The 119675-nt window shown below is 40.6% G+C and overlaps 1 protein-coding gene across 1 annotated transcript; it reads right to left on the bottom strand.

Moving 5' to 3' along the window:
- Positions 1 to 458: 458 nt before the first annotated feature.
- rbpms (RNA binding protein, mRNA processing factor) lies at positions 459 to 110338 on the bottom strand. The gene is made up of 9 exons (XM_008116633.3): positions 110101 to 110338; positions 69182 to 69259; positions 66919 to 66957; positions 66105 to 66167; positions 47285 to 47438; positions 40474 to 40604; positions 16624 to 16693; positions 5731 to 5837; positions 459 to 3919 (listed from the first exon to the last, which is right to left on the bottom strand). Exons 1-7 carry the CDS (start codon positions 110161 to 110163, stop codon positions 16631 to 16633), a joined length of 591 nt encoding a protein of 196 aa, XP_008114840.1. The 5' UTR covers positions 110164 to 110338; the 3' UTR covers positions 459 to 3919; positions 5731 to 5837; positions 16624 to 16630.
- Positions 110339 to 119675: the final 9337 nt, after the last annotated feature.

The following is a 119675-nucleotide window of genomic DNA, read 5'->3' as shown; positions in this document are numbered from 1 at the left end:
AATTGATCCTTTCATTTGCAATAGGTATGTCCTTGAGTCAAACCCACAGTGGGCTAGGCATACTAGCAAGAGGAGGCCATAAGTGCATCTCACATAAAGAACCCTAACAGAGACACAATTCCCAAAAAGCAGTTCATTAGCACAAGTCACATGTCCCTCCTTGAATGGGTGCAAACAGATAAAAGACATTACAAGACACAGTGGTTTGAACGCTGAGACCTAAGACTCTGAAAACCGTGTCTCAAATCCCTGCTTAACCATGGGAAACCTGTTTGGTGGCCTTGAACAAGTCACTCTTGCTCAGCCTCAGAGAAAGGCAAAGGCAACCCCCCCCCACACACACACACACAAAAGTCTTGCCAAGAAAACCTTCTGACAGTTTCACTTTAGGGTCACTATAAATCAGAAGTGACTTGAAAAGCACACAATAACCATGTCAAACAACTCCACTATGGATGTAAGTTATGATCATTGCTTTTATTTTTAGAAAATTACAATAGAAAAGTACCTTTTAACAACATTTTTTAAAAAAACATCATAGACAAATTGGAAGCATTATCTGTTTTAATCATTGCCAATAGAAAACATCAAATTAAGGTTTTTTTGCTTAGTAAGTTCCACACAATTCTTTTTAGAATAATTCAAATATCTGTGACATTTTAATTTCGTTCAAGTCATCCATTTATTTTTGCTTAGTATGGGTACTTTTTAACCTGTATATGCTGATCTTTTGTTATCATGGAGCCTTTGGCATGAACCTTATTGTTATTCCCCGTTAAAGTAGTCCACTAAATCAAGTCACACAAGATTGATTTATCAAGGTACTATTTATGTACTGGGTGGTCCTCTTCCACACTGTCCCTATATCCTGGAATCTGATCCCAAAATATCTGCTTATCCCAGGTTTTCTGGCAGTGCAGATTCATTATAATCCATTTCAAACCAGATAACCCGGGACCAGATCCTGGAATGTAAAGACTGTGTGGAAAGGGTCTGGGTCTGCTCTGTTTGGGACTAACAATAGGCTTTTGCAATATGATTTCTTGAGACATCACACTTGTGTTACCCTACAACATATTATATTCTCTTCATACTGGCTACTTATTCTCAAATCAAATGAAATCCGACAATTACAATGTTCAGAACATTTAACCATGTTAAAACAGTTTAACAACTTGTTAAACAAACCCATACAGTCAAACCCAATGTTGTGATAGGAACAATGGGGCAGATGTAAGGCAAGGATGGGAAATATATGGCTCCCCTGATACTTTTGAACAACAGCAGCCATCACCTCTTCCCACTGGCTATGTTGGCAGGGGTTGATGGAAGCTGCAATCCAACAAAATTTGAAAGGCCACACATTCTTCAGCCTTGCCATGGGGTGTCCAGATGCAAACATGATTCGGTTTATAGCAAGAGCAACCACCGGCATGTGGAGCTGCTGAATTAGGAGGGTTGGAAATCTACATTTCATGCAGAAGGGAATCGTTCCACCCTTCCACCATATGGCCAGCTAACGATTTAAACAAAACTGTAGCCAAAACAATGCCTACTTTTGTCACATTAAAACTGACTTGTTCTTATGGCCTGCTTTTAGCTGGACAAAGCCAGATCATTTTCCCCTCTAAGCAAATGTACCCAACAAATAACCTCAAGGCAATATTGCAATGATTTACTTAATAATATGACTCCAGGTCAAGTGACTCATATTTGGATGAGTCCTGCTTGAACACTTGATTATTTTATTCCCTTTGCTCTCATCTTAGGAAAGTGGTTCAGAAGAACTAGAGCTCCCCAAGGGGCTCTGTTGATAGTATTCAGGACTGCACCTAAGATCTGCACAGGGTCCATGTCTGAGGCTCACTCCTCTGATAATCTTTAGGCAGAAAAAGGCAGAATTTGGATTTTTACTCCTGGATTTCATGAAACAGTTGTCTGGTTCCATTACCTGGATGCACAAGCTGATTTATTGTTATTACTACAGAATAATGAATGATGGTACCAAAACCCTATCACTGAATTCAGGACAAAGTTAGAGGAGACTATTCAATCAGTGCTTACTTGTCCTATGTCAGGCCTGGAAAAAACTGACATGAATCACACAAAAGAGTGAATCATCCACCCATCCATTCCAGCCCAAGTAATTACTCTGCCACCAAGAAATGATTTCCCACTAAGACAGAAGGTTCCCAGAGAAAGTGCCCTTGTACACTGGGTAACATCGTGCCAATCACAGAACTCTAGGACTGCATGTCCAATCTTTTTTTCGCCACTGCAAGAGATACTGAGACACATCACACATATTGTATGTGGCCTTTGAAGGAGGCAAAACATCTCCATTTGCAACCCATTGAACGACACCCCCCCCCCCTCAACTCACAATATTGCTTTTTGTACGATTTCCTAAGGTAAGTGTAGAAAGAGTCCACATATCAAATGAGGACGGGAAATATGCTGAGAAAATAATAACGTTGGTTGGTTTGTTATGGGATATTTCAGATTAACAAAGTGGCACAAAACAGGCGTGCTAGGAATCATACAGAAATGCGACCTCGGTCCTGGGCAATTTGTGTCATAGATTAACTTGACATTTTATGCAGGAAAACAATGCCATAACAACCAACAGGATCCTATCACTACAGAGCAGTACTCAGCAAAAGCCTTTGGCTTCTCAACAGACAAGGGCCAGGATATGCACACTTAAGTTTGGCTTATGTGTGCATACATCTTTTCCTGAAAGTAACACAAGGTAGTATCCTCCCCGTCGTTTGCAAAATGTTGAAAACCTGAAGAGCATTGGCCCACTGAATGATACCAAAACCAAATTTAAGTTGTGCCTATCAGTTATTTCACTTTTGCTTTCTGGATAGACATCAGGCAATGCTTCTGCCAACAGGTTGAAGGAAGTGGGCTTCCTACACAGAGCAAGGATGTCATTAACTACACGTCAAAGATACAGTTTTTGTAAAGGAAGTCAACTGTATAGTTGTTAGCAACTTCATTAATAAAGATATTTTATGTGTATTCAAGATTGGTTCTAACTTAAGAACTGCCTTTGCTACCTTGTTTGCTACATAATCCTTCAGGTCCAGAACGGCACCACATTGAAATGTGTCTGAATGGAAGAGGTATGCCAACACAACTGCAGCCACTTGCCTCCAATGTTTCTTGGTGCAAGGGGATAGAAAATGGGTTTAATATTGCCATGGCTTTCTACTGTCCACTAGTATGCATTTTCAATGCAGTTATGTATCCAAGTATGTGATCATATATAGAAAATACTGTGCGAAACTGCTGTCAAACTCTGCTAAGATGCAATACAGCAATCAAACTTTGCTAATATGCAATACAGCAACCTGTAAAATAGTTTAGCATTACAAAGAAAGGGTTGTATTTCTGATTGTCTTTGCTCAATATAATTTGGCACAATTAGAAGAAACATGTACATATACCACAGGAACACTTCACATGTTCAACACACATCTCGGGTTCCCAGCCAAGATAACCAAAATGTCCATATATTTTAACAATTCACTTTTTAAAAAATCTGAACAAATTTTAAAAACATGCTTTAAACATGCAGTTTAAAAAGACAGGGAAAAGAGAAGTCTTCATTATAGGCATTCAAAAGTCAAGCACATAATCAGTAATCCAAACCAGCATAAGACCCTTCTACCTAACAAGGCATGGTATAAAAATACGTGTTCTCTTTGATGCTCTGCTTGAAAATACCTTTTCAAACCAGATGTTCCCTTATGCTTTTTAGAACTTGCGCTCTTCCTTAAAATTTTATACAGTGTAGAAGAACACATTATTACTACTCGATATTTGTATTTTATTTCTAAGAAGCAGATGTGTGATAGAGGCTGTGGCAAAGTCTTGAAGGAATTCAAGCTTGTGTGAGGTTTGTTCGAGCCTGTAAGAAAGAGGGAAGAGGCACCAATTAGGAAAAATCACCAAAACCACCATCACTTCCTTCCAGGAATACTGGGGAATGTCTGGCCTTAATGCAACTGTTCGTCCCAACTAGAGCAGATACATCAAAGCAATGAGATTTTAGCAAGTCAACACTTGTAAACGTTACAGATGCAGTGGATCTACTCTTGAAGGAATTAATAGTTGCATTTAGGCATCTGGATACCCATGTAGCTTGAATTCCTAAACACAGATACAGACAGAAAACTGGCCTAGGTTTCAAGCATAAAGGATAAACTCAATAAAAACACAAAAACAGTATTGCTGAATTAAATCTTCATCAGAAATTGCTGGCACTCGGTGAAGAAAGTGGGCCAATGGTGTATGTTACCCTCTCCCACACAGCCAATAGTTTGTGTTGGGTTGGCCGCAGTATGAAACTCTTCCAATACACTTACCATTATCCACCAGGAAAAAAAATTCATGTATGCAAGGCAGCCACATCTTAGCAAGGTCAACTGTCTATTGCAGTTTGAGAAGACCCCAAAAGGAAACTGGAAGTTGGGGGCACAGAGCCTCCATCCCATGTACTCTGAACTTCCCTGGGGCTACCAGCCTATTCTAGGCCACTTCCAAGAGCAAAGCAAAACTTTGATGAATCAAAGAATAACAAAGGAGCAAAGGGCATTATTAAGGGGAGATAATTAACATTATTAAGTTACACATTTTGTTTGCCTGATAAGCTTTACATTCCTAGGATTCTAAAGTGATGCTACATGAGGCTCAGCACCAATTGGCAGCCTATACTCAGAGTGACTGATGGATCTGATGAGAAAGAGATAGGGAATTCACTCTGGATATTACTACTCCTCCTTGTAGTGGCTTCAATTTGGTTAGGAGATCTGTCAGTGTTGAGGGCACACTAACAGCAGGGATCCCATTCAAGTCTAGGAAACAGAAGGAGACGACATGGCTAAATCCGGAGTAGAAATTGGAAAATCATGTACTCACTAAAGTTCTGTTTAGTCAATGAATCTACTCTACTTAGGATTTTGTTTCCACTACTTTAAAACAATCTTAGTGCTGTCTTACTATAGTATCAAGAGGCATACTTGGTTCACTGTCAGGGCAGCCCACATGGATACTTTCTGAACCTCCACTGAACATGTGTCTTGGCAGTGAGAGTAAAGGTAAAGCTTTTTCCCAACATTAAGTTTAGTCATGTCTGACTCTGGGGATTGGTGCTCATCTCCATTTATAAGCTGAAGAGCCAGCGTTGTCTGTAGACACCTCAAAGGTCATGTGGCTGGCATGACTGAATGGAGCGCCATTACCTTCCCACTGGAGCGGAACCTATTGATCTACTCACATTTTGGATATTTTCGAACTGCTCGGTTGTCAGAAACTGGGGCTAACAGCAGGAGCTCACCCTGCCTCCCGGATTCAAACCGCTGACCTTTTGGTCAGCAAGTTCAACAGCCCAGCGATTTAACCACTGCACCACCAGGGGCTCTGGCAGTGAGAGACATGCATCCAATTCTACAAAGTTAAGTAACATTAATTTTCAGCACCTTGCAAATGCTACTGGATTCAACTCAGTGGTGCAGAGTTGCCTTTGATACAATTTCTGGCAAGGCGTTTCTGTCTAGCACAGTCAGTTTGTACTAAAGGAAGACACAGAGGAGCAACATTACACAGCAGCCACTCATGACTACAAATCATCATCAAGACAGAAATGGAAGGACACTGCTTTACTATGAAGACTGACCAGCTCACATAAGCCATTATATTTACTACGGAGCCTCAACTCACCCACCACACTGTAATTCTGAAGATGAAGGTAAGATGCCAGTAGCGACTCAGGAAGAACGCATTAATACCCACAAGACAGATTGTAGCCGCCATCACACACCTGGTACCTGCAAAAAAGACAAGTACTATCAGAGAAACTGAATGCTTCTTTAGAATGATAAGGGCAATGTAACAAGGACCATGGCCAAGAGTATATGTATGACAACAGACTCAGTGCGCTTCCCAGGTGCTGTTGCTTGGAACACTCCTCATTTGGGAAGCTGAGGAAGGAATCTACACATACCCTAAACTCATTTCTACAATGCAGCTTTCTTTAACCACACCCTTGTCATCACACATTTGCTGGATTGTAAAGCAGAATGTCAACTGCATGCCCATAACATTATACCACTAACATGGCGTGGTAAGAATTTTTGTTTTCAAATACCATAAAACTAAACCAAATGGACAGAAAAGGGTAAACTTGTCAAAACGACAGATACCTAATCCATTCAATTTAGCATGTTTGTGTTTTTAAATTATAACTGTTATTATCAATTCGCTTCTGACACGATAAATAAGTAAAGCATGATGTCATGGACTACAGGGGCAAATTCCTCGATACCCATGAAACTCACAACCTGGCTTTGGAGCAGTCAATTTCCTTCAGCCCAACTTTTCTCTCAGGAGTGGCTATGAGGATCAAAGAGGCAGTGGGAGAGTGGCCACCACCAAACCTTGGACCACACTTCCCATCACTCTCAATCTGTAGACCCAGCAGTGAAGAATGATAGGTATTAGGATACAATGTCTGTTGGTCACACATTCCCATCTCTGATTTATACCTCAGTCAACGTCCTGGAAGAACTGCCCAGAATGCAAGTACTATAAAGCAAATTACAAACAACCAAAACAACCCTAGTCACCGGAAAACAAAAGGCAAAAAAACCCCCAAAAAAACCCAGCCAGTCCAACCCAACCCATCAGTCGTCAAACTGAAAAGTCTATCTAAGGAAAAACATTTCCAGTCAGTGGAGAAATGCCAGCAAGGCAGCAACCAGAAGGCTCTTGGAACGAAGGATGGGTGCAGCTGGAGGGACAGACTTCCCTGGGGCTCCTGCTAATGGCACTTTTGGCATGGGAGGGTCCCCAGATCTGCCAAAAGAGTTCTGTGGATGCCGTAGATTGCTCAAAAGATAAACACATGTGTCTTTCAACAAATCAGCCTTGAACTCTCCCAAGAAGCCAAGATGACTAAACTTAGACCCTCATACTTTAGCCATATTATGAGAAGACATGACTCACTAGAAAAGATAATAATACTGGATGTCACAAAAAATGGCAATACAAAATGCTTTATCCAGTAGTAAAGCTATAATAGGTTTTTTCTACACAAAAGGTGGTCAATATATCCCCGCTGCAGTAAAGGTTTTCCAAGCAAAGGTAACAGCCCAGCTACTTTATGCAATTCCCGTTTGGATCACAGGCTTCTCATCTAAAGCTGAACAAGTTCAATCAGGGTTCCTTAGAAAACTGTTCGCTGTCCCCAATTGTGTTCCATCTGCTGTTTTAAGACTTGAATCAGGAACAGCTTCATTGGAATCAACAGCTTGGAGAAGGGCCCTGGGATATTGGATCGAGAGGATATACAAAGGACCTGAAGCGGGATATACATATTTGATTCAAAAAGACCTCTTCAAATTCCACCAAATCAAAGCATTAAATGAGAAGTTTAGGCAGTTGGGGCTATCAGAGAACATACTGAGGGGTTTTGAGTATAAAAAGTCTGTGAAGATCTTAGCAGAACGAATTAGTGACATAGACAAACAGACCTCAGCTCCACATGCTCCCCATTGACTCTAGGCCTAACATTTAATTCTATGGGAGGTGCTAAATATCTAGAAAACTTAAATATCCCAAAATTTTGCCTTGCTTTTAGCTGGGCCAGATTTAATGCACTCAAATCAGCCATACTAGAGGGTAGATACAAAGGTACTGTATACGAACACAGAGCATACCCTTGCGGGGAGGGTAATATCGAAACTGTAATACATGTACTTTTTATTTGTACAATTTACAAAGATGATAGATTAAAGTTAATATCCCCTCTACTCACTAAATGGCCAGGAAGAACCCTAAATTGGTACCGCAGTTATTTACTGTCTGATCTTGACAAAAGGGTAACTGAGCAGGTGGCTAAATTTCTCTTTTCAGCGGCAAAAAGCCGTAAGTGCTTCATGAAAAATCTGTAAGTGTTGAGAGTATAACAAAGAGTATCTAGGGGACGGTTTACTAATCTGTAATCAGTTTTTGTTTTAGATTATAAAGATATCCAAATAACCAATAGAGATTGGCCATACTTGTTATTAACCATAAGCCAAATGCAATATTATAAATTACTCAAATGTTGCATTCCATCATTGTACTTGAGCTTAGCCAATGGTTTGTTGACCGAAATAAAAGCTACTGACTGACTGACTGAGATCATAATACTTAGTAGGAGATAGTAGGGAAATAAGAAGGCCACATTCCAGATGGATAGACCCCAAGATAGCCACAGCCTTGAATCTGCAAGACCTGATACAGGGCTAATGATGATGGGGCGACTTTGCAATTTCTCATTCATATGGGCTGTTGTAAATAACAACACACTGCCAAATAATAGCTAGCAGGAAGTGGTTAGTTAGTAACTAGATTTTATTCCATTTGATCTAAAAACCTGATTTGTCCACACCTTTCTACCCTGCGATAGAGAAAGGAGAGTGCCTCTCCCAAAGTGCTGATCTACTGGTTCTCATTTTGCTGGAAAAATGTTTGGATGACTTGGGTGAGAAATAAATATAATCTGAGGGTATCCATCCTCCTGGAAGGCTTCCCGGGAAGTGCCCCTGTCACAGCTGTGATTCCTTCTCCGTCTTACTGCAAAGGCTGAGTTTGCAAATGGTTTGGAGACCTGGTAACACCCCTCAAAATGCCTGAACTTTTCTCAAGAGGACACCAGTTGTTGACCCCTGCCCTCTTCTGTTTTTTTCAGGAAATGGAGGAGGCCTACACAGAAAGGAAGACCTATTTCATCATTATAATGGCATGTGTCCTTATTTCCCCTCAATAACTGCAACCCAGGGTTATCCACTTTCTGTTTTTATTGACTTTTTCTTGCAACTTGCAGGCTTAGAGAACATATTCTGCAGGATTCTTGGGGGAGGGGGAGCTTGCCGAGATCAGAGATGTAAACACGATAACCAGACCCTCAGAAGATGTCCATACTTGCTTTGTAGATCCTTTCTTTGCCATATCAGGATTCACATCCGAATTTCTGTTCCTCCCTCTTGATTTGCAGGAGGCTGTTTTGGGGGCAGAGCTGTCATTTACGAGCACCCAACTTCACTATTACGTATTATATACAATTGTCCTGAACAACAGCGTGCTTTCCAGTAGTCACCTTCCCATGTGATGCTCAGACGTAGAGAGAGAAAGTTGGCTACATGCTAGAGGACATTCAGGTTGTATATGTTGTAATCCTAGCAGTGAGAGGATTGGTGCATTTTTGGATGCTGGAAAAGGATTAGTGCAATTTTGGATGCTGGAAAAGGATTGGTGCAATTTTGAATGTTGGTGCATTTTTGGATGTTGGGACATGTGATGCCCAAACATAGAGTGTTGGCTGCATATTACGAGTGCATTCAGCTTGTATATGCTGTAATCCTAGCAGTGAGAAGATTTTGGATGTTGGAAAAGGAGATATTCTTCAAGCCATTCGTTGACTTCTGGAAACTCCGTAAGTCTTACTTAGTTTTTTAAAATAAGGAATACTCGAAATGTGATTTTGCCAGTTCCTTCCTCTGAAATATAGACTACAACATCAGTTTTGTTGATGGTCTCCCATCCAAGTACTAACCAGGGCTGATTTTGCTTAGCTTCCAGGAGCATGTAAAGCCTGTCTTACTACAAGCACCATAATCCTCTGCAGTGCACAGCATGGTTTTCAGGAGTTACTGGAAAAGGTTCTCACAAGGTTTTGAAAATGCAGAAAAATCAGAAGGGTCATGCCTGGAAACTCTTTAGGAAGTTCATCAGCAGCGTTAAGCCCAGCCTGCATTTCTCTCCCTCTTTCAGCCACACAAATCCTGACCTTCAGTAACCCCATGTGTGCATGTGCTTGATTTACAGCCCTCCAGCCTTGATGTGCAGCCAATGAAGTTTTCATTAATTTTTAAAGACAACAGATTTGTTTTCTTTGGCTAAAAATGACCAGAAGTAAATGGGGAAGCAAGACGATCAGTCTATTGCTTCCCTTTGTTTCAGAGAAGAAGATGAAAGAAAGTTCAAGAGACAAAGAGACTGCATCTTGTTTGCTTTTTTGTAAATCTTCAGATGGTCCATGAAACTGTTTGGAGTTTGGATATGTACTGTTTCCACATACTAAACGATGAGCCAGAGCCAGAAGAAAAAAAGACCCTCGAGTAGTTCTACAAACCCCAGTGGAAAAGAAGTAAATACATAGAACTCAACAGTGGAACTCCCTGCCTTGGTGTGTGGTAGCTCTTTCCTTGGAAGCTTTTAAACAGAGACTGGCTGGCCACCTGTCAGGGGTGCTTTGATGGTGCTTTTCCTGCATGGCAGGAGGTTGGATGAGATCATCCATGTGGTCTCTTCCAACTCTATTATTATATGATTCTATGAGAGGATATGATGTTGAAAGGGAGGACATTTGTGGTTGACCATGGTGATACTATGATACCCATATTTGAATATGAAGAGTTTTTTCACTTGTGCACTTTCCCTAAAGACCATTTGTTCTACATAGATTTCTTTGGTCAGTTAATAAGGAATGTCTATACTCAAGACATTGAAACCTATGTTATTTTTATCGTATCAGAAGCAACTTGAGAACATACTGCAAGTCACTTCTGGTGTGAGAAAATTGGCCAGCTATAGAGATGTTGCCCAGGGGATGCCCGGATGTGTTACCATCCTGCTGGGAGGCTTCTCTCATGTCCCTGCAAGCTAGAGCTGACAGATGGAAGCTCACCCCATCTCGCAGATTTGAACTGGCAACCTTCAGGTCAGCAACCCATCCTTTAGGTCAGAAGTCCAGCTGGCACAAGGATTTAACCTACTGCGCCACTGCAGCACCTACGTCATGATGTTGGGCAAGTCACACTCTCTCAGGCTGGATGTACACTGCCATATAATCCAGTTTCTGTATCCAGATTCTCTGCTTTGAACTGGATGAAATGGCAGTGTAGACTCATATAATCCAGTTCAAAGCAGATAATCTAGATTCAGAAACTGGATTATATGGCAGTGTAGATTCAGCCTCAGAAGAAGGCAAAGAGAAGTCTTCTCTGTACAAATCTTACCAAGAAAAACTGACTAATGGCCTGAATGTCGCCATAAATTGGAAACAACTTGAAGATGCACAACAATGTGGTCTACTAAAACCTATTTATTTAGATTTTAAACAATGTCCAGCAGTCATGTTTCTACACTGTTGTTTGGCTGCCATTCTATTTAATCATCATTTCATTATTTTAGTATAATATTTTATCCCCATTCATCAAGACTGTGAATTCCTCAAGAGCCAATCGACTAAATAAGGTACCATTCTTTTCTCAAGTTATTTTCTCCCATGAGAAAGAATGTGTGCACCCAAGAAAAAGATTTGGAAAAGAGCTCTCGATCCAGTTTGAACAGGCCTTATGTCCATATGGCTAGGCATTAAAGCTTAGCAGTTCTTTACCTTTTAAAGAAAACCATGTCAGAGTTCTCAATAAAAAAAGGATGTGTGTGCAAACATTATGTAAAAAGGGTAAAGAACCATTATGGCTACCTGAGCCTGAATTTTGTGTGTGTGGAGGATGTGGGGGTATGTTAATGGTAAAAATAACTGTGTGAAAAGTGATGTTGAAAAGTTTACACTGTAGGCAAGCATTAACTACTCATTCCACCTCTCAGGATCAGGATACTCCCCAAAGGAAACTCGGGGCACTTAATTTATTTATTTATTTGTGTCAAAAGCATTGCATAAATAAATAAGTTTAAAACTGATAAAATAAAAGGATCACAAGCAGCTAGTTTTAGACCAAAAATGGGCAACAGCAACTGCATTGTCTGTAGCTTCTTCCTCTGTGCATTGTGGGCAAGTATACAGAAGTGGAGTTGTTCGTTCACACAAGGTGGAGGATTCTTCTAGGTAGTGCCATTTTGCCAGGTTGTCTTTTGATCTGCCAACTCCACTTCTGAGTCTGTTCAGGGACTTGCAAGTCGCCCATTCTTGGTTTGGCCCTGGAGGCAGATCCTTGTGGGGGGCCATCCAGCTAGAATTGCCCAATTTTGCTACCCACAAGGATATTCTTGCTGTTGCTGGAGGAACATTTAGAGCAGTGGTGGTTCTCATGAAACTTTTCCTTGATTTAAGTCTTTTGGAAGGAAGCTAATAGCCATACAGTGGATGTCTTTCACAGTGTTCAACCTTATTTTTCTCGCAATTGGCAACAACATCCTGTCACACATCAGGGGGGACAATGCCAGCTAGCTTATGGAGTATATCAATAGGTGTAGGTTTAAGACATCCTGTGACTATCCTACATCTCAATCCATGCTATATTCACCTGCTTCGTGTGGGCAGATTTATACCAGATGGGGCAAACATACCCAGCAGTTGAGTAAGACAAGGTCAAGGCTGATGTTCTTATTAATTTTGGGTCTGCACCCCATGCACTATGAGTAAGTTTCTGCAGGATGTTATTGCATGTAGCTACTTTGTGTTTGGTATGTTGTCGAAGACTTTCATGGCCGGGATCACAGAGTTGTTGTATGTTTTCCGGGCTGTATGGCCATGTTCTAGAAGTATTCTCTCCTGACGTTTCACCCACATCTATGGCAGGCATCCTCAGAGGTTGTGAGGCATGAAGAAACTAAGCAAGGAAGGTTTATATATATCTGTGGAAAGTCCAGGGTGAAAGAAGGCCAAGAGCAAGTCAGGAGAGTAAAGACAAAGATCCACCCAGAGGAAAGGTGTTCTTACCATACATCAAGGGAACCACTGACCGCACAGGCAAACTGATGAAGAAGCACAATCTACAAACCATCTACAGACCCACAAAGAAAATCCAACAAATGCTACAGTCAGCGAAGGACAAGAGAGATCCTCTCTCCTCTGCAGGAGTCTACCAGATACCATGCAGCTGTGGACAAGTCTACATAGGGACCACCAAACGTAGCGCCCAAACACGAGTCAAAGAACATGAAAGGCACTGCAGACTAACTCAACCAGAGAAATCAGCCATAGCAGAGCACTTGATGAACCAACCTGGACACAGTATATTATTTGAGAACACAGAAATGCTTGACCACTCCAACTACACAGACTACACAGAGAAGCCATTGAAATTCACAAGCATGTGGACAACTTCAACAGAAAGGAAGAAACCATGAAAATGAACAAAATCTGGCTACCAGTATTAAAAAACTCAAAAATCAAAACAGTAAACAAAGACATGGGAACCAAGGGCAGCTAACGACTTTAAACAAAGGATGCCCCCAGGCAGGAAGCCAGGAGATGAAGCTATTCAATGCTAATTGAGGTGATTAACTACAACATTAACATTAACATTAATTATCCAACAGATAAAAGCTCTTTTTTCCCACCCTGGATCTTCCACAGATTTATAAACCACCCTTGCCTAGTTTCCAACACAGCCCACAACCTCTGAGGATGCCTGCCATAGATGTGGGCGAAACGTCAGGAGAGAATACTTCTAAAACATGGCCATACAGCCCGGAAAACATACAACAACCCTTTGTGCTTGGTGCTTGCATTGTTTCCTAAATTTTCGCGTTCGATCTAAGGTGATGCCGAGATCTTTAGTGTGGGAACAGTGTCCAAGCTCTTGGCTTTCCCAGGTAACCTTGAGTTTCCTATTGGCTTCACGATTACGTAGATGGAAAGCACACACTTGTGTCTTGGCAGGGTTAGGCTTCAGGTGGTTATCCTTGTAGTAGCTGGACAGATCTTTCAGGGCATTAATAAGTTGGTTTTCAACTGTTTCAAAGTCAGGGGTTGTTGTATGTCTTTCAAGCTGTGTGGCCATGTTCCAGAAGTATTCTCTCCAAACGTTTCGCCCACATCTATGGCAGGCATCCTCAGAGGTTGTGAGGTATGGATAAACTAAGTAAGGAAAGGAAAGAATATATATCTGTGTAGAGTCCAAGGTGTGGCAAGAGTCCTTTGTCACTGGAGCCAGCATTAATGTTTCAGTTAATCACCCTAATTAGCATTGGAGATGTTTTGTCCCTTGCCTGGGGGCATCCTTTGTTCAGTCAAGCCTTCATTGTGTTGGTTCCCATCTACTGTTTTGATTTTGGAGTTTTGACACATGTTTTGACACATGTTTCAAAGTCTTTTATTTATTCTGTTAGGTCATCAGAGTATCTAAAGCTCTTTGTGAGTGGTAGTTGTGGCTGATGGATAATAAAAATGTTAAACAAGATTGATGCAAGAATGCTGCCTTGAGGTAGACCATTCTTTCGCCTCCTCCATCTACTTTTCCTGCCCTGGAACTCCACATAGAAGCTGTGGTTTTCTAGGAGGGTTTTTATAGTTTTTGTAAAATCATAGTCCTGGGTGATATGATAGACTTTATGCAGCAATTTCCTATGTTGAATCATGACATAGGCTACCGTAGGGTCCTGTAACGCAATCTTTCTCATAGCCTTTATGATTAAGGGCACTTAAAGGCTGTATGGGTTGATCTAAAACAAGAGGGCAAATCCCTCTTGTTTTGGGGTCTTTGGGGCAGTTTGTTTGCCCCCTGAAAGGTCCCAGGAAAAGTCCCATACACCTGGTCCCCAGAGCTGCCAAAGTTTCCCATCTCAATGTAAACTTTATCAGAGTTAAACATAGTGGCAACAACACAAAACAACACCCAATAAAGGAATAGAATGAGGACTTTGAACACTTCCAGGATGGAGCACACAAAGAGAACTCACTTGCACTTTCCATTATAGATCTTCAAATGTATTCTACCAACTAAATAGAACAAAGAATTTCACATTGGAAAATCCAGATCTATTATAGCAGTCCTCGAGTTACAGGCATCCGATATATAGTTAAGAATGGGGGTGAGACAACAGGAAGTGAAAAGAAATCTATTCCTCAGAAGGGGAATTCACTCCTGGAAAAGTTATCATGGGGAAAAGGTGTCTCCACTGGAGCTTTAGCACCAATCTTTGTTTCCACAACAAGCTACATTTTCAAAATCCAAGTATCATAGTGACAGAAAGTGAGGTGAATTCTTCTGAACAAATACCAAAACAAATGTCACAAGAGTTAACCCGTCCCTAAGCTATCTAAAACTATATATATATACACAGTAGTCTTACTTATCCAACATAAACAGGCTGGCAGAACGTTCGATAAGTGAAAATGTTGGATAATAAGGAGGGATTAAGGAAAAGCTTATTTAAAAAGTCAAATTACGTTATGATTTTACAAATTAAGCACCAAAAACATCATGTTTTACAACAAATCGACAGAAAAAGTATTTAAATACACGGTAACGTTATGTAGTAATTACTGTATTTATGAATTTAGCACCAAAACATCGCAATATATTGAAAACATTGACTAAAAACCTTTGGCTACTAACAAATTGACTACAAATAAAAATAGGATTGCATAAAATGACCTTATAGTAGCAACATTGTTGGAAATCAAATCCATAAAAAGTTCAACCCTTGCTGCCTTGAGAAACAGTTGTGGATCAAGGTGGGAGGCAAACTGCGTTAGATAATCCAGAACATTGGATAAATAAATGTTGGATAAGTGAGACTCTACTGTGTGTGTGTGTGTGTTTATGGCTAGTACTGTGCTTAAAATTTTTACCTGTTTCAACTTAAATTTAAATAATAATAATACACTTTATATTCTGCTCTATCTCTCCAAGGGGAATCAGAGAGGATTACAGGTACATATCTGGCAAACATTAAATGCCGTTGACAGAGACAGACCTTACACAAACAGAAGCAAGGCTTCTCTCTTTTCATCCCTGGCATCCGGCTGTGCTCAACTCGGCCATGAGGAGGTGCTGTTGTTTCATTTTCCACGCCGAGGAGCCTATTTGCCATGAACTCTTTTCCTGGTCAGATTTCTCTCAGAACGTTTTTCACGGCACCTTTTACCTCCCCGCCAAAGCGATATCTATTTATCTACTTACATTGTTGTTTTCGAACTGATAGGTGAGCAGAAGCTAGGGCTGATGGTGGAAGCTCACCCGGGCTTGAATGGCCAACCTTCTGGTCGGCAGGATCTTCTATAGCTGGCGGTTTATCTCGCTGTGCTAGTCCGGTCTACAAATTCAACTTAAGAACAAACCTACAGAGCCTAACTTGTTTGTAATTAGGGGACTGTCCATATTTGTAAATGCATGGGGGAAGGGGGGGGGTAAAGAAATTAACTCCTTCCTTTACACTTGCTTTCTTTGGAGGCAAAAAGGCATTAATTCCTGCCACACCAACACCTACTTTAACCATTTTTTTTGCAACAGAGGTTTATAATATATGCAAAACTCCTAACTTCACCAACATGAACTGGAGCTGCCTATCTTTGTAAAGGGTTGGAAGTAAATGTCTTTCGGAATGGAGATGCCTTTAGGAATGCACTTTGTGGAAGAAAGGCTTAGTAACCCATTGAGAATAACATGTATCAGGCACCGGACTAAAAACCAAAACCAAATTCGAAGCAGGAGATGAGTGTAATTGTGACAAAGCCTTCCATCCATGAAGAGAGGGAAAAGTAGGAGAGTGGGAGAAGGAGAAGGAAAGGAAGAGGGAAATCGAGAGAGAGATTTGTTCTTCCCCCTAGTGCTAACCCAGAGCATTTTGTAAGCCGTGTTCAAGTCATCCACTTACACAGTATTCAGCAGAACTGACGGGACTTCCAGCCCTGAGAAGTAGCCTCTGAGGGAGGGAGCCAGCGCATCTGGGGAGAAAATAAAAAGGGGGGAAGACAACAACAACAAGTGAGAAACATGAAGGAGAAAAGACCAGAGCATTTCATAGCAGTTCCTCACTTTTTCAGACCTAGGACTTACTTCTGATCCCAGACATCAGTTTAGAACCCGCCTTTACCTGTTAAGTTACACATATCTATATTTAGAAATGTATATTCTACTTTCTTGTAGCTGGTCCAAAGCGGATTACAAAAACAATACATCACCAATAAAAAGAATACATACGCATACATAACAAGACAGAAGACAGGAATCATCTTTATTAATCAATAGTACAACTAAGCTAAAGAACCAGCTTGGTGTAGTAGTTTCAGCACTGGGAGACCACAATTTTAATCCCTGCTTAGTCATGGAAACCTTCTGTTTGATGACAGACAAGTCTCACTTTATCTGTCTCAGGTTCTTCTACATGGCTGAATAAAGCACCACATCATCTGCTTTGAACTGGAATATATGGCAGTGTGGACTCCGTTCAAAGCAGATATTGTGGAATTTTCTGCCTTGATATTCTGGGTTATATGGCTGTGAGGAAGGGCCCGCAGAGAAAGGAAATAGGCAACTCTCTTCTAACAAATTCAACCAAGAAAATCCTTCATAGGATGGATCTTCACTGCCATACAGTTCCTGAATCCAGATTATCTGCTTTGAACTGGATTATATGGCAGTGTAGATTCATGTAATCCAGTTTAAAGAAGATAATCTGGATTCAGAAACTTGATTACATGGCAGTGCAGATCCAGTCATAGGGTTTAGGGTGGTCATAAGGCATATAGCAACAACAACAACGAGCCAACACATTATAAAGAGCAATCTCCAACATCATTCAAAGTTTTCCCAATTCTCCCACAATCCAGACTCCCAACAGGGCTATTTAAATACTTTACATTTTTAGAAACCTAGATTCTCACTGTTTAGAAGCAATTCTAAAACATCCTGATATACAACAATTGCTTTTTGAGGGAATTATGAACAAATCTGCTGGGAGCAGAACTAAAAGCGAAGGCAATCTGTCCCAGTTCAACTGATCCTATATCATAACTGCATTCACAAATACCAAAACTTTCACAATAGTGAGTGCAGTCTGGCACACAGAATTCGCATAGACAAGTTTGTGATTATCAGGTTCCTAAGGAGCACATTTGAGGGCAGAAACTCAAACCTAGCTAACTGTCACAGGAAACCTCCTTACTGTTGGAATACAAACCCACACTGCCCAAGTCTGCAGTCCTCAGTGAGAAGGAATTAGTTATCTTAGAATAGGCTGAGGGAAATCCCTTCCCCCATCTCCTGAATGACAGTTGGAATACATCTATTTCTTCTCTTCTCTCTGTTTCTGCTCTCATGCTAATTGGTTGTATAGAATGGATACTTTGCAGGTGTATGCCTTTTGTCTTTGACTTTCTACTTTTACATCTTGGTGTGCTGTGTGTATTGAAATCTCCCTTTGCTTGTGTGTCAGGAGAGGTGTGTGCTTGGAGATTTTTCCCTCTCTTTTGAACCCTAGAAGACATGGGGTATAGTGTAGCCCAGACCGAGACCTTTACTATTAAGAAATGTTGTTGTTGTTGTTGTTATTATTATTATTGTAAATAAATCTTTTGTAATCTTTAAGATTGGACTCTGTATTTTGCCTCCTAGGCTCTAAATTCTTTGCAGCCACACGGCACTTCACGCTCTGCTTGCTGTGAGCTGAATGCTCGACTACAAGTATCTTGTTTTTGCATATTTTGGATGGTCTGCTGTTTTTGAGTAGTTTTCCCTAACACACACAGAGAAATCGTAACACTTACATGCTTTAAATCAAAATATGGTACAAAAGATTCCCATCCACATTTTTTAAAATGTTCTGATTGTAGGAAAGAGATATTCTACACTTCCTATGTTGACCTATTTTTCTATGATTGAAAAACAAACAAAGCAGCACTATGTACAAGTTTGTTCTGAATCCGAGGACACAGTTAATCACTGCAAAACTTAATTTATTAAAGTGATGAAGAGAACATAATAAATGAGCTTGCAAAACATTTCAGCTTTTGCTTTCTTCAGATGATCAAAATAAATGGACCTCTAAACTGTCAGCTTAGATATAGCTCATTTTTCACAATCCTCCTCTGAATTTGTGGTTTTGATTATTTATGGATTTGTTTCCTTTAGCTCTTGGTCCTCCAGTGCCATTCCATGGTCAGCATCCAGAGGATGCCATGGTGGAAGATTAAGGCCCTTTCTACACTGCCATATAAAATCCGGATTATCGTCTTTGAACTGGATAAAATGGCAATGTAGACTCATAAAATCTTGTTCAAAGCGGATATGTGGAATATTTTCTTTGATAATCTGGATTATATGGCAGTGTAGATCCAGCCTAAGTATAATTGTTAGTCTCAAGTAGAGAAAATCTTCAGGATCAATTGCTGAATTGTTCAGTCATGTGTAAAACCCACTGATTAAATGGGTCTTCTCAAATAATATGATGCCCCACATTAAATCCAAAGGAAATTTGAAACATCAACATTATAGTTATAACCGGGAGAGACAACAACAAATTAATAATGCGGCTATACCACTGGCACAGGAAGCAGGTTTTGCAATAAAACACATTCTCTGAGTCAACATAAGCACAATACAGATATGGATTTCTTCTGATCTAGGCCAACCTCTATTCTTCAGATGCTACAAGCAGCACATCCTGACCCCAGCCCTACTTATTATTTAGACCTTTCCCTATAAATGAAACCAATGAGCTCACCTGAATGGATGCAAGCATTGCATCATGTGAGAAAGCAACGAAGATGAAACAACACTTCCTGGATATTTCTGACACAGTGGCGGCAGCAATACCGCTATGCTAAATATAGCAAGCCACATTTTGCTACTCCAAAAGCATACACTTCTCTTGCACGCACACACAAACATCTCCCCTTCCAGAAGAGAACTTTTTGACAAATATGCATTTACAAACTGAGCATGCACACTTCCAAAATCACGAATTGTGTGTGAATATGTATACTTACAAAAACATTAAACCTAAACGGATGTTTGTTTTTATCTGCATTACCCTAGTTAATTATTAATAGTTTCATCCGGCCAATCAAAAAAATCTTCCTTCCATGATTATCTATTTTTTAGAACTGTAGTTTTTAAAAAATAATTCTTAAAATAGTTATCCAATTGCATCAGTATTAAGCCTTAACTTTTCCCCAACCTGCTAACTCCTGGATAAACTGGAGCGCCACTCCCATCATCCCCAGCCAGAAAACATCTGAACAACATCAGACTGGGGAAGGCGAGACCAACCTTTTCAACGCTGTGCAAAGTTTGCACAGTTATGGGCAAGAACCCCAAACGTGACAGTTAGAAATTGCTGGGATTCGGGAAACCATCTGCTGCTGTGAAACAGGAAAGTCTTGGTTACTGAGTGCAAGATGAAAATACAACCCTGCTGAAAACACAACCACAAGACCCCAAGCAGAGAGACAGCTGGAGGAAAGAGCTCCTCAGTTCCTGCCCTCCAGGGTCAATGCCTGGGCAGACTTCGCATCGCGTTTCCCTGCCGGTTCTTTTCCAGGCAGCAGTCCTCAGACTTGGAGAGAGCAGCTGTCCCCCTCTGAAGTCACTGGGCAGATGAGGAGAACCGACGCCAGGCAAGGGAGGGGGAATTAATGCTGCTAAGATGACCTTCCATGATCCCCTCTGCCTCAACCCAGAAATTTTAAGCACGGGAAATGCGTAGTCACCATGATCACCACACAGTCAACACCTAGGAGGCACAATGGGATACACATCCCATGGGCTTCGGCCTCCATTTACATGTGCTTAGGAATGGGAGCCCCATGGAGGCTATCAGACAAAGTAAGGACACTTCCGGTGGGACTACGTGGGGCTCAATATCTGCAGCGCAAAGGAGCCCGAAGTGCCCTCTTCAGGAGTCAGGTGTTTATTTGTTTACAATATTTATAGTCCACCCATCTCACCCTGAAGGGGACTCGGCAGATCACACATATATGGCAAACATTCAATGCCGATTAGAACAATGACAAGACAATCAACAGATAGAGGTATATATAAGCTTTCCCATCTTTTGGCATCTTTTTTAAGAGTCTGTGTTTGGTTCCGGCCACCAGAGAGTGCAGCCATCCATCTCCCTACCGAAGAGTTTTCTGTGTTTGTAAACTTCCTCCTTTTCCTGATCAAAACACTGAGCCTAAAGACCTCCCCGCTTTAATGCCATTCCTACCCTGTTTCCCCTAAAATAAGACATCTCCAGAAAGTAAGACCTAGTAGAGGTTTAGCTGAATTGCTAAATATAAGGCCTCCCCTGAAAGTAAGACCTAGCAAAGTTTTTGTTTGGAAGCATGCCCGCCAAACAGAACACCAGAGCATTCAGGATAGGTAAATGTACGTACCATAAAGTGTTGTACATGGAAATATTGATAGTAACAAGAAATTCCGGATAGGATTCACAGTTTGTCTGGTTATGCTGGTTTGTGATGACAACTACTGTACAGTATATAATAAATTTTCATTTTTTTTGTTCAACAATAAATAAGACATCCCCTAAAAATAAGACCTAGTGCATCTTTGGGAGCAAAAAATAATATAAGACACTGTCTTATTTTCAGGGAAACACGGTATTTATCTACTCACATTTGTTTTTGAACTGCTAGATAGGCAGAAGCTGGGCTAAAGGTCAGGAGCTCACCCTGACCCGGTTGGCAAGATTTATTGCATCTTGGTGATTAATCTGCTATGCTAAAATCAGTGTTACCCAACTCAAAGCAGCAGGATGCAGGGGAAAGCGGGGAGAAGATGGGGGAAAGGCACACATGGGATGGCTGGCCATCCGTAATGACAGACTCCCTCTGCTTTCATTGCTATCCCCCTGTTCATCTGATAAGGTCAAAAGTCAGAAGAGGCAGAGCTCAAAATATTTTGAAGAAAGCTGCTACCATCTCAGTCATAGTTTAGTGAAACACAAGAGGATACTTTCTTCTTTTGCCAGATACAAAACTAATCATCTTCTCCTCTGGTGAGTCAAAACCATATTACGGTTTCATCTTGAATTTCAAACATACTATGGCTGAAATTCTACAGCAGTGCGTAGCTCCAACATCTGTCAGGTACCACATCTGGCAGATGCTGCTTACTGGGGACAGAGTATGTGATTCAGCAGGTCCCAGATGTGGTCCAGGCTGAACTGAGCTGGGGGAGGGGCAAAATCGAGGGTGCATCCTCTCTTTCCTTTCCCCAGAAACCTAGAGAAGCAGCTTCTTCATGGCTTGAAATGCCTCCCACTTTCTTCTCTCCTCTTCCCACCAGTAAGCAGCAGCAACAGGAGTCCCTTTAGGATTGACACTTATCAGGTGAGGGGGAGTTGGGGACAAAGTACAAGGGCAAGAGGACAGCCTACCTTGTCTGTCCCTGATGGGATATGGATCTGTCCAACTTTTAAAGGCTTCAAGAGAAAGATTTCTCACTGTCCTGCCATTATCGCAGTGTGTTTGGTGAAGACAAAGGAAAGAGCTTTCTCAGAGGTTGCCACCAACTTGTGGAGTTCCATCCAATGGAAAACTCAGTTGGCTTTCCAAGTCCTCTCTTTCCACTGACCTTTTTTTAAGGCAGGCTTTTGGCTTTTAAGTTACTGTGGAAGAAAGTCATCCTAATGGGGTAAACCTCTGTATTTAATAAGGTTTTTGGTGTAGGGTTGTTGTGTGTTTTCCAGGCTGTATGGCCATATTCCAGAAGTATTCTCTCCTGACATTTCGCCCACATCTATGGCAGGCACAGATCTATGACATCTATGCCATAGATGTGGGCGAAACGTCAGGAGAGAATACTTCTGGAACATGGCCATACAGCCCGGAAAACACACAACACCCCTGTGATTCTGGCCATGAAAGCCTTCGACAACACGTTTTTGGTATACTTTGTTCTTAACTTGATGCAATCTGTCTTGGATCCCATCCTGAGACATAGGTGGGATATAAAACCAGCAACAAATAAACAAACAAGGTGTCAGCCTATTAGTAGTGATGGTGGCCTTGAAATGATCTCTGGAGAACTGACAAAATATAATAAAAACAACACAACAAATGCAATACACCACCCAAGCAGACAAAGAGATGAAACAATCTCAGCCCACAAGATTAAAAAAAACAAAATGTAAGACATTCTGAATGTTACTAGACATTTAGAAGAACAGGGTCAAGATTTGCATATGTGTAAAAAGACACCAATGATGTTGATAGATAAGCATGTTGAAGAAGAATATTCTGGAGAAGGCAGCATTCTGTTCTGATTTGGATCATGGGAGCCTTTCTTTAACTAAAACCAACCCCACGGTACTCTTATTCTGGCAACCACTCACTACAGAAAAAACACAATGCTATGCCACCATGACCTTCATATATAACCTTTGTTTTCTTTTTCTATTACAATCATGTCAAGTGGCCCTCAAAGTAGCAGGCAAACAGAGCAGTCAGAGGCCAGATGGCAGCAGAAAGATACAACGGCTGGCTGGAGAAAGAAAATGATGTTAAAACCTCTTTATGAAGTTGTAGTTGACAGTTTTGCTGCTCAGCAGTGCAACCTACGCAACCTACTAGTTTAGACCAGGGCTTCTTAAACCTTTTCCACTTTCAACCCCTTTCTGCCTGAGAAATGTTTATGTGACCCCGGGTGTTTAGGTATATAAAATAGGTATAAAAACCAAACATTTATGGATAATAAGCTAGCATTTGCAAAACTTGCTAAACAGGCTGATGTTCCTTTTTGTGGAGAGTGCAGCTGAAGCATTTTCCAGAGTTCACTGTAAACACTGCACTTTGTTGCTAACAGATTTGTGTAAGCTGGTAGCGTTCAGAAACTTTATACTGTTGCCAAATTTTTCATGATCTCAACATTGAACTAAAGGGACTCCATTTGGTGGCTGGACCTATGGTTTAAAAAGGAGTGGCTTAAAAGAACAAAACTTATTGGTTTTGTTCTACAGGGGAACAAATGAATGCACCACAATGACAACTGAAAAAGAACACTGGAGGTTTTTTATTAAAACTTAGTACAACCGTATTGCTCTCTATATCTCTGACAAAGGAGTTGTACATGGCTCAACTGATGTTCCACAAAATACAATGCAACAAAAGAATTATATTACCACCCAGTGTATATGTATATGGTGATATGCATGCCCAGTGTGGAATACATCTCACCACGTTAAAACAATGGATGTGGCTCTTAATGAGACATCAGAGGATGTCTACGCCCCACACCACTGGAGAAATTATACTGTTAAGCCGGTATCGCACAACCTGACATCCATCAGGAAGTAGCAGCCTGTAATGAAAGTTCAGATATCAGCAAGCAAATAAAAGCCTTAAATCAAGAAATAGCTTCCTAAGGTCTACAGAGATACTCGCAGGAACACCTCAGCAAGCGAGAGTTCAAAAATGGCAGGCTAAAACCTGGAACCTCAATCAGTGGCTGATACCAAATGAGAAACTCTCCCCTGGGCACAGAGAGGACTGATTGGGCGACTTGGAAGAACAGAAATATCTAAACACATAACAAATGGATGCCACTAACAGTAGGATAGGGATCCCAACCTGTACTCTTGCTGTCAATAGAGAAGAAAGTTAACCCTTATGTACCTCCTCCACTTCCCTTGCTGATTGAGAACAGCAGGATAAAAAAATGAGAGTATACATTCTGGGAAACAATGTTCCCCTCAAAGTTTTCAATGCTCTTAAACACTGTCTGTTTTCCTATTGTCTTAACTACATGATAAGAGAAAACTTGGCGCTGACTCAGGAGAGTAAGACAGGCTAGTGATTTCAAACTTTAATGAGAAATAGAGGTCTTCCAGATATTGTTTAACTTCAATATTATCATTCCACCTGTTTGGTGATATCAGGCTAGGGCTGATGGAAAGAGCTCACCCATTCCTTCTTAGAATAAAAATGTGAAATCAAGACTTTACAGCAGGGATGAGATGTCACTAGGTCCAGCCCAGACAGCATCCTTCCTGGACATTACCTTTCCTGAGCCTAGTGAAAGGCAACTTTAAAAAAAACCCCTATTCTTATCTGTAACTGGAGAGTAGAGAAAGTGTTTCACTCAACTCTAGAGAGCTGCCTTTCTTTGTCTTTAGGACTGTGCTTGCACTGGGCAGGTTATTCCAATGTATATCTGCCCCAGATTAGCCATAGATCGAGCGCATATGTGTTCAATTTGGGGCTAGTGTCCAGATGTTCTGAGACCTCCGCTGGGATGTCACCTCATCCTCTATGTCGCTGCTGCCACTACTGCCAAATGGCCAGAGCTCCATGCGGGCGCCTGATCGTCTGCTGTCAGAATAGGAATCTTTAGCGATACAAACCTCAAGATTCCTTGGCATGCAACCATGGCAGCTGAAAGTGAACTATACTACTGAAATGTGAAAGGACCCCTGAATTTGGGCTTTTGGAATTGAGCTGCTCCAATTCTGGACTATTCCCTAAAATGCATAGAGTTGGAGGTCATCTAGTTGAAGGTCTTTTTCATTTGCTGAAGCCTTTCCTATTATTAATAGTTTTAATTTTTAATCCTAATTTTTAACAACACCAACACTTTCTGCTAGTTCTACTATTTTTATTTGATTTGTTTACCTTTTTGAAAAAAAATGTACACTACTTAGGGAATCCTTTGGGACTGAACAGCAAGCTACAGAGATTCCTTTAAAAAAAATAATGAACATCATCACATGCAGCGGCAATATATAAAGTACAGGCTAGTGGGAGATTACTAAACATGAAGTGGAACGAAACACAAGAACAAAGAAACCAAAAAAAAAAAATGGAAGTGTGAAGATGTCCAATGTATAATTTACCTTGGATGTTACTACTTTGATTTTATCACTGTGAAATACTGATTTTAGTAAATCCAAGTATCTAATCTGCTGTTTTATACTTACCAACATTGACAATGTGCAAATGACTTTACAACATTATTTCCAATTAGTGGAGAGTCCAATTCACACTCGAATCAGATTGAGCATAGATATGACGAGAGTGTTAATACATCTTCTGCTTGATGTATTACTAAGACTTACACTAAAAGTCAATTCCTACTACAACCTGATTCCTACTACAGGATATAAAGAAGATATAGCTAAAATGTTGTAGCTGCAAACACAAGAACATATGAAATAATATCTTTTAAATAAGTAATTTTATTCAAGAAAAAACAGAGAACAAACAAATAGATGTTTGGGATAAGGTAAAGTTTTCCTCCCGACATTAAGTCTAGTCATGTCCGATTCTGGGGGTTGGTGCTCATCTTCATTTCTAAGCCGAAGAGCCGGCGTTGTCTGTAGACACCTCCAAGATCATGTGGCTGGCATGACTGCATGGAGTGCCGTTACCTTCCCGCTGGAGCAGTATCTATTAATCTACTCACATTTGCATGTTTTCAAACTGCTAGGTTGGCAGAAGCTGGGGCTAACAACAGGAGCTTACCCTGCTCCCTGGACTCGAACCACCAACCTTTCAGTCAGCAAGTTTAGCAGCTCAGTGGTTTAACACACTGCATCACCAGGGGATCCATGTTTGGGATATCATACATTAAAAACCAGATAACCACGTTATATCTATTACTACAGGGCTACAATTAAATGCCCATTAAAATAAGAAAAGAAAAACAAAAATGACACACAGACAGAAATAAAAATAACCAACTATCAACACCATCAACAAAATCCCTACAGATCTATAGATTTATTAGTCCACTCCTTTTAAATATTACACTTCTAATTTGGGTAACACTCTACTTATTCATGAATGCTACAGTTTACAAATGCTCCCTTTGTTGATTGGAAATGGTAATAAACAAGTCCAAATCTTTCTTAAAGCTGGTCAAAATTTTCTCCTTAATCAGTATAATCAATTTGTCCATTTTAACTAGTTTATAGATCTTCACCAGTCACTAAAGCTGTAGTCACCTCTGAGATGGGAAGGAAGGAAGGAAGGAAGGAAGGAAGGAAGGAAGGAAGGAAGGAAGGAAGGAAGGACAGAAGGAAGAAAAAACTACCAGCTAACTGAACTTTCATGAACCACATGGACCTGGGTTCTGGATACATTGTGGATCCAAGTACCTTGATATGCTTGGCCTGTGAAAATCAGAAGCTCTCCAACCAGAGGCTTGAAACAAAAAAAATTGAGGAGACAGAAGGACAACATAGGCAAGAAGAAGAAAGAAAGAAAAACCAAGTAAGGCTTTAGCAATGGATAACATTTGCAACAGGGCAGTTAAGCCTACATCAAGTTAGATGTCTCCCAAGTGAGAAAAACAAAATAAAACCAACCACCCTGTCTATTACCATATCTGCTCATGTGAAAGTCAAGGGCAAGATTTGGGACCAAAATTATGGGTTTTGATATGACTCGTGGATAAGTAGAGGAGAAAGCACTAACGCCACTTCATGGGGCCAGCCACCACCATTTTTTCATCCAAGCATTTTAAAAGGCTGGAAGCCACACCATGGGGTCAGTGCTTCTTTTAGGTTCTCCTGGGAAGGACTAAGCTCTTGCCTTTTGCCAATCTACACAGAAAAGTAGAGGGTTCCTTTTTTTGTAAGAATTAAGGCACTGTTCTCACACTGACCCTGTACATGTTGATCTAGGTTTTTTGGGTTGATGTTTTCGACTAAAATTTCTAGAGTCCACAGGATATGCCTGTTTGAAAGAGGCACTATATCAGCAAAGTGTGATGTCCCATGGGCCTTGTAGTCCCGTTCCTAGTACTATTGTGGCAGACGAGGAGGAAAACATGGGATTTGCACCGGTTCAGTCAGAATCGGAGCCTCTGCACCTGGAGGATATTTGTCCTCAAGAAGTCAGCCAAACAAGCCTTGGGCAGAATTCTCCCCCGTTTTCCCGGAAAGACAATTATAATAGAGATAGAGGGGCCAGGGAGGCTAATCGCCGGAGCCTCAGAATTGCAGCCAAACAACTAGCTGATTAGGTCTGCTTCCCTTGGGAAATTCTAAGGAGTCATACATCTGGACAGAGTTGGGTTTCGCTTCTCGTTCTCCAGGGAAAGTATTCTTCTGGCGGGAAAACGAGACCCTATATAGGAGTTTCGCTGCAAGGGGAACCTTGCGGAGTCAATTCGTCAGCTCGAGGAGTGAGATCGTGTGTGGACTCCAGTTCCTTGTTTCCCGGATCAAGTTCAAGCCTGCCTTGTTTCGCGTTTGCCACGGACCTTGTTTTTGCTTCTTTTCAAGTCTTGTTCTAGCCAAGTATCAAGTTTGTTTTCCAGCCTAGTTGTCAAGTTTCAATGGACTAAAGGCCCTTATCTTCTCCCCACACTATTGCTTGGCAAAGTGTGTGTTTCGGTTATTGGATTATAACTTTGGACTCTAATATCTTATATTGGACATTATTTTCCTGGACTATAATTGGCCTTTCCTGAAAGGTCTGCTTCTGAACTTTATTCTTCACTTGTTTTTATTGACTTTATATAATTCTTTAATAAAGATATTAGATAGATTCTGGTCTCTGCGCATGGTTATTGGTGCTCTGCAGCCTGGATCCTGACTCAAAGAAACAAATCTGGGGTTTTCTGCTACAGTTGAAAATGGGACATTATGTTCAAGATGTTGTCGAAGGCTTTCATGGCTGGAACCACTGGGTTGCTGTGAGTTTTCCAGGCTGTATGGCCATGTTCCAGAAAATGTCAGGAGGGAATGTTTCTGGAACATGGCCATATAGCCCAGAAAGCTCACAGCAACCCATTATGTTCAAAGCTGATGCAAAAATACAAGACACACCTTGCCCTTTAAACTCTTTGGTGGCCTGTGTGGTGGCCCATCATCCTTCTCCTTTTGCTCTGACCAGTGCTACAGGTATCTTCCGGGACTGGTGTGGGAGTTCAGGCCCCTTGCATGTACTGGTCCCCACCACCAGCAACAGGTCTGCCCTTTCCCGTACCCCAAGATCCCAGTGAAGTAATCTTCCAGGGAAGCTTGCCTTGAAATCCTTCTCAGCTTGTAGGAAGAACGAAGCTGAACCAGGACCACTCAAGCATGCAGCGGTTCGGGCTAGACGTACTCCTCAGCGATTACTGCCATCCATATTTAATCACTCTTTCCCCTTTGTTTGTTAATTTTTAACTAGAGTGCGCCAGCTCTCAGGGGCCATTAGGAGTCCCAGGCAGCAAGGTTCAGTGAGCAGAAAAAGTGCTTGTGACAGAACATACATTACTTGGCATTCTGGCCTCCCACTTTGCCGGAGAGGTGTGGAGCTTTGGGGGATTATTTTCAGCCTTGCATTCACAGTCTGCCCCGCTGCAAGTCGTGAATAAAAGATAGTGTTCCATTTAAAGCTAATTTCCCTTTTCCTCCCTGTCAGAAACTGTTTCCCTCAAGTTCTGGTTCATGTTCTCATCTATTTTTCCCAAGTTTCCAGGCAGTAACTTTACTTTCTTTTATGAGGAGGCAGGCTGTGGCTTGGTAGGCTTGCATGTGCAAGAACTAAGATGGGGCACGAGGACAAAACCAAAGGCCATCCTCACTCAGCAAACTGTTTCCGCTGTGGCCCCCAAATGCCCATGGGAAGCCCAGAAGCAGAGCAACTGCTACTGAGAAGAATGCGGCTACTGGCATTGGAAGTACTGTACCATATACACTACTGTATCAGGCGACCTCATGTGTAAGTTGACGGAAGGTGAAAATTATGAATTTTGATATGCCCCATTGATATGTTGAGGGTCATTCCACGGAGAGAGAAAAGTGCCAGTGCTTCCTGAGGGGGACGGCAACCTTTTGTGATAACAGTTTTAGCAGTCCTTGAGGCCATTGTGGAAAAATGAGAATTCAGAACAGACAAGATAGATGCCTCTTCAATCACACAGGTAATATTGAATATTTATAAAACAACAATGAATGGAACCAAAATGAAAGAATAAATTTTTAGAATGCAAAGCACTATACTGCCATATAATCCAGTTTCTGATCCCAAATTATCTGCTTTGAACATGGATTATATGGCAGTGTAGGCTCATACAATCCAGTTCAAAGCAAATAATCTAGATATACTGGATTATATGGCAATATAGATGGAGGCCTGGTGGCGAAGTGTGTTAAAGCACTGAGCTGGAGACCGAAAGGTCCCAGGTTCAAATCCCGGGAGCAGCAGGAGCGGCCGCTATTAGCTCCAGCTCCTGCCAACCTAGCAGTTTGAAAACATGCCAATGTGAGTAGATCAATAGGTACTGCTCCGGCGGGAAGGTAACAGCGCTCCATGCAGTCATGCTGGCCACATGACCTTGGAGGTGTCTACGGTCAACATCGGCTCTTCGGCTTAGAAATGGAGATGAGCACTAACCCCCAGAGTCAGACATGACTGGACTTAACGTCAGGGGAAAACCTTTACCTTTACCTATGGCAATATAGATCCAACTTTAGGCACACATGCTGCCTCTTCCCACAGAACTTAGAAAAGGTACTGTTTTGCTTACAACAATCAGAATTCTCCACATGCTGACCAGGGATTCTGGTTGTTGTAGTCTCCACATTTCTAAACTGTCCAAGCTTTGTAGTAACATATAAGGAATAAGCAAATCTGAAATAGGGTCTCAATTTCAATGTAACTGAACTATGACTACAATCAATGGAAAAGAAGAACAGCAACATACACAAAAAGTTAATTACAGATTCATAGACCAAACAGCAAAAGACTAAGGGCCCTTCCGGACAGGCCCTATATCCCAGGATCTGATCCCAGGTTTTCTGTTTATCCCAGAGTATGAGGCAGTGGAGACTCATATAATCCAGTTTAAAGCAGAAAACCTGGGATCAGATATTGGGATATAGGGCCTGTCTGGAAGGGCCCTAAAATTCCATGTAAAAGGGCTCCCTGTTCTTCCAAAAAAAACAACATACTGGAGGTGTGAGGTGCACTGTTTTCTTGAACCTGATACCCCAAAGCCATAGAAGAATGATACTATGGGATTAACAAACATGTCATCACACCTTTACGTTACATTTTTCTTACAAGTCAGGAAAGGAGACTGGAAAGGAGGTTGCAGAAGATGTATACACTGGATACAACTGGTTCTAATAGTAATATTATTCTTAATCTGTATTGATTATGCATATTATTACAGTATTAAATCTATTGTTTAAATTAGAACTGGACTTTTAACAAAGTTACAATTTTTCTAGTGTCTTTAGAGGACCCCCAGAACAGAACATGAGTCTGAAGGGGTTACAGCAAAGGCACCTGCAAAGCTATGCTTTCTGAGATGCCTATAAAGGTAAAGGTTTTCCCCTGACATTAAGTCCAGTTGTGCCCGACTCTGGGGGTTGGTGCTCATCTCCACTTCTAAGCCGAAGAGCTGGCATTGTCTGTAGAAACCTCCAAGGTCATGTGGCCGGCATGACTGCATAGAGCACAGTTAACCTTCCCACCCGAGCGGTACCTATTGATCTACTCATATTTGCATGTTTTCAAACTGCTAGGTTGGCAGAATTTGGGGCTGACAGTGAGAGCTCACCCTGCTCCCCAAATTCGAACTGTCAACCTTTCAGTCAGCAAGCTCAGCAGCTCAACAGTTTAATCCCAAGATTGAACCTCAAACCTTTTACATGGTAGATATATGATGAATTGGTATATTTTGATGCATTAAGTAAATACTGTACTGAGTAAAATCCATTGTTGGTGACCTCTCTGTTCTTACTCCCCAGACTATTTATTCACAATCCTCTCTCTCTCTCTCTCTCTCTCTCTCTCTCTCTCTCTCTCTCTCTCTCTCTCTCTCTCTCTCTCCTTCAAGCCTCACCTGAAAACACAGCTTTTCTGTGATGCTTTTGGCACAAGCCCTAATCTCTGTACTCTTCTATAATTACATCCAAGTATTGCATGTGTTACTAACAATGCACATTCTTCCTGTTTATCTCAGCCTCCACTTCCTTGCATTGCTCTTATGTTGAATGACAGATTTCAAGTTTTCTAAGTAGGGAACTATATTGTGGGCGCAAGCAATAAATCACATGGCCCACTGTAATAAGCCAAATTGGCCAAAACTGGCTTTTAAATTATCACACACTTCATTTTGAAACCCCTGAGCATCTTACAATAGCTTCACCATCTAGATCCATTAGCTTCAACGATGCTGCAGGATTCAGTGCCTTCAGACTGTCTGCCAATGATGGACCCCTGAGAGGAAGTGTGGACTGAATTTTAGGAAGCACCAGTTGATAACCTCATGCTTGTTATGTGCAGAAAGAGAGTTGGCTGTCTGGTCAAAACATAAAATACAGGGGACAGTGCATCAAGCAGATATACAGGGCAGGATTTAAATAAAATGCGAATACCCGGATTGGGCTATGTTAAGAAGGCAGAAGTAACAACCATTACTGAGCCTGGATATAGACAGCGGATATAAATTTACGCTGTTCTCTCTTTTAGAACAGAAGTTGATTGGTATATGAAAAGCCATCCACGCTCTCAGTGACCCCTGGAAACTCTCTCAGTGTTTATACTACTCTCACTTCCCACTAAAATGGCCTTACATCCTCCGACTAGAATTTAAAACTACTGAATTGCAGGGCATAAAATCTAATTGCCTTAAAAGTGTTTACAGACTATTTTCAATCAACCGATATACCACCCTTGTAATATGTTTTATTTGTATCTTAATTCAAGATACACTTTCCTCCATGTATCAAATAGTTTCCAGATTTGCTGAAAAATAGAATGTACACAATGCACCTCAAGGGGGGGAAGTAAAGTCGGTAACCATTCATCAAGAGGAAATACACCAAAACCATATAGGCAACTCTATCAACAGAGAGTTATGGAGGTTTGGCTTATCAAGGGGCCTTAAAGAGGCTCCACACTTTCTGTGCCATGGATTTCTAGTGAGGTGTAGTTGTACAGTAAAATCCTTGCCACTTTGAAGGGAATTTTATTTTCAAATTCATACTCAGCTAGTCCTCAGCTAGCTTACCATGACAAAAACAAGACAATAAACATGGAACAACACACAGTAATTTAACAGCAAATTAGGAGACTAACAAATCAAAGCTAAGCAACAATAATAAAACCTACTTCTTTTTCTGTCCCAGAGACCCAAAGTGCCCTCTTAAACAAGGTTTTAATGAGTTGTGAGAAAGCTGGAGGAGAATCAGGCAGGCTTGATGGCCTCTCTGAAAAGACTTCAAATGTAAGATTCACAGAGGGAAGCCTCAGCAGCATATCTACAGGTTTCACCCTCTCCGTTAGCTACACAGGCAAGGCCTTGCTCAGAGAAGGACATGTTGCTTACCTGTAACCGTGTTTCTTCGAGTGTACTCTGTGAATTCACACTAATGGAGAGACTGCGCCTGCGCAGGTTCCAACGGAAACTCTTCCCAAGCTAAAGTTTAAATTTTGGTGGTAGCCACGCCCCCCGTCCCCAGAGGGCATATAAGGCGGCCCTGGGCGCCCGCTCTCCAGTTCCTGCGCCGCCAAGGCAACGAGAAAGGAAGAGGGTTTGCCAGAGGGGAAGGAAGGGCGGGCTTGTGTGAATTCACAGAGTACACTCGAAGAAACACGGTTACAGGTAAGCAACCTGTCCTTTTTCTTCGTGTACTCTGTGAATGCACACTAATGGAGACTAGCACGCTTAGGTCCCAGATGGTGGGACAAGGCAAACCTTAATCACAAGTTGATGTCCAAACACATCTTTATTAAACATAAATAACATGGTCCGAAGGACCCATATAGTAACACAAGCATCATGCCGAGAGAAGAACTCGGTAGGACACCAAATAAACAATTTCAAACATGAGGAAAAAATAAGTACTGTGCATTATCTCCGAAGGGGAGAGAGGAGAAGTACATAAGGCACAATGGTTCAGGAAAACAGTGCAAATTAGAACATAGATATGGCATAACGAGATGGCCAAACACGGGGACATCTGATAAGAAAAAAACCATGAGGAGGGACCCTCCAGGGGGCCGAATGGTAGGTAAGTACCGAGGATAAAATCCTCAGGACAAACAGGAGGACAAAACCGATCTAGCAAAGGCTGAGTCTTTTAAGGCTTTTTGGTCTATTCTATAGTGAGAGACAAAAGTAAGGGGGTTAGACCAGATCGCTGCCTTACAGATAGAGTCCAGCGGGATGCCCCTCAGAAAGGCAGTTGATGTGGAAAGACCTCTCGTCGAACGCGGGCGAACGGACGGGGGAGGTGGACGTTTAGCGAGTTTGTAGGCAAGTTCAATGGCCTGAGCAATCCAGTGAGATAACCTTTGCGAGGAAATAGGATCGCCCAGCTTATCTGGGGCATGGGCTATAAAGAGTCTCTGAGTCTTACGAATGTCCTTGGTGCGGTTACGATAGAAGAGAAGAGCCCTACGTACGTCGAGGAGATGCAACCTCCGTTCCAGGGGAGACGAGGGGTTTGGAAAGAAAGCGGGGAGGACAATGTCCTGGTTAAGGTGAAAGGCCGAGACCACCTTGGGGAGGAAGGTGATGTCCGGGCGGAGAACGGCTCGGTCATGATGAAAGCGAAGATAAGGTTCATCAACCCTAAGGGCCGCCAGCTCCGAGGGTCTGCGAGCCGAAGTTATGGCCACCAGAAAAGCTACTTTCCAAGAAAGTAGGCGCAGGTCGGTCGATGCTAAAGGCTCGAAAGGAGAGGAAGTTAGCTGGGAGAGCACGAGCTCGAGGTTCCAGCCCGGCGTAGGTGGCTGGGAGGGCGGACGGATGTTGTTGTACCCCTTTAAGAAGGTTTTCACAAGATGGTCAGAGAATAAAGATGGTCTACCATGTTGCTGGAAACACCACGAAAGAGCAGCCAGATAAGACTTCATAGAGGAAAGCGAAAGCTTCTGATCTGCAAGAGTCATAAGAAAGTCCAACACTATCGGTACCGAGGTCGGAAAAACGGCGATGTCCCGAGACCGAAGAAAGGCACGGAAGCGGGAGATTTTATAAGTGTATGACCTGGTTGTAGCCGACTTGTGGGCTGCCCGGAGGATCTCCTGCAGGTTTTGCGGGAGGGAGGTTAGGCGAGAATTCTCCATGCAGTGAGATGTAGAGAGGGAAGATCCGGGTGCAGGATCTGGCCGTTTTCTCTGGATAAGAGGTGTGGTAGAAGAAATAGAGTGAGAAAGTTCATTTTGGAGAGGTGGAGAAGAGCCGGATACCAAGGCTGTCGAGGCCAAGCTGGTGCTATCAGGATCGCCGATGTCGAAATCGACCAGAGTCTCTGGAGGACCTTCGGTATCAGGGGGAACAGCGGAAAGAGGTAGATCGGTTCCGACGACCAGTCCAGAAGAAAAGCGTCTCCCAGACAGCCCGGAAAGGAGGCCGGAGGAAGTCTCGCGCCGTATCGAGGTAGTTGCACGTTCTGGGGAGAGGCAAAGAGGTCCAGAGTGGGGAATCCCCACTTTCGGAAGAGAGAGAGAAGAGTCTCGGGATCGAGCATCCACTCGTGGGAGGAACTTGTCATCCTGCTGAGGGCGTCCGCCAAGTCGTTTTGGATCCCGGGAAGATGGACTGCCAGGATCTGTACGTTGCGGCTTATGCACCAGGACCACAGCTGAGAGGAAAGGAGCATCAGCTTCCTTGAACCCGTGCCACCCTGTTTGTTGATGTAGAAGACTGCCACTGTGTTGTCTGATTGAACGAGGACAGACTTCTGGGAGATCAGGCGGGAGAAGGCTTTCAGAGCTTTGAGGATGGCGAGAAGTTCGAGAAAGTTTATGTGATTGGTCCTTTCGGAGCGAGACCAAAGACCTTGTATGGTGAGACTGCCCAGGTGGGCTCCCCAGCCGTAATTGGAGGAGTCCGTGGTTACGGTGACCGAAGGAGAAGGCTGGTGAAACGGGAGGCCCTTGCAAACGTTGGAGAGGGACTTCCACCAGCGGAGCGACTGACGAACATGGAGCGGGATGGAGAGAAACCTCAAGTTGAGGTGGCGGGATGGTTTGAAGACGTCTATAAACCTGAGGACTGTGGAGGCCATGTGGCCCAGGAGTACTTGGATGGACCGGGCTCGAACTCTCCGTTTGGTTTCGCAGAGGAAGATTTGATGCCGAAGGGCGAGAAACCTGTCGAGCGGGAGGGAGACAGTTTGAGAGAGTGAGTTGAACAGGGCGCCGATGAAGCGGATCTTGTTCGACGGAATAAGGTGAGATTTGTCGAGATTTAACTGGAGACCGAGAGAGTCAAGAAGAGTGAGGGTAACGTCGACGTGACGACGGAGGAGGACAGGGTTGGGCCCGACCAGAAGCCAATCGTCCAGATATGGAAAAACTGTGATCCCTTGGAGTCTGAGGTGGGCAGCCATGACAGCGACGACTTTGGTGAAAACCCTTGGGGCTGTGACGAGGCCGAAGGGTAAAACGGTGAACTGGTAGGTCTGGTCGAGGACTTTGAAGCAAAGGAAGTGCCTGTGGCTTTTTCGAATCGCCACGTGGAAATAAGCGTCTCGTAAATCTATGGAGACGAAGTAGTCTCCGCGCTGAAGCATAGGGAGGATGGAAGCGATGGATACCATTCTGAATTTTGTAGGGCGTATGAACGTATTGAGCACACGCAAGTCCAAAATGGGGCGGAGCCCCCCTCCCCTCTTCGGGACCGTGAAGTACCTGGAGAAGAAGTTTTGAGGGTCCTGTACTGATAGAGAAGGCCGAATAACCCCTTTGGCGAGGAGGGTGTCGATTTCGGCGAGAATTTCCTGAGAAGGGTTGGATAGAAGGATGTGCCCCGTGGGCGGGAGCTCTTCGAACTCCAAGGCATAACCGTCTCGAACAATTCGGAGAACCCAGGCATCCGAAGTAATAGACTCCCACTGATGGAAGAAAGGAGCCAGGCGATCTGAAAAGAGGCCGTGAGGTTGATGTAGTAGAGGGGAGGGCTGCGGAGGAGTGGGTCTTGCATCGATACCGGAGGTAGAGACCCGACAAGGAGAAATGGCGTCAGGAATGCCGATGAGGCTGGCCGGAGGTAGGAGTAGTACGGCCGCGCTGCTTCTGAGGATGAGCAGGCCGGCGAGGTTGTTGGCGGTTCTAGTTATTCGAAACCGAGGGACGCCTGAAGGGCTGGTGACGGTAAGAAGGAGGCGGAAATCGACGAAAGCGTTGAGGAAACCATTTGGTACGGTGAGTTTGAGGCTGGTCTCCACATTTGGTAGCTAGGACCTTAAAATCATGGTTAGTTTTGAGTTTATCGTCGGTGCCGGAATTAAAGAGACCCAAGGCGTCGAACGGAAGGTCTTCAATAACTTGTCTGGAAGAAGAAGACAGGCCCGACGACCTCAGCCAGGCGTGACGGCGGATGGCAATGGCGTGGGCGATCATCTTACCGGCCGTGTTGCCTGTATGTTTTGCCATCTGAATTTGATGATGGGCTAGGGAGTCAGCCTCTTGCTGAAGGATAGACAGCACCGAACGGTCCTCGTCAGACAACTTTGAGAAGAAGGGTTGAGCTTTCTCCCAAAGGATTTGCTGGTATGCACCCATACAGGCCCCATAGTTCGCCATTCTGCAAAGTAGAAGGGCCCCAGAATAGAGCTTTCGGCCCACCGCGTCAAACCTTTTGCCTTCTCTATCCGCAGGAGTATTAGACTCACGACCGGAAGTCTGTGAAGCTTTGACGACCATAGAATTCGGGTCGGGATGGTGTTTTAGCCACTCCAAGGCATCGTCATCGGTGCGGTACCAGGATTCGATCCTTTTTGAGGTAGGAGGGATCGAGGAAGGAGTTTTCCAGGATGCCTGGATGACGTCCAGAAGGTAAGGTAAAAACGGAAGCAGCGTGGCCGGGGGGGCTTGGGCTTTGACCCGTTTGAAAACCGGATCAGACACCGCCTTAGAAGTTTGTTTGATCTCTAGACCTAGAGCATCAGCCATTCTCACCATTTGGTCCGAAAAGGCCCGAATATTGTCCGTGGGTGAGGGAGGATCCACCTTGTATGCATCGTGAGGAGGAGAGAGGTCGAGGCCGAGAGACACCACCGAGGCTGAGAGAGCGGAGTCAGGGCGATCGATATCGATCTCATCGTCCTCAGCCCCTTGGGGGGACTGAGGGGGAGATGAAAGCACAGTCTCTGGGGGAGGCAAGGCCTCAAGAGCAGGAGCCATCTGAGCCCGAGTTTCTTTGGAGGCCGAAGCTTGGGCAGCTCGAGCCAAGCGGGTGGTTTGTCTACCCCGTTCCGGTGTCGAGGTCGGGGGAAAAAGCTGCTGGCGTGATGGATGATGCGCGGCAGCAGGTCGAGGCGACGGCACCCTGGCCACTGTTTGGGTGGAGTGGTGGGGTGAATCCTGAAGTTCGCCATCAGACAGAACTCGAGGAGAGGGTTGACGAGGCCGCTGTGCAGGAGCGATCGGAGAGGATCTCCTAGAAGAAGTCGCTGAAGAAGAAGGGACATCTTTTTTAGAAGAGGCAGAAGAAGAGGAGCGTTGGGTCGCTCTCTTTTTAGCAAGCGGCTGTTTAGAAGAAACCCTCAGAGATTTTCCCGGCGTCGGAGGGACCATTGCCGAATCGGACTGGGTCCGACGAGCTTCTTCGTGGGCTCTCTTAAAAGCGATTTTCATCGCGGAGGTTGATGGAGGAGACCCAAGGTGGGATCGAATCGAAGACACGGAGGCCACCGAGCTCGACGTCGAGGAGGGGCCAAGTCTGCCAGAGCGAGTCGACATGGTGACCGTGGTGAGCGTGCACGGCGGTTTGACGGGCTTAGCTGTTTTGAAGGCCCTAGACGCCCTTGACGAAACTGAAGAGGCCTTAGCAGCCGGTGCCGACATCGGTCTCAGGTTCGGCGTCGACGACGTGCCCGATGTCGACGGAGTGGGCTCAGGGGCGAGCGACTTCTCGTAGAGCGCTGCTCTGAGTCTCGCGGCTCTATTTTTCCTTGCTTGAGCCGTTAGGGCTAGGCAAAAACGGCAGGTACCGACGACATGGGCCTCTCCCAGACAGAAGAGGCACTTGGCGTGGCCGTCGGAGTCAGGAATTTTAGCGGCACACTGAGTGCAGCGTTTGAAGCGAGTAGTAGACATGAGAATCCGAAGTGAACCTTGCGGCGGAAAAAAAGGAACTGGAGAGCGGGCGCCCACGGCCGCCTTATATGCCCTCTGGGGACGGGGGGCGTGGCTACCGCCAAAATTTAAACTTTAGCTTGGGAAGAGTTTCCGTTGGAACCTGCGCAGGCGCAGTCTCTCCATTAGTGTGCATTCACAGAGTACACGAAGAAAAACCCTCAAGTAACCTTGGCCCAGGCTCCTGGGGCTTTTAATGTGAGCAGCAGAACTCTTAGATGGCCCTAGATGAAGAGAATGACTAACAATGTCACCCATATATAGGTGCACTATCCTTTTTCCTGGTTGTTGTATGGGACAAGAGCCATTTAAGAGAAAATTGAACACCCACTCCCCAGCCAAAATCTCAAGATCATCTGGGTTGAATTTCACTTTATTAGCTCTTCTGCAACTTATCTCTTCAAAGCCATGACCCAGGAGCCACACGACTCCCTAATATCTAAGAATGGCACAGCAAATGGTTATAAGGACATTCAGAATGGGTTTGTGGTCATCTGTATCCCCATCCTTACAGTTAAAAGTATCTACTGTTGGAAGTAGCAACCTACCAAGCCTTCCACTATTTATTTCTTAATGTATATATTTGCTAACCTATATTCGATGTGTATGTTGATTTGACAGTTTGACTGTACCTCGTTGTTGTGGGAGGGGTTACAGACATGTGATTGTACTGAGCACGTTCAGACTCAGGACTCCATTTTATATTCAGTTTGCTTTCCACCTCAGTGGAGGTGGATACATGTTTGCATCACATCTCAGTGGAGGTGAATGCATGTTGCTGTTAGGACTTCAGTAGAGTAGACTCAGTAGACTTCAGTAGACTCTAGCTCTCTCAAGCCCTGGCCAGCTCGTCCAATGGACAGGAATTCTGAGAGATTAAGTCCAAAACACCTGGAGGGCCACAGGTTGTGTAGGCATGTTTTATAGCAAGGATGAAGAAAGTGCAATCCTTGTAGATTGTATGAAGCCTCCTACAACATTCCCAAGTCTCCCAGACCTTCAACATTTTCCAGTGTTTCCCCCAGACAACACCCCCCCCCCCCCCCGGCTAAAAGATACCAAATTCCTACAATTTGGATCAATTCCCCCCACCCCTTTACAGCCATCCAAATCCCTAAAAAAAGAGAAATAAAAAAGCAAAACCAGAAGTGACATTCCAGTCATTCCAAATGTGCTATTGTTACTGTGGCTTGCCAAGGAGAAGTGAGAGGTCAAAAAACCACCTCCTTTCCAATGCTGCTGCTCACTCCTGTTCTATAGGCCATTGTTTTGCTGACTTCTTTCCTCACTAGCTTCAGGTACATGCCTGTTCACAAACGCACTCTCACGCACCACACCCTTAAAGCAAAAAACACTGCAAAGGCAAGCCTGGGAAGCAGAGTCCATATATACAAGGGAATATATATGTGCACGAAGACCCAGCAAGTACCTCTAATTACTTCTGGTGAGAGGACGTGAAATTATTTGGGAAGAGAAAAGTGTCTAGGGTTCTGTCAGGCAGTGGGGTGCTGTTTTTTTCCTAAGTCTGTCCCCAATAGTCCCAAGAAGATGTGTCAGCCTGATTGAGGAGTGATCATTAATTTCTCTCTGGTGTGCCTGTCAGTCAGATAAGTGTTAGTTGTACAGTGCGCTCTGGAGAGGATTATGTGGCAACGTGGGTGAAGGTGTGATTGATCGGTCTCAATTACCTGGGCATGCAGTGAAGCAGGGTAGGTGAAAGCAGGCGGAGGTAGAGCAGGTGCTAACTCCGCTGGGTAGAGAGGGTACGGCGCCCACACTTCAGGGCTACTGGGGTAAAGTGCAGGCACTGTGAGCTCATCTGCAAGAGAAGAATAAGGAGAATTCATGGTTAAAAAACAACAAACGCAGAAGACACAATGGCAAACACAAGAGAACCTTCTCCACAGCCATGTTAGGATTGTTCCTTTGAGAGTCTAGTACTTCCTTTGAAAACACAATTAAAATTAAGAGGGACAAAACCTGCAGCTTTTAAAAAATAGTGTTTTTCTTCAACAAGAACTAGATTTTTTGGTGATATGCCTAACGGAACAGATTTAATAAAGCTTGAGGCAAACAGATATAACCGGAGATGGAGGTTGATATATTTCAAGGTTTTCAATAAAGGTAGGGCGGAAAGAAAAGAATCGGCAGCAGGGCTGAAAGGTTTATTCTTTGCTGCATTAAAAAATAAATGGCAAAATACACACACACATAAAACCCCAAACACAATGCATTTCAGCAAATCTGACCATAATTTCACGAGTGATATACATGCTCCTAAAGAATGATCACATTATGTTTGGAAATGGGAAAGAGGAGTGACAATTAGAATCACAGATTTGGACTAGAGCACAATGACCACCTCTATTTAAAAACCTCCAAAGAAGGAGACTCCACCACACTCCAAGGGAACATATTCCACTGTCGAACAATTCTGATCATCAAGAAGTTCCTTTTAACATTTAGGTGGAATCTCTTTTCCTAAAATTTAATTCATTGCTCCATATTGTAGTCCCTAAAGCAGTAGGGAAAAAAGCATGCTCCCTCCTCAATATATCTTCTGAAATATTTAATTGTCCTACCAAATAGTATTCTGATAAGTAAATTTCTGAAGCCTGTCCCTATTTGTCTGGGATCACCTATCTATAACCACAATCTTTGTAGACACACCTCACAGCCTTCACTCTTTGCCATCAGACAATAAATCAGCCCATCCCCAGTGGCTACCGGGAGATGGGTACAAACCAAGACCATATACCACCTGTACTTAACAAGCTAATTGTTGAGGGGACATGAGGTCCCAACAGGCCTAGAAGCGATCACTCTCCAGATCCATGTGCCACATTCAAGTGGTTCATGTGGAAGGGCCCCCAGAAAGAAACATTGGTTAAACTATTGCTGTAGAAGGGTGTGTATTCTTGTATGGCAGGTCTAAATCCTCTCAGTGTATATTTTCAAAGATTATGGTCAACAAACTGCAGAAAACAAAGTTATTTTGAATTTCAGCTCCTATTCTCTTTTCTTTGGGCCTCAATTTACTTGCTCAATACATTCTCCAGGTTTACCATCAGCTTCCAGACATTTGTATAAATAGCACATTTTGACATGGTTTAATAACTTTATAATAAGTTTATTTTTGTACCCCGCCTCCATCTCCCCGAAGGGACTCGGGGTGGCCAACATGGGGCCAAGCCCGGATAATTACATAAGAACGAAATAAAATACAATAGAGTCTCACTTATCCAAGCTAAACGGGCCAGCAGCAGCTTGGATAAGCGAATATCTTGGATAATAAGGAGGGATTAAGGAAAAGCCTGTTAAACATCAAATTAGGTTATGATTTTACAAATTAAGCGCCAAAACATCATGTTTTACAACAAATTTGACAGAAAAAGTAGTTCAATACGCAGTAATGTTATGTTGTAATTACTGTATTTACAAATTTAGCACCAAAATATCATGAGATATTGAAAACATTGACTATAAAAATGGCTTGGATAATCCAGAAGCTTGGATAAGCGAGGCTTGGATAAGTGAGACTCTACTGTACATACATAATACACTTCATCAGCAGATAAAAATACATCAAAATAAAAACACAATTATACACAGTAACATAGTAAAATTAAAACACTGACAACAGCATAGTTAAACATAATTTAAAACCGCAACAGGAGTTAACAAAAACGAACTTGGACAAAGTGCAAGGAGTGTACATTGTAAACCCAATGGGAGAGGTAGATGAATAAAGTGCTGCATTTAGTAGGAGACTTGGGATGGGATAAATGATGAAGTTATTTTCAACTGATGGAACAGAATAAAGTGCATCAGATATATTAATTGTCACTGAAACGGGACGTGTCATGGGGATTATTGGTTTCCCAACTCTGACAATATGATGGCAATTGAATATTATTTTTCTAAGAATTCCCTCCAGTGGGCACAAGCCAAGTTTACATCAGATGCCCACAAAGGACAAGTGAGAGGTTCTAGATGTATTAAACAGGTGACACAACATGTATAATCTAAGTAATGTTTCATTCCACTTTATGTCTTTTGCCTTCAGAAGAGAAAGCGGTACTTTCATCCCAGTTTAGACCGCAAATTCTTATTTCAGCGTGCTTCTTGTTTTATGTTCCTTTCTGTTTGTCATTTTAATTATGCAATAACTTGTGTTGGATTTGCCTTGCTTTTTTCAGTTTATTGTACAATATTTGTTTCACCATCTTAATAACAAAGCCAGAGTGAGACCATTTTGGAGTGATAGGAGGCAAGGTAAAATAATGAACAAATAATAAAACACTCTAAATCAGGCCCTCCATGCCCACAAATTCTGTATCCATGGATTCAACCATATACAACTTGAAAATATCCCCCACCTCCTAAAAACAACTTTTTGGCCTGTACAAGAAACACTAGTTTACTGGAACTGCTTTGTAGTGCATCGCATTTGGTCTTACTGGATTTTAGGGAGGCATGAATTATACCATAAATAAATATATTGGATAAGGATGGTGTAAGTAAATTGAGCTAGTTAAATAATTTTTTTTAAAAAAACCAAGATTATAGAGGTAAGAAAATTACCAGGACATTTATTAACATCAGGAGCTTAGAATTTGTATAGTGCTTTGCAGCATACAGCATATTTCATTTTAATTATCTTCATCTAATCCTTACTCAAGCTCTGTACAGAAAGGGAAGAGAACTTGTGGCCTTCCAGATGTTGTCAGAGAGCAACTCCTATTGGTTCTAGAAATTTCAACACCATCTGCAATTTAGTAATACTTAGAAGAACACAGCTGCTATACAGCATAACTACTTTGTCTGTGGGTAACTTGTTTAGGACCACCAAGAAGAGATCACAACTCAGCCAAGATCTGAACCAAGACCTTAAAAGCTCTCTTAATTAGCAACATCTGCCATCAGGAACATGGGGAGCGGGTGGAGAAGAGATTAGTTTTTATTGAAGAGTGAGCCATGAAAGGGACAACCTGTTAAGTTTTTTCCTGATATACAGGGTGTTTGAAAAAGAACTCCCTAGTTTTAAGTATAAACACATTAAAACTAGGGAGTTCTTTTTCAAACACCCTGTATATTCAATCAACTGATGGACATTTTGGTACCAGCTAACTTCTCCTTCTTCCTGTGTCCTGGTAGTACTCCTCAAAGCTTCCTACCCCACTGCTTTATTTCAATGCCCTAAAATCAACTGCCTCCTGGAGGATAAAAACAATTCAGGTTAGGCATGATAAACAGTTAATCATTAGCTGTAGCAAAGGTGTTAGATAAACTGCTTTTAAAAATGGGTTGACTTTTTCTGTACCTGTTCCCACTCTTTGATATCCTTTTCAAGATGATGCGACTGAACAAGATCCAAATGCAGTTCCGTCAGAAAGACAAATAGGATACCAACAGATTCTGCTTTCAATCCCTTATATGGTCTGCTTTCTTCACTGTGCCATACACTAGTACTGAAATTTCCATTACGGCCCCAATAGTTAATGCCAGTTCAGACACCATCACTGTATATGTGAAGTATGTGTGTGTATGTATGTATGTGTAAAAAAGAGGTGCAGATAGAAGTCTGTCAGAACCAGTTCTTTCTGTTTATAGAAGCAAAATTAATAATCCAGCCTGGAAGGCATGAATGCAGCTTATAGTGTCTTCTTTGAGGACTGGAAAACAAACTACAGTTTTTCTTAATCTATAAGACGGTGAGAGTGAATATTAATCAGTTTCATCTCAATGCAGTCAGGTTTCTAAGTTGACAGAGGGTCCTGGTCCTCACCCTCTTTGAGGGTAATTAGCTTTACATTACTGCTCCTACTCCTCTTTGCCATCTCTGCTCAATAATGCTGGCCATGCTATTTGCAGTGAGTTGTGTTTGCAGAAGATAGGCATGGAGTTTTTAGAAACTGGACTTACCATCTCTCCACACACTTTTAATGTAACATAACCACACAACTATATGTAGTAGCTTGCTTTAAAGTCCATGTTTCAAGCTTCATCATACTCTGTTGAGGTACCGTAACTCAATAAAGAGAACCAAAACCTAAAGGTAAACAGAAATGCTGCCAAGGTGATCGTACTAATCCTGGTGCTGGTAAAAAGTTCTCTGACAAGATTGAATCTTTCTCCTCTCTGTCTATGGAGTAAAGAAGAAGTGAAGAACTACATTCCTCCTGATTCCTTGAGTGTCATCTTGACGCTTCTAGAAACAACCCAGGAAACATAAGTCCCACCTTGGTCTTTGGAAGGGGAAATGCCAGCCCTTTGTCTAAGAACGCAAAGACCCACCTGGAGCTAAGAAAATAATTATCATCTCAAGCATCCACACTTTGTCAGCCTCTGACCGAAGTGACATGAGAATACTTTTTTGAGCCTAATTTTCAAGTCTTGCATCCCTTCCCATTTATTTCTCATCAATAAAGTTATGATTTATATTCTCTGTGATTTAGTGTTATTTAGGAGCCCCTGGTGGAGCAATGGGTTAAACCCTTGTGCCGGCAGGACTGCTGACTGAAAGGTTGGCGGTTCAAATCCGGGGAGAGCAGGCGAGCTCCCTCTGTCAGCTCCAGCTTCCCATGCAGTGACATGAGAAAGCCTCCCACAAGGATGGTAAAACATCAAAACATCCAGGTGTCCCCTGGGCAACAGACAGCCAATTCTCTCACACCAGAAGCAACTTGCAGTTTCTCATGTCACTCTTGACACCAAAAAAAAAAGTTATTTCAGTATATCTTTTGAAGATATACTGTAGAGCAAAGCTTCTTGAATTATGGGTCAGGACCCCAAATGGGGTCACTATAACTGGATGTTGGGGTCACCTTCCTCTCTTTCAATCTCTCTCTCACACACATACACAGACACTTATCTCTGCTTACCCTTCTCTTTCACAAGCACATTTCGTTCTGCTTTCCTTTCTCTTTTGTGCAAGTCTCTTTCTGCTTTCCCCTTTCTCTCACATGTCTCTCTCTCTGCTTTCACCCCCCTATCCCTCTGCCTAACTTTCTCTTTTGTGTGTGTGTCTCTCTACCTTCCTTCCTTCCTTAAGGGGTTGCAAGTCCAAAAAGCTTAGGAACCTCTGCTGTGGAGCACAAGAGTAGAGAGTCCCATAAGGAGGGAAAACTAAAGCAAGCCTCTTCTCTACAGCCAGCTTTATTTCATCATCTTTGTCTCCCTAAGTGTATTGCCCAAACCACTGCTTCCACCTTTCTGCAAGTATTCCAAAGCACAATGGCAGCTGGAGGTGGAGGAGTATGGTATTTCCAGAGCAGACGGCTCAAGAGTTGCCTCTATGTGGAGCTGACAGACACTTGCATTTTAATTACACTAGAGAGTAAGTGTTTATGCTGTTGATTCTGAAGCAAGATAAACAGTAAAAAGTTGGCAAGAGCTAACACAAACAACCTTCCCCTCTGCCATTCATTCCTAAGGCCTGTGGTCATTCTTGGAGAGCGAATGCAATAGGCCTATAAATACACACAGAGCATCATAATCTTGCCGAAACATGTTGCCTAGGAGGAGTTTAGTAAGAATGCCAGGCCAGTGGGCATTTTCATGCATCCAGGATCTTTCTCTTGTCCCCCTACATAAAGGTTTCAGGACACTGCTCTGCTGGCTCTTTCAAGTTGGTGTCACAGACGTTTTCTGCTACCTTTGCCTCTGGCATTTCATCTTCTCCTCTTGTCTCACCGCTCCACTGACATTTAAGTCGTAAGCTGGAGTGGGGAGAGGACGGGACTATAAAGTACCGTGAAGAAGGATGGAAAATGTATTACTTATTTATCTATTATATAAACAAATATTATCCTTGAGCTTTCCAGGGGCAATTTCCCAACATATACATTGTATGGGCAGAAGGGAAGCCAAAGTTGGAGTGGGAAAGTGAGCAAATTCATTCTAGATTGGTTCAATAGTGAGATCTAGTATAATGTCAACTTTTTAACTTCATTTGTGTTCTTTAAAATACATTATAACTGTACCCTCAATTCGCTTCTGATATGATAAATAAGTAACAGTGACATAAATTTGAGATATGAGCACTCACATTAAAGTTTAATCCTTAATTAATAAGCTGTAGACAAATTGAGGTTTTTAAGAGAGCTGACGAGTCCTAAGTTTTTCTTTTTTACAGCATTAAAAAAAACTCTATAAACCTCTGTTCAGCAAGAAACAATATCAGTACAAAAGGTACAAGCATATGATTAAAATAACTGTCTTGGCTCCAGAGACAGCTATTCACTCATCCAACATATATGCTCCCTTCCAAAAACAAAAATTGAGTTTCTTTGTTTTTCAAAGTATATTCTTTATTAAGTCTTAATCAGATTTGGTCAGCGACCCAGCAAGAAAAAAGAACTTTTCTGCTAAAGCAACTGCTGTTTGGCAATCAACATACAAATGCGCTACCATTCGCTAAAGATGCAGCTCTTAAATTTGCTTACTGACCTGTAATGGAACTGGTGTGCACATACATACACACAAACACACACTTACATGGCTCCCTGGTGATGAATTGAGGTACAGTGTTGGGGGTAACTGGAGTGCTGGGATTTGGTGTTCCCACTAATTTATTCTTAGCCATCTTCGTGTTGGCCTTAGCAAACTCTAGCCGCAACGTCTGAGGAATTTCGGGGTCAAATCGGATTCCCTTTTGTAGAGAGAAAAAGAAGCAGAATCAGTCCCAGGCCTGCCATGAAAAAATTCTTTTTCAACATTGAACCTATTTACAATGTATTTTGCAGAGCTGAATTTGAAAAACAGAATAAAAATGCACGATACATAGCTCTTTCATATATTCAATATTTTTGGAATTCAGTCATTACTGGGTTTTGATCAAGTGCAGATGCTGAAGTTCCAGTGCAATTTCTTTTAGGCATTTAGAGAGATTTAGAGTACCAGATCCCTATAAAATAATAATAATATATGTATAATAATTATATGTATAATAATTAATTATACATCACAGTCCTAGACACTTGGGAAGTGTTCGACTTGTGATTTTGTGATATGAAATCCAGCATATCTATCTTGTTTGCTGTGTCATAATAAAATAATAATAATAATAATAATAATAATAATAATAATAATAATAATAATACTTTATTTACACCCCGCCACTATCTCCCATAGGGACACGGGGCGGCTTACAAAACAACACACAAAGATGCCATACATGAAATAACAAATAAAATAAAATACATCAACATGAAAACAATAATATCATTACATCAACTAGATAAATAAATTGGATAAAACAACCTCTATTAAAATAGAATCAGTTAAAAGATCCATGTAATCAATATAGCAGCCCAGCTGAATGCACAGAATGTAGATATAAAATGCTAAGTGATTGGCAACCAGTTCTGGCTACTGTCTAAACCAGTGGTTCTCAGGTGTTTTGGCCTACAACTCTCAGAAATCCCAGCCAGTTTACCAGGTATTAGGATTTCTGGGAGTTGAAGGCCAAAACATCTGGGGACCCACAGATGTCAACCACAGGTTGAGAACCACTAGTCTAAACGTTATCAAATGCCTACTAAAAAAACCAAGTTTTTAACACTTTCCTAAAGTGTTGTAGTGTATGGGCTTATCTAAGTTCCAGCATGCAATAGTAAAAAATGCACTCAAATTGCATCAAAAGGTACTATGATAACACAGTATCAAAATATGGCTGCAGTATAAAAGGAATTTACAAAGAGGAAGGGACATGAAATCCTCCTAAGAAATAAAAATTAACAAGAACTGCTACAAATAAATACACTGTTGGAAAACAAAGAACACACTCAAGGGGTTCAGTATAGTCTCCTCTGTAGAAGGTCCGACAGAAGTATGTTAAAACCATGGTTACGGTTACATTGTTCATAATGATGTTTTTAAAGATACCCAAGTCTAATAGCACAAAGAACTGTTTATTTTCTCTTTGTTTATTTGTGTAACTAGTTTTCAATTGCCATTTTTGAAAAGAGAAGTCCTCGTGAGGCAGTGTTAATAAAGCATAAGAATGCATTGCTGAAGAAAACTAGAGATGAAGTGTGAGCAAACAGGGTAATAAGGGACGGAAAAAGAAAAATTCAAAGTAAGAAAATGGGTGAGAAGAACCTCATACAGTCGTCCCTCCATATTGATGGTTTTTGTATCCATGGATTCAACCATCCATGGTTTGAAAATATTCCATAAAATAATCCCAAAAGCAAATGCTGATTTTGCCATTTCATACAAGGAACACCATTTTACTATATCATACATTAGGACTAGAGCACCCATTGATTTTAGTATCCAGGATTCAGGATCCAAACCCCAACAAGAACTATAAGCTATATTTCAGAGAAACGCAATGCCAAATCTCCTCTGAATAAATCTTCCCATAAAAACCTTATGACAGGGTCATATATATATGGCAGTGTAGACTCACATAATCCAGTTCAAAGCAGATAATCTGGATTACATGGCAGTATAGATCCAGCCTTAGAGCAGGAACAAGAGAGCAGCACAGAAACTATTCCTTAGGCCACTTCTACTTTAAGAAAAACTCTAACTAATTCAGGAATCCCACCATTGATAGATCCCCTATAACAGTCGTGAAAAAGTGATAAAGATATCCTGAGCTTTCTGAAAGTTAGTCAAAGATTTATTCTTAATCTTCAAAGTCAATTTGTACTATTCTGTTAGGTCACACATCTCCATCAATTGCTTTTCTTGTGCTGGAAAAATTGGCTTCTTTAATCTCTGAGTTTATACAGTTATTGTGGCAGTAATCATATACCACAAAGTTCTTCTAAATTTTCTTTCTAGATTAGTTTAAAACTCCAGTCTCACCTTAACAATATCTTCTGGCATCGGATATATTTGAGTCCAATACTTCTGAGCCTCTCTGCAAGACCACCACATGTGATAAAATGCCCCAATATTTACGAGATGTTTCCTTATAGATCTTTGAAAGTCTCTTTGGTGTCAAACACAAACTGTACATAATCTTACAAATGTTTTCTCTCAAAACACTAACTCAAAATAAATTTGAAATTCTTTGACTGCTATTATTCTATCTTGCAGATGATAAAGGTAAAGGTTTCCCCTTGACATTAAGTCTAGTCGAGTCCAACTCTAGGGAGTGGTGCTCATCTCCATTTCTAAGCTGAAGAGTCGGCGTTGTCCATAGACACCTCCAAGGTCACGAGGCTGGCATGACTGCATGAAGCGCCGAAAACATTTGCATGTTTCCGAACTGCTAGGTTGACAGGAGCCAGGACTAACAACAGGAACTCACCCCGTCCACAGATTTGAACCACCAATCTTCTGGTCAACAAGTTTTGCATCTTAGCGGTTTAATCCGCTACGCTACCATAGCCTCATAAGATGATACAAGACAACAATAACACCTTGTTTTAGTCAGCCTGCTGAATTCCTCAGTAAGATAAATTTGAAACCAGTTAATGTCTTGCTCAGAGTTTCTTACAGCCTTTGCCATAGTACAAACCTGGGTTGTAAATATTGTGACACCTTCCCTTAGCTTTCCATTCTAAACGTCCCAAAAATGTAGCCAAAAGCCTAAGAGTTTCTTGCTGAAGATCCCCAAACGGAAATCAACACAAATATACATCAGTTAACTAAGCTGATGTTTCCCTAGGCAAATTTTCAGAAAATGTGGTACCTTGGACAGAAATTATAAGTAAAGAGTAAAAGCAATTTCCCTAGTTCATCACAAAACATGAAAAATGTTGATTTTTTTAAAAATAAAAGAAATTATGCCAGGATACATTTTAGAGGAAGCTTTCATGTGGTCTCTAAAAGATTCAACGTATTGTTCTTTACTTATGCAAAGCTTACTTGACCTGGTTGTTTCATTTCACATGTGCATAATGTTAGTTTTGAATAAAACATTTGCTGGAATATGTTGAACTGCTCTTTTTTTATGGGATACAGAAACTTACCAGTATCCCACTGGTACCAAATTTTCGTTAATAGAAATAATGCCTAGGACTTCCTTAACAGGGGCACACCAATAATACAAATTGAGTTAAGAAATTGCACATGAATTAATAAAAAGGAGACTTAATTTAAATTGTTTTTAGATGAAACAATTGGCTTAATTTGTAATTTACTATTAATATTTCTCCATAATTAACTGATTATTAGCTTACAAAGGGAAGATATAAATGTAAAAATAATGGTAATTAATAATTAAATATTTTTATCGTGTCAGAAGCGACTTGAGAACGTACTGCAAGTCGCTTCTGGTGTGAGAGAATTGGCCGTCAACAGAGATGTTGTCCAGGGTACACCCGGATGTGTTATTCAGAGGCTTCTTTCATGTCCCTGCAAGATAGAGCTGACAGATGAGAGCTCACCTTGTCTCGCAGATTCAAACAGACAACCTTCAGGTCAGCAAGCCAACCTTCAGGTCAGCAGTTCACAAGGGTTTAACCCATTGCACCACCCTAGTTCCAATTAAATAATAATCATTTTTCTCCAAAGAAGGATTCTCCCATACAAAAACAACTGAAAAAGGAATTCAGTGCAGTAATAACAGTAAATATGGCTCACACTATCCAAATGAAGATTACAACGACTATTGATCCAGTTTAAAATACTGTATATATTTTTGTGTCCAATTAATTTTTACTAAAAAGGTGTTTTTGAAAAAGTAGGTGTTACATGAATTTTGTTCATAATGGATCATCACATAGTATAACAGTTTGGTTAATTCTAAGGTTAAAAGGTGTTAAACCAGCAAGTGGTATGGACCACTTGAAAAGCATGGGTTTTCTTTGTATCCAGGAGTCCCTCCGGTTTTATACATTGGATGCAACATAGTGGTGCCTCATCTCTCTTAGGAAAATAAATTCTGAAGGTCCTATGTTAGGATCCATATGGGGATCAACAAACTATAGAAAGTGGGAGAGCAGAAGACAAAGTTAGAAGGAAGAAGGGAAAAGTGAATGCGAGAGAAGGGGCTTTGATGAGGTTACCTTTTCTTTCCAAAGTACAATCATGAGTGTGAGGACTTCAATAATGAGACAGATTTTTTCACCTTTATTTTGGTAAGCCTTTTAATGTACTACCGTGATTCTCCCAAAATAAGACAGTGTCTTATATAAATTTTTGCTCCCAAAGATGCTCTAGGTCTTATTTTCAGGGGATGTCTTATTTTTCCATGAAGAAGAATTCACATTTATTGTTGAACAAAAAATTTTTGAACATTTATTATGTAGTGTACAGTAGCTGTCATCACAAACCAGCATAACCAGACAAACTCTGAATTCTATCAAGAATTTCTTGTTACTACCACTATTTCCATGTACAACTATCTATGGTACATACATTTACCGATCCTGCATGCTCTGGTGTTCTGTTCAGCGGGCATGCTTCCAAACAAAAACTTTGCTAGGTCATACTTTCGGGGGAGGCCTTATATTTAGCAATTCATCAAAACCTCTACTAGGTCTTATTTACTGGGGATGTCTTATTTTAGGGGAAACAGGGTAATATAAATCTATACACGAACTTACAATTAATTTAATTATTGTGCCCTCCTTTCAGTGTAAAAGCAACTGAATCACAATTTTACCATACTAAGAGTTATATACATGTTCATATTTCCCCAATAGTTTTAATGGACGTTAATATCTACCTATAGTGGACTTTGTAAGTTTAAGACATTTTCATGATTTCTCATAAATACTTGGTGATGTAGGTGAAACAATAAAATATGACAGGTTTGAAAATGGAGCCTTTTAGAAATCCCTAAATACCTTTCTTAAACCTGGAGATAGGGGAAGTAATATCTGTCAACAAAGCATACAAATATATGTTTGAGATGGAACCAGAGTTGCAAGAAGCAAGTCTATATAGGGAGAAATTATCACAATTTCATAATTCTATTAATGTTGGCCCCAAGAACAGCACACCCACTAAAGACACAAAGTTGGTATTTGGGTGTATTGTTTCCGCAGGTCAGTTTGCACTGTAACCAACAGGACACCCTGGAATGTCAAGTACTTTGGGCAAAGAGAGGGATACAGATTGATGTCTTGAATTCAATTAATAACCACAGAGGGGAGGAAGGTAAACAAGAGCTATGAAATGTGAATCTGTAGGCGGAGAGAGCTCTAGAAATTAAATATTTGGAGAAAGCTTGTGGGGGGAACGAGGCAATAAATTAAATGTGAATTCTTTGCTCTCGTTTTTAATTAAAAGTGCAAACAGTTAGGTCAACTAGGCTTCCCAACTGATGAAATAAGCTGGAGACAAAAACCAGAGTTCATGAAGGCTGTGAAAAAATAGCTTTGAAGTTCTATTAAGTTACGACAGAAAAAGAGGGGCTAAAGGTTCAGCCATCAGGCTTAGTCTGGGAAATTCAACGTTATCTGAGCCTTTGATTCGGAATCCAATCTGTACATTGTGGTAAAGGATGGGAGGGGGAAGTGTTCTCCCAGTGAAAAAGCGACAATACTGAAAAGCCCTTTTTAGTGGGATTTAAAAATGTTGACAACCAAAGCTGTACACTCAAGATATTTCTCTATATGCTACCCAATTATGTAAATTTTCATCTTCAGTGGAACATGGGCCAGAGATTGGCCCAGCTAAAAAAGGACAAGATCTGTAATAAATAGATTTGCGAGTTGACTATCCTGGCAAGGAATGCTTCCAAAGGATTTTTATTTATTTATTTTGTCAGAAGCCAACTGAGAATACAGTTATAATGTATATAAATGTATCACTTTGAATGCGATTTCCTGCTTCTTGCAGGGGGTTGGACTGGATGTCCCATGCGGTTTCTTCCAATTCTACTATTCTACGATTCTATGAAAAAACACAAACAAAGTTAAAAACTTGGCATTATACTAAATTTCCTTTAACCAGAAGCTGGCCACTATCGGTGCCTCCGGTATTGCTGTAAAGAAGGTCCTCCATTGTGTATGTGGCAGGTCTCAGACTGCATTGTAGTAAGTGGGCTGTGGTTTACTCTTCTCCACACTCGCATGCCGCAAAGTCCACTTTGTAACCCAATTTCTTAAGATTGGCTCTGCATCTCGTGGTACCAGAGTGCAGTCTTGTTCTGTGCCTTCCAAGCTGCCCAGTCGTCTGTGTGCCCAGGAGCAAGTTTCTCATCTGATCTCAGCCACTGATTGAGGTTCCGGGTTTTAGCCTGCCACTTTTGGACTCTCACTTGCTGAGATGTTTCTGTGTGTGTCTCTGTAGATTTTAGAAAGCTATTTCTTGATTTAAGGTGTTGGTTTGCTGACTGATATCCAAACAGAGGAAGGGCCGGAGATGTCAGTGCCTTGTCCTTTCATTATTGGCTGCCACTTCCCAACGGATGTCTGGTGGTGCAATACTGGCTAAACAGTATAATTTCTCCAGTGGTGTAGGGTGTAGAATTCCTGTGATAATGCAACATGTCTCATTAAGGGCCACATCCTATGTTTTAATGTGGTGAGATGAATTCTACACTAAGCATGCATACTCAGCAGCAGAGTAGCAAAGTGCAAGGGCAGATGTCTTCACTGTATCTAGTTGTGACCCCTAGGTTGTGCTAGTCAGCTTTCATATGATATTATTTCTAGCACCCACTTTTTGCTTGATAGTCAAGCAGTGCTTCTTGTAAGTCCAGAGTAACTCCCAAGTATTTGGGAGTGCTGCAATGCTCCAGTAGGATTCCTTCCCAGGTAATCCTCAGAGCACAAGATGCTTGGCTGTTCTTAAGATGAAAAACATTCCAAAGGATGCCAAGTGAGGACAAAACAAGAAGGGAATACAGTCCACACTTTGAATGCAGAGCTTCTCCAATTCAATGTGAGGCATCTCTGTATAGGATAACATAGAAAGTAAGTCTTCTGGCTCAGCATCTAGACAATCATGGTCAGCAAAGAGAAGTCTGTCTTGGACAAGATGGACACAGAAACTGAATTGACATACTTTTAAAAAAATGTATTCAATTTTTCAAGTGCGTTACATAAGAAGGGGGAAATACAATCAGTGAGCAGGGAGGGTATGACAAGGAAAGAGGGAATGGAAACTGGGTATCTAAGTTCTAGGGACTGGTATGGTCATAAGGAAAGGAAAAAAGGAGGAGGGGAAAGGTTTCAGGGTATAGGGTATTTTGGTCTTCTGTTCTTTGTTCTTCATGTTGGCATTATTCTGTTAAGTTTATTCTTTTCAGGGTTTTCTAGATTCATCCGTATTTGAATTCGCAGGAACTCTTTAGTTATTTTCTAGACCTTTGTCCCCCGTCCCCCCCCCGTATTCTTCATATCCCTTCCAGTCTGTTGTTTTTAATATTTTTCCTTTACTTTCTTTTAGCAGGAAGGTCAATCTGTCCATATCACAGATTTCATCTATTTTTTCTAGCCATGGTTCTTTTGATGGTATTTCTTGCAATTTCCAATATTTTGCATAGGTCATCCTTGCAGCCATCATGATGTAAGTTAGTAAGATGTCGTCATTCTTATTCAAGTCCTTTATACTTTCAGTTAGTCCTAAAAGATAATACAGTGTTCCCTCACTTATTGCTGGGGTTAGGTTCCAGGACCACCCGCAATAAGGGAAAATCTGCAAAGTAGGGACACTATATTTATTTTAATATTTATACATTATTTTAGTAGTTATACACTATTTTAAGTCTTTATCAACCAAGTGTGTGTTGATAAATCGCCTCTTTCTCCTCCCATTGCCGCTTGGGCTCCTTTTCTCTCCCTTCGGCTTCTTCTTCCTCCCTTCCTTAGGCTGTAAATTGTAATTTTTTACGATTTATTTATTTATTATTTATTTATTACAATATTTATATCCCGCCCTTTTCACCAAATAGGGGACTCAGGGCAGCTTACAATAAAACACACATATAAAATTGTACAATAAATTGTGAATCAATTAAAAAGTTATTAAATTACATCAGACTATTTATAATAGCCTTTTAGAATTAATTGAAAAACTGCGAAACAGCGAATCCACGAAAAGTGAACAGCAAAGTAGTGAGGGAACACTGTACTCTGACTTCATCGGAAATGTCCTATTTAATATTTTTTGTGTCTCGTGTATTTGTCTCCAGTATTTTAACGTTTCCAGACAGATCCACCAAGCGTGGTAAAATGTTCCTTCTTGGGTTTTTTTTTTTTTTGCATTTCCAACATAAATTTTGGGCATTTTTGTACATTATTCCATTTTTCCGGTGTAATGTACCAACGATGGAACATTTTCATCCAATTCTCCTGAAGGTCTGTAGAGTATGTATATCTTAATTTCTTGTTCCATATTTTCTCCCATTCAGCCAATCTCATTGTGTATCCAAAATTTCTTGCCTATTTTATCATACAATCTTTGATTTCTTTTGTCTCCGTGGACCATTCTAAAATCTTATTATATATTTTCGTAATATCTTTCTTGACATTTTGTAGGATTTTATCCCAAAAGTTTTTTGTTTCATTAAATCCTATCTTCTTGTCTTTTATGTATTGCTCCTTTATTTGTGCATATTGGAACCATGAGACTTTATTGAATTTTTGTTTTATTTCCTCCTGTGATTTTAATTTGTAAGTACCGTTCTTCTTTGTCAATAATTTTCTTATTCGCTTCTAGTGGGGAAATCCACATGTGTGTTTTTGTATAGAATTTTAAAAATAAATTTCCCAAATTTTTATGATCGAGGATCGTATAAAGTGGTTACCATTTTTTTTTCTATTTTTCTTTTATCGTACCAAAGGTATGCAGGTACACTTAACATACTTTTTGAGGCACCTTCAATATTTCTAGGATTATAGTTCCATGCAGGCAAAAGAAGGACCAGTCAATGGCATATGTAAAGCTTCTGGAAACCTGGTGGCCTTACCTCTCTGAATATTTAATTACAATTTTTATTAATCAAAGGAAAAATAAATATCTGAATAGTGATTCCAAACAAAACTGGAAGATGAAATTGTATTGCTTAATCAACAAAATGGAGGGAAATTATAGGTACTGAATTTTGAATCAGGCCATCCAAACAATTAAATCAATGTATTAAAACAAGCTGATTGGGGTGGGTGGGAAGTGGGGAGTTGAGGGAGGGGGGATTTAAGGGGAAACTAACTGATCTATATTGACGTACAAACTGAAGCAGACCTCTCTCAGACTCATCTTAGGGTCCCAGAATATTATTAACAACACCCATTGGCACACATCAGATGTAATGGGGAAGCAGACCTCTCTCAGACTCAGCTTAGAATCCCAGAATAACTATTGTTAATAATATTAACACCCATTGGTACACATCAGCTGTGATGGGAAAGCAGCCCTCTATCAGTACCTGCTTATTGTTACGCAGACGAAACGAAAGGAAAATGAAAGCAAGCATGATGATTGTGAGGCTTTCTCTTTCGTGTCGCCTTTTGTTTAGTCTGAAAATGGCATCTTTCGTTTAGTGCATCTGAATGGACAATACTAAACAAATAGACGAATGAAACAGATGAAACAAATACTGCGCACATCACTACTAGAAGGTAGTTTGCTTCTCCCTCCAATTACTATCAGGCCAGTATTTCACTGACCTGCTATGTTTCTAGATGCAGAGAATCAGCCTCCAGATCAGAGAAACATTTGAATAGACAAGATGTAATGGTGTACTCCAGGGAAAGAAAGCTTCACTGCTTGGATGTGCTGGATGTGATTGTCTTACCAATCCTCAACAAAGCCTTTGAAGCAACCATGCTGGAAAAAATTAATTTTGCATGTCTTGATTGCAGCTAACCTCAAGTGGTACCACACACACGCACATTAAAACTAGCATTGCATTGTGTAACATGTATAGTAAGTATCCTAAGGTGAAGCTTATTTTAAAACAAACCCCAGCAGATATGATCTTTAGTGGGCCTTCAGGTCGTCTTCTTAATCTCAAGTCAGAAAAAGACAGCACCCAGAAACCAGCAAGAGTAATAAAAAGTCTGAAGAACTAAAAACCTAAACTCCCCCAGAGTCTAAGCCATTTAACAAAAACAACTCCAGTTTCTTGTTCCAAATTAAAGTTCCAACATCATTTTAAAACCTCAAAAGTTTAAATGACCTAATTTGTTTGGCAGTGCAAGCTGGGGCCATAAGCTTGAGAGCAAGTCGCATTCCTAAAACATCTTTAGCATCAGCACCATATAAGGTAGTGTATATCCTGCTCTGCTCTACTCTGATCCCTGGAGATTAGCAGAGCCAAAAAGACACTGTACATAAAAAATGAAGGCCAAGAAACAGAGTGAGAAACTGGAGTACTTACTGCAAGCTTTTATCAGAGTCTAAAGTGATTACTGCCTGAACTTAAGAGAGTATTTTACTCTAGAGAGTCATCAATAATTAGGTTAACTCTATACATGCGATGATTACATTTTCCAGAACTCAGATACACACATACATGACAAAGTAGTACATTTTAATGCATCTGAGCTAACTGCTCCTCTCCTTAGAAATGCTTCTTCTTTGTCCAGGTGTGATTCGTTTTTATGGAAATAAGCTCTTCATAAGCTTAGAGATCGTCTTTCTTATTCCGGATTCACTGAGTTGGTTAACATAGTTGGCAATAAGCAAGGTGGGTCATCTTGGTTTCTGATTCCTGACTCACAATGCTTTGTTAATAATTGGCCAGAATATTGGCTTACTCCTAATGTTGATAGCCCACTGTCTGGTTGCTCCTGCTTTGCTCCTCTTCCCAATGGGAGTGATTAAACAAACCCAGGGAGCCCTCACTCCCCATAACTAGAATTCTGATGTGTTTATAGCAGACACAACCACCCAATGGGCAATCAACATTAGGAATAAGTCAATATTCTGGCTATCCATTAAGAAAAGAATCAGATGAATAAGATCTAGTACTATTCAAAGGTACTATCTATGTACCTTCTTGTGATGCTGAGAACTGGTTCACACATTGACACCACTGGATAAAATGTCAAGAAATGAGTGCTTAGCAGACATATCCAGTACAGAGCTTTAGTTCATGTTTCCTTACACCAAGGGTGAGAATTGTAGTTTTCCAAGATGTTGGATTACAATTCCTCTCAGCCCCAGCTACCACAGCCTATGGTAAGGAATGATAGGACATGTAGTCTAACAATAGATGGACAGTCACATGATTCCCTCATCTTACGTTATCTCAAAACACAGTCTTTTTAAGAGGAAGATTATACCACCAATGTTTAGTTGAATAAGTGATAAAGCAACAAGGTACCATGTATGTGTGAATTAGCCCACAGATTGGTAACACACAAGCAATTTTTCTAGCGCATGGCAGTTGTACTTTATACAGCTGTCTAAATTCATCACTGGGCTTGGAAGTGAAAAATCGATAAGTTTTCAATTCTGTACCAGGCAAAATCCTTATACATGATGACATTGAAAAACAAAGGCATCCAAGCCACTTGTGCTTTTCATTTGGAATTCAGTGGTCCGGAGTCAAAGAAATCCACTCATGTGTAAGATGCACTGAAATTAATGGATCGTAAAACCACTTGGGTCTTTACTCAATCGCATGGCAAATTTGTCCCATCTTGTATACTAACATCAAGCAAATCCTGAACACAGAGTACGTATCAGCCTGAGAAGCAACAGATAGAAAATACAATTGTGGAGGGAAAAGAGGAAAAAATAGAATCATTACAAAAATCACCAACAAACAAAACTGTATACTAAGATAGTTGCCCTGTGTCATATTTCTACACGTGGTGAGAATGTCCCAATAGTTCTGAATTTTGGAAAAAGATATTTCAGAGAATAAGTCAAATTACAAACCAAGCAGTTCCAGATAATCCTAAAAAGGACCCTTTTCCATTTTGTGTGGCAAATATGAAGCATTACATTAAAAAGATTTTTTTTGGTTTTGATCCAAGACTGATAATAGTTCAGAATTTTTGGGGGGGGGGGGGGGGGCTGGAGCACCTCCCCACTGAAGCCTGGTATAGAAATAATTAGGAAATTGTACTCATGGAAAAGCTGGCATTTACTGTAAAACGATAATAAAAATAATGAGTCACAAATAAGCTTCTTTTCAATATGGCTTCTTTTTATTAACGTCATCAATGATAGCAGGGAGTTTCTATCTCCTCCACGGTCACATCTGGACCTATGGTGAGAAGCTTCAGTTGAATGATAAATTAATTGTTATCTTCTCATGCTGTGAACCTATACATTAAAGATTTCATATAAACTTTGCAAATCCTTCTTTGGGGAAAACAATATACAGTGCCTGGTGTGTTTATTTGTTTTGTTAAAAAAGTTATATTCTGTCACTTTGTCATATGTCAATAAAATCAAAAATATTGAAAAAGCATGCAGGTATTTATTTTTTTTAAAACTGCAACAATTCAATTTTATATAATAAAAGGGAGACATTATTTTCCTAGGAAACAAAACTATGCATTTCTGTTGCCTAGCAAATAAAAATGTGTTGAGTGGCACCTGACCGCATACAAGCAGGCCACTGGCTTTGGAATGTAAAATGCCCTTTTAGATTAAACACAAACCAGAGGAAACTCCTAGGAAGCAGAACTGATCACTGTGCACTTTCCTGCTTAGCAAGAAACTAATACCAGACAGCCAGTCAACAGCAATAATGCTCATATGTAGTAGAATTGAAGCTGAAAAGAACAAAAAGACTGTATACAGAAGTCCTCAAAACCATCTACTACAGATTTATCTACAGAAATCATTATGTGCAGGATTTGACACTATACAGGAAGCCTTCCAGATTAATAACATACTGCTAACAGAAGGCATAGCACTTCCTGTTCAAGTTATGTACCAGGCTGTTCATATTCCATCCACACACAGATTTTAGCATTTTGTGGATATTTCAACCTTTCCTTTGGGTGCACCAACATGGTAGAACGAATGCAATTTGACACCACTTGGCTCAATGTTATTTGGGAGTTGTTGTCTAGTGAGGCACCAGTCCTCTTTGGCAGAGAAGGCTTAAGACTTTTATAATTCCATAGCACGATTCCATAGCACTGAGCTTTGGCAGTTACATTGTGGTCCAACCGCATTAGTTCTACAGTGTAGATACACCCTTTTGAGACAGTGGTATTATCTTCTGGCCTTTGCTTCAGAGGAAGACACCTGAGTGGCATTGTGAGGATAAAATGGGGGTTCCTTTGCTCTAAACCAGTGGTTCTCAACCTGTGGGCCTTCAACTTCCAGAAATCCTAACAACTGGTGAACTGGCTGGGATTTCTGGGAGTTGTAGGTCAAAACACCTGGGGACCCACTGCTCTATACTATTCTTTGTCCCATCCCATGAAGAGCAAAAGCACAATTACATACACACACATACACACCCAAGATATGCAGTGCAAGTTTACTCAATCTGTATGACATATATGGGTTGCAAAATTCAAGTTTCTTCTGCACAGTATTTCCTTTGTTCACTGCACACAATACATACACCTTCGGTTATGCAAACCTGATGGTAGATAAATCTTGACTCAATTCAGAGCTGTTTGAAAGGCATAACAACATATCATTCCTGCTTGTCCAGGCGGGCAATTCACTCCTCAAAATTGTGGCAAAATAGCTCAAGGCTGAAAAGACACGGAGTTTCGGGTAAAATACCTCTGGGGGGTGCTACCTTGTTGGTAACAGTCCCTTCTGAAAGTGCTCACCACAAATGCAAAACAAGCTGTTTAGTTTTTGGACCAAATTCTTGAAGTGTTACCTATGGAAATGCAAGCATATTTCACTGGTGGAAAGAATTCCTGTTGAGGTACTCCTAGCACTTGCATTCCTGGCAGCTTTATTTTCAAGACTTCTCAAGTATATTCCAGAGCTTCATTTTTAGCAATTTGGTACATGATTAACATGTTCAACGCAAGTGATCCATGGGACAATATGTACTTGACTGAAAAGACAAGATTAATCAGAGATGACTCCCCTTCCTCTCAGAAAGCCACAAAAATTTAGATCACGTTATTAAAACTGGAAATCTTCCACTATTTTCTGCAACACTAGTTCAAGGTATTTGGATTTCTACTATTCAAGCCAAAACTGGAGCATCTAGGGGAAGCCAATTCTTTGGCTGTGTATGGATGTCTGAACATAATATTTCTCCTAGAAAAGCCTTTAAATGTTCGTTTCTCTTCCCAGGACACACAAACGTATCTGCAGAAATACTCCTCTGAATCACAGATGATTCTGAGGCACATTCTCCAATCTTCACTCACCAGATATGTTAAGCTTTATGAAACATTTCACAAACTCCAAGTACAGACCCGTATAAGTTCAGTAATGTGAAATGCAGACTAAGATCTGTGGTGGACATCTACGAATCTTAACCTCCTTTAGGAAATTCTGACTGAAGAGCTTGAGGGTTCCCTAGAATACATTTGTTTTGGGCCTATAATTCCCTTCAGCTCAAGCTGATGTGAAGCATATTGGGAAATGCAGTACGCAACCATTTGGAACTCTACAGCTGTCCATCCCAAATGTTGCTAGGCTAGTCAAGCAGATGCCTTTCGAAAGCCCCAAAACCATTGTGAAGGCAGTCACCATTTGTTATTGCCTCTTGACTACGAATAGTGCAAGTCCTACCACAGGGTACCTCTGAAACCAGTCCAACCAGTAGACACGTAATTTCTATCTAATCCAATTTTGAAGATATCTAAGCTATCACCTACTGCTAAACAGCAAACATCCCAAGCTAATTACATCTATATCTATAAAGAAGCTTTTTTCCCCTTCTGTTCTCATTTCCTACCTAATCAATTTTGTCAGATTATCCCAAGTCCTGGTGTTGTAAGAGAGAAAGAAAAATATTTCTAATCAATATCTCTCACCATGCACGATTTTAGAAACTTCTATTGTATTCCCCTTTAGCTGTATTTTTTTTCTAAACTAAGTAGAACTAGCTGGAAGTTTTCCTTGTAAGGAGAGTACTCTCACAACCACATCATTTTGGTTGACCTCTTCCAACACTTTTCCATTTGTGGTGACCAGAAATGTATAAAGCTTTCCAAATGTGGGTGCTCCACATATTTTTTAAAGCAACATGACAACACTGAGAGCTGTATTTTCAATACTTTTCTGTATTAAAAAGTCTCTCATGTCTAGACAACTGCATTGTTACATTGGAAAGCATCTAATAGCCATTTGTTATTTTTTGTAAATTTTTAATCTAACAGGTTTTTGTGTTTCTATGTACTTATTTATTTATGGATTTTGTCTTTTTTAACTGATGTGAACTGCCTTGGATCTCATATCTGAAGAAAGGTGGAATACAAATAAAACTAATATAAAATTTTAAGGTCCATTTGAAGACATGAAAATTGCTTGAGTTTTCTTTGGCTGCTCACACGATAAAGGAGAGAAGGAGATGTTTTTGACCCACTGATGGAACTGAATTGTTTTATTAAACCAAGTTAGCCCGTTTTGGATTATCTACCTTCTCACTGTGACAGCCTTTAAAACCAGACTATCCCATTTTTTAAAAGCATGTTAAGACTTGGCTGAACTTTGTTTGCACTCAATATCTCCGCAATCTTACTAGCAGAACGTGAACAACCCAAATGCCATCCAAAAGAAGAAAAAAATATTGCTGTGTGTGTATAATAGCATAAACCAAAGAGGAATAGTCTTGTGTCACAATCCTGGGATGGAAGAAAGAACTGCCTCCTGCCCTCTTGTAGTCCTTGGAACAGGAAAATGCTCATCACTATGAGGGGCAGGGGGTGGCAGACAGAAAGGAACATTGTGCTTGCCTTTGGGACCAAGCTGTTCTATGAAAGGAGCAAAAGACAAATTGACAGAAGGATGAATGGAGGAATGCAGGGTTGTGGAAAGCAGATGTGGATCCTGGTAATTGAAGGAAGCAGGCTGTGCTACTAGCAGATGTAAACAATGGGGAAGGGGTGCTAGTGCATGGCTTCGGTGTGGCCAGGTAAGTGGTTCTGGGCTGAGATGGTGACTTAGGGATGAATGGCCAAACTTAAGGGAAGGGCATGAAGAAGGACTACTCCTTGACATCTTTTGGACCAGGTTCTGGAAACTTGGTGCCCTGGGTGCCTCCTAATGTAAGCATCCAAGGCTTCTGGTGGCAAGTAAAGGCTGTTGGGTAGAAGGAGGGCAGGAGAATAAGAATATATATCTGAGAATGCCTGCCATAGATGTGGGCGAAACATCAGGAGAGAATGCTTCTGGAACATGGCCATACAGCCCAGAAAACTCACAGCAACCCAGAATATATTTAATTGTTTTTAAATATTCGTATTTGCTTTGCTTCAAGTGTATGTCGGTTAGCTGCCTTGAGTCCTCTCGGGAGATAGGCGAGGTATAAATAAAGTAAATAAAAATAAGAAGAATGAAGTTGCTAGTTGGTGTAATGGATACAGAGGGAATGAGAGAGTCTTCAGCCCAATAACATCCTAAAGTCTAGCTTAGATAAAGAGTGGACTATCCTCCTTTGCTTTTCATAGAATCAAAGAGTTGGAAGATGGGCCCGGGCTGTGGCGCAGGCGGGAGAGCAAGCCAGCTGCAACCAGCTGCAATGAATCTCTCTGACCAGAAGGTCATGAGTTCAAGGCCCGCTCGGAGCCTATGTTTGTCTTGTCTTTGTTCTATGTTAAAAAGGCATTGAATGTTTGCCTATATGTGTAATGTGATCTGCCCTGAGTCCCCTTTGGGGTGAGAAGGGCGGAATATAAATGCTGTAAATAAATAAATAAATTGGAAGATATCCCCAAGGCCCATCAAGTTCCACCCTCTACCATGCATGAAAAGCACAATCCTCAACTGTTGACTTTTGTTTGAAAGGCTCCAAAGAAGGAACCTTCATCACACTCCAAAGCAGAGAGTTCTGCTGTTGAACAGCTCTCATGGTCAGGATATTCTTCTTAATGTTCAGGTGGAATTTCCTTTTCTTTTACAACCAAGCAGCTCCACTTGACAATTCTGAATGTGATTCTTGATAAGATCGGTCTCCTTTCCTGGTCCACCTGTGAGCAGTATTGACCCCACTGGAGATCAGTTAATTATTTTAAAAATAAATTTATTGTATTTATTACTTTTTCTTTCTTAACAGAGACTCAAAGCTTTTAAGCTCAGCGCTTAAAAACAATACAACACAAAACCTAAAGACTGTAAAAACTAAAATAGAATTAAACCAAACACTTTTTAAAAATACATAAATAAAACCCTTAAAATCATTAAAGATCTATTTAAAATACATAAAACACTACAGAGCCTGAGTAGGCCTTAATTTTTTTCATTTTTAAAAACCTACAAATCTTTAAATAACACTTCAAACTCTTGTTGTATTTTAATTTGATGTTTCCTGCCACAATCAATGGGAAGATCGTTATTGTTTTCTTTAAAAATTCACCAATTTTACGCTAGATATAAAATTCATCAACAAATAATGATAGGATGTAGAAAGATTAAAAAAACATCCAGAACATAGTGATGTCCCAGACCCTCTTCCAGACAACCAGACTCCAGTAATTAGCACTGGCTTCCTCTATCTCTTGTCAGCCCTTGAGGGCTGAATGAAACAATAGGTGGCATATGCATCAGTTCAGAAAATCAGCTACTGAGTGAGGAGGATTAGAGACAGCTGGTTGATTAGAACAGAAGGATTTGGAGACATTTTTTGGAAGAAAAGGAGAGGGGTTAGTGAGATCAGAGGTGTCCGTTTAACTTATTGTAACAATTATTTAATTGCTTTATTTATCATATTATCTACTTTCTTCGGATTTTCCATAAATTAATACATACCTATTTTTTCAGTAATTTGTGTTCTGGGCTTGGTGGATTCAAAGTGTGATTTATCTCATTCCTTATGCTGGCTGATAAATAGTTATATACATAAAACAAGAGAGCTCTATTGCTCTCTTTTTAAACCATAGCCTGTGGCACTGATTTATTTTTGGAGTGGACCAGCTGAACTATTTACCCAGAAATGTCTAGGGGTGCTTAGCAGGACCATTCTAGTGATATCACAGGAGATCTTACCTTTGTTGAGCTTTCACTCCACCACAACAACCATAGAAACAATCACCAGCCATTTGATTTTATTGCCAAAATATGGACATTTATCCCTCATTTACCAGTGCAATGCCTGAGCTGATGTTTCTTCCTAAACTCAGGATCCTGTTAATTTTACTCCACTGTGTTCACTGGGACAGGGCGTCACTCTTATATGGAGATTACTCCATCCCATTTCTTCTAGATATCCCATATTTCCATGCAGAAGTATGTAGGTGAGCATTCAAAGCGCAGTTTCCATCAACCTTAGGTGATGCAGAAGTGCAAAACATTGTCCTGCAGCTATCAAAGCTCCAATGTAACAAAATGTGTGTAATGGTTACCAGGTACTTACATTTAAAGCATTCTTAGCAGCTTCTGCTTCTGAGCGACTGTCAAAACTAACAAAGCCCACAGGCTGGAAGAGAGTAAAACAAATGTCAGTACTAAGTGCAAGTTTAATTTGCTAACTGAGTAGATTAATTGAATGATGCACTGCTGCAAACCAATTCTGAATGCAAGTCTTGGCATTTCAATGCATTGTTTCAATTTTATTTTAATTTAGCCTATATTGATTCTAATGCAGTGGTTCTCAATCTGTGGGTTTTGACCTTCAACTCCCAGAAATCGTAACAACTGATAAACTGGCTGTGATTTCTGGGAGTTGTAGACCAAAACACTTGGGGATCCACAGGTTGATAACCACTGTTCTAATGTGTTACAGTTAATGCCTAGAAATGACACATTTAGACTACTACTCACAAATACCCCAAACAGCAAAACTGGGGTGGGACAAGGTCAACAGGCACAATCCCACCCAACACATAATATACCAAGTGAGCACATTTTGACGGTGCAAAAGTGAAGACTAATTCCTTTGCATGTTTATTTAACAACCAAGGCACATCATCAACTACATAAGCTTTATTCAGCTGACAACTGTATAGTCCTAACTGATGTTTCCAACATCTCTGCTAGCTAAACTCTACAAATGTATACTGGCCCACCAACTGGTGGAGAGGAAATTACATTTAATACTATCAGAAAATTGCTGGTTTATGAAACTTTGTGTCAAAAAGTAATACTAGATCTACTGTTTATGACCATTCCCAATATAAAGATGCACTAGAGAGAACTATGTTAAGCAATTCAGCACTTCATAGGCTTACCTGCTTGGATGTGAGTTTAATAAGAGAGCCTTCATAACCCTGCAGAAAGAAATAAAATTGTATTCTAGCAAAGGCAAAAAAATTCTTAAATAAACAAATAAAAATATATAACAACAGGTTATGTAATATGGCTTATTAACAACAGAAAGAGAAGCCACCTTAGCTGCTTTTATCCAAAATCTGTTGATCTACAGTCAGGACCATAGCCAGAAAAAAATTTCAGGGGGGGTGTTGAAATTATTTTTAGTAATTCATGAAGAGAAGTTCCATAATGTAAAATAATTTTGAAATTTGGCTCCATCGATCAACTTCAGTGGACACCCATGGGGATTTGGTTAACCAATTAAAATTCATGAGTAAACCGGGTTTTTTTAACCTGAAAATTTTGGGGGTTCAACCCCCCCCCCCCTTGGCTACAGCTCTGTCTACAGTGGATTAAATCTATAAAGACACACATTATAATTTAAACGATCACACAAATACTTCAGTGTAAATGTGCTTCTGCTACTTACCTTTCCCACTTTGGATTGGATGATCACATATCTGTTGCTTCCCTTTCAAAATATGATATTTCCAATCTAAGAACACAAATAGCCTTACTAGATAATATCAAATGTCCATCTAATCCAGTCAACCTGTTTCTCAGTGGCCAATCTCACTGGAACGAATACTTTGACCAGAGATTCCAAGTTACTTTTCTAGTAATCAGAAGGTTTATTAAGAACTTCTTAGCTATAAAAGCTGTTTGATAGTATAGAATACGATAGCTTAAGAGCTTGTGGATCTCTATCCACAATGGTTTCTTGGGAACACAACTTGGGTTTGTACCTGTTCCAAATTCTCAAAATGGCATGTCACTAACAAAGTGATTCTTAAAATCAATATTGACTTGTAACTTATTGTACCACATAAAGGCATGCCATCCAAACCTAACGGCAACAACCTATCATGTTCTTTTTCTGTCTTTACATTCAGTGTTAGCTCATATTTAATTAGTGGATCTATCTCATTTTCCTCCGCCATGTGCTCCACTCACTTCAATCTTTTAGAATTCTTTTTATTCCCCTACTTCCCCAAATGCCATACCGTCTGTCTCAGACAGAAACTACCTTCGCTGGTTATTGCTCATCTTTGTATAATGCATTGATGTTGATTTCAAGCTTATTGAATGTGACAGGCTTTGTCGTTTTCTTTCATGTGAGGTGTGTTTGCTAGGCATGCAAACAGTTCTGAGATGAGGGCACAGAGCAGAATAACAGTCAATGTCACAAAGTCACTGATGCTTTCCCAAAACAGTTCTGCAGGAACAAGTATTCAGGAGATGCCGGGATGCAAGTCAAAATGAAGATGTTTAGACTCACTCTCTCGTGGGATTAAAACTGTTACAGTATATTTAACATGACCTGAAATGCTCACATTAAATACACGCAATAATCCAAGACACTCTGATTACTGGAAGCAGCTCAAGATATAAATGCACACATTTTGCCTCCAAACAGGGGAATACCTGCATCTGAAGTGCCACAGTATAGAAAAGTGGCACTGATATTGCCTGCTCCCCAAGAAAAATAAGGAAAGAGAGCTATGAAGTTAAAGCACTTCAACTTAAGAGAGAGACAGAGAGAGAGAAATAATTCTATACATAGTAAATAACCCATAAAGTTTATTAAAGAAGTATGATGTGTAAAGATAAGACATTTTGCTATCTAGTAATAAAACCTTGAATGTAACAATTGTTGCACTAAGAAGGACGATGACTTCAGCAAAAGCTCATCAAGCAATGCATAGGAAGGGAAGGGATGTTGGGGTATTACCTAAAGTGGGCTTCAAACATCAACTAGAAGGTGCATCCAGGCTTGCAAAATGCTTACCATGAAATACATTGCATGCAGGCCTTCTTGTTTTTTATTCAAAATCTGAATTCATCATTAGAGGTTAGTATTTATAACTTGTAACCTTAATCACCCTGCTATGACATTTGCTGTTATTCTCTGCTTGGGCTCTTGGCCAACATTTGGTTCATGGGAAAGTCTTCTAAGCCAAGTTTATGTCTGAAATATGATATTATGTTAGCCTTCATCTGAGGCTTAAAAAATCCAGATATCCAGAAATCTGAATTTCTGTCTGGCTCTCTAGAAGAACATATTACTGTGGCAATCCATCATTTATAATAGAAAAGAGAACCAAAATATCCATACAAATGAGTATATTGGTGCTTCAGTCTCAGCATTTCTTTAGGAGTCAACAACAGAAAAAAAATTACCTTGAATGGTCTGAACAAGAGGTAGAGCTCTCGGGGTTTGATGTCCAGAGGCAGGCCGCTGACAAAGAGTGTTCGTACCTTTAATAGAAAAGAAACAAAAGTCATCAATGGTAAAAATGAAATAAACTTTGTGCACTGTGTTTTTTAAAGAAAGCCTCACACAATAGATCCTTTACTAGTGTAAATAAGATGTTTGAGGTCTTAATCATCTAGAACAATGGTTCTTAACCTGTAGATTCTTAGGTGTTTTGGCCTACACCAGAAATCCCAGCCAGTTTACCAGCTGTTAGGATTTCTGGGAGTTGAAGGCCAAAACATCTGGGGGCCCACGGGTTGAGAACCACTGATCTAGAACATTTCAACAATCTATCAATCTAACACACACACACATAATGAAAATGTGGAATTTGTTTTCAAAAGGTACCAAATCCATCTAAGCAAATTTTACAGGAATCGAAACAAGGTACTAAGGATATGAATCCTTTTGTTATGAAATGCAATTTTCCAAGCCCTGCACTGAATTCGTTTGATAGATGTGGTAGTTATGATCTGTCCATACAATCGTGCTGCCACCTAGATTTTTTTTTAACAAACTTCACAAGCGGTTCCAAAGCCAACAGAAGTCACAAAGGTAATTTCACAAGATATGCAAACTGCCAATCACAAGCTTTAATTTTTCCATAATTATCACTACGTTTGACCACTATTATGTTGACACCAAATGGGCACTTTTCTTGCACTGCTCTGATACTCAAGAGAAGAGTTTGGATAATTTTCAAATTTCCAGTTGCAAGCATCTGCCTTAAAAGAAAACGAACACCAAAATTGGCTTACTAACACAACTGCATTGGATGGAAATCACGATGCTAGAAATCTATTCCACCCATATGTTTTATAAATGGCTGTAGGTTCCTACAAATCCTCTTACAATAGCTATGCATGAAGAAATCTGGCTACTACCACTCCCATTCAGAACTGATTCACCTCAACCTATCTTCAGCAATATCTCCTGCAAATAATACCCTAAGAACATCTGGAGAGGCCCTATGCTGGTACATGTTTTTGTGATATTATATTTAACTGCAATGACAGATCTTCTGAATGGTCCCTCTGGAGAAAGTTGCCAAGTTGTGTTTTTCTGGTGGAAGCTATCTAGTCCATAAAGCTTTCAGTGTATTATAAACTCAGCAAACACAAAAACTATTCCCCTGAAGACATTTGCAAGGACCAAATAATTGAGTCACCTCAAAGGTATCATATTTAATGAATTCCCATGCACCTCTGAGGTAGCATCTCTTCACTGACCCTTCAAAATAATTTTAATTATTAATAGTATTTGTCAGATTAAGTTCCTAGGTTTCAACAGCTTTGGAAAAAATAATGAGCTAAACTAGCATTATAATAGGATATTTGTTTTTTGCAGCTTTTCTTGTTACATGCTACCTTGAGCACTGCTTTAGCCACAGGAGAACCTCCTAAAACAAATCATAATGTTTTGCAGTCCATTTGCCCTCTGAACCACACAAAGGTTCTGTTGTTTTGTTTTAAGAAAGATGTTGACCGTCGAGTACTTCATTTTCAGATATCTGTCATCGCAAAGTACTCTAGGATTGTTTCCTGGTGTTTTGATCCACACTGTCTGCAAACTGATTTTTTTGATGGCAAAATAAAATCTCTTTCAAATTAGGAATGCAAGTTTATTCCAGATCCATAAAGGGTTTGCTCACATTTGATTAAGCAAGATCAAATGTGCAATTGTTGTTTGTCTACCCCAAGCTTTACCAAACCAAACATTATTTCTGCAGCATGCCAGAAGCCCCAAAGCATTAGGAGAGGCTTATTTTAGAACTGGTGTTTTATCCAGGCGGGTGCTAAACATGCAACCCTCCAAATGCTGCTGAAACCCAATCAGCTTCAACCAGTCTGGTCGGTGTGCAAAAATGATAGGACCTGTAGTGCAATAACTGCAGGGCCACAGCTTGCCCACCCCTGTAGCAGAGGTGTGTTTTATTCACCTTTACAAGAGAAGCAACTACAGTCAAACCAACACCAGGTTAGTTGCTTTTAATTTAGGTCAACATGTTGTTGCTTTTGAGCTGGCATTGACTTATGGGGACTCTATGAATGAGAAACCCCCTGAACCCATTACCAACATCTTTATTTTACTGAATGTTGTGCTTTTAACTATGTTGTGCCCCACCTTGAGTCATGAGAAGAGGCAGGTTAGGAATAAAATTACTTCTCATTGTTATCATGTCTTGCATATTCCGGACTGTGGTTTCCTTAGAGTTGGAAGAGACCTCATGGGCCATCCAGTACAACTCCCAGCCAAGAAGCAGGAAAATCGCATTCAAAGTACCCCCAGCAGATGGCCATCCAGCCTCTGTTTAAAAGCCTCTAAAGAAGGAGCCTCCACCACACTTCGGGGCAGAGAGTTCCACTGCTGAAAGCTCTCACAGTTAGGAAGTTCTTTCTAATGTTCAGGTGGAATCTCATTACCTGTAGTTTGAAGCCATTGTTATGTGTCCTAGTAGTCTCCAGGGCAACAGAAAACAAGCTTACTCCCTCTATCATGTCTCCTCTCAGTCTTCTCTTCTGCAGGCTAAACATACCCAGTTCTTTAAGCCACTCCTCATAGGGCTTGTTCTCCAGACCCTTGATCATCTTAGTCATCCTCCTCTGGACACATTCCAGCTTGTTAACATCTCCCTTCAACTGCGGTGCTCAGAATTGGACACAGTATTCTGGGTGTGGTCTGACCAAGGCAGAATAGAGGCAGAATTGACTGACTCAATCCATGTGTAATATGGTATTCTCCTTTTCCTACAGCCTCCCAAGCATTGTCTTTTCTACTGAGTTCTGTCATCTCATGGTCTGTCTCAGTTTAGTCATCATGCCTTCTCAAAAGAGTTCTGTCCCAATTTGCTCTAATCTGTCTTTTGACGGTACATACTCTGTGTAGATCAGCAAACTGCTCCACTTGATAAGAGTGACCAGCCCCCATCCGCTACTTTGTTTTCTCCATATTCTAAGCACAACTCATAAGAGGAGATCAAGCGATTACGTGGTAAAAGTGCTTCCGACTCCCTACCATGAACCCAAAGTAGCAGAAAGGGGGGATTCTAATCAGGGAAATGCAGATTTCCATCGAAGAAACCAAGATTATGGCAACCAGACTGATTGATAACTGGCAAATAGACGGAGAAAACATGGAGGCAGTGACGGACTTTGTATTACTAGGCACGAAGATCATTGCAGACGCAGACTGCAGCCAGGAAATCAGAAGACGTTTACTTTACTTCTTGGGAAGAGAGCAATGACCAACCTCGATAAAATAGTGAAGAGTAGAGACATCACACTGGCAATGAAGGTCCACATAGTTAAAGCAATGGTATTCCCCATAGTAACCTATGGACGTGAGATCTGAACCATAAGGAAGGCTGAGTGAAGGAAGATAGGCGCTTTTGAACTGTGGTGTTGGAGGAAAATTCTGAGAGTGCCTTGGACTGCAAGAAGATCCAACCAGTCCATACTCCAGGAAATAATGCCCAGCTGCTCACTGGAGGGAAGGATATTAAAGGCAAAGATGAAATACTTTGGCCACATAATGAGAAGACAGGAAAACTTGGAGAAGATAATGATGCTGGGGAAAATCCAAGGAAAAAGGAAGAGCTGCCGACCAAGGGCAAGATGGATGGATGGTATCCTTGAAGTGACTGGCTTGACCTTGAGGGAGCTAGGGGTGGTGACAGCCAACATGGAGCTCTGGCATGGGCTGGTCCATGAGTTCACAAAAAGTTGGAAGCGACTGAACAAATAAGCTACAGCAATAATCAAAAGAAATCTCTCTTTCGTGTGTGAACGCTCTCTCTTAAGCACGCAAATGGAGAGGGGGAAGAGAGAGGGGTCAGGAATTGCATCTACACTGCCAAATGAATGCAGTTTCACACCACTTTAACTGTCATGGCTAAATGTTATGGAATCCTGGGAATTGTAGTTTTACAAGGTCTTTCGCCTTCTTTGCCCAAAAGTGATGGCAGCAAAGGTTAAACACCTTGTATAATATTATTATTCAGGTAGACTTTTAAAGAGGAATTTTTTTATGAGGGAGGTGGGGTGGGGTGCTGCTGTATTTGATTTTTTTTGACAATCTTTACAATGTTTTAAGTGAATTTAATTGATTTGTAAGTTTAATTATATCACAATCTTTGTATGTTGTGCATTTTAAATTGCAGTTTTTAAAAATGTTGTGAGTTTGTTTTATGTCTCAATCAAGAGATAAAAAGGGTTATAAATAATAATAGTAATAATAGTAACTCACTGAACTATAATTTTCATGACTCCATGAGATTGAGCTATAGCTATTAATGCAGCATCAATTGACAACAATTGTGGCGGCATATAAGTTTGAAAAATAAATAAATAAATAAATAACAAAACTGTATTCTTTCTACAATGGAGATGCACCCTTAGATAGGTACCAGATCATATCAGTTGTTCGGAGAACTCAATTATCAATAATTATTTAAATCGCTGAGAATTCGGAAGGACCCCACAGAACAAAAAGATAGCCAAGTCAGTGGCTCAAAGCATAATGACTTTTTTGCTTAGGTGACAAAATCAAACTCCACCGGCAACTTGACATTGGGATTCCTGCTCCTAGTGTGATAAAATAGGTTTTGTAGTTTTCCTACTACCCTATTAAAGAATTGTTAATAAAAAAAGATAAACATATCTGTAGTCTAATTTCAACATTAATCACAAGTTCTTGAAAGTCTGGGATAACAATACGTTTTTCATTTTCACTTGGGATCTTTTATCTTCTCTCTGTTTCATACAACTTAAACAGGATATTTACTTTTTCCCCTGAGCCCACATTTCCGTCAACTAGTATGAAGAGCCCTTCAAGTCAGTGACATCCTTTAGCTTGACATAATCATAATCCACAATATGCAGAACACATTCCTTTTATATGGATGCTAAGCAGGGTTAGTACTTAAATGAAAAACTACCAAACACCAGGTGCTGAAAGCTGTATTTCTGAAGAAGTGAACCGGGAAAAGCACCTCTGCATCTTCCTTGCCTAAGTAAACTATCAAATTCATAGGGTTGCCATAAATCAACAGGCAACTTACACACATATAAAACACACATATAAAATACATTTTTCTCTTTTCTCTTTCCCCTCCTCCACTTATTCACATTCTTTCTGATATTAATGTAGCCTTCCAGCCAAGGGTAAATTATTCCCAAACTTGGCATCATGAAATTCCATAAGACTTTTCCAGAAACATGCTGTTTTCTAGAAAGCAACATAGCCTTTGTCCTTATGTGTTTGCCAAAAGCAACAGAGAAATAAAAACAAACAATTCAAATGCCTTTGGATATTTACAATCACATTTTTTAAATATTATAAATTATTCTTGTTTTTCAGCAGTGTTTTAATTTCCCAGAAAAACACAAAAAACAAATTTGCCCAGCATGCTTTACACAAAACATGAGCACAGCCAGGGATTTGGCTCACACTCGCTGCATCACCAAGAAGTCTCATGTACAAACTTTACAACTCCATACAACATGAAATACATCCAATCTTAAAGTAAAAACTAGCATAATTTGGTGAAGCAAACTAACGTTGATAAGCCAGTCTTGGAATCTTATTAAAACACTTTTCAGTTCAGTGATCTACCCAGATTCAGAACAAGGCAGCTAATCTCTAAACTGCTATCAATAATTAACAGCTGCCAGCAAATCTAAATAACCCAGGAAGAACTTTACCATCTCAAAGCCTTAGGGGCAGTTTGATCCTCTTCAGAGTATCTGAGATGTTCTTATCAAAAATGAGCCCATACCTCTTCAGAAGCGATGTTCTGCTAAAGGCCATAACAGAAGATCAACTTGCTGCCAAATCAAAGCCAAAAAGATTATAGTTTCACAGTACATTGTAAGAAGAGGAAAGGGGCATACATTTTCATGCAAAACTCGAAGATCAATATGTCGAAGTGTTTTACCTTCTCCAACTTGGTGCTCTCAGGTTATGCTAAGAGTAAAGTACATTGCAATGCAATGCTTTTGGGTTGCTGCTAACTGTGAGAGAAATAAGGTCAAACATTGTGAAAGCCATCCACTGCATGACTATCAGCCTCCTCCCACCAGACTCAAATCAAGGAAAAGCTTCATGAGAACCACCACTCCTCTTGATGTTCCTCCAGCAACAGCAAGGGTGTCCCTCTTGGCAGCTAAACCAGGCAATTCCAACTGGATGGCCCCCATGAGGGTCTTCCTCCAGGGGCAAACCAAGAATGGGCAACTTGGAAGTCCCTAAGTAGACTCAGAAGCGGAGTGGGCAGATCAAAAGACAACCTGGCAAGATGGCACTACCTGGAGGAATCCTCCACCTTGTGTGACTGTGGAGCTGAACAAACAACTCCACATATGTATGCTTGCCCACAATGCCCTGGTGGAGGAATTGTTTAAAGCTACGGACAATGCGGTCGCTGTTGCCCGCTTTTGGTCTAAAACTATTTAGCTGTTTGTGATTATTTTATCACTTTTGGACTTGTTTGATGTGCAATGCTTTTGACACGAAATAAATAAAGTACATTGCAATTCTTAGCAACTCCAGGCAGTTAGGAAAGAATAGTTTTTGGGGTACATCTACACCATAGAATAAATGTAGTTTGTCAACACTTGAACTGCTATGGCTTAATACTATGGAGTCATGGTTTTACAAAATGTCAAAGCCTTCTCTACCAAAGAGTTTTGATGCCTCACCAAACTACAAAGCCACTTTCCTATGCTACAGATCCTTCAAGAACTACAGAGCAACTATCTTCCCTCATTTCTCCACTTCCTTCATCACAAGGCAAAACTAGTATTATTTTTATTTTCAAACTTAGGTGTTTCTACATTAAAGTACAACACGTTACATTAGACTAGCTTTAGCAAATTCAAAGTAAATATAAAGAAAAAGAATCCTGAATGCTTGATGTTACCTCATTTTGACAAGGAAGGTGATAATTCTACTGGATTGGAAAAGGGTTGGCATGACAAGTTGATGGCCCACAACAAAAAACAGGGCAGTAGAGAACTGAGAAATATCCCCATTGACTCTCAGAGATGGGAGTCCAAAACTCCAATGGTTGGGAATCAGTGGGATAGAGGATTAGCTGCCTACTCACCTAACCCACAATCTCAATCCTCTAAGCCTGTGCGACACCTGGCCATTATCACAGAGACTCAGGAAAGTATAAAGCTATTCTTCTTTCACAGAATCTAAGTCACACTATCTTGCACAAGGTTTATATTTGACATCCCTCTCTGTAATGATGTTTGGGATTCTTTTCCTCATATACAGTTGACTCTTCATAACCAAGGATTCTGCATCTATATTCAACCATCCATGGCTTGAAAATATCTCCCCTCCCCCCCCCCCCCAAAAAAAATCATTTGATTTTGCAATTTTATATAAGTGACCTCATTCTAAGTCATGCACTGGTTTGTTTTATTCTGTTTTTCCCTAAAGCTAGGAATCATAAGTAGTTTATAAGATGAAAAGAAAGAAAGTTAAAAAAACATATACAAATTAAGACATACAAAAGATCTATTTAGATTGGGACTATTTCAAATGTGACTAAATGAAATGCAAAAAAAGTGCAGCATGCTAAGAAGAGCCCTTTTATTGGGGAAAAATATTATTGGAATGTCTTCACTTTATGAAAGTTCAATTGATTCTCATGATTACTTATGTTTGTTGTTATGTACGTGCCACACAACACTGACTAGGATGGCAACGCTATCACAGGGTTCTTTTTACAAGATTTGTTCAGAAGGTGTTTGCCTTCCTCTGAAAGTTTGAGAAGTTGTGAAGTGACCAAAGTCACCCAGTGAGTTTCCATGGTTGAGCATGGAACTGAATGACACCCCCTTAAAGACCAACTATCAAAGCATTACACTACACCATACTGGTGTCATAAATCTACACTAGTCAGGCCTAAAAATCAGGCTGAAATCTTTAGCAGACAATACAAAAAAGTGTTCAAAGAATAAGTGCTACAGGTACTTCGTTTCTAAATGAACTATTCTCCTCGCATCAATTTTCTTCACTATTCTTTGTGAGTCCATAGCATGCATACCAAAGTCTCACCCAATTTTTTATTTAAACAGTCTGTGCAGGAGTTATGGGGACGAGACATTTTATTTTGTATAAACATTTAGTATTACCTTTCGTCTGGGGGGAAAATACTGAACAACGTAGAAGTTATATTGGCCTCCTAGTTGAAATATGCATGGCTTCTGTTTAAATGAAGAATCGGGTGAGATCTTGGGGAATCTCTTCTTTTTGATAAGTAATTTATGTAGTATGGACCTTCTCTCATGCTGCTATTTAGTTTGGACTTTGTACTGTTTATTTGAATAATTTATTATTTTAGTGATTTGTTAAATTTGTTACCTATCTTCATATACGTACCAACACACATATACACGTATGTGCATGTATAAGCAAACAAACATACAGGCGCACATTTTATATTCACATCCTAACTCTAGATCTCTTCTGCACACAGGGGTTCTGTTGTAATTTCATATTTTTACCATACATTTTTTTCAAATTAAATGAGTATTAAAGGCCATTATTAGTATTACAGTAGATCCTTTGTAACCACTGGAGTTTGTTTCCAGGTCCCTCCATAGATATCATAGTCTGTAGATGCTAAAGTCTTATTTCATACAGTGGTGTGGTAAAATGGTATAAGTTATATAAAGTGATTTGTTCTTTTGGAATTAGCTTGGGGACTAGTGAGGGGGACATTTTCAAACCACGGATGGTTGAATCCATTGATGCAGAATCCATGGATAGAGGGATAACTGTATTTGGTGCCTTTCCCCCAAGGAATACAAAACAAATCACTATGTAAGGTTGAGACAGACTGACTGGCCCAAAGTGACCCAGGATGCATTTATGCCATAGAGTGGTTCCCAACCTTTGGGCCTCCAGGTGTTTTAGACTTCAACTCCCAGAAATCCCAGCCAACTTACCAGCTGTTAGGAATTGTGGGAGCTGACGTCCAAAACACCTAGAGGCCCAAAGGTTGGGAACCACTGCTGTAAAGGCAGTTTGACCCCACTTTGATTGCCACGGTTCATCATTATGGGAGTTCTAGTTTGGTAAGGCATCAGAACTATTGGACAGATAAATCTAAATACCTCATAAAACAACAGTTTCCAGGATTACATAGCACTGATCCATGACATTTAAAGTAGTTAAAACTGCATGAATTCTGCAATGTAGATGCACTGACGGTAAGCTTTATAGCCAAGGAGAAACCTAAACTAAAACCTTTTGGGCCCTAGTGGGAATAATGTAGCTCTCCATAGAAAGGTGGATGGCAGTTCCCAGCATTTCTTTCCATTAACTATTTGTAAGATGGGAGATGCATTTCACCAGCATAACTCCCATCTCTGTATAATTTTGGGTGCATTATACATCTAAATCGGGTTGGTCAACGATTCTCTCTCAGAAAATATTCCAAGGAACTTTATGGAGTGAAAACAAGAGAATGGTTTCTGTAAGTGAAAAAAATCCTTATGTACAAAAGTGGTTTGAATGCTCTGCAGTACAACACAGATACTTATTGTTTTATTGCTATTAATTTTTTTATTATTGTATCAATAGCATTATTATGGAACCGATGGAATGTCTGGCTATCTCTAGATATTATTCATCTTATAAAATATGATCAGTTGCACTACATAAAAATAACACTAACTTGACAAATCTATTTGCATTAAACATGGCAAAATTTACCCCACATATTCTCAGAATGAGTTGGTTGCAAAGATATCCAACAAAGTTCACCAGGGGACAGTGAAAACAAACTCCTAGTAAAGAGATTCCTGGGACTAAGGGAAGCTGGAGCCATATAATCTCTTATAATTTATTTGGCTAAGGACCAGAACTTTGAGACAAGATGTCAAAAACCCCATAAATGGAGAAAGGAGCCAAAGCCAATGCATCTGTAAATCAACACTATCTGAGATGTTGTGTTTCCAAGGGTTATGAGCACAGAGCCAAGACATTTTAACCTGCATTCCACCCTCACATCAGATACCCAACACTATGACACGCAATGCCTGGGGCCTCTGTTTATTTGCAATATTTAGATGCGGTTTCTATTTCCACTGATGCTCTCTGTACATGAAAGCTGGCTTTCCAAACAATCCCCTTAATGGTCTGCACATTCTGTATTTAACAACAAAAACTGTGTTGTGAACCTCCCTACCGGAAAGAGACTCATTTGTATGAATAAAGCGGTAAGAATAGGACTGAACATAAGACTCTGCAGAGATGGACATAGTGTTATATGCTGGGAGCAAAAAGAATGCAAGTCAACCATTAACTCTCCCTAATATTATGCTTTTTGTTCAATGAGTGTTTGCCAGGCTTTCTTAAAAATAAAGTACACACAAAGCATTACTTGCCCTCCTAACCCCAAAATATTCTTTGAAGTCTGGAGGCCCAAAAATACTCATTTGCGATCTCAAAGAATAGAAACCAGTATAGGTAAGTTAATATTGCAGGATCCAAATCAGTCCCAAAAGCGTTTGCGTTAGGACTACATTTTTGGAATATTATAATTCAATTTTAATGATAAACTGGAGTCGTTTTGAAATTAATCATTAACTTTGTTCCAAGGAAGGACTTTAGCAGGTTCAAACTGTTTTGGAAAATAGTGTATGAGGTTTCAGAGGCTGTTTGCCACAATACTCTCTGTGTTTGCATGTGTATGTAAGTGCCTTCAAGTTTCCTATCAATTCATGGTAAGACCATGAATCTTCATAGGATTTTCTTAGGCAATGAATATTCAGAGGTGGTTTGGACAGTTGCTTGTTCTGAAATATAACCTACAGCCCATGGCATTCATTAGTAATTTCCCATCCAAGCACTAACCAGGGCTGCCTGGTTGTATCTTTAAGGTATTTAGACCTACTTACCATAAGGAATATCATCAATCCACCCATTTATTCTTCCAGGAACTGCTCAGAAAAGATACAGGAGGATGAAAAGGGGGATGAGATAATACGCATGTACTGAAAAAACGATAATGTTCTGAAGACAGACCAGAAAATGAGTTCTCCATCTTTATTTCTCTAAATGTTGAGAACCACAACATCAGGGCTGGGCAATCCATGATCCTCAAATGCTGTTGGATTGCAACTTTTACCATCTCTCACAAGTTATGCAGGCTACCCCCTATTCTCCACTCAAAGAAGGACTCTGCATGTATCAGTACACACAGGGAATTCATCCCCATTAACACTAGTAACAAATTCAGGAGAGAGGGGGAAGCAGTGATGATCCAGTCAACTGACAAGGCAGTTTCATGTGGTCCCCTCCATTTATAGAACACAAAGACATTCTAAAGTCACAACTGATTCAATAAACCATCTCAATAAAGGTTAGCTGTGATTTCCATCAACCTGTGTTTTTTTACAGAGCCTTCTACCTTATCAAAGCATTGTCTATCTATGAGTCATGTCTAAAGTCTCTCTTTAGTCACCTTGACTGGGCTTGATTTTTGATAGTCCATAGTATCTTGCTTGGGTTTGATTTCTAGTAGTCCATAGTATCTGCAGAACTCATATTCAGCACTAAATTTCAATTGAGTTGATTCTCTTCCTATAAGCTCTTTTCTATGTCCAACTTTTACAACCATGTATAAAAATGCAAATATAACTGCATGGACAACTTTGGCTTTGGTATTGAGTACTATAGCTTTGCACTTGACAATCTTGTCTACTTCCTTTATAGCTAGCTTTCCAAGACCTAATGGTCCCCTGGTTTCTTGACTAAAAACTTCTTTTTACTTTGTGACTGAACAAAGAAATGGAAAATCTGTAACTGTTTCAATGTTTTCATCACCTGCTTATTAGACATGTAAATCAACTATGGTCATTAGTCTTGTTTTCTTATTATTTAGTTGTAACTATGCCTTTGCACTTTCTATCTTGACTTTCTTCAATATTGGTTCCAAATCTTGATCATTTTCTGCTAATATGTTGTCATTTGCCTATCTTAGATTGTTGATGTTCCTTCTTCCAAAGTTCACATTTTCTCCAAGCCTAACCCAGTTTTACACCTGATACGTTTCGTGTACAAGTTAAACAGATAGGATAATAAAATACAATCTTGTCTAATTCCTTTCTCAATTAGAAACCATTCTGTTTCTCATGATGGCAATTTGTTGTCTTGACTACATTAGAACAATCAAGTGTTGTGGTACATCCATTTTTAGACCAAACTGGTTTTCATGATCTGCAATCAAAGACTTTAGTATGCAGCACAGGTTGATTTTCTTCTGAAATTCTCTGGTGAACTCCAATATACTATGTATGCATGCACTATGATCACTGGGGCCTCTTCCTGACCAAAACCAAGCTTAGACATCTGGTGTTTCTTGCTTGAAAAACGTCTTTGTTCTAAAATTCTGAACCTAACTTTGCTTGCATGGGAGACTAATACAATGATCTGGTGGTATGTGATTCCTGGTGTCCCTTTATTTGGTACTGAAATGCATACTGAGTATTTCTAGCCTACAGACCACGGTTTTACTTTGCATTATTTGTTGGCAGATTTTAATTAGAATTTGCATGGATTCTGTAGCTTGAATCAGATCTATTTGTATATTACATTTATTTCTTCCAAGTGCTTTAAGCATAGTTTCCACTAAAATTGTGGGTTTCTTCTTCAAATAGTTCTTAAAATAAATCTGACAACCTTTTATCTTTTAAAAATTATAATTCTTCAGTGTACACTGTTCCCATTATCTTTTTATCTCTTCTTGATTTTGTAGTATAATCACCTGCTGTCTGAATAGCATCCTCACTCCTGGTTTAAAATGATTTCTCATAATTTGTGCAAGAGGTTTTGTGCTTGACCTTTTTCTTGCTTTCCTTCTGTTTCTCTGCATGGCTTATTATAGTAGTTCTCTTTGATCCTATAGTGTGCATAAATTAGTGAACAGTTACATTCAGGATGCTTACCCTAATTCTATCTCCTTATGCTTCTCCATTTGTTCTTTGCTCCTTGAAGAGATTCACCTGTTATGTAATGAGACTTCTTTCTTTTTGGCTACAGGTAATGTTTTTGCATTCTTGCAACTCCCTGCCAGAGTTCCTGGCTTCGGGCCAGAGATCTTCCAGCTTCTGATCAAGTATGCAAAATGGTGCAAATCTATTTTACCTTTAAATTCTATATAGGCATGATGACTTAGTGTTTTCTTTAGCTTTATTCTTAATATTTCATACCAGCACTTCAAGGGTCTGTGCCATGATCTGTTGCTAGTCTTACCTTTGCAGAGAGAATGGAGCTTCTCCATCTTCTGCTTCCATGGTTGGGGAACCATAATTACATCTCAGCTGCACATTTGGGAATTTCTAGTCTGAGGTAAATACAAATTAATCAGGACTTCCTCTGAATTTGCACAACTGGCATTTATACCTATCTAAAGTATATTATATTAGATACAAAGACACACAACTGACTACCATTATGCACCAAGCGTTCTAAAAATCTGCATTATATGTATGGTTACGTAATTTCAACTGAAACATCATTATCTTGTTACCTGTCTATTTGTTATCATGTATGGTGGTTTTATATACAGTTTATTTTTGTTCATGTGTGTGTGTATGTGTGTGTGTGTTTGGCAATTAAATACATATTGCCACTTTGTAATAGCAGTCTCATGTTGTGGTATCAGTGAGCAAAAACAGGACATACATGTACTTGCAGTTGGTTCAACAGAGAGTACACTGGTTAGAGGAAGGCAAAATGCATCCCAAAGATGTAATTGGACTGCAAATTCTGCAGTCTCCAATACTAGCTAAACTGGAAAAGGTTTGTGGAAGTTGCAATATACTTTTGTCCATGGTTTCAACACTAAAATCACTCATCAGTTTCTCAGAGAAGACAAGCAGCTGCTGCAACATCCAAGATGCTAGCCTGCAAAAATTTGTACATTGTTCATCTTATGTAACAGCTTCCATCCAGTCTCCTGTAATATCAAATTCTAGGAAAAAATGCCCCATTTTTATTTCATACTGCATTTGTGCCAGAGCAATTGGGAGCGCTATATCTTTGTATAATACAAGATACGCCTCTCCGCCAGGCTGGATTGCTAGACTTTCATAATCCTGCAACATCAAAAGAATCAATTGGTGGCAACCTCAGATCACAGAACACAGGTCTCTAGCTGCTGCTAAAGCATAGGGAATGAGGAAGTTTTCAAGCACAGAAATATGGGGGTGGGAAGTGAGCACTGAATATTGGTTCCCTTCCCACAGCCTTCTGACATTGTTCTGTAGCTGCTGAAATTAATAATCAGTAAGAGAGAAAACTGGAAAATACCAAGGAGGTTAAGAGAAGGATTAGGGTTAAGCAAGGAGGGAGTGGAAAAACCTATCCTCACAAACTTTCTTACTTGAAATGCCTCCTCGTCACTCCTTTATAGTCATGTCCACATTTTCCCTTGGCCTCTCCCTTATTTTATTGTGCATACCAGTTGATGCTAATGAAAATATTTGGCTGAATGAATTTTTTACTCCATTTTAATTTTAGCTCTTTATTATCACTATATTTATTATCTGCAGGCACTTCCAGACAGCACAAAATACGTGTTTTAAATGGGGGTTAAAAAATCCTGGGAACCGACTGTAGGTCTCCACACAGACCTGTTATGTGTCCCAGGATTGGGTCGCCCGTTGTCCTCACAAGCTTTCTCTGTATCAAAACAAGATGGAAGGTGGACGGGGGACAACCAGCAGAAGATGTTTTGTTAAAAATCACTGTTATGCGCTGCAACGTATATGCAATTATGCACACATCTTAATATAAATATAAGCAGATTTGCATGTGCGCATATGAGCTTCAGCACATAATGGAGTGGATTCTTTTTAAAAAAAATTTCAGCTGGCTTTTTCTCTTCTTCCAATTGTTTATTCAAGTTCTGTTTAATATTATAAAGTTTAAAATAAAGAGTTTCAGAGAGTTTAAATTGCTCTCCATTCGTGCTTCCTTTACATCAGCGGTGTGTCCATTTCACAGCCCAATCAACTGATCAGCTGTTTCGGGCTTTTAAAAAGCGGACATGGGCTGGAGCAGTCTCCACAGGGGGTAGGAAAGGAAATCATGTTTTTTGGCAAGTAGAGGGCTATACTGTGATACAAATATGCTCATTTTCTGGCTGGAATTGAGATAAAAGGGGACATTTTTATCCCTTTTTTATCAACTGCAGCAAATCAGTGTGGATTTACCAGTAGCAGCATCATATAACCACCCCCCTTTTATCTCGGTAAATGCCATTTTTAGGTGCTGTAAAGACAGGTCCTGGGTTGCATCATTAGCTAGCTGACACTTTCTCAACATTTTGGCCAACTAAACCTGGAAAATCTTTGAGCCTTTGCCTCAGAAGGACCCACTGTATTTCATATTATCAATTGCAAAGCAGCTTTGTTTGAACTAATTAAACAAAATAAGAGTTATTTAAAAGAAAGGGAAAGTTTTTAGTAACATGTACAGTACTTCCATTTCATTCATCCATTTACTTGCTAAAATGCTCATACAAGCATTGTTTCATATGTTTGCTTCAGTGGTTTTCAAACTGTCTTTTAAGCTCCCCCAAGATTTTTCAGAAACTGATTAAAGATTCCTGAATGAGATAATCAATAACAGGGGGAGAAGCTGCTTGGAAAACAGGCAACTTGTCCATCATTTCTACTCTTTCCCTGCAACAGGGCAGCCATGAAGTAGTAGATAGATTCCACAGTTATGCTCAGCAATCCCAAAGCCATGGTGACACTTTAAAGATCCTACTCAGGGTATCCACACATACAGAGAACGCACCCGAGAACCATCCACAGTAATGCAGATCTTCCATGCCCGATACAAAGATGTCCCAAAGCATGTAAGTGGATTTGCAAGAGGATTCTCTTGAGATAGTGTCTGAAAATTACCCATGCCATACGCTCAGATCTTAATGTGTCTGAATGAAGATGGTATCCTTGTCACAGGACACCTCTGTAATATGCTAAAGATCAAATTGCAAGCAAGCATTAGTTTCATGCTCAGCAGCTGTTCTTGATGTGCCTCTTTTATTTCTTCTACAGACTTTGTATGGACACTAAAAAGTATCACTGATAGGCACTATAACAGACTACCTATACTAAGAAAGGGACTGAGGAAGTGCAATCCCGCTGTTTCACCTGCACTGTCACCACTTCTCTATTCTTCTGAATCGATATTTTGGAATGGCTCTGTTCCCATTTCAAAGTCCACTTATATGAGGACTAGAGTTGGGAGGATGATAATATCAGTATTTATTTCTTACCTTTCCCTATGGATCGAGGCAAGGAAATGACAGATTAAAATACATCAAGTTGTGGTGCTGTTTCATGAAGGGTCATTTCATTTCTTACAGTATGCAAAGGAATCTATAGCACCTCTGAGACTGAAGATGCAGCACAAAGCCCCCTTTTTCACCAATTCTAACCCTGGCGACTAATATTTAAGCCCTGGTAAAAGGAAAATCAAAACTATAGTCAGCCCTCCACAGTTGCAGATTTGACTTTTGCAAATTTGGTTACAGTAATCAGATTTTAAATCTCGAATCCCTCCAATGCGATTCTATGGTCGCCTTCTGGAGGAGGTCGATCACAAACTTGTGTTGGAAAATGTACTTTTAGTAAGATATTATCCCAGGTTTTTAAAAAAGCATTTTTATTTGTGGTTTTTCACTTTTGTGGGGGTTCTGTGCTCCCAATCCCAGCAAATATGGAGGGCTGAGTGTATTAACAAGCATTCCTCCTCTGTCTTTTTCTTTTGTTGCAGCTCTTCACTGCATCATGGCTACCATATAGGGAACACATATGAACACTCCTCTATATTTAAGAGATCCTTACAAGAGAGAACAGTACGAGTAAATTACATTAAACATAATGCTTATATGAAACTTTTTAAACTACCAAAATCTGCTCCAAGCATCTAATCAGGTGGTGTGTATGTCTTATGCTTCAGTGTTAATCAAAAGATCTATTCACAAGCTGTTATAAACAGCACCTTCCTTACCAGAGCTAATGAGAGACCAGGGGACAGGACACTTTTGGAAAGAGTTATGATGGAGAAAGAGTTAATCACACCGCCATATACACAATGTTATTTGCACTTTAAAAAAAGAGTATTGTTACTAGAGCACTGAGAGCCAAGCAACATTTGGTCCCTCGTATGTCTGAAAGGTGGGTTCCAAGCTTAGAGATGACCAACATACTAGTTTTACACATGCATAGATTTTATTTGGATGTAAAGTCCATTCAAACATACATGCCATCAATCTCCATACATCTCCTGGACTTGTGTACCTTTTTCCAAACTGTAAGATACAGACATGGACTATATCCACACACAATGATAAAACAAGGATCATGGCATCCTGAAACACAACAGAAGCTGGATACCCATCAGCTTCTCTCTTTCATGAAAGAACTTAGTCTTAATAACGTAGTACTTAATCTGTTTATGGACAATCTGTTTGGGCATGTTAAACTATAATTCCATACTGTAAGTCGTTCCTCTGTTCAAATATCAGCCAGCATGCCAATGACTTAAATCAAGAAAAAACTTCCTAAGATCTACAGAAACATCTCAGCAAGCGAGAGTCCAAAAGTGGCAGATTAAAACCCAGAACCTCAATCCATAGCTGAGACCGGATGAGAAACTCCCTTCTGGACACACAGAAGACTGGGCAACTTGGGAGGTGCTGAATAGACTGCACTCTGGCACCACGAGATGCAGAGCCAATCTTAGGAAATGGGGCTACAAAGTTGAGTCCACGGCATGTGAGTGTGGAGAAGAACAAACCACAGACCACTTATTACAATACAGTCTGAGCCCTGGCAGGCCACATGCACATTGGAGGATCTCCTTATAGCGACACCAGGCACTTGAAGCTTCTGGTCAAAGGAAATTTAAAATAATGCCAAGTTTTGAACTTTGTGGTTTTTTTAATACATTATAGCTGTATTCTCAATTTGCTTCTGACACGATAAATACCATAATTCCAGATTATGTCACAATAAATTGTGTATTCTTGCTTACTTTTAAGCAAAGAGAAGCAGATGCAAATGGGTCAAGTACCCCAGTACAGGACTCGTTCGCGGTAAGACAGGAATCTTGTTGTTTTCTTATGTGCAAGCACAGCTATTTTCGTTTAATAAGTCAGGACTCTAGCTTATTATTAAGACTGCCATGATTTTCAGTTACAATTTTCAAATAGAAAGACAAAAACTCCTTCAAATGTTGCCTGCACTCTGAAACTCAAATATTAATTTTACAAGTTTATATTTATCATTATTCCCATTATTAGTAGCGAAGTTGAGTATGTTTAACAATGAGATCACAAGTGCTAAATATAAGTGCTTAGAGGAGCGAGCTGAAAGCAGGCCTCAAAGGGAAACGGCATTTCTTTAGTAATTATCCTTGTTTTCTTTAAGGTTCAGTCCCAGGTCAGCCAACTTCTGAACTATAAAACATGATTATTCTTTTATTCAAGGTAAAGTTGATTTGAGGCATGAGCTGGGGAGTAAACGACTTTCTTCTTGGGCTATGGATCCTCCTATTTGATGTCTACATTCAGATAAAATTTCTATTTTTAGTACTGCCTTGGAGGGAACAAGTATAAACTATAACTTTCAATAAGGTTTCATCAGGCCAAGCCACAAAGTTTACAAAGCCTTTTTTTTATGAAGTTGCCAAGATATGGAAAATAACAGAGGGAATAAAAAAATGTGTGAGAAGTTCTTCTGAGCCTTGAACTGATTTAAGAGGCTGGCTCTACAAGAGAAAGAGAAATTGCAACACAGTGATCAGGAAGTAATAAAGAGATTAAGCATGATTTTTAAAAGCAACTCATCTCCGTCATTTTCCCCACTCATAGATAATAATAATCCACTTTTCCCACACTTCTGCTGACCTTTTAAGGCACTGTCACATACTAAAGTGGCAGAGAAATTTAAATTAAACCCTCAGATAATGGCTTCTTATCCTTCCTTTTAAAAATATAAAACAATGGGACACACCAACCAAACCTTACCCACAAAGCATATACAGCAGCCCTTTAGGGTAAAGGTTTCCCCTGACGTTAAGTCCAGTCATGTCTGACTCTGGGGGTTGGTGCTCATCTCCATTTCTAAACCGAAGAGTCGGCGTTGTCCGCAGACACCTCCAAGGTCATGTGGCTGGCATGACTGCATGGAGCGCCGTTACCTTCCCGCCGGAGCAGTACCTATTGATCTACTTACATTGCCATGTTTTCGACCTGCTAGGTTGGCAGAAGCTGAAGCTAACAGCGGGCGCTCACTCCGCTCCCGGGATTTGAACCTGGGACCTTTCAGTCTGCAAGTTCAGCAGCTCAGTGCTTTAACACACTTCGCTGCTGGGGCTCCAGCTCCCTTTAGGGGCTGACAAATCCTTCCTTTTATTCTGAACTGCAAAACAAAAACCATGAAGAGATGGTGATTGTAGCAGCATCCAAACACGTGCCAGTTCAAAATATATGCCTAACAAACATTTGGCTTGGCAAGTCATGGGTTCTGTAAGACCTCTTCAAACATAGAAGAAACTAGGTCTTTCATAGAGACAATATCAAGATTTCCAGAGACCATAATATACACATCAGAAAATGTAATTTTTCCAAGGGCTATTTCAATATCAATCCTGCTTCAGAGAGTGTGGTAGAGTTTCTTTCTCTGAAGATTATTTAAACAGAGGCTGGATATCCATTTGTCAGAGGATGTTTTGATTGTGTACTGTATTCCTGCGAAGCAGAAGGCAGTTGGACTGGATGGCCCTTGGGGTTTCTTCCAACTCTATGAGTCTAGCTTTTTTCAAATTTCATATCTCCTGGCAGATTTACTATTTGGTGCATTTTTAAGATGTATGCCTTTCCTCTTCGAAGTTGCCACACACTATAGACAAAACCACCCCAGAAATGGAGTATCAAGGACAGGAGACAGACCTAGTGTTTTGAAACTAGGTTTGATATAAGCTGTACATTATAAACCAGTTAGGTTTCTTTTTAACTGTATGAAGGCCCCCACTTGGTAACATATTATCTGCAAACAAGGCTGGAGTCTAAAAGTATGTTGCATCATCCTCTGCACAGAAATATTAACATATTTAAAAGCCAAAAATCATGATTTCAAAAGAGGGTTGGCTCTGAACCATTATTTTGTTATCTAAAAAATAGAAATATGTCATAAATGAATCAAATATATTGCTTTAGCCGATGTGTAATGCTATACTAGTACAATCATGTACCCATTAGTTACACATAGTAAGTCTGAAGTGACTAGAATACACTGTCACTGAAAGCTACCCATTAGGTATTTTCATAATAAAAGCACTGGCATAGAATGCACACTAGCTGGGTCTCTTTGTAATGAAATAGGACCTGATACAAGTCCATGGATGACATTAATAGTAATAATCTATAATAAATAAAACTTAATTTATAACCTGCCTCCATCTCCGCGAGGTGACTCGGAAAAGTTCACATAGGGACCAAGCCCAAAAATCAACAATAAAGCAGAATACAGTAACAACATATACAATTAAAACACAATTAACAATTAAAATGCTTCGTAAAATTCATAGCAACAACTATCCATAAAATTGATAGCAACAACAGGCCAAATGGAGTTATTTCCATGATCAGAGAAGGGCTAGAGCTTTTACACCTGCCCAGGGATACTTACCTGGTCACTGATGGAGAAAGTGTTTGTTTGTTTATTTATTTATTTGCCCCATTTATACCCTGCCTTTCTCACCCCGAAGGGGACTCAAGGCGGCTTACACATGGCACAATTCGATGCCCCAAAACACATATAAAATCAAAGCTTAAAATATTAAATATTTAAAAATTTAAACATTACAACAGTTAAAAATCACCCTGACCAAATCATGGTCTAAAGCCATTCCTAGGTCATTATACATTTTAGACATCTATTCTTGCACTGCACAGTTATCCAAAAGCTTGACCCCAGAGCTAGGTCTTCACTTTCCTTCTGAAGGCCAAAAGGGAGGGGGCTGACCTTACATCTCTGGGGAGGGAGTTCCACAGCTTACCTGTTCTGGGCCAATAATTCTCTTCTTATATTATCATCACTATCCCTCAACATACTTTCATCTTAACTTTCTATTATTTAGTCTTTTAAGCTAGGTTGCATAAATACATCTCTCTTTCCCATTTAGCGGGGGGTGAGCAGAGTGACTGGGGATGGTCAAAGGCTTTCTTAGGGCCCTTCCACACAGCCATATAACCCAGAATATCAAGGCAAGTAATCCACAATATCTGCTTCGAACTGGATTATCTTTGCCCCCACTGCCATATGATCCAGTTCAATGTGGATTTTATACAGGTATGTGGAAGGGGCCCCAGTAAGAGGTATTGAGTTAATTCTAGTGAATGATGCTAATGACTTGTAGTATCAGCCTCTCCTGGTGTCTTAGGAGTGGAAGTACAGCAAGGGACAGCTCCCTCACCCGCAAAAGCACCCATCCTCCAAACTAATCCAGGAATAAAGCAAGAGGTCTAAAGCCCCATCTGCACTGACATATAAAATACAGATTATCTGCTTTGAACTGGATTGTATGGCACTGTAGATCTGCCTCAGTCAGGGAGATTCACACAGCTCTTCCTATGTGGAGCTCACTTACTAGAAAATTGGTAAAAGATCTACAACTTCCATTTCACTAATAAGTCCTAGTTGAGCAGATTGAATTCCTTAATGACATAGAAACCAGTAGTAAACAATGCGAATAATACTAACTACCTTCCTTGTAATCCACGCAATCTCCAGATTAACCTACCCACCCATTTGAACAGGATCCAACTTATTCAACAATATCCATGCTTTCCTCCATCAAAACCAGAATGAGCAGGTGACAGCATTCATACAAAGGACTCTCAGTGCACCTGAACCCACAGCCGTTTCAGTCATCTCCTAGAATAAACCATAGAATAGACAGAGCTTGACTGATTTCTTGTTTAATAGATATACTCTGGACAAAACACACAATTGGATTTAAGCCGTTAAATTCACATTCTATAAACTTTTCAATTTTGTAACCAGGAATTACAGTACATAGCAGAGTGACATCAATGCCTGATATTAGAAAAAAAACCTAATAATCAGAGCTAGGCTAAATTTTCTAACCCTGGAAACAGTAAACTCTTCAACAGTATATTATTGCACAAACATTTTAGTGTATTAACTGTGAAGTAAATTTTGCACATTTCAAACATACTCTAGCTAGCATCTCAAATGTGATCAGAAGCTATGTTTTAAATACTTAGCAAATCCCTTTTCTTGGTTACCCTGCATGACTGATACGTCATGACACAAACCACTCTGTCCTTGCCACCTTTCTTAAAGTGTGTTTTCTTCAGAGGACACATGCGTGTGCATTTCTATGCATAGGCATGTAGACCTAGGCTGGCTAAAAAGACAGATTAAAAACAGTTACCTTTGCTTCCACATGATTTATCTCTGTAGCCACAGGACATTCAATTAAAAAATAAAGCTATCAGCTTGCTAGCAAAGGATTGTAAGAATTGTAGACCAAAATATCCGGAGGACCAATTGCTCCAAAGTCAGCCTAGTTTATCAAGTAGCTATTTGCTTAGTTTTAGACTGATAGCATGAAAAGAGGACAAGGTTCCTATATCTCTCTGGGGAAGAGGAAACATCAGCAGGTGTAGCTTATCATACTTGAATTTTACTCTTTTAACTAGGAAAAGAATAGCAGCCCTGGCCCATTTTTTATGAAATCCCCCTGTATTCTATATTTGTGTGCACAGCAGGTGATTTTAAATTGTCTGCCAACTCATGGAAACCCCATGAATTTTACAAGGTTTATTTAGGCAAGGAATACAAGGAGATTTTGCCAATTCCTTCCTCTGAAATATAGCCTACAACATCTGGTTTGTTGGTGGCCTCTCATTCAAATACTTAACCAGGGCTGATCTTGCTTAGGCTTCCTTCCACACAGCTGAATAAAATCCTACATTATCTGCTTTGAACTGGAATATATGGCAATGTGGACTCAGATAACCCAGTTCAAAGCAGATATTGTGGGATTTTCTGCCTTGATATTCTAGGTTATATGGCTGTGTGGAAGGGCCCTTAGTTTCCAAGATCAGACAGGAGCTGGTGTCTTTGGCCTGCCTTAGTACAAGCACCATAATCCTCTGCAGTGCACAGCTGGATATTCAGGAGTTACTGGAAAAGGTTCTCTTTTCATACAAGGTTTTGTAAATAACAATGCAGAAAAATCAGAAGGGTAATGTCCGGAAACGAAGGGCTCTTCCACACAGCCATATAACCCAAAATATCATGGCAGAATAACCCACACTATCTGCTTTGAACTGGAATATCTACAATGTCATACATCCCAGTTCAAAGCAGATAATGTGGGATTTTATTCAGCTTCTGTGGAAAGGGCCTAAACTTCCATGACCAAACAACAATTTGAACCCTTGTATGGCAGTATAGACCTCTTTTTAGAGGCTAATACTCAAGTTATGACACCACACTAAGGCTGGATCTACACTACTATATATAATCCAGTATCTGATCCCAGATTATCTGCTTTGAACTGGGTTATATTAGTATACACTGCCATATAACTCAGTTCAAAGTAAATAATCTAGAATCAGAAACCGGATTATATAGCAATGTAGATGGGGCCTTATTCTCCTAATTTGTCTATTTTAATATAAACAAAAAATTAATCCCGCTGAAAAAATGAACTAAAATGAATGTCTCAAACACAAGACTGAGTCATAAATATTAACAATTTTAGATCATTTACAATTTTTTTCCTGGGCGAGTGGTCAAGAACCACAGTCAACTGAAAACATTCTTACCTTATATGTATCTACAAAAGGAACATTGCCCAGCTCTGCTGAGCACTGATATGGCCACATCTTAAAACTAGCCAGCACATCATAGAATAATCAGAACACTGGAACAAAAAAAAAAACCTTTGGCGAGCAACATGAACTATAAATAATAGCAATTTGTTTTTCTCGAGGAGTGTACATTCAGTCTCTCTTGGAGGACTTCCACATAAATACAAACTCAATTAATGGAGGACTTTCTCTTCTTCTTTTGGTTTAGATTATCAAAAACTGTTTACACTTGCTGGAATCTCACAAACTCACTTGATGCAAACAAAATGCCTTTCGGTAACGGCCATAGAAGAACATACAACAACATCATCTGGAACACCACCAACATACTCCTTGCCTTTCGACTCTACCACTCCATCATCATAGCCACTGACGTTTGATGACCTCATGCTCATCCTGCTTTTGGACAGGGGTCTTGTAAATTCTCAAATAAAGAGGAATTTAAATACTTTTTATTCATGGCAATATGGGAGAACAGCAACTTAGGGAACTACTCTCATTGCAGTCTATGGGGAAAAAATCTTGCTAATCTTCAACCAAGTTGGCTAGATGAGGAAGAACACAGCTGAGGGATAGGCATATCCTCTATTTCTGTTGCTGTCTTGAAAACACAGCTGCTAAAGAAACAGATCTGTAAATATTTATGTTGTATATGTCCATGTTGAAGGACAGCTGTTACTGGAGAGCATATTGTTATAGAGGAGATCAATACTGTCACCAAAATGCTCCCCCATCGGCACTCTCCAGTGGCATGGCATTTGTTCCAGTCTTGTCCTCTTTCCTGATGCATCTAAATATTCACTATAATCTGATGCCCACTAACTCCAAACAACTCTCACCATGGAAATGAGAAGAATATTGTGTCCCTTTATTTACAGTACACAGTTTAAGCTGCTGTGAAACAGGAAGATGCAACCTTGGGAACATGCCCCGTCAGCTCCAAATAATTCCAGTAAATCTGGATTCCAGCAAATCAAGTTGGGATTCAATTTACTTTGTATGAACTACACCACCTCAACCAGTATTCTCCAGTTTGACTGCTATCACACATTTTGGATCAAGACCCAGCAAGCACAACTAATGGGTATAGATCTCAGGAGCTGCAAGGCAAGGGATCTGGAAAAACCTAAGTTGGGGAAGGCAAACCAAAATTCACAGCCTAACAGCACACTTTAGCACGTCTGAACTTAACACAATGCTGAACTTACCAATGTAAAATATTAGTATGATACCGTGTTTCCCCGAAAATAAGACCTCCCCAAAGAATAAGACCTAGCAGGGGTTTGGGGGGATTGCCAAATATAAGGCCTCCCCTGAAAGTAAGACCTAGCAACTAAGGCTGCAGCAGAGTTCCATTGGGAAGCATGGCTGCAGGGCTAAAGCAGCACTCCTCATACACACCGGAGGGAGGGAGGGAGGGAGGGAGGGAGGGAGGGAGAGAAAGTGCTTGCTGGCCTTGCCTTGCCTGTCCCCCAGCCTCCGTGGCTGCTGCTGCGCTGCCGGAGACAAGGCCATGCTTCCTGGCCATGCTTGCTTCACCCCCAAGGCTTCTGATTGGCTCCTGGAGCCAGGGCAAGGGAAGGAGGGAGGGAAGGAAGAGGGCTTTCCACTGGTACTGCTCTTTCAGTTTCTTAAAGGTACAGAACGCATTGGGATTCTCCTCTCATCCTTATTCCTATCCTATGCCCTGAAACATTATTTTATACTATTATTCTATTGCCATATTATTATCATCATATTCTGTTACTATTATTATATCCCATTATTATATTATCCTATTAATATATTGTATATCATTATATTATATTTTTCTATTATTATTATTATTATTATATTATATTATTATTCTATTATTATTCTATTATATTTTCATATTATTATTCTGTTATTATTATATTCCATTTTATATTATCCTATTAATATATTTTATATCAATTCTATACTATTATTCAATTATATTATCATATTATTATTTTATCATTATTAGCATATTCTTTTATTATTATATTCCATTTTATATTATCCTATTAATATATTTTATATCATTCTATTCCATTCTATTATTCTATTATATTATCCTATTATTATATTATCTAATTAATATATTGTAGATCATTATATTATTATTATATTATCATATTATTATTATAGTATATTATATTATTCATCATTCATGACTACACTGAAACTAGAATAGAGAGAAATCAGGGTGGAAACCTTGTGAAACCTAAACTGCAAGAGGTACCCATAGATTGTTGCACATGTAAATAATGGTAGTAACAAGAAATTCTTGATAGGATTCACAGTTTGTCTGGTTATGCTGGTTTGTGATGACAACTACTTTACAGTATATAATAAATGTTCATTTTGTTGTTCAACAATAAATGTGAGCTCTTCTTCATGGAAAAATAAGACATCCCCTGAAAATAAGACCTAGTGCATCTTTGGGAGCAAAAATTAATATAAGACCCTGTCTTATTTTCGGGGAAACAGGGTAGTAATTTGACAAATTTTGCACTACTACTTAGTTCTCACAATCTAAACATTTTAAAAATTACAACACAAAAATACCAAAAACAAATAAACAGGAAACACCAACATTGTCTGAAAAGGCGGAGAGAGTAGAGGAGGGAATATATTATACAGTTAGCCTTCCATATCCATGGACTCTGCACCTACAAATTCAACCATCCACAGCTTGAAAGTATTTTTTCAAAATCCAAAAAGTATGCCTGGATTTTGCTGTGTTACTATATCATACTACAGTAGTTCCCAAGCTTTGGTCCTCCAGGTGTTTTGAACTTCATTTCAATTTGAGCCACCATTCCCAACAGCTGGTAAACTGACTGGGATTTTTGGGAATTGAAGTCCAAAACAACTGAAGAACCAGAGATCAGGAACCACTGCCGTAGTATATAATGAGACTTGAGCATCTATGGAGGTCTTGCATCCATGGCCCAGCAAATACGAAGGGCCCATTGTAAGATAACACAAAAGATGAAAACAGAATCAAGTGGACAATATCTAAAAAGCTGATATAAAAGCCAAAGTGGATGTGGCTTGTTTCATTTCAAATATTACAAAATTCCTACCTTGATAATATTTCTCTCTCTAATTCTCTTTTCCCCATTCACGTTCCCCTCCTAAACTGACTGGGGCATTAGGGAAGCTTTATCCTCAATCTCTTAAACCATTTTCATATATTTTCTGCCTTATTATTGCTATAACTGGCACGTCTCCTTTGTTTAAGAATGTACCACAAGCCCCAGGAAACTGGAAGTAAATTCTGATTTTTTTTCTCCCCTTAAAGTACTTCGTTTATTTTATAAATATGTTCCAAGTTACTTTTATTTTAAGGTAGCAATATACAAAATAGTTGAGATCTCATTCATAGAATATACAGTGGTCTCTTTATTGGTGGTGGTTTTTTAACAGGATTCCTGTAGTTATCAAAATCTGTGGGTGCTCCAATCACATTATATACACATTATATATAGCCTAGTAAATGGCACCCTTATATTAAATTGTGAGCAATTAAAATGATGTTGGAAAGAGCCCGAGAATCTATGAAATGGCAGAAGGCAAAATCAAGGTTTGCTTTTTCTGATTTTTTTTTTTTTTTAGTCATGGTTGGTTGAATTTGTGGGTGCATAACCTTTAGATACAGAGTGTCAACTGCACTACCACTGTACTCTTTTTATAATGCTATGTGAATGATGGGAAAGGTGTGGGGATACATATCTGGGAATAGATTGTTGTAGAAGAGCCAGTAAGTAATGTTACAAGCATTAGTATGAGTACCAGTAGGGGGAAAAAGGCTACTTGCGAGCAGGAGTCAGATGAAGAACAGCAAAGGAAAAGGATACGGGATATACTTATGGCACCTTCTGATGAAGACACGTTCGAAGAGTTTTCAAGTGGCGGGGAATCAATGAGCGAGGAAGGAGATGTGGTGGATGGGAATAGAGGCACAAAGAGTTGCTCGGGAGCAGGAATCAAATGAAAAACGGGAGAGGAAGAAGATCCGGGATATACTTACTGCTCCCACAGATGATGAGTCGTTTATGGGTTTCTCTGGGAATGGTGTGTCTGGGAGTGATGAGGATGGGGCTAAGGTACAAGAGATAAAGGATGTATGTGCAGAGCCAACCTCTAGTGACACGTTTGTGGGGTTTTCGGGATATGAGGATTGGCAAAGGGGAGATACATCTGAATCATGGGGAAGCCTAAGTCTTGACAAGAGATGGAGGAACAGGAGGGATGGAAACAGGGACAAGGACAGCTGTAAGAGATGATGATGTGGTGGAGGCCAGCTCATCATCGGATGATGATGTGTAAGTTAAAAGTAGGCTCTGAAATGGGGAATCTTTGCAGAAGGCAAAGTGTCGGTTACGTATCGTGTGTATTTGTCGCTGCCTGTTCTCGTGTTGGGTTTTGGGTCCAGGTTCTTCAGCCTGGAGTTCGTGTTACCTGTGGATCTTCAACTTGGACTGACTTCTCGTGAGTGTGGCTTTCTCCCTCCCTTATTTTCCGTTTGCCTTTTGGAGCCCAGTTTGGGTAAATTCTTTGAGTTTTGGCCAGAGACACTGGAGCTAAGTGTCTCTGAGCTTTTATTTGCTTTTTGCAATAAACCTTTTGTTGGACTAAATAGCGTGTGCGCTCTTTAAGGCCTCTGTGTCTCGACATAGATGATGTGACAAGACAGTTGTATTATGTCTAAATGTTTTGAAATTTATTTATTTATTTACAGTATTTATACCCCGTCCTTCTCACCCCAAAGGGAACTCAAAGCGGCTTTCAGAACACATATACATCAATGCCATTATACAATTAATCAGACAACACAAACAAAGGTAAGGCATTTTCCTATCTTATTTCCGGCACCTTGGAGGCTGTACTCGACTCCTGCCACGGGGGGTGGGTACTATCGCTCCATCTTCCATGCCGATGAACTTTTTGTCATCCTTAGAGGTCCTTAAGGGAGCCTTTATTACCTCCCTGCTAAAAGCGGTACCTATTTATCTACTCACATTTCTGCTTTCCACCTGCTAGGTGGGCAGTTGAGTTGGGGCTGACAGCAGGTGCTCAACCCCGACCTGGGCTCAAACTGCTGACCTTTCAATCGACAGGATTTTCTGCAGCACAGCGCTTAAAAAAAGAAACAAAAAAAATGTACCACCACCACCTACATTTTGAATAATTGTGATTTAGTTATATGTAGCTTTCTATGGGATTTACTCACAAGGCAGTCTATATAAAGTTATTGCCAACAAATGTGAGCAAGATAATTTCCAGTTCAAATCTTATCTCAGCAATAAATTCCCTAAGCATTATTAAACACTCAGACTCAGTGCCTACAATATGAAGATAATACTGATATCCTTTATTCTTTATAAGAATTACGAAGATAATATTTTTGAGATACTGTGAACATGAATGCTAAATCAATGTTATTCTTCAGACCATTGTAGGAAGCCATTTAAGCAAGAAAGAAAAATGAGAAAAGATAATGAAGGTGAATTATCATGGCCAGTTGTGTTCCTTTAATTCTGCTTTATATATGAGCAGTTCTTGTGGTTTTTTATATAGTCTCCATCTTGATAGCAGACAGAATGAGAAAAGGAATGTAAGCAATTCAGATTAAGTATTTGGGAACAATGTTTTCTGTGTCTCAGTTGTCTTACTTTGAATATTCTCATGTGGCAATTGAGCAGGAAAAACAGATAATCTTTGCTAAAGTGTTATCTACCATTTCCTATCTTGAAGATATCCCCACTTATATAACTGAACATTTTTCTCCTGCTTCTAACTAGGATTCCCAGCCAACTGCTTCTTCCTTTGCAATCATCCAAAATAAACTAAAATTTCAACAAACGTACAAGTGCAAAGCAAACATTTAGATTTCTCTGGCTTCAAAGAAGCAGTTTACATCTTATCTATGGAATCTGTCAAACTGCTGCTGTAATATAACAATCAACAGGCAATATATACCACCAACCAAATCGAAGCAATCTAATGCCACCTAGAGCTCAAACAACAGCCAAACAAGCCCATTTGGGTTTATTTGTGTTGGGATTTTTTTAAAAACAAATCACTCCAATCTACACATTCAATCTACACATTTGTAAAGAGGAAGAACACATAACACATTCTGATGCCACAACAAAGCAGATAGTCTTGTAGGATATTCTTGAACAGTGCATTGTATGCTACCTGATGTAGAGGCCTGGCAATTTTTGTGCCCGTATTTGTGCCCATTGACTTCTTAATTTCTTAGAAACTTGCCAGCAACTGACAATGACCCAAAGATCAACACCATTACATGGACCAACAGTTTTGAGTAGCACTGTTGTAGACGCTTTTCCATGAATGTGTGCCCACATGGAATGAAAAACCAGCCTTCTGTAAAATTCTGACCCATCACAAAAAAGGAAGGGTGCTGGTAGCCACTGCCAATCAATCTGGCATCAGATCTTCCACCAATGGTTTGCTTAATCCCAATACATAGCATGGCAGTACTCAACCTGTCAAGACATAGAATTAACCTATTTCTTGTTCTAGACTTACTCCTCTGCTGACAGGAAAGCTGAAAGAGGCCTTGAGTCCTGTATTTGGAGAAAGACAGCAAACAAATTAAATAAATAAAAGAGAATGCCTGGTAATTCGGCTTGATTTAGGTGCCACAGTAAACAAAACATGGATCTGTATAGTGTTTGGTTTTTAACCACTACTGTTTGGAATGGCAAACTTGTACCGATTTTGGGCATGGCATTCTGTACTAGTATGGTCATGGAATGATCTTTCTATCAACAACTAGGAAGTGATGTTAAGCCCTTAAAAGCATTATAAATATTACAAATCCGTGTTCTCATTAGCTAGCCAGGTAGTGACTCATAAGTGAAATAGTATGCATGCTAACAAGTAACGGGCATCTATTTCTTTAAACTCTTTGTTCATAATTAAAGCTATCTATTTCATACTTTATCTACATGTGAACATCTTTTTTCTTCCACTGCAGAATGTGGTCAACATACAATATGAATATCAAAACATAAATAAAAGCCAAGCAGTTAAAACACTGGAAAAATATTTTAAAATGATAATATACATTATCATTACAACAAACTACTGATTTAAAGTAGTTTAAAACACCTCTAAGAACATATGAAAGAGGGGAATACAAGCCAGGATGGTATAGTAGTGGTTTGACTGTTTGAATATGAGTCTGGAGACCAAGATTTGAATCCCCCTTTGGCAATGGAAACCCACTGAGTGACACTCTCTTAGCCTCAGAGAAGGGCAAAGACAAACCCCCTCTGAAAAAATGTTGTGGGGGAAAAACCCGTTGATAGGTTGGCCTCAGGGTCTTTGTAAGTCAGGCTGTTTCCACACAGCTGAATAAAATCCCACATTGTCTGCTTTGAACTGGAATATGTGGCAATGCGGACTCAGATAACCCAGTTCAAAGCAGATATTGTGGATTATCTGCCTTGATATTCTGGGTTATATGGTTGTGTGGAAGGGCCCCCAAAAACTATTTAAAGACATGAAACAAGGGAAAAAGTACAGTACCTCCCATTAAAAAGCTATTTTACAGTAGCAAGGTAGTGCCCAAATACCTTCCTGAATAAACATTTTTCCCGCCAATGAAAGGAAAGAAGAGAGGAAATGAGTATAACTCTAATGTGAGGAATTTTCACAGCCTTTAAGTGGTCAGTGAGAATCTCTTCCTTGTTCTCACCAAATATCCTTACACGGGTGGTAGGACTAAGCGAAAGACTTCCCCTGAAGATCTCAAAGATAGGCTGATTGGGGAGTGATAATAGTCTCTCCTCATTGTCTGGCCAACGGCAGCTGAAAGGTATCATCTCTACTCCAGGTAAATAGACAGATGATGAGGTCTTAGGTTAAGTTACATTTATTGCAGTGGTTCTCAACCTGTGGGTCCGCTGATGTTTTGACCTAAAACTCCCAAAAATCCCAGCCAGTTTACCAGCTGTTAGGATTTCTGAGAGCTGAAAGCCAAAACATCTGGGGATCTACAGGTTGAGAACCACTGATTTATTGGTATCACAAGACCACAAAAGATGATCTCCCAGTGAGGATAAGCAGCTTTGAGAGAGAATGAGAAGCTTAAAATGCTTTTGCGAAAAAGTGATAAAAATTCTGAAGGAACAGGATGGAAGAGAGTGGGACAAAGGACAGAAATGCCCATCTGACCAAGGAAAGGGCAGAACTCAGCCAATGTAGAGCTTCCCGAGCTGCCCACAAGAACATAAAAGTTTCAAAGTCATCTACATCATTAAGCTAGATAGGAGTTATGTCTCTCTTAATCTGTCTGGCTATGACCTAGGTTGGTTTTGGTAACTACAAATATTCTTAAGCATGCCTGAAGCTGCCTTCATTTATGAGATACTCTTTTTGGTCCGCACGCACTCTCAAAGTTCACAAACACTGCCAACATATCTCCTGCTTCAGAGCAGGAGATGGGATTTATTGAGATCCCCTAACTAATTTCTTAACTAACAAAAAATTAGCATTTACATAAACTGCTAGAAATGCAACATAATTATACATAACGATTTTTAATTGAAGACTGAAGAGTGTCAAGTCCATTTCTTGTCTCAAAAGGTATTCATTCGATCTCAGTCCTTTTTGAAGGCTGCCATTCTACAGTTTGATTTTTTTTTTTCGTGTCAGGAGCAACCGGAGTTGCTTCTGGAGTGAGAGAATTGGCCGTCTGCAAGGACGTTGCCCAGGGGACGCCCGGATGTTTTGATGTTTTTACCATCCTTGTGGGAGGCTTCTCTCATGTCCCCGCATGGAGCTGGAGCTGATAGAGGGAGCTCATCCACACTCTCCCCAGGTGGGATTCGAACCTGGCAGCTTTCAGGTCAGCAACCCAACCTTCAAGTCACTTAGTCCACTACGCCATCTGGGGGCTCTACAGTTTGATAAAGGAGAGCTATGCTCCTCATAGTCATCACCTCTTCTTTCATCTCCTTTTTTCACTGTTACTCTTGACTAACACATAACTTTGGTTTATGCAACCTTTGCTTTCTTTCATTTTCAGACGTGCTTGGTAAGGACACAGGAGTCTTTTCCATAGCTGCTCCTAAACTATACAATTCTCTTCCAGTTGGCCCTTGTTTTCAACTAGGAGACAAATACATTGTTAGTTATTCAGGTCTTTGTCCATTCGCATGTTGTGGCAGAAGGTTTGTTCCGTAGGATATGCTGTGCTTTTATCTTTTTTACTTGTTTTGAATGTATTTTCAACTATTTTACTTAGAACTGTGTATTTGATCATTATATTTTATACTTATTAAGATTTCAAATGTCACTTGTTTTTAATTTGCCAAGGGAAAGACAGAATAGAAGTTAATAATATACAGTGTTCCCTCGCTAATCCGCAGTTCGGGTTCCGCGGATTCGCTGTATTGCAGATTTTTCCATCCGGCCCGCCCTCCCCTTGCAGGCACAAAAGGGCCCAGTTTGAGGCACGTGACCTGGCCGCGCTTCCTCCTCAGCCACCTGCAGGCAGCGCCAGCGGGCCCTGCCTGCACCTCATCGCCCCAGGAACAACAAGGACAATAGAACAGTATGTTTAAAGAGGAAAAGGGGGGGGAGGTTATATTTATTGAAACAAATATAGTGCCGCTATATCACGGTTTTTCACTTTTCACGACCAGGCCTGGAACCTAACCCCCGCAAAAAGTGAGGGAGCACCGTAGAGGCAAAATGAAGGATACTTCTGCTCAAATGTTTTATTATTTAGAATTAAACTGATTATTATCTTAGTTACTGCCTTTGAAGAATTCATCTTCATAGGGTTTAATGCTACTTATAACAAGAGCTGTGAACATGTTTGAAGATTTTGTTCCCAAAGGGGCTCTTATTTGGTGTAGCATTAATAGAGGTAGAACTAAACTCATCTTGTATAAGCCGGATATGAAGCTGATATGCAAAAGCCAGCCAACCAACATGTCTTATAGAGAAAGCTACCTTGGCTACAAATGGTAGAAGCTCTGTGACCTGAACTGATGAGGTAAAAAAAAATGATGACATTCAGGGCCCAGCACTGCTTCTTGAGAAGTAGGTTGGAGTTGTTGCTATTTCTAACCTCCTCCCCAATATGCAGCTAGATCAGAAAGCCTGTACCTTTCCAGACAGCTCATTGGTTCATAAAATCATTGGGTTGGAAGAGACTACATGGACCATCTAGTCCAAACCCCTGCCATGCAGGAAAAGCACAAAGTACTCCTGACAGATGACAGAAGTACCCCTGACAAGATTTTGGGGGGGGGGGGTCTAGAAAAGTTAGGAACTTTCCTTAAAGATAACTCAGAACCCTTTAAACCTGGGATTTAATTCATAAAGTCCTCTAGATGTTTCCAAACACATAGCTAATGGTGAGGGATACTGGGACTAGCTGTCCAGCGACTGCAGAGGTGCAATTTGTCCATGCCTGCTTTAATTGGTGCAGAATACTATGAGAAGCACATATTTATCCTGTTCTATACCAAACCCTGTGTCATCATTCACCTTCTAGAATCAGACAGAGGAAGCACCATAATCTCCTGATAACAATGTTTTTTTTCCAGAAGTTGAGGCAGAAAGGGGTCATATTCTCTAGCACAGGGGTTCTCAAACGTTTTCAGCAGCGGAGTCCTTGTTGAAGCAAAAGTTTATCATTGAGCCCCAATAAATGTTTTTATATATTATATATAATATATATATAATCAGACATGGGAAATCTTTTGGACACAGGGGTCACATTGCATTTTAAAATTTGACAGACAGACAAGGCCAGTGGCAGATGGATGGAGAGGGTTTGTGTGAACTCATTGGGGAAAAAAACATGAACAAATTCCTATGCACACTGCAATCTTTCGTTTGTGTACAAAAGAAAGAATACAATATTTAAAATTAACAACAATTTTAACCAACATAAATTTAACAGTATTTCAGTAGAACACCCCAGGGGCCATCCAGTCCAACCCCCTTCTGCCATGCGGGAAAAACACAATCAAAGCACCCCAACAGATGGCCATTCAGCCTTTGTAATAATAATAATAAAGTTCTGGGAGGTGAGGGGGGAGCTTGGAAAAGAGTCTGGGAAGCGAGGGGTCAGTAAAAAATAAAACTTTCTAAAGGTGATGTTACTCAAAGGCAGGCATTTATCTGACTGTTATCAAAATAATTGCTCTGAAATACATTCTCGTGTATTTCTTTAATGTGCATTTGTGAATACAATTTTAGAAAACACATCTCTGGAGTGTTTATTTTGTATTAATAAAATGTATGTCAACTTTGCTTTATTATATCGTTAAGTCCCATTTATTGTGTTGTATGGAAAACACTCTTTAAGCTGTGGTGTCAAGTATTAAAAGACTGTGGAAGTAACACATTGTCAGTAATGATCCTACTTGTAGAGTTCTATCACATTTAAGATTAGTGAAGTGATAACAATGTTATTTTCACAAAACAAGCTAATGAATAGTAAAATCACTGTGTATATAGCCAATGATGCTAACTAAATATATAAAAACATTGTTTGTTAACTGTCATTAGGCAAGACTTGAAATGGGGGTATTTTGTCTTCAAATATTTTTAAAGGCCTTAACAAATAACAAATAGTAACATGTTCGGATAATATTACTAATATATTGCCCATGACGCAAGGGTGAGAAACGTGCAACTGGAGAACCACAACTGCCCCTCTGAACTCCACTTTTGTGGCCCTGGAGTCCCCTGAGGAATGTTACAACCCTCTCAAAAGTATTTTCCTTTTGGTTTATTTTGGAGCAATTTTTGTAGTAAAAACACCTCAAGCTAAAACAACTGCAACACTTAACGCGGTAGTTTCACTTCTCTCTGATCCCAATCTCCCATAACATTTCCAACATCAATTATGTTGTTTCCTATGCACCAGAAAACGCCAATACATGCCATGGGTCATAGAGGTGAAAACTGACCCTGGTCCCTTACACAGATACTCACACTACAAAGTAAGGCCCCTTCTACATCGTCATATAATCCAATTATCAAAGCATATAATCCACATTATCTGCTTTGAACTGGATTAAATGAGCCTACACTGCCATATAATCCAGTTCAATGCAGAAAATCAGGATTTTAAGACGTGACAGGTTACTTTCCTCAAAAAAAGTAACATTCCAAGTCCTGAGTGTGTATCCTATTCACATGCAAGCAATCTCTGCTCTGGCTAAGACTGGCATATACAGAAGAGTCTCACTTACCCAACATAAACAGGCCAGCAGAACGTTGGATAAGCGAGTATGTTGGATAATAAGGAGGAATTAAGGAAAAGCCTATTAAACATCAAATTAGATTATGATTTTACAAATTAAGCACCAAAACATCATGTTTTACAACAAATTTGATAGAAAAAGTAATTCAATATGCAGTAATGCTATGTAATAATTACTGTATTTACGAATTTAGCACCAAAATATCACGATTTATTGAAAACATTGACTACAAAAATGTGTTGGATAATCCAGAGCGTTGGATAAGTGAGACTCTACTGTATTGCTCCTTTCCTTGACTGGAAGAGACTATTTCCTTCACTGAATTACCTAGTTAATAAATGAAGCTCATAACCATTTACAGTGTAGAAACTCGTGTTCAGACAGACACTCACATACACCCCAAATCCTCTTCAAGCATGCACAACTCACACCCCTTTAAAAGTATTGAAATACATATATATTACTAGAATGGAGCCCCCGGTGACACAGTGAGTTAAACCGCTGAACTCGCTGACCGAAAGGTTGGCGGTTTGAATCCAGGGAGTGGGGTGAGCTCTTGCTGTTAGCCTCAGCTTCTGCCACCTAGCAGTTAGAAAACATGCAAATGTGAGTAGATCAATAGGTACCGCTTCGGCGGGAAGATAATGGCACTGCATGCAGTCGCCTCCACATGACCTTAGAAGTGTCTACGGACAATGCTAGCTCTTTGGCTTAGAAATAGAGATGAACACCAACATCCAGAGTCAGACACGACTAGACTTAACATCAGGGAAAACCTTTAAGCTCTCTGGAAGTTGCCATGAAAACTAGAAAACGAGACTTTCTGACTTTTACATAACAGTACCTGAAGTGCATCTATGTTAATTGGGAAAGGTTGTGGAACATAAGATGTGTGCAGAGCAATGAATCTGCCAAAGTGATGTAAACAAAGGATAAAGTTGGAGACGAAATGGAAGATAATATCAAAGCCCAATACTCTTTAATGGATCAAATCACACTAATTGTATCACCAAATGCGGGGAGGATGAGACTGCAGGGTGGCACACAAGAGAACCACTTGCAGGTTGGGTTGCTGTGAGTTTTCCAGGATGTATGGCCATGTTCCAGCCTGGAAAACTCACAGTAACCCAGTGATTCCAGCCATGAAAGCCTTTGACAACATACTTGCAGATTCTCAGTCCCTGATCTCTCACCTTGGCATAGTTTTTCCATTAACTTCCTAATTTTCAATAAAGTTCTAAATATTCTCCACACTATGGCTCTGAATTCAAGGCATATTTAAAATCTAACAACAGAAAAAGATGCATATAATCGCTAAAGTCATAAGAGTACAGACAGCCAAGTTACGAACAAGTTAGAACCTGTAGGTTTGTTCTTAAGATGCATTTGTTTATAAGTCAGAACTGGAGTGGAAGTTTTGGCTAGCATAGGGAAGGTTTTACACCCCTGTGATGCTTGTTTTTCTGTCTGTGCCCCTGTTCAGAAGATTTCACCTCAGTATCTGTCTCTGTGAGAATTGGATTTTGAAAAAATGGCTTGTTGTGGAAACAAAGATTGGTGATAAAGCTTCAGTGGAAACAACTTTTTCCCATGACAACTCCTTCAAGAGTGAATTTCCCTTCTTATGGGTAGATTTCTCTCCTGTTGTCTCACCCCCATATTTGTAAATTGGATGTTTGTAACTCTGTATATATTAAATTCTAAGGTGCACCTCATTTTTCAGATTTGTTTATATAGGGGGGAAAGTGCATTTTAGAACTGAAGAAAGACAGCATTACACTCTTACCCAAAGAAACGAAAATGAGTAAATCTACATATCAGTAGTTTCCTTCGAAAATACAGGTAGGACAAATCTGGGACATCAGAAAATGTTTTTTTCCCTGTTGTTCCATGCAATTGCTGTTCATGCCAATAAGATAGCACAGCGTGGCACCTACTCTTCACTGAATTGTTATCCTGCTGCCTTCATTATGCTGCAAAATGAGTCCCAAAACTCAGCATAGCCCAGGCATGGGCAAACTTTGGCCCTCCAGGAGTACTGGATTACAACTCCCACAATTCCTAACAGCCGATTTGGTCCTGGAGGACCAAAGTTTGCCCATGCCTGGCATAGCCACCTTTCTTGATCCCTCCAATGAAGTCCTAAGAGAAAAGAAGACTTCCCTCCCAAACTGCCCTTTGCATCAAACCCTACAGATTGAGACTGGATCAACACTGCCATATAATTCTGTTTCTAAATCAAGATTATCTGCTTTGAACTGGATTAGACAGTTAACACTGCCATATAATCCAGTTCAGAATAGATAATCAGGATTCAGAAACTGGGTTATATGGCAGTACAGTGGGGGGCCCTGTGTGTTGAACATCCATTGCTTTTAAACAAGGAAAACATGCGGAGGCGATACATTCACAAACAATTCACCCACATCTATGGCAGGCATCCTCAGAGGTTGTGAAATCTGTTGGAAAGTAGTCAAGTGGGGTTTATATATCTGTGGAATAATCTTGATGGTAGGAGAAAGAACTCTTTTCTGTTGGAGGCATGTGTGAATGTTGCAATTAGCCACCTTGATTAGCACTAAATGGCCTTGCAGATTCCAAGCCTGGGCTGATTCCTGCCTAAGAGAATCCTTTGTTGGGAGGTGTTAGCTGGTCCTGATTGTTTCCTGTCTGGAATTCCCGTTTTCTGAGTGTTGTTACTTATTTACTGTCCTGATTTTAGAGGTTTCTTAAATACTGGTAGCCAGATTTTGTTCATTATCACGATTTCCTTCTTTCTGTTGAAACTGTCCACATGCTTGTGGAGTTCTATGGCTTCTCTGTGTAGTCTGACATGGTAGTTGTTAAGAGTGGTCCAGCATTTCTGTGTTCTCAAATAATATGCTGTGTCCAGGTTGGTTCCTCAAATGCCCTGCTATGGCTGACTTCTCTGGTTGAATTAGTCTGCAGTGCCTTTCATGTTCCTTGATTCGTGTTTGGGCAATGCTATGTTTGGTGGTCCCTATGTAGACTTTTCCATAGCTGCATGGTTTACAGTAGACTCCTGCAGAGGTGAGATGATCCCTCTTGTCCTATGGTGAACATAGTAGGAAGCAGCCAGGCTTTGAAGCTGCAATGCTAATCAACCTCTGAGGATGCCTGCCATAGATGTGGGCGAAACGTCAGGAGAGAATACTTCTGGAACATGGCCATACAGCACGGAAAACATACAACAAACCTGTGATCCTGGCCATGAAAGCCTTCGACAACACACAAATCAAGGTGGCCAATTGCAACATTCACACTTGCCTCCCACCCTGAACATTCCACAGATATATAAACCCACTTGCCTAGTTTCCAACAGACCTCACAACCTCTGAGGATGCCTGCCAGAGATGTGGGTGAAACATCAGGAGAAAATGCTTCTTGAACATGGCGATACAGCCAGGAAAACTCACCGCAACCCAGTGATTCCAGCGTTCGACAACACATATTCATCCTAGCTCAGAAACATACACAGGGTGTGTTGTCGAAGGCTTTCACGCCGGAATCACAGGGTTGTTTTGTGTTTTCCTGGCCATATAGCCCGGAAAACACACAACAACCCATACATAGGGTGACTGGAAGCCATAAAACGCGGCTCAGGGTCTACAAAGTTTCACAAACTCCCCTTCACCATAAAAAGACAAGAGTTGCCGAGTCAACATTTAACTTGTCAGGCTTTGACTCCTGAGCAGAGTACCACAGCAATAATGCCAGTTCTGGTAAAGACTTGCCGAAGGCTTTCATGGCCGGAATCACTGGGTTGCTGAGAGTTTTCCTGGCTGTACGGCCATGTTCCAGAAGCATTATCTCCTGACGTTTCGCCCACATCTGTGGCAGGCATCCTCAGAGGTTGTGATGTCTGTTGGGAACTAGACAATTAGGGTTTATATATCTGTGGAAGGTCCAGGCTGGGAGAAAGGACTCATCTGTTGGAGGCAAGTGTGACTGTTTCAATTGCCCGCCTTGGTTAGCACTGAATAGCCTTTCAGCTTCAGTGTCTGCCTGCCTGGGGGAATCCTTTGTTGGGAGGTGCTAGCTGGCCCTGATTGATTCATGTTTGGCTACTGTTTTCGGCTGCAACGTTTCGCACGGGCACGGGTGAGCCTACTCAGGAATGAATGCAGTTTGGCACCGCTTTAAGTGCTCAAAGCCTGAGACTTGTCCCTCTTAGGTGGGAAGGCGAAAGACCTTTTCTACCTAAGCAGATCAAGCGGTGTCAACGCGCATTCATGCTACAGTGTAGAGACGCACCCTTTGTAAAGCCTTCGCATTTCGTCTTGCCCTTCACTCTGCTATGGGTTCCCCCGAAGCTGGCTCCGGATTCAAACCGGACTCATGGGGAAGAAATGCGCTGGATGCGTTATCTATTAACTGGGGCGTCCTTGTTGTTGTTTTTCTACAAGGAACGCGATTTGGGTGAGGAAAACAACAACAGAGGCGGGCGACTGATTGGCTTCGTCTCGCCCTTTCTTTCTCTCCTGCGTTCCTTCCTTCCCAGCCTGAACTTTCGGGAGCGGCGTTGCGCAATAGCCCCGAAAAGAAGCGCGAGCCAAAGAGCCCTCCAACTTTCTTTCCCCCTCAAGAAGTACGGTACCTCTTCCTCGGTCAGGCTGGGCTCCGGCGGAGTGGGCTCCTGCTCGCCTTTCGCGCTGTTCATGGTCTCCTCCTCCTCTCCCTCTCCTTCTCCTGGGCTGGGGCGCTCGCCCGGGCCGCCCGCAGCTCCTCCAGCCGCATGCAGGGGCTTACTCTTGGGGAGGAAGAGGCAGCAGGCTAGCGACTCACTCCGTCTCCCTCCGAGGCGAGGAGGGAATGAGCTGAGGAGAGGAGGGCGCGCGCAGCCCCCACCCCACCCTGTCTCCGCGCGCGCCCGGCTCTGATTGGCGGAGGGGCACGAGAAAGGAGCCCTCCCCCCCCCTTCCCTTTGAGCGCGCGAGACCCCCCGCCGCCGGCACGTGAGGAGAGGCGGCGCCAAAACTTAACCGTCGAGGCTCGGCTGCCTTGGGCTTGGCCTGCCGTCCTCCTCTCTTGTGCCTACCCATCTTGACAGACGTCTAATCAAAGCAGCACTTTCAAGGCTATTCAATGCTAATCAAGGTGGCCGAGGGCAACATTCACACTTGCCTCAGGCAGACAAAAGTTCTTTTTCCCATCCTGGACGTTCCACAGATATATAAACCCCACTTACCTGGTTTCCAACAGACCTCACAACCCCAGAGGTGGGTGAAACGTCAGAAGAGAATGCTTCTAGAACTTGTCCATACAGCCCAGAAAACTCACAGCAACCCAGTGATTCCAGCCATGAAAGCCTTCTGCGACACATTGAACATCTCTACGGGGAGACACTGTTCCAAGACACACAGAGATTAGAAAAACTACAGACCAGGATTCCCCCGGGTAGGAAGCAGCCAGGCTTTGAAGCTGCCAGGCTATTAAATGCCTTTTTTTCGTGTCAGGAGCAACCGGAGTTGTTTCTGGAGTGAGAGAATTGGCCGTCTGCAAGGACGTTGCCTAGGGGACGCCCGGATGTTTTGATATTTTTACCATCCTTGTGAGGCTTCTCCCATGTCCCCGCATGGAGGCTCCTTCTTTGGAGGCTTTTAAGCAGAGGCTGGATGGCCATCTGTCGGGGGTGCTTTGAATGCGATTTCCTGCTTCTTAGCAGGGGGTTGGACTGGATGGCCCATGAGGTCTCTTCCAACTCTACTATTCTATGATTCTATGGAGCTGATAGAGGGAGCTCATCCGCGCTCTCCCCGGGTGGGATTCGAACTTGGCAGCCTTCAGGTCAGCAACCCAACCTTCAAGTCACAAGGCTTAGCTCTTAAATGCTAATTAAGCTAGTCAATTGCAACATTCACACTTGCCTCCAACAGACAAGAGTTATTTTGCCCACCCTGGACATTCCACAGATATAGTGTTCTCTCACTTTTCATGGGGGTTAGGTGCCAGGACCACCCGCAATAAGTGAAAATCCGCAAAGTAGGGACGCTATATTTAGTGTAATATTTATACATTATTTTAGTAGTTATTCACTATTTTAAATCTTTATCAACCAATCGTGTGTTTATAAATCGCCTCCTCCTCCTCCCGTTGCTGCTTGGGCTCCTTTTCTCTCCCTTTGGCTTCTCCTTCCTCCCTTCCTTAGGCTGTAAATTGTAATTTTTATGATTTATAATAGTTTTTTAGAGTTTATTGAGAAGCTGCGAAACAGTGAATCCGCAAAAAGTGAACCGCGAAGTAAGAAGGGAACACTGTATATAAACTCCACTTGTCAAGTTTCCAAGAGACCATGTTCTGCTTCTGGATCATGGCCATACAGCCCGGAAAACTCACAGCAACCCAGATTTCTCTCACTTCCTGATGTCTCAGCCCCATTCTTAACTAGGAGTCATTTGTAAGTCGGATGTTTGTAACTTGGGGACTCCCTGTATGTATATATATGTGTGTGTGTGTGTATATATATATATATATATATATATATATATACACACACACACACACACACACACACACACACACACATACTAATAGTATAATATACTGATAGCAGGCCCGTAGCCAGGATTTTGATTCGGGGGGGGGGGGGGGGGGGAGAGAGAGAGAGAGAGAGAGGCTGAGTCTGAGTGAGAGAGGATCTACCCTAGCAAACCTTTTGTATCGTTATCCCAATATCCCCATGCATATGGGATATATTGAGCATGGTTATCAGATCATGATATGAATAAACATAACAGTTTAAATAATAAATGTAAGGCCCTCTTGCAGACCACCCTGAAAATTTTGGGGGGGGGGGGTTTGAAGCCCCTCAAGCCCCCACCCCACCCCAGCTACATACCTGGGGTAGCATACTATATATTGTGGTATAATAATATAGTCTAATATAATAATATATAATAATATTATAATTGTATATTATATGTTACATGTAATATTGCTAATAATAATGGAGTATATTAGTAACTCAAGATCTTGCAAGGTAGACTCCAGCAATATATGGAGCGATAGTTGCCAGATGTACAAGGTGGGTTTAGAAAAGGCAGAGGAATGAGAGATCAAATTGCCAATATCTGCTGGATAATGGAGGAAGTTGGGGAGTTTCAGAAAAATATCTATTTCTGTTTTATTGACTATTCTAAGGCATTTGACTATGTGGATTATACATAATACATTCGCTGGATCAGCCCCATTGTCTGAATGCCCAGTCACCGTCCCCCAAAACAGCTACTTTACTCTCAGATGAAAAACGGAAAAAAGAATGTCGGTGGAAAGTAAAAGAGATTTGAAGGTGGACTTAAAAATTACCTTTAAAATGTGGTATAAACACCAAGAACTGGGAAGCCTTGGCCCTCGAACGTCTAACTGGAAGTCAGCTGTAAGCAACAATGTTGTGGAATTTGAAAAGGCACGAATGGAGAGCGGAAGGAAGAAATGTGTCAAGAGGAAGGCACGTCAAGCTAACCACTGTTGGGATTACCTACTACCTGAAAATTTGAAAGACCATGGGAATCCAGTCTCTGCAGTCACTTCCTTCCTTCCTAGCCTTAACCTTTGGGAGCTTCAAGGGAGTTATGAACAAATTTGTTTGGTAAGGGGTCTTTATTGCAGAAGAGAAGCTATATATGGAGAGAGATCTCTGAAACACTCCTGTAAAATTCATGCACTTTAACATCATTCTAACGACCAGGGTGCAATTATATGGAATCTTGGGAGTTGTAGTTCTACAAGAGCTTTAGCCTATGCCGAAGAGTAGTGCTGCCTCACAAACTACACATTCCAGGATTCAGTAGCATTGAGCTATGAAATCTTAAAGTGGTATCAAGCTATATTAATTCTACAGTGTAGATTCAGCCTTTGCCCATGACAAGATTTCCTCTTCCATTACTGCCTCGCCACCCCCAGTTCTACTTAAACTTTTAAGCTTGGTAACCTTATCTTTATAGTTTGCAGGAGGAAGGAAATATCACACCATTAAGACCTGCCCAGATTGTAACCTTAGCACCTGGTTGAACTTACTGAGCAAAGTAATGAGATCTTGGGAAGGGTTCGGTAACCCATGTTGTGCCTGAATAAGATTCATTTCCCAATATCTCTAGGGCATGGGAAGGCCTCTGCCAGATACCCTTGACATTTGCTGCTGATCAGATAAGAGAAGTGTGAATTCAGAATAAAGCAGTTTCATATACCCTTTAGTGCAGTGGTGTGGTCCTGACCTAGTCCCAGTTCTTGAGTCACTGACTGCCACTCCATGGTGAGTTTTCAGGAAAGGAAAAAAAGAGACAAACAGGAAAAAAAAGAATGGTGGGTCTCCCACATCACATTGCTTAAGACATAATGCTTTAGTGCACTTGGAAATATTTGGATTCTCCCCCCCCCCCCCTCAGCTTACTATGGCAAGGTCGAAGGGCATAGCTACACTGACCACTTATAGTGATATTGGAGGAAGTGTTTTCACTGTACAGATGATTACATAGTAAATTGTAGAACTAGTTTGAACCCCAGATGGTAATTATACAAACCCTAGAGCACTGATGCATGTTAAGGGCTTTCCTGCATACACTTTTGTGGGAGTTCATTGTCTAGCCCAGTGGTTCCCAAACTTATTTGTCCTGCTGACCACTTTCCAGAACAAATATGGCTCAGCCTGGAAAGGGGTGTGTGGCTTAGAAGGGTGGGTGTGTCTCCTGCTCAAGAGCACAGGGCTGAGCCTCTCCCCTAGTCCAAGAATGAACAGGCCCAATACAGCTGGCATTAGAATGCTTCTCTCTGTTTTAAGGGCATACGGCACTTTATCACTCATTTCCATGACACAGCACTTTATGAAACCTGTCCCCGCTGGTTTGTTTTTAATTTTCTGATTTTATTGCTTGGATTTTAATGTATTTATTATTTATTTTGTGAATCGTTGGAATGTTTTTGGTCGTTGGAATGTCTTGTGTTGTTGTTTTCGGGCTTGTCCCTGTTGTAAGCCGCCCTGAATCCCTTCGGGGAGATGGGGCGGGATATAAAAATAAAGTTTATTATTATTATTATTAAGATGCAGGGCCAGGAGGGGGAGGTGGGTGGGGCCACCAATGGGCAGCCAGGACTGGGATGGGCGGAGTTACGAGCTCTGAGGCGGGGCCTCTATACCCCACCCCCGTGTTCTAACAAGTGCCTCAGGGGAGGTATACAGAGGCTCTTGGGAAGAGGCCCCGCCCCTAGCCTTTAGTCCTAAAAGGCCTCTCAGGAGAGGTATAGAGGCTCAGCCCTATCTCAAGCTCTGGAGGAAAAGCCACGGCCACTCCTCTAGCTCCGCCCCCTGCATCCCAACAAGCGCCTCAAGGGCTGAGCCCTGCCTCAGACACTTGGGTAGAGGCCCCGCCCCGCCCCTCCCCTGACCCCACCCCCATGTCCTAATAGGTGCCATCACCGCCCCCCTGGATCGCTGCAGCGCCCACTTTGGGAATCACTGGTCTAGCCACTGCAGTTTGAGGCTAGCTTTGAACTCCATTACATGGTTGGTGTAGATGGGCCAAAGAATTATTGTAGCCCAGGTTCTTCAAATTGTTCTTATGGCATGTGAAAGAGAACCATGTATTAGCTAGCAAATTCAGCTGGGATTCTGGACTTGTTGAGTGCATCTACACTGCAGAATTAATACAGTTTGACACCACGTTAACTGTCATGACCCAATGGTATAGAATCAGAGGAGTTGTAGTTTTACAAGGTATTTGGCCTTTTCTTCCAAAAATTGCTGGATTTCACCAAACTACAACTCCAAGGATTGCATAGCACTGATCTGTGACAGTTAAAGTGGTGTCAAACCGCATTAATCCTACAATGTTGATGCACCCAAACTTCAGGGCCTCGTTTATAATTAGGTGGGAGTTCTAGAGCAGGGATTGGTGCATTAGGAAATGTTTCTAGTGGGAATTGGCATTGCTGCCAGTCAGCATTGACCAGTACTGGTTTTGATGAACCATTTGTAGTTTCCCACATTCTCACTTTTGTTGTTGTGTGCCTACAAGTCATCTCTGATTTATATGTATTTATTTATTTACTTCATTTATATCCTGCTTTTCTCCACCCCAAAGGGGACTCAAAGTGGCTTACAAACATTAAAATGTATCTCAACAAAATCAACAATAGGAACCCTAAGGTGAACCAATCACAGGTTTTTGGGAGGCTAAGGGCATGTGATTCACCTAAGCCTTCCCGGTGTGTTTCCGTGTCCAAACGGTGAATCAAACCCTAGTCTTCATTGAACAATGCACAATGGTGCTTCTTTTGTATCCCATTTTTCTGCTTCCATTGGACCCAAGACAGCTCGCCTCAGGAATTAAAACAAGGTATATCTAAATTATATCAATAGTAAATAATTTTAAAGGCAATTAAATAAACTTCCATATTGAAACATCAGTACATTAAAACTATGGGAAATCATGTAAAATGTAGTAATCACAATCAAAGCACAGCACAGAAATCCAATTAAGAGACCTCCTTGCGTAGGCAGTTGGCCAACCAGATGTCTGTTCAAATAAAAAGATCTTTACTTGCTGCAGGAAGGAAAGCAGGAAGGGGGACCGCCTAAGAGCAGCTGTTGAGAAGGCTGTCTCCTGTATCCTCCTCATATGCACCTATACCTGGGATAGAGAAAACCCTCTATTAGGGAATATAAAAATTGGGTGAATTCATAAAGGAAGGTATGGTCTTTCACATAGTTCTCTCATTGCTGCCCAGTATTAAAAGTATTTATGGTGGGGCCTTGGTATCCACTGGGATTTGATTCTAGGGCCCCCAAAGGATACAAAAATCATGGATACTTTTGTCCTATGATATACAATGGCATAGTAAAATTGAATCCCTTATATAAAATCACAAACAAATGAGTGCCAGAGATAGTATGAGAATCTGTTAAAGGCTCTCTCTCATCTATCTATCTATCTATCTATCTATCTATCTATCTATCTATCTGTTTAAATTATATTCAACCTTTTTCCCAGTATGCTATGACTCTGAAGTAGGCAAGTGAATTCTCTTAGTGATTCACAGCTGTAACCTTACCTCCTTTCCCCTGGTTTCTGATGCAGCTGTGCCGTTGCAAAGGTGAACCACAATTATAATAAAAGAAAATGAGAAACCACAACCTAACAGAACATCCCTCCCGGAATTTCCAGGTCCTCTGGCATGACTCTATGGTCAATTTCTGCTGGAAGATGATCATAAAATTGCACTGGATGGCCTAGACATTCCTAGAGAGATCATTTTAATCAAATCTACAACTAATCATATCCTCAAAAGTCAAACAAAGTGGAGAGTTGCCTGTATTCATCTGTGAGAATTAGCTACGCATTACATGGCCACATGTTTTTGTCCAGTCAGCAAACACATTTGAAGGAGAGAGTTATGCCAACGTACAAGGAGAAGGAAAGTGGTGAGATCATGTTTTAAGTGTTTGAAATGTAAACCTAATTCGTATACAAGAGTGACATATGCCTCCAATTTTAATTCAGAAACAAAAATAATATGTGATTTGAAATACAGAAGGTACTGCTGTAATCTCAGCTGTTAGTTTATTCACAGAATTGTCTGTATTAATTTTATTCATAATTTCAGAAAGCGCAGATAAATAACAAGGCTCCCATCCGTTTGCATCGCTTCCAAAAGTCTTTAGATCTAGATGGATTTCACACTGAGTTTTATCAACATGATACCTGCCTCTCTGTCACTAAAAATAAGTCGGATGATCAGAAAGGATTTATAATGATTCTTCATTTCTAAGGAACTCCCTAAAGCATAGCTGACTGACAGCACAGAACACAAGTGGCTCCTTTGAAGCCCTAGCAGCCTGTCGACTATGTGTGTTTGTGTGTGTGTGCTTAAAGGAAAGCTGCATCTTAATATCCTTTGACTTTTTATATGGGTATATAACAGCAGTTCATGTTCACAAGCTGTACACCAAATGTAATAATTAGGATACCACTATCACTCACAACAACAACACTATTTTGACGTTACAGTCCCAAAGGATATTTAAAATGAGCTATTTTAGGGTCAGACTGCTTATCCAGTTAGCATTCTGCATTTGTGGATTTGATTATAAATAGATTTGATTAAAATGCTCTCTTTCAAAATCTTTAGATCCTCAAGCATGATTCTCTGGTCATCTTCCAGCAGAAGTTGACCATGGAGTTGAACAGGAGGCTGCAGAGAATTTTAGAAAGAAGATCTTTATGGGAATTTCTAGGAGCTCCAGTGCATTTCTGTGGTCAACTTCTAGTAGAAGTTGTGCTGGAAACTTCTCTATATTCTCATTGAGGTGCTCTCTCAAGTAAACAAATTAGCAATTTTTAAATGTGTGGTTTTTCATTTTTGCAAGAGTCCAGTGTTTCTAGCCCTAGTTAATGTGGAGAGTTAACTACAACATATACAATAAGGACAGGAATATTGTGGCTCTCTGGGGGTTGTTGAACTGCAGCTCCCAGCTGTCCTGCTAACAGTTAATTTTGCAAAATGCTGGGAGTTGTCGTTTAAAAGAATTTGGAGAGCTGAATGATTTGTACTCCAATATACAAAATGTAGTCACTTTGGGGTGAGCGAGAATCCAGATCAGGATTTCTACTTGGAGATACTTTTTTCGCTCTCTCCTTGCATGGCGCTTTTCTACTTAAACTTACCTCTACACCCCTGAAGCTGCTATTTGCCCCACTTGGAAAAAACATATGGGTGTGTAGAATCTGTACTTTTTCAAGACGGAGGAAATAGCAGAGGTGAGATGTTGCACAGGAAAATGGTATTGGGAGTGAGCACTGTCCCAAACCAGGACCCTTCAAAGTTACATTTTCAAAAGAAAAAGAATGTCAGAAGTCATAAAACTGTCTCATAACGTTTAGTCTGATTCATAGTTTTTGTTGTGGCTACATGGAGCAGGAGTGGAAGCAAGACATGCAGTACAAGAACATATGGGTGTATAGGATCAGTCTGCATTTTTTCCAGTCAGGGGAAATAGCAAAGAGGTGAGCAAAAGGTGGTCCTGTATCTTTTGTAACATCAATACAACTCTTGTAGGGAAACTCCTACTCTCTCCCTATTGATTGGTGCCATTATGCTTAAAGGCACCAATCAAGTCCAGCTCTCATACTATAAAGTAGGAGGGGAGTTTCCTAAGAAGGTAATAATTGGTTTAGTTGTAGTCAACCACAGAGTACCATAGAAGAAGTTCATTAGAATTATAGAATCATAGAGCTGGAAGGGGCCCCGTGGGTCATCAGGCTTAATGGAGGATCTCCAGCTAGAGCATCTGAAGCAGTAGCTCTCCAAACCCTTTTTGAAGACATCCAGAGAAGGAGATACCACCACTCCTTTAGGCAATTGGTTCTATTTCTGAATTATTTTCACTGTCAAGAAGTTTTCTGTAATATTCAACCAAAATCTACCTTCTTTATCTCCTGAGGTAGCAGAGGTCTGGCCCTTCTGCTCTCTGACAGCCCTTGGGGCATTTAGAATGCAATCTTGATGTTGGAAATAGCAACCTCCCAAGCCTTTCACTATTTGTTTGTTAATGTATATACTGTATTTGCTAACCTGTATTCTATGTGTATGTTGATTTGCCATTTTAACTGTACCTCTTTGGTGCGGGAGGGGTTATAGACACGTGATTGTACTGAGCATGTTCAGACTCAGGACTCCATTTTGTAGTCAGTGTTTGCTTTTACATCTCATTGGAGGTGGATGCATGTTTGTATCACGCCTCAGTGAAGGGTGATGCATGTTGCTGTTTGAACTTCAGTTGAGAAGTATGATTTATGGACTTCAGTGAGTACAACTATAAAGACTATGGACTATAGTCTATTGATTAAGGATGATGCCCTGTGTACTCAACACACAGAGAAAACTGCATCCTATCTATAACTGAACTTTAAATATGAAATGTGCCTGTATGGTGAATTAATGCAAGATGTTTGTGAGTAAACATAATGGGTTATTTTTCAAAGAAGACTTTTTTTTATAAAAAAAAAACTCTGAGTGCATATTTTAAACTAAAAGGTTTCAAGGGAGTGTATATCTTTTGGGCAACTGCAATTACAATTACAACTGCATCTGCAATTTCAGCTTCAATCATCCCCTGCTACCCAAATATATTTTTGTAGTGGCATGTCTTTGTCCTTGGCAGTTCAAAAACATGGTTTT

The sequence above is a fragment of the Anolis carolinensis genome, chromosome 2, assembly GCF_035594765.1.
Source record: "Anolis carolinensis isolate JA03-04 chromosome 2, rAnoCar3.1.pri, whole genome shotgun sequence".
Taxonomy (NCBI): Eukaryota; Metazoa; Chordata; class Lepidosauria; order Squamata; family Dactyloidae; genus Anolis; species Anolis carolinensis.
Note: the sequence above shows the minus strand (reverse complement) of the source record. Positions and strands in the feature narration are given on the sequence as shown.

Bases quoted from the DNA above. Each gene is read 5' to 3' on its own strand.
- rbpms (XM_008116633.3), bottom strand. From the start codon at position 110,163: ATGAACAGCGCGAAAGGCGAGCAGGAGCCCACTCCGCCGGAGCCCAGC. The intron at 66,958-69,181 runs GTAATTTTTTTT...TTCTTTCTGCAG, and splicing joins TCTTGTTCAGACCATTCAAG to GGTTATGAAGGCTCTCTTAT. The intron at 16,694-40,473 runs GTAATTGAGACC...TTTTCTCCCCAG, and splicing joins CTGCTTCACTGCATGCCCAG to ATGCGCTGGCTCCCTCCCTC.